A 144179-nucleotide genomic window follows, 5' to 3' on the forward strand; every position below is an offset into this window, starting at 1 on the left:
TCATACTTTTGCAAAGGTGGTTTCAAGATTTAGACCTATTTCTGTGACCCGAGGGAAGAGGCTTAAGTCAGTATCAGGATACTGCTGGAGTGTAGAGTTGGAGTCCACAAAAATTTGGGGCCTGAGGTATAATTTTATGAGTCCCCAGCATTTAGGAAAGGGTTTAATAGCATGTTACTAGGTGATATTAACAAGGTTGTGGGTGCGTAGAGAGGAGAAGAGATGGAGGGACTGAGCTTCCAGGCAGTCTCATGTTGAGCAGATGAGGGAAAACCACAAGAGAGACTGAGAAAAAAAATAGGTGGTAACACAATCAGAAAACCAGAAAAGAGTTTTATGCAAAAGCCTGGTGAAGAAAATATTTCAAGAAAAAGGGAGGGATCAGCTCTGTCCAATATTACTGATATGTCAAATATGTTGATGAAAAAAATTAAATATGAGATTTAGCAATATAGAGGTCAATCTTGATATATGCAGTTTCAGGGGAGTGGTAAAGGTGATGAAAAAACAAACAAACAAATAAGGAATAAAATACTGATCCATGCTACAACATGGATGAACCTCAAAAACATTTTGCTGAGTGAAAGGAAGCAAGCACAAAGGCTACAGCCTGCATGATTCCATTTATGTGAAATAGCAGAGTCGGCAAATCCATAGAGATAGAAAGCAGATGTAGTGGCTGCCAGGGTAGGGGGGAGAAGAGAGAATGGTGAAGTGACTGATGGGTACAAGTGATGAAAATGTCTTGGAATTAGGTAGTTTGATGATTGCACAACATTTCAAATTTAGTAAAAGCCACTGACTTGTACACTTTTTTGTTGTAGTTGTTGAAGAAGAGTTTCGCTCTTGTTGCCCAAGCTGGAGTGCAGTGGCACGATCTCAGTTCACTGCAGCCCTGCCTCCCGGGTTCAATTGATTCTCCTGTCTCAGCCTCCTGAGTAGCTGGGACTACAGGCATGCAACACCACATCTGGCTAATTTTTGTATTTTTAGTAGAGACGGAGTTTCGCCATGTTGGCCAGGCTGATCTTGAACTCCTGACCTCAGGTGATCCATCTGCCTCAGCCTCCCAAAATGCTGGGATTACAGGCATGAGCCACTGTGCACGGCCTTTTTTTTTTTTTTTTTTTTGAGTTGGACTCTCACTCTGTCGCCCAGGCTAAAGTGCAGTGGTGCAATCTCGGCTCACTGCAACCTCCGCCTCCTGGGTTCAAGCAATTCTCCTGCCTCAGATTTCCTAGCTGGGATTACACGCGTGTGCCACCATGCCTTGCTAATTTTTGTATTTTAGTAGAGATGGGGTTTCACCATGTTGGTCAGGCTGGTCTCGAACTCCTGAACTCAAGTGATCCACCTGCCTCGGCCTCCCAAGTGCTGGGATTACAGTTGTGGGCCACTGTGCCCAGCCTACTTGTACACTTTAAAATAGATAAAATGGAAAAGGTTAATGGTATGTTTTGTGAAGTTTATCTCAATTAAAAAAACTGTTTTTGACATAGGTTCAAGAGAGAATAGGAGGGGAAAGAACTGGTGTTTGAGTCAGTGTGAGAATAGGCAGAACTTTGAGAAGTTAGTTGGAGAAGGTTGTCGGATCAGGAGAATGTTTTTCTAAGATGGATGAAGTTTTGGCCATTTAGGTCCTGAAGGAAATGATCTTGTAGAGAAAGAGAACACATCGTTGTAAATGAGAGGAGAGGAAATTGGCAGCATGATTCCTTAAATAGCCGAGCAGAGATGAAATTTCTGTCTAAATGGAAGATGTCATCCAGAGAAGGGCATGGAGAGTTGACCCGCTCCTACAGGGGGCAAAGCATGTGGACAGCTGGCCAGTGAGATTGATGATGCGACTTGTAAAGTTTTCTTCTGATTTCTCTCATTTTCCCAATGAAATGTGAAGCAAGGTGATGAGCTGAGAATGACAATAGGGAAGGAAGAGCTGGAAGTTAAAAGAGGGAATAGAAAGCTTTGAATAGTTGTCTAGGAATGTGGAAAAGGAAAGAATGAGGGTCACCCTGATGCCAATGGAGTGAGTAGTCATGAATACGAAGTCATTTCAGTCTGCATGATTGTGGACAAAGTGAAATCTGCATGATTTCTTCACTCATTCAGCTGCACAGATACAGGCTAGAGTAAGTGAAGGGATTTATTTTCTAGAGTTTTTGCCATGAGAGTATGGAGAAGTATGAGCATGGCCAGGGAGTGATTGCTTGTCTGACATCTCTAATAAAGGAAATGAAGACAAGATAGGTGAGGGAAATAACTGAAAATAATTTAGGATCCTGGGCTCGTAGAAGCTGGCGCAGCTGAAATATTGTTAGAGTAGAGATATGAAAAGAAGTGAGCTGGACAGATAGGGATGATGGTTGGTGAGTGGACCACTTGAAGACAAGGAAACGTTATCATCATTAGTAATGGTAATACTTCTTTTGAAGAGTGGTGGCAAAGGTTGTTTTTCATCAAAGTTCTCCTTCAAAGTCATCAATAAGAAGAGACCGAAACTGAGAAGCAAATAAAAGTGAATATTTACATGACAGAGAATGACAGTGAGCTCAGAGCTAGAATCTTCAGGGGTTGAGGGGCAGGGCATCCTCAGGGCTCACCTACAGTGTCTGTAGGTGATTGTAACAAGCTGGAACAGTGAGGGGTGCCATTTGACATGAGAGTCAAAGCTTGGGTATTTAGGAAGGTCAGAGGGAGAATTGTCTGCAAGTGGTATGGGCAGAAAGGACTCCTAGTCTACCTTCAAGTCTTATATTGGGGGGCTTGGGGAAAAGAAAACAAAAACACAGGCACAATTTTTTTTTTTTTGAGATGGAGTCTCGCTCTGTCACCCAGGGTGGAGTGAAGTGGCGTGACCTTTGCTCACTGCAACCTCCACCTCTTGGGTTCAAGCAATTCTCCTGCCTCAGCCTCCCTAGTAGCTGGGATTATGGATGCATGCCGCCACGCCCAGATAATTTTTGTATTTTTAATAGAGACGGGGTTTCACCATGTTGGCCAGGCTCATCTTGAACTCCTGACCTCAGGTGATCCACCCTCCTTGGCCTCCCAAAGGCCAGCCCACGCCTGGGATTACAGGTGTGAGCCACCATGGCCGGCCAACAGACACAATTTGAGAAGGCTCCAGAGAAAGCAGTTCAAGGGAAGATCCACCTTCCACGTTTAAGGGGCACCATATCTTGTATTGGACACACGTACAACTGTCCTTCAAATAGTAGACTCTGAGTTCCAACATTAGGGCAATTTTTTTACTCCTATGAAGGATTGGCTTTGGGGCTTGCCTGTCATTATGGAGATATGATTAAAATTCTGAAACATTGGCATAGTTGTTTTGTTCTGTTTTTCTCTGTCTCTATTTGAGTGGTGTGTGTGTGTGTGTGTGTGTGTGTGTGTGTGTGTGTGTGTGAGAGAGAGAGAGAGAGAGAGAGAGATAGGGTTACCTAAAGGGTGATGATACCATAAAGAGAAATTGGTTACAGAGTGCTTTGTAGAATGAATATTAACATTAAAGCAAAATACTTGAGTCTTTCCAGTTGCACCTGCATTTCACTTCTTGCCAATCTTTAAATTTAACAGATGGAATTTTACTGTGTCAAGAAGCATTGAATGTTGAGCGGGAGCTATGTCATCCAGATACAGATCTCTGCAGATTTGATGCTACAGATGAAGAGTTGAGATGTAAGTGTTAAATTGAGATATTCACTTTTCTGGTATATATGCAATATGTGAGACTCAGAGACCACTCACAGGAAAGTGCACACGCCAACCTTTGTTGACATTAATGTCCTAGTTTTAGCTGGAGTGTTATTGGGAGGCTGTGGTGGTTTATACTAAATATATCAATTTAAGGCGATGTCATTTTGTGAAACAAACTAAAGCCATTGTGGAATGGTATGCAAAGTTTCTTCTATAAAATTTCAGTGTGATTATGAATAGTAAATAATTTAAACTAACTAATCTAATCCCATAAAGTAGGTAAGGTAAAATATAAAGCCATTTTAAAAATCGTTGACTGGGTATGGTGGCTCATGCCTGTAATCCCAGCACTTTGGGAGGCCGGGATGAGAGGATTGCTTGAGGCCAAGAGCTCAAAATTAGCCTGGGCAATATAGCAAGATGTCATCTCTACCAAAAAAAAAAAAAAAAAAAAAAAAAAAAGAATTACCTGAGCATGGTGGCATGCACCTGTGGTCCTAGCTACTTGGGAGGCTGAGGCTGGAAGATTGCTTGAGCCCAGGAGTTTGAGGCTACAGTGGGCTATGATTGCAACACTGCATTTGGCCTGGGTGGCAGAACAAGGCCCTGTCTCTTAAAAAAATTAAAACATATTGTGACTGAAGTGGTGACACATACAACAAAAACTAGGAATCTCCTTTTTTTATGGCAATGGGTCACATTTGAGAGGATATTGTACATGTGGATCAACTGAGAAATTTTTGCAAAATGGAGTTGCTGGTACACTCTAAGGCTTATTGAATTCCAATTTCCAGATATAAATTAGTGTGTGCTGATGTGTATGTGTGTATATAAGCCTTTTGGTTGATTACAACACATAACTTGGTTAAGCAGCCACTCTAGCAGACTAATAGTCCACCAAGATCTTTTTCTCCCGTTTAGTGTGTCAGGCCTGTGGGTTTGAATTTGACATGTGTGAGTGGACGTCAGAAGCCTCTGGTGGCCAAATTTCCTGGATGCGCACAAAAGTGAGAGAGATCCCTGCATTCGAATCCACACTTCAGCAGGATCAAGGAGGTGATGATGAAGGTAGAAAAAAAAATAATATCTTTTACGTATTACTTTCAGAATTCTGCTTTATGGTGACTAGTTATAAGACATTACATAGGAGGCCTTGGTGAATATACTGAGTATATTTTATTGAAAATACATTCTGCCATAGGAGATGAAGGTGAAAATAACAATTATGTTTCCAACAGTGTAAAACAAGAATTATACTAGGTTAACAATATTTTTTAAGTTTTATTATTTCCTTCAGGATTTATTATCGTGTGAACAAAAAGTATTAAAAGGCTTTTTTTTTTTTTTTGAGACAGAGTCTCACTCTGTCACCCAGGCTGGAATGCAGTGGTGAGATCTCGGCTCACTGCAACCCCCGCCTCCTGGGTTCAAGTGATTCTCCTGTCTCAGCCTCCCAAGTAGCTGGGACTACAGGCACGTGCTACCATGCCTGGCTAATTTTTGAATTTTTAATAGAGACAGGAATTCACCATGTTGGCCAGGCTGGTATCAAACTCCTGACCTCAAGTGATCCACCCACCTTAGCCTCCTGAAGTGCTGAGATTACAGGTGTGAGCCATCATGCCCAGCCAAGTCAGCCAGCTCTTTCTTTCTTTCTCTTTCTTTCTTTCTTTCTCTTTCTTTCCTTCTTTCTTTCTTTCTCTTTTTCTTTCTTTCTCTTTCTTTCTTTCCTTCTTTTTCTTTCTTTCTTTCTCTCTTTCTTTCAACACTGCTCTGTTGTCAATGAGTTTCTTCCTCTTGCTAACATATTAATTTGTATTTTCTGTTTACTTTTATTCTTTTTGCTTTTTTTTCTTTCTTCCTTTTCTTGGAGGGGTGAGTATTGTTACATTTTTATTTTTATTTTTTTCACTGATCTGGAAGCTTTAATTTATATATCTTATTGTTATGACTGTTCTTAATTTTTAGGGTATATTCTTTATATGAAATTTCTTTAACAAATCCTAAAGTGCTCTAGTATTTCTGCCTTCTTGAACATGAGAAAGACCAAACTATCATTTAATTATTTTTTGGTCCTGAGTTACAGTTGAACATTTTAAAGAGTTTTAAAGTCAATATCTTGTTATGATACTTGTAATTAGTAAGTTTATATATTTCATTATTTTTCTTACTCACCATTGTTTTTTAGATTTTATGCTTTCCTTCTTGGTTCCCTTATCCCCTTGCAAAGGTTGACTCTTTAATCAATTTTTCTTTTATTTAGAAAAGATCTGTGGTGATGAGCTCCCATACTACCTGTAAACTTAAAATGTTTTAAAATTGTTCTCACTTCGAAATAATAATTTATCTGGTCATACAATTTTAGAATTTTTTTTTTAATTTCTAAGTACAGGGTGATTTTCCCTCTTTAGCTCCTGATATGTGCTGTAGTGACGGAGAAGTCTGAGTGCATGTGATGGTTTTTAGTTTAATGCAGATTTTAAAAATGTTTCTTTATCTTTGTTATTTGAAAATTTCAGTATGATGAGTGCAGGAATGAGTATATGTTTAATTTTTAATGCTCAGAATGCACATATATCATCACTTGCGGAAATTATGTTATTTTATTCAAGTAATTCTCTCTTACTCCCTCTAATCTTTTCATCTTGAGTTTCTATTAAACACAACTAATGTTCACACTCCATAACCTGACTCCTCCTTTTTATTTTCTATATAATTTACTCTATTTTGAGTTACATTTCAGGGCTTCTGGTACATGAATTTTCTCCTTGACACTATGGCCAGTCTAGGTTATATTCTGCCTATTGGGCATTTAATTTAAAGTCTTAATTTATTTTTGTTTTAAGTGTATACTTGCTAATATTTTCTTATTTATTTCCTAGTGTATCTTAATATGTTTTTAATAGAATGTATTAGAATTGCATGAAATTTAATTTCTTTTTTGTACAATTTATAAATGTAATTCGTTTTTGCTGTCTTTAGCATTATATTTATATATTTTACTGTGCAGATTATTATTTTTTATTTTTTTATTTTTTGGGGGTAGCAGTAATATTATTATTATGGTTATTTATTTTATTTAAGTTCCAGGCTACGTGTGCAGGATGTGCAGGTTTGTTACATAAGTAAACATGTGCTGTGGTGGTTGGCTGCACCTGTCAACCCATTACCTAGGTATTAAGACCAGCGTGCATTAGCTATTTATCCCAATGATCTCCCTCCCCTCACCCCTCAACAGGCCCCAGTGTGTGTTGTTCCCCTTCCCTGTGTCTGTGTTCAAGTTGTTCAGCTCCCACATATAAGTGAGAACATGTGGTGCTTGGCTTTCTGTTCCAGCATTAGTTTGCTCAGGATAATGGCTTCCAGCCCCATCCATGCTCCTGCAAAGGACATGATCTCATTCCTTTTTATGGATGCATAGTATTCCATGGTGTATATGTACCACATTTCCTTTATCCAGTCTATCATTGATGGGCATTTGGGTTGATTCCATGTCTTTGCTATTGTGAATAGTGTACAGACTATTTTTAAAAAGATTAATAGACTTTACTTTTTAGAATTACTCTTTTCAAACTGCTTTTTGCCTTGCAGGTGCCTTGTAATTTTTTGTTGAAAGTCAGACATGATTTACTGTGCAAAAGACATTAATGTAAATAGTGTAAGCTTTTACATTACGTTTATCCAGTTAAGGATCATATTATGCTTAGTATTTGCTGTAGCTGTAAATATGTGAGGCTAAAATTTGGTCTCATGTTCTTGTTTTTGTCTTTCTTGTTGTATTTGGGTTTCCTTAGAGACTTCTTTTTAAATAAATGTCAGAGACGTGCAGCAGTTTCAGTAGCATGAAGAAGCATTTCAGACTTTATTTTTGAAAATGAAGTTGTAAAATTATAGAAATCTCTTTATAAATCTGTGTTGTCATTGTTATTAAGTTCAAGAACAGCTCCAACTGGTTTTAAATATCAGATGGGGAAAAATTTATATACAATATCTTTATGTAAAACAAAATCCATAGGTGACGTTTAAAAGGACTGTAGATATCTCATAACTCTATGTGGCTTGGTAAGAAAGAAGACATTTTAAGTTGTATTTCCTAAAACTATAAAGGATTTTCTACAAAAAGTAAATCAAAAAATCATCCAGAGGGGCAAGAATTCTGGGAAGGATGAAGAGAAATTCTTGATTAAAAAAGAATTGAATTGTCATATTTAAAAGAAAATGACAATAATTTGGTGGTATAGCAATTTGTATATGTAGGTTTCTTTTACAGGAATCTTGAATTTTTACAAAAGGGTGTTATCAAATTTTGATTATAGAAATTAGGAGATTTCTCTACATATTGGAAATGATATATAAAAATGAAAACCTGTTATTTGTAGTTGATGTAATCATTTGAAAACACTCTATCCTTTTAAGTAAAATATTTGTGTTTTAAGTCTGGTTTTGAAAACTTCAGAAATGTGATAGTTTTAGTCAGACAGAAAGAAGCTAATGTTTTCCTAAATTGCTTCTTTTTTCTTTTATCTTTCAGGTTATTATGTATGGGTAGGCGCTAAGCATGCTTTCACTCTTAACCATTTAGACAGCAGGGCTTACCTAAATAGCTCTGTGTGTCATTGCCTGGGCAAGAGCTGTCATCTTCAATTCTATTATGCAATGGAAAGCAGTGTCCTGAGAGTAAGACTGTATAATAATAAGGTAAGAAGAAAGTTGCATTTATTTCAAATTCATTGAATCAATGAAGTTTCTAACTCTTGGCAACTTGTGTTTTGATTTCTCAGTTGCGCATAGGCTTTTATTCTTTAACTTGACTTTATTTGGTGTACTTTTAAAAAGAATGATTAAGAAACTAGGATAGGGGACATTCTCATGTACAAAAGTTAATGTGATAACTTGCCCAATATTATTTCATAAAGTTTTCAAAATTCATGGAATTATATTAAAGAAACTATAGATCTAATAAAAATGGGATAGCTGAGATTCTGTATTGTGAGCTCTGTATTGAAGCTCTGATGTGATCTGTTTTGGACATTACATCTACATATCATTAGAACTATAAATATAATGGTTAAAACTTACTTGTTTGGGTAGCAGTAGACATAATTTTTAAGACTGGTAATTATTGATTAAATATTGAACAATAGCACACTGGGTAGAGTGAGTCCATTCTTCTTCTCTCTCCTTGTCCAATATGCTCAATGAGTTCTAAAGTGTAAAGCTGGGTGAGTACTCCAATTAGTATAACAGATAAAAACAAACTGACAGCTGATTCCATAGTATAGGAAAACACCCTGCTTTTTCTACTCTTACGCACTCAGCACTCCCAATATCTCACTTCTGACACCAGATGCATGTTTTTTTTCCAACACAGCAATTCCGTTCTCTAGTGGACACCAACTGAGTGTCGTTTGATTTGCCTCAATTCTGACACTGCTACGTGAAGATAGTACAGATTCCACAGGTTGAGGTCTCAGGCCCACAAGACTACCCCTACTTCAGATGTCAATCACAAGCTTCCTATTGTGCCTCTTACCTACCAGCTATAAATTGGAGTTCCCATGACCCCCTTCTTAGGTTTGATAATTTGCTAGGATGGCTCACAGAATTCAGGAAAACACTTTACTCATGTTACCCATTTATTATTAAAAATGTAGATGAACAACCATATGGAAGAGATGAATAGGGCAAAGTATGTGGGAAGAGGGGTGGTGCTTCTCTTCCATGCATTCCCGGGTGTGCACCCTCTAGGAACCAAAATGCGTTCAGCAATCTAGAAGCTCTCTGAAACCTGTACTTCAGGAATTTGTATAGAGGATTTGTCACATAGGTATGATCATTTATTAGCTCAATCTCCAGCCCCTCTCTTCTTCCCCCAAGAGGTGGGGCTGAAAGTTCCAAGCTTCTAATCATAGCTTGATCTTTCTGGTGATGAGTCCCATAAGATTCTATTAACATCCCTACTGATTAGGAAATTAACAGGTTTTTGGGAACTAAATTAGCTCAATCTCCAGCCCCTCTCTTCTTCCCCCAAGAGGTGGGGCTGAAAGTTCCAAGCTTCTAATCATAGCTTGATCTTTCTGGTGATGAGTCCCATAAGATTCTATTAACATCCCTACTGATTAGGAAATTAACAGGTTTTTGGGAACTATCTGCCAGAAACTGGAGATGAATAAATATATTCATAATAAATAATATATAATGTATAATTATATGTAATATAATATATAACAAATAATATATTTATTATTTTATGTATCCAGATTTATATGATTCACATAATTACATCTATATGTATGTGAGATATCTATAGATATATATCTCTACACATCAATATAGATATAAATATATAGATAGATAAATACGGATGTCATATATATATCACATATCTGTAGATATGTGGATGTGATTATATATATATATATATCTCCCCACACATCCATATACACACATATAGATATATAAAGTAATATACATATGTATATAAATTCTTTTTTAATTGAATGAGATATAATTTTCCTGGCATTCTGGAACTTGTTATGTTTTTGTGTTTTTTGCAATAGTACTTTGTAGTCACTGCCCTGCAATCTATTTAATATATTTCACTCCATTTGGTAAGGTGTGGGGGGAGGAAGAAAAGGGGACAACATCTCCCTATCCTTCCTGCAGCATTACAAACTGTCCAGATACGTGGGATCAATTTTACCAAAAAGGAAGAGAGAAAAAATTTAACTGTATCCATGTATGTTCCACCATTCATGCCTCAATATTTCAGTTGCTGTCACCTGTGCTGTTTGAACCAATCCCAGCAAGCCTCCATGCAATCTACAACATTCTATGATTTCCAACTCCTTCTTCAATAAAGGCATAGTAGAGAAATTCTAGAATAATTTCGATGAGTTTAAATTACAGTTAAAATGGTTAAATTATATATGTGGGCCTATGGTAATGCTTTTCAGATGACAGATAATTAATTATTTCATGAAAATTGAATGAATTTTTAGCCTAAATTTAAGTGGAAATTTGTATTATAATACGGTCTAATCCTGAGGATTATTTTAATCTGCTCTGAAAATGAGTGATGTATTTTAAAAGTTTCAATGCATGTAGAATGGAATTGTGTATTTAATTATGAATGTGAGTATGTATTGTGTATGTAATTATGAATGTGTATATGTATTATGTAATTATGAAAGTATGTATTTAGTATGTATGTAATTATGAATGTGTATAGATTGGAATTACTGAAAATGAGCCATGCCATTCTTCTGGTGGCTTTAGAACCATACAAGAAAAGAGTGAAAACAAATTGGCTTCAAGTGTTACATCATATAAAAATGACGTTAGATACCACACATCATCAACTCTATTAATCAGTAATACAGTTATCAAGATTCTGTCTCTCATATTATAAGAAAAGAAGTTAATCATAGGGAAATGATCTAGTGTATTAACCAGAACCAAATGGATATACATCTTAGAGATTGTTGACTGATGTTTGATCTGTTAGTATCCTGTGAGGTGTCCCGTCTTTTCTGACACTATTTGCTATCCTCTATACATATGTTGCTCACTGATGCAAAATCTGCATCAAAGTACATTTAAGTCCCTAGTCAATGTTTTATCACACACTTAAAAGGACTCCAAACCTATCATTTAAAAAAGTAGCTCTTGATGAAAATGAGGATTTACATCTTTCCATGAACAGAATGCTGTTTTGTGTTGCGAATATCTATTACTCTATAAATGTGAGGAGGTAAGCCAAGAAATATCTAGCAAGAATGCTGAAGGTTGTTTTCCTTATTTCCAGAGGACATTAGAACTTGAGAAGTGAAAAACTCAGGTGAAGGCAAGTTGTTAAATAAAAAGTTCACTCTTTAGAATCAGCTCAAGTGTGTAGCAATTCTAGTTTGTACCATCTAACCATTCTTGGGTTAGATCTGCGTCCATGATCTATAAAATAATACTCATAGCAACAGCCTACTTTTGTTCTGTGTAGGGTTTCCATGTAATTATTTACCAAGAAATTTACATGTAGTTTTTCTTTACAACCAAATTTACTTGTAATTCTTTACCAAATTACATGGTCTTATTCCTAGATGCGATCAAAAGTAGTGAAACTCAACAACATTGACTTTGGTACCCTTGATTTCTTCACTGGAAGAGAAAAGCATAGACTGGCATCTCTAAGAGATAGAGTGTTAATAAATATGTTAAATATTTTTCTTGAAAGGTAAATCGGCATTATTGATCCTGGACCGGCGGAGCAAAGATATATTTTAAAAAAATTATTTACTGATTTTAAGATAAAAGTAGAACATCACTTGAAAAGCTTTGCTGAGTTGGAGATTTCTTTTTTACATTAACACCTGTGAAAAGTAACTAGAAAGTGGAAGAGTAAGAACAGAAATAAAATGAAACCTGATTTCACTTAGAATAAATTCTTTTTACAAAACATTGCTAGTGCCATCAGACTGGAAAATGTATAGAAAAATCTAGATCTCATTCACTGTGTACTATGAACTTGGCTTATGAAAAACCATTTAAGTTTGGAAAGAACACTGCTCACTTTTCAAAAATGTAAGTGCACCCATCTTCAGGGGGAGCAGAGGGGAATCAATTAGCCACTGTGAAAAAAGAGTACAATAGCTCTAAATTATTTTCATAAAATGAAAACGGGAGAAAGTGGTGAATGCAATTTGCCAAGAGGTGTCACTAAAAGCATCTGTGTAGGGTGTAAGTGTTTTGATGCTAAATAACTGAAGTTGTGTAAGAAATAAGCAGAAGAAAAAATAGTTGCTTGTCTCAACTTTTTATAACTCCAGTTCATCCTGATCCGCCATGAAAGCTATCAGCCGAAAATATGTCCACCCCATGTGCTTCATTGTCTTGTGGAAATCTTCACAGTTGATATGAATAAGTAATGAAGTAAATTGTAATGGATTTAGACTATCTTCTGAAATATTTAGGTCTTGGAAATTTGGAGTAGGCATCTGAGGGTGCAGGACTAAGTTGAAAGTAGATTCATTTTTAGAAAATCTTGGGCATGCATAAAATATGTGAGGCTGAGTGAGGACACAAATATTGATATCACTTATTTGGATTAAAACAAGATGTTACCTTTCAGGGCCGTTTTCTATCTCATGCTAGAAAGTGGGATAGAGCCAGGCTCAGAGCTCAACCTGAGACATAATTATGTCAATCTTCACATTTTTACCATATTGTTACCTAAAAATTCATGCATTCTATATGTAAACATTATGAACAATTTGGTCTATTTTTGGGAAGAAATGTGAATTTGAATGTCTAATAAAATGTAAATAAAAATAAGATTTCAGAGCATAAAAGCATCAACATAAATCATAAAGACCAATGCCATACATGCCGTAGACAAAATTTTGAGTACCTTATAGACTTTTTTATTTTATTTAGTTTTTTTGGGACGGATTCATGGTCTGTCACCCAGGCTGGAATGTAGTGGTGGCATCTTGGCTCACTGCAACCTGCGCCTCCCAGGTTCAAGTTATTCTCCTGCCTCAGCCTCCTGAGTAGCTGGGATTACAGGCACCCACCACCACGCCTGGCTAATTTTTGTATTTTTAGTAGAGATGGAGTTTCACCATAGACTTTTATTGAGCTTCTTACATTCAATACATGTTTTGAATGCAGTAAAGGCTTGTTACTACACTCATAGCATGTAGTAACAATTTTACATAGATTTTGCAATCTGAAAAATGATCATTGTACAGGTACATAACATAGATTTCTCTAAAAGATGTAAATAGGCCTTTGATAGAATGACCAAATTAAGAATATAATTTTCAGAATGTAACTGTATTGTTTGGAACTTGGACCAAATGTTTCCACAGGAAAAAATATTTAGTATAAATTGAAATTGTGCAGAAAATGCATCTGACAACATTTTTAACCTTTATATTGTTTGCCTGTAATCTTTTTTCTTTTCTAGTATCATGGCAATATTACAAAATGTAATAATGTTATTGAGATCAACATTTAAATTGCTGATCTTATTAACTGTTATTTAGAATTTTATTTTTGAAACGCAGTACTGTTTTTTTAAAAGATTTCATCCAAATTTTTGTTCCATCCTAATACTGTTTATCTACAAAAAGCAGCTTTACTACATAAACATGCTTCATTTTCTTATTTTTTAATGATATTCAGCTTTTTCAATTTGACTACCAAGACTTTAGATTTCCTAGTACTTTATATCATACAGGTAAGGTAATACCTACTACAATGTAATTAAAAGAGCATGTATGTAAATGTGAAGATTAGAATATGGGTAATGAGTGATGTCTTTCTCTTCAAATCAAAGGAAGAAGAAATATTTTGGACATACAACATATCAACTCACAGCCAATGGGTGAAAGCAGATGTGTTAATACCAGAAGATCTGAAGACATTTAAGGTATGAAAGAAAAAAAAAAGTATTTTTTATCATGGTTTAAGTTTTAGCTTTGCAGTAATAAATTGATCATACACTGCTAAAGTTAAATTAACATTTAAGTTAGGGATGCGTGCTTGTATATTTGGGGAGAGTGATTGCTCACTTTTTAAATTGTACCTTTTCCTTCTGAGACCAAATTTCCCATGGCGGGGGACATAGAGTGTATCCACTCTTGTTCACAGCTTCCTCATTCTCCACAGCCTTCCTTTCTTGCTCCACAGCACCATGCTTTGCCCCAGGGAAACAAATTGCATTATGAAGTAGGTAAATAGTAAACTGGTATTGAAACTTAGTAGAGTATAGGCAAATGTTTTGAATGCAATAATTCATATCTTTATAACACATGGAAAGCTCTATGTATGCCAAGAAACATATGAAATATACATAGGCTCAATAGGAATGCTTTCTCTTAAAAAATTAAATTGATATTTGTGTTGTATTAGGTTGGTGCAAATGTAATTGCAGCTTTTGCCATTGTGGCTTTTGCCATTGCTTTTAATGGCCAAAACCTCAATTATTTTTGCACCAACATGATATACGGAATGCGTAAGTTTATTTATGCTGGAGTGTGAGTATAAAATGATGATACTGATTATATGTGTGGGTTATGAAGCCAATTTCATTTCTTTATAGTGATATTCCATTTATACATCCTATCACAGCCTATTGAGTAAACATTTTGACACTATTTAATTTTCATAGGCTGATATCTGTTTTTATAACTTCTCAGGTACTAAACAAGTTTCTTTTTTTATAAACTGAAGATTAAATTTTGTTTTAACTCAAAGGTAAAACAAAGTAAACTGTAAAGAAAATGAATTTGAGAGTTATTCCAGGTTCTCAAGTGGATATGTAATGTAATTAGCTGTTCAATAATTATAGGCCTTTGAGATCTAAGTGTAAAACCATCAATTTTTGAACCTCAAATTGATATCATTTCTGCATTTCTGATCTCTTGCTGCTATGAAAATATACAGCTATACATTAATAATTTTTACATGTATGATATTCATTATGGGAAAAGTATGTAGCAGCATACAAAGTTTTCTTATTGTTGGATATGATTTAAATTTAATATTATTTTCTAAACCAAATTATTAGACATATTTGCAAACTGAAAATCTGACCTTAAGTAATTATTAATGAACAAACAAGTATATATCCCTCGTATTTTGTTTGTTTGAAATGGAGTCTTGCTCTGTCACCCAGGCTGGAGTGCAGTGCTGGGATTTTGTCTCACTGCAGCTTCCACCTCCTGGGCTCAAGCAATTCTCTTGTGTTAGCCTCCCAAGCAGCTGGGACTACAGGCATGTGCCACTATGCCCAGCTAATTTTTTGTATTTTTAGTAGAGATGGGTTTTATCATATTGGCCAGGCTGGTCTCGAACTCCTGACCTCAAGTGATCCACCTCCTTGGCCTCACAAAGTGCTGGGATTACAGGTGTGAGTCACCGCACCTGACCTATCCCTCGTGTTTTGAAAAGAAAATCTATTCAGAAACTTTAAGCTGGATGAAACTGAAGGAAGTCAATTTTAATTCTTAGTATCTGGCTGGAATTTTAACCACATTTAGTGCTGTTTAATAGAACTTTCTGCCTAATGGAAATGCTTTATATCTGATGTCCAGTATGGTAGCCACTCATCACATGAGGCTATTGAACAATTGAAATTTGGCTACTGTGACTGAGGGAACTAAATTTTATTTTATTTTCATTAATTTGAATTGAAATAGTCCTCTGTAGCTCATGGCTAATGTTCTGGACAGCAAATAATTAGTTATCTGTGATACAGTCAGCTATTTGTACTTCTGTACTTTTGGTGTTAAGTAATAATTGCTCTTGGTAGAAACTCAAGGAATGCTAATACTTTGACATTATCTTACACTTGACCAGCAATGTGTGGTTGTTTCATTTGCTAATATTGCTTATCTCCAGAAAAGCTAGCAATTCAATTGGTGACAACAAAATTTATTTACTTTAATTGACACTTCTTTTCTCATTAAAGAAGTTACTCTTTTATGTAAGTTGAATAGAGTTTTATGTTTATTCCCTTACATTTTTTTATTCCTATATTGTGTCTGTTTCCATTTGGCTGATATTTTTCTTCATGTATTCAAATACTAATTTCACTAGTTAAAAAATAAGTCAGGTGCAGTTACAGCTCTTGTTCTATAAGTAATGACAATACTTCTTATTTTCCTTGAAAATGAAAGAAAGAGAGCCGTAAAGATGATGACCAAGTAACAAGTTTGCAGTCAGGGACATTTTTGATAGTTAAGTGGATGCTTGTGTTTTGCCTGATCCTGGGAGGTTTCTCTGAGCCTTTAGTGGAGCAAATGTTTCCATCAGTTTTTTTTTTTTTTTAATACTTTAAGTTTTAGGGCACATGTGCACAACGTGCAGGTTTGTTACATCAGTCGTATGACCATGGGTTGAGCTTATCAAACAGGAACTTTGTTATATATTGCCTTGGTTGCTTTAAACACTTTTTCTCAATGACTACTTTGTCTTTATCAACCTTCTTTAGTTTTTTGTCTTATTAAGGAGATTGCAAACTCATAAATTAATCTTTTTCTTCCTAAAGATTATTTTTGAAGGGACTCTTTAGAGCCAGAGAAGTTTTATTGCCCTTGATCACCTCTGGGTCTATGCCTGTGGACAGACCCAATCCAGAAAGCTTTGCTCTGCAGACGAATTCCCTTGCACTAGTGGCCAGTGCATTGCCAAAGAATCTGTCTGTGACTCTCGGCAGGACTGCTCCGATGAGAGTGATGAAGACCCAGCAACTTGCTGTAAGTGAGTGAATGGCTTACTAGTTTACATGCTCTAATTCAAGACTGTTAGTTGGATTTAAAACAGTCTTTGTTTCTATCAAGGCAAAGGTAAGTCATATGTATGAAATGTGATAAATATGCATTATCGCTCTGAAACTATTAGTACTATGCCTTCAGGGATCTCTATTTTAACTTAATGTTTTGGTGCTTGTTGCAAAGTCTGCAACATCTCTCAATTTATTCTACAAATGAATAGTTGTGATTATTGTTGGCTGGGTGTGCGAATGTGTGTGCTTTGATTAAAGAGAAGATGGGTGGTAGAAGGAAACTTTTTGTACCTTTGCCTTGGAGGCATATAGTTTGGGTTGCTAACTTTTATTGTGTATGCTTTTTTCCTCTCTAGTCAATCATCTTGGAAGCTGTAGCTGGGAGGGATGAGTAGGAGGAGGGTGGCCCTTCCTCCAGGGCAGCTACCATGACTGTAGAAATCACTTCAGCCATCATGGCTGCCCTGGAGGAAGGGCCGCTCTCCTCTTACTTGCCTAGAAAACACTTCAGCCAGCCGGGTGCAATGGCTCACATCTGTAATCCCAGCACTCTGGGAGGCCGAGGCAGGCAGATCACGAGGTCAGGAGTTCAAGACCAGCCTGGCCAACATAGTGAAAGCCCCGTCTCTACTAAAAATACAAAAAATTAGCCAGGCGTGGTGGTGGGCACCTGTAATCACAGCTACTTGGGAGGCTGAGGTAGGACAACTGCCTGAACGTGGGAGGTGGAGGTTGCCGTGAGCTGAGATCACGCCATTGCACTCCAGCCCAGGCGACAGTGTGAGACTCCGTCTGAAAAAAAAAAAAAAAAAAAAAAAGAAATCACTTCAGCCATGACTGGCATTTGGGAGGGCCAAAGTGTCCCAACACCTTTCTTTCAGGCCTTTTCTGAAGAGTCTTTGATAGAAGTGATGACAAGAGATCCCATTACTATTCAAGCATAGTCATAGTTCAACAAAAATATAATTTAATTTACAATCCACAGGATAATTCTCATATGAGATAACTTAGCAACTGAGATCCCTGTGTCTCTTTAGAAAACATGAATTCCAAGGATATGAATCCAATTTCTATATCACAAACAGGTGGTTTTTAAAAGATATTAAAAATTTGACATTTATTTTACTGCAGTGTCTTATTTTAGTGAGATGTTTTGTTGAGCAGAGGTGAAAATATTATAATAAGATAAATGCCACCTTTTAAGTGAAAAGCTCTGTATAATTGGTTTCTCCTGGGAAGCTTGGATTTTATTAAGAGCAATGCGGAGGGACACAGGAGAGAGGAGATGAGAAAGTAAGGCTAAAATCCCCTTCTGCCATGTTCATCAACAGCAATCCAGTTAATACTTCAGACTCCTAGCTTTAAACCAAGTAATCGGCTAACCAGTGTGAGCTCAATGGAGCTTTTGGGCTGCTCTCTTCTTTTGTTCAAAACAAGCGATGTAAGAGCAATTTATTTACTCCAATGTATGTGAAGTTTCTTTCTATGTTTTATTTAAATTTTTTAAAGACAATTTGCTTCATTTCTGTTGGGGAAATATTTCTTTCTAACAGTTTCTATAATTCTTAATGTCAATAACTGAAGGAAAATATATTTCCTTTCTTTCCACATATATAATTTTTTTTTTTTTTTGAGACAGAGTCTTGCTCTGTCACCCAGGCTGGAGTGCAATGGCATGATCTCGGCTCACTACAACCTCCACTTCCCGGGTTCAAGTGATTCTCCTGTCTTGGCCTCCAGAGTAGCTGGGATTACAAGCATGTGCCACCACACCCAGATAATTTTTGTATTTTTAGTAGTGACAGGTTTCATCACGTTGGCCAGGCTGGTCTTGAACTCCTGATCTCAGGTGATCCACTGGCCTCAGCCTCCCAAAGTGCTGGGATTACAGGCATGAGCCACTGCACCTGGGCACTTGTATATTTGGAAGCTTAGCTTTTTCCCCTCCATTGTTTTCCCCGTAGTAAATCATACTTTATGTTCACCTTTAAAAAATTGTTTAGCATTTGATTTTTGACATATTTTCTCATTTACTGAAGTTTCATTGATTATGTATATGATATTTTTCCAATTCAGTAGATCTTGATGCCGTATTCTGCTATTTTCTTTGGGTGAATGCAGGAATGGGTAATTGTGTTTCTCAACAAAAACAGTGTTACTTATTAATCTTTTAAGTTTTTAAATAGTGTAACCTCATTTGTCCAAAGAAAACCTGTCATGTTTGCATGATTGAGATTGACTTGATATAGGGAATATGTCATAAAAATGTAGCCATATTGCATATAGTATATATGTGTATTCATGTATTTTGATACCAAAATGAGTGTTTCATGTAAATATATATACAATTATTTATGCTGTGAAATTATATAGATTTGGATTATTAGAATTGATATAAATTTACACTATTTGCTGCACTAAAGTATTTAATATATTTGTGCATATAGACACATGCATATGTATATTCTTACAAAATAAAAGAGGCTTTTCCTTTGAAATTTAAAACCATATTGAAACATTTTACACATACGAAAACATTTGTATTTTACAAATTTGTATTTGTAATATCAAGTTTTTTTCATAAACGATTCTTCCATGTTCATGAAGCACAAGAAAAATATCTTTATATCTTTTTTTATTGCACTTTAGAATGAATCTCTAGGAGGGTATAGCTTGTGCAGGCAGTTTGAATAGCACCAGGAATACTTACCAAATTCTGGAGAATGAGTAAATATGAACTCGTGAGGATTGTCAGTTGGTATTCCACAGCCAGTGTGCTTTTCCCCAAAGGCAGACTCACTCAGGTCTTCTCTCATTATCAAGTTGCCCTTACTTTTAGGTATTATTTTAATATATGGCATAACATAGCCTCCAGACCGGTGGCTTCTCAAAATCAGTTAATAAAAACGGCCTGTGCGTTTTGCTGCAACAGCAGACTCCATGGACCAGAGCATCAGCATTACCTGGGAACTTAGCGGAAATGCAGAACCTCAGGCCCTGGCCCAGCCTTACAGAACCAAAAGCTACATGGAACAAGGTCCCAGGTGATTTGTCTGCATATGAAACTTCGAGAACCACTGTACCAAAGAGGCTTCAGGAAGGAAGACAGCTAGGGGAAGAAACAGATGGCATCCAAAAAAATTGAGAAAAACTAAAGGCAAACAAGTCAGAGTTCTCTCAGGGTAGAAGCAAAAACTCTCTTTACTTTGCTAGTCCTTAAGAGCATCAATATTAATAAAATATTTATAATGTGTATTTGTAATGTATATTAACACAATATTTATAATATAATCCTGTTAGAATCTAATATATTCTCATTAAATGAAATATTCCCCATTCATTTCCCATACATAGCTTTCTTTCTTATTTCACAGAGAGCTGATTAACTTCTGGAGGATTCATAAAATATTTTACTTTTCATGATCCAGAATTTTTCCCAGCTGCACAATGAAATTCTTTCTTGTCTGCTCATATGCTGTAGTGGTTACATATGCAAGAGAAAGCTTTGTCATGATCTCAAAATATTACTTTAACTGATGAACTCTGAGTAAAATTTCTCTAAAACCAAACAATAGATTTTTGATGTTTATTAACATAATCCTGTATTAAATGAGGACAGTTAAGATTAAAATATATCTGCACCCTCATGTTCATTGCAGCATTATTCAAAATATCCAGCCAAAACAACTGAATTCTCTAAGAATGGATCAAACAAGTGGGGTGTGTGTGTGTGTGTGTGTGTGTGTGTGTGTGTGTGTAAAATGTATATGTGTTCACAATGGAATATTATTCAGCAATAATGAAGAAAAAAACTTGCTATTTGTGACAATGATGAGCCTGGAGGGGATTATGCAAAGTGAAATAACCCAGACAGAGAAAGACAAATACAGCACGATCTCACTTATACATGGAATCTAAAAAAGTTGAATTTGTAGAAACAGAGAGTAGAATGGCAGTTGTCCAGGGCTGAGGCCTGGCCGAAATGGGGAGGTGTTGGTCAAAAGATACAAATTTTCACTTACAAGATGAATAAGTTCTGGGAGTCTAGTGTACAGCCTGGTGACTATAGTTAGTAACACTGTATTGTATACTTGAAATTTGCTGAGAGTAGATCTGAAATGTTCTGATCACACACACAAAAGGTAACTATATGATGAAATGATGCTAATTAGCTTTACTGTGGTAATCCTTTCACTACGTATATGTATATCAAAACATTACATTGCGTACCTTAGTTACAATTTTATTTGTCACTTATACATCAATAAAGCTTAAAAAATTAATACATATATATGCAATATGTTTTAAAAATCTCTATCAAAATAATTAAAATACAACATGCCAAACATGTCCAAAGATACACGTTGGATCCCTGAACAGTTTATACATGAAATAGATCTAATTTTCAGACACACGCTACAACATGGATGAACCTTGAAGACGTTAAGTGAAATAAGCCAGAGACAAAAGGACACATATTGTTTGGTCCCAGTTATATGAAGTACCTAAAGTAGGCAAACTCATAGAGACAGATAGTAAAATGGTGGTTGCCGGGGTTTGAGGGGAGGGGAGATGGAAATTATTGCTTAATGGGGTGGAGATTCAGTTTGGGAATGAAAAAGTTCTGGAGATGGATGGTGGTAATGGTTGTACAACAATGGGAATGTACCTAATACCATAGAAGTTTACATTAAAAATTGTTAAAATGTTACATTTCTGTCATGTATATTTTACCACAATAAAATACACATTTGTATTTATATATAAAATTTTCAATAACTCATATAGGAAAAAATATATATATAGAATCTACTTCACTGTGTTCCAAAAAAGTTGGCATGATAGATATATCTTCAAATCAAAATAGTTCAGGAAATTCCATGAAAAAGGGTTTTTTTAAATTATAGGACTTTAAAAACAATTTTAAATGCTAATATGAATTGTGTACCTTCACAGGGGACATTGGTATAATAGTCAAATGAAAGAAATTTAAACCAAGGATCTTGTATGATTCATTAATGTTTAGTGTGATATTGTCTCTAGATGTCTTTCATGTAAAAAAAAATGTTGGGCCGGGTGCGGTGGCTCACGCCTGTAATCCCAGCATTTTGGGAGGCCGAGGTGGGTGGATCACGAGGTCAGGAGATCGAGACCATCCTTGCTAACACAGTGAAACCCCATCTCTACTAAAAATATAAAAAAATTAGCCGGGCGTTGTGGTGGGCGCCTGTAGTCCCAGCTGCTCCGGAGGCTGAGGCAGGAGAATGGCGTGAACCCGGGAGGTGGAGCTTGCAGTGAGCCAAGATTGCACCACTGCACTCCAGCCTGGGCCTCAGAGCGAGACTCTAACTCAAAAAAAAAAAAAAAAAGTGGAATGCTAAAACACTTAATGAAGGGAAAGGAAATACCAATATAAAAATATTTAGTGTAGCAATGATCTGTGTGGGTTTCCAATACATATTAACAAAATATTTATAATGTAATCCTGTTAAAATCTAACATATTCTCATTAAATGAAATATTCCCCATTCATTTCCCATACATAGCTTTTTTTTTTCTTATTTCACAGAGAGCTGATTAACTTCTAGAGGATTCATAAAATATTTTACTTTTCATGATCCAGATTTTTTCTCAGCTGAACAATGAAATTCTTTCTTGTCTGCCCATATGCTGCAGTGGTTAAATATGCAAGAGAAAGCTTTGTCATAATCTTAAAATATTACTTTCACTGATGAACTCTGAGTAAAATTTCTCTAAAACTGTGAACAGCGCCATATCTCATACTGCGGTTAGAGATGGTGAAGCGTATTCTCTAATCACAGAAAGTTAAAATAAAAGCAACTAAGTAATCAAAATAATTGTTTTAATGAAAGTACTTTATTTATAACATGAATAGATTTTTTTAGATTTTGCAAATGTTTACATTTAACACATATAGTATGATAAGACATTTAATAATTGCCAGAATGCATTTGACTCTCCCGGCTTTCTTCAGATATTTATAAGTTCACTTTAAAGTTTTTGAATTACACAGGGGAGATATTAATGGAAGAACTTCAATTTAGTTACCGGAATTTGATTTATATTTTACAGTACAGTGAAGTTCTTGAACTTTTAGCTTTAAAAAATATTCTTTTACGTGTACAGTAACACATTAGTAAAAACAGCCAATCAATTCACCAAGGTTTTTACAGAGGTGGTTGCACCATGTCACCATGTTGCTTTCACACATCTTTACGGTGACAGATTTTGAAAGCTAATTTTCATTTTTCAAAGGATGGTGGTGTTCAGCATTCTGTAAAAAGCACAATGATTGACATTTTTTAACCAATAAAACATCTAGGTAATGAAAGAAATGGTTTGAACTTTTGTCCTAAAGCCAAATTTCAACATTTATACAATCAAAAGTGGCTTTTATCTTGAGAGCTTCTTTCTTTATGTCTTTGCGGTTGAGCGACTAGCTCAATTATGAAGAGTCTGGGTGAGGGTGTGGGATGCATCAGTCATATGGTACTTTCCATTTTCACACTCATCGATCTCATTGCCATTTCACACCATTGCCTTGTTGGGGAAATTAGGATGGTGCCTTCAGCAGCTATCTGAATGAAGAACATTGCTGTTTGCATGGACTTGTATAGCAATGCATAATTTGCTGCCCTAACAGTGCAATATTGAGTTTATTACCCAAACAGGGACTGAGAGAGGGAAAAGAAGAGATGAAGTATTAATTATTATACTAGGACAACAGGCATGCATTGAGGCAACCCTGGGCCAGGCAAGACATGTGGTCACTCTACCCATGGAAGATTTTGTATTCCAGGGAAGTGTGTTCTAGGAATTGGAGGTAACCTTGTAGAGAGGTGGAAGGATTCCTTCGTCAAATCCACAGCCAAGAATTTGGAACTTTGAAGCACATTTCAGAGGCCAAATATGTACTTTGAGTCTTAAATATTTCTATACTCCACCAACTGACAGAACATTTTGGAGGTGGCATAGAAGGTGGCAGAGCTCACAGAGGACCGAGGGATTAGGCCAGAGGGTTCTGTAAATGCCCAGGGAGAAAGTCACGGCTAGGTTGTAAGTGCTCAAGATTGTGTCAGAAAACAGAAGGCACTCTCCCCTGTGGAGTAATGTTTTATCAAGAGCCATATCCTATAAATGATGTAGACACACCTGAGAAAAGAAAAACATAGCCAAGAGCAATAGATTTGCAGCTAGGTGTATGGGCAAACTGCACTTCCTTGTCATATCAGTGCACCATTAGGCGATGTGCAACATGTTTTTATTATTATGCTGTAGTCAACTTTCTTGTTTTTTATTTGTAGGGAAATCCATTTAGAGGGAAAAATAATATTCATTTGTAATGAAAGAAATGCTGTACCAAAATCTATGGATGCTCAAGTCCCTGGAGAACTTGAGCCCCGGGGAAAAGTCAGCTCTTGTATCTGCAGGTTGCACATCCTGCTAATACTATATTTTTGAACCACTATTGGTTGAATCTGCAACAAGGAACCCACAGATATGGAAGACCCAGTGTCTATTCTATGACTGTCTAACAAGCATGGCTTTCAGATCTAAAGGTTCAGTTTGCATGTAGAGAAATCGGAAGTGGCATTGTCATTTGCATACCGCACTTCAATGTTTTAAGAGTTGACATGTCAGTGATAAAATATGTGGTCATAAAATCAGGTGTCCCTATTACAGAGACTTGAAGATGCTTTGATTATTAAGATATAGTGAGCTTATTTGATATGCTGGTTAAATTGACCGTATTAAAATTTACAAGTTGAACACAATGGTCAGAAGCAAACCCATGGTGATGGAGTCTTTTTAATTATGAAACAGAGTTCCTGGTTTAAGGAGGCTTCGGAGTATGAGCTTTTGGTGTCAGACAGGTTCAAAGTCTAGATGTTCCATTTACTAAAATGTACCACAAGCAAGTTGCTTCATGTTCTGAGTTCCAATTTTCTCTTTTAGGAAATGGTATTTACTATGTAGAGTGTAAGAATTAAGGTTAATATATGTAAAATGCCTGCTACATACTTGGAACTCAGTGGTAGTTTGGCTGTTTTTATTGTTATTAAAGATGATAGCATGAAGATCGTAGGAATCCTGTCAAAACTATGGGTGTTTTCTGACAACTTAATTCTCCTTTTCTTCCCCACTGTTTGAAAACTGCCTCAGCATAAAGAGGAATATTTAGGAATAAGCTTTTAAATTGATTGTATTAATTTATTCCCAAAAGTACTAAGATAGTCTGATACTATGATTCTTATTTTAGGAAAATGAAATTTAAGCACATAAAAATGAATTTCTCGAAAGCACAAATCAAGCTCTTAGACTTTCTAGTTGAATGCCCAGTCTTATGAAACCATCTATTTTTCTCTCATAAATTTGGTGTCAAAGCTGTGAAAGGTGCCTATAAAGTATGCTCCAAACCCCGACTTTCTCTAGAACCAGTTCTTTTATGATAAATGGAGGAAATTAAGTGCTTGGCAACTTTTGAGTTATGTATTAAGAGAAGACAGGCTTAGGCTGGGCACAGTGGCTCATGCCTGTAAACCCAGCACTTTGGCAGGCCAAAATGAGCAGATCATTTGAGGTCAGGAGTTCGAGACCAGCCTGGCCAACATAGTGAAACACTGTCTCTCCTAAAAATAAAAAAATATCCGAGCATCGTTGCATGTGCCTGTAATCCCAGCTATTTGGGAGGCTGAGGCAGGAGAATTGCTTGAAACCAGGAGGTGGAGATTGCATTCAGACATTGAACTGAGAGTGCGCCACTGCACTCCAGCCTGGGCGACAGAGCGAGACTCTGCCTTAAAAAAAAAAAAAAAAAAAAAAGACAAAAGATAACACCAGCTCAGTTCCGAATATCTAATTTACCTGCAATTCCAAAATGGCTAGGTATTTTTTTTTTTTGAGAAAGTGTTAGGATAGAATAATAAAATGCATACTGAGATGCTGGCCTCAAGTTATTTGTGTGTCCAGAATTAATTTAAACTTCCCCCTTCCCAGTGGATTTTTTTCATTTAAACTACCATCTCAGCAGGTTTATACTGGGCAAGCAAATTAGTTACTCCCTGAAAAGCTTTGGAGTTCCACCTTGCATCATTAAATAAAATGGAGATGGCCAACCAGAATGAAATGTACCAGACTTACAGATGGAAGCATGTGGAAGGGTCATGCCTCACACAGCACCTGAGATATTGTGTGTGACTAGATAAAGGAAAGCTATTCCGATCATTAGAGAATATTCACTACCAAGCAGAATAATTTTGCAGGCCTCCTAAGATGATTAGCTAGCGTAGAGCAGTGTTTGCCTGCATGCTCTTCATTTCTCCTCACCTGTTTTCTCTTCTACGTGTAACAGCAAAGCATCTCACCTGTGACTTTGAGTCGGGTTTCTGCGGTTGGGAGCCATTTCTCACAGAAGATTCCCACTGGAAGCTGATGAAAGGATTGAATAATGGAGAGCACCACTTTCCTGCAGCTGATCACACAGCAAACATAAATCATGGTAGGACATTTTCCTCTTTAAAAAAAATAGTTTTCTTTCTTGCATGTTGTGGAATGATGATACTGTGTATTTTCATTTCTATTCTGTAGACTGTATACATGGAACTCTGGTTTGTCTTGCTTTAAAACCTCCTGACCAAGTTAATAATTGGCGGGTAATTGAGTTCCCTGAAAGGAGCATTGTTTTAATCACCAACATGTTTGTTGTTGCAATTTTTATAAGTTGGGTTAAAGGCATAAAGAGGTGGAAAAGTTTTCTGATCATTTTCTCAAGTTGCCCAGAATCAAGTACAGTAGGCTTGCCTTCTTTTTAGAGCAATCCAATTTTTTCAAAACAGGAAGAAAAATAGTCTAATCTTGTTTCTGGGAACTGAGAACAGAGATTTAGCACTATCTGTGAAATAAATTTACAAATACTTGAATGAAATTTAATCAGTCTTCGGGCTTCTTTATAATAAACAGTCTTATTCTTCCACATATATATTTTTAACCATCATTCCAGTGTTTACATATCATCTTAAAATAGAGGAACCATAACTACCTGTGGTATTCCAATAAGTGTCTGTGAAACTCCAATAAAACAGAAAGGGTTTGTTCTCTTTTTTCTTTTGTTTTGTTCACATTTATCATCAGATGTCATCCCCCATATACGTTAGCATCGTGTTAACTTTACTTTTTAAATGTATGTGTTTTAAGTAAAGAGTGTCTCGCCATGTTGCCCAGGTAGATCTCAAACTCCTGGCCTCAAGCAATCCTCTCACCTCAGCCTCCCAAAAGTGCTGGGATTACAAGAGGGAGCCACCACACCTGGCAAACCTTACAATAGCACAACTGTACTTGTACTGTAGATCATCTTTCAACCTCATTGAACATTATCCTATTTGTTTCTTCTTTCAGACTTCCAAAGAATTATACCAAAAATAAGTGTTGATCATATTTTTAATTACAGCCATTGGAAATTGCGGTTGGTGGTAGTGGGTAAGGGTGCTAGGGGTTGGGGTGGGAAAATTCAACCATCCATCTGTTGGCTACAGCCATAAACCTAGTTAATTGTTTAACAGTGTGGTAAGTTCTTAATTTTTGCTTTTGTGCCATGACTCATTTCTTTAACATTTTGTAGCAGACAAAGTTAAGTTTAAAGTTTAAAATAGAAAGGGGACTATAAATCATTGGAACTATGTATTAACAACACATTTTCTCTAAACTCATATAATATTTTACTTCTTTTTCTCTGTTCAAGCCAATTATTAAATACATAGCATAGACGATACCTGGATGCACAAAGATGGATGCCACGATCCCTGCCTTTGAGGTGGTCTCAGTCTGGTAGCTTAAGTAGATAAGCAAGGAATTGCAATCGGTTATGAAGGATGCTTTAAGAGGGATGGAAGGTGATTCAGATGGATTCGAGATGCCTTGTTGAAGGAGATGACTCCTGAACTGAGCACTGAAGGGAAATGAAAAGTAGTCAGGAAGCCAGAAGTAAGGAATTACTGAGAGAAGACGGAACCAAAGAGAGGTGGGAGGGATCATGTCCTAATTGGAGGGAAGAATCCCCAAAGAGGGCAGAAAGATGGGAGTGGTTAGGGATGAAAGACGTGTGTGATTGGACAGGGAGAAGAGAACTGATGAAACAGGAGAGGAAGGAAGGGGACTCTAGAGAGTGCTGAGGAATTGGAAATGTGTCTGCAGGATGATGGTGACCCAGGTAGTCATGTTAAAGCATGTGACCAATCAAATTTGCTCTAAAGGGCTGTTCTGTCTGAGATGAGGAGAATGGAGAGGGTGAAAGGCTGGAGTCAAAAAAACATGGATGTGCTGAAGAAATATCAGTGAGAGATGATGAAGTCCTAAGCCAAGGCAGTGATTCTCAAAGGGAAGCTGTGCGGGCAGTGTGTCATGGTGGTCTGATGTGAGCATACCATAACCAGTTAGGGAAGAGCACGGGCTGCCCAGTGTTCCGACACGATGTTGACACTGCACCCATGTCTAAATATTAGGGTGCTTCAGTTTTATTAGATAGAAAATAGAGAAAAGAAAAGTAGCTTCCCTGTGGAGTTGTCATGAGGATTAAATGAAATAACACCTGTGAAGGTTTTTCCATGTAGTAAGAGCTCCATAAACATTATTAGATATTTGTTGTCCATTCTAATAAGAAGACTAGGAAAAACACCAGATAAGACAATTAGAAAATATGTTTGTAATTCACCTTTAGTCTTTTGCCATCTTATAATTACTACATAACTATGATTTGCATTAAAAAGATTCTAATAGAGCCCCTGTGTTAGATGTTGAAAGACCCATTCTTTTCCGGTGAGTTAAAGAATAGTGAAAGATAACAATATGACTGATAAAACTAGGGGCAGCTGGTCTCACCCAGAGTGTGAGGGACAAAAACGCAGTCTTTCTCATTTTAGAAAGGGCCAACTAAAAAAAAAAAAAAAAAATATATATATATATATATCTGGATCACGGAGTCAACATCTCTTTACCTATGATTACCATGATCAAACCTTAAAGAGAATCAGTAGTGGTTTTAAATTGCAAGTGAGGAGGAGAATTAAAAAAAATGAAAAAGGACCAGGAAGGGAAAGGAAAGTGAAATGGAAATTTCTGGTAGAGTCAGAGGCAGCCTAATAGTTCCGATATCTAAGAAAGTGGAGTTCTAGTTCATTTTGTTCTTACAGCCTTAAACATATAGATTGCAGCTTTTAAATCTATCTATCTGTCTATCTATCTATCTATCTATCTATCTATCTATCTATCTATCTATCTAACTAGCTGAGACAGAGTCTCACTTAGTTGCTCAGGCTGGAGTGCAGTGGTGTGATCCATGCTCACTGCAAACTCCACCTCCCAGGTTCAAGCAATTCTCCTGCCTTTTCCTCCCAAGTAGCTGGGACTACAGGTGCACACCACCACGCCCAGCTGGTTTTTTGTTTTTGTATTTTTAGTAGAGCCAGAGGTTTCACCGTGTTGACCAGGCTGGATATGTTGATATTATGTAGTTTTTGTGTGTATGTGTGTAATTAAGCCTCGAATTTCCTTCCTGCCTTTTTTGCTTCGTTTCTACCTTCCTATTCCTACTCTGTTAAATTTCCATCGAAATAGGCAACTCATGTTAATTATGTTCCACTTTTATCTATGTTCATATAGTCACACACAGATATATATATAGTAGATACATACATATTCAAAATTATATGTGTTTCTGTGATTGTTTGTTTTTTAAGAAATATATTATCTTGTAACTATTGTCCCTATCTTCTTACTAAACATAGCTTATGGCAGTTGCTCCAAGTCATCAAATACTATCTATTTTTTTTCATTTTTTATGATAAAGTATTGGTTAAATGTAAAATTCAACCATTTTAGTGTACAGTTCACTGAGTTCTGACATACATACACAATTGTGTAACCATCACAAAAATGAAGATATAAAACAATTCTATTCCTGCCCAACACTTTGTTCTGTGCCATTATGTACTCAATAATTCTCCCACCTCCCACCACTGACACCAATGATCTGATTTCTAGCCCTAGTGTATGCCTGTTCCAGAATGTCTTGAAAATGGAATCATATCATATGTAGCATTTTGATTCTGCCTTCTTTCAATTAGCATAAAGGACTTGAGACTCATCCATGTCGCTGGCTTCAGCCACAATTCCTTCCTTTTTCACTGCTGAATAGTTGGGTCCATTGTGTGGATGAGCCACACTTCATTTATCCACTAACCAGCTGAAGGACACTTAGATTGTTTCCAAATATTGTCAAATATGAGTAAAAACACCATTAAATTTGCATACGTGTTTTTGTCTGGACATAAGTGTTTATTTGGTTTGAGTTCTCTATCCAATGCCTATGTCTGTTTTTGTTTTTGTTTTTGTTTTTGTTTGCACTCTGGTTGGTGAGAGAACTCTACCATTCCTGACTTTCTGTGACCTTCAGGAAATGTTCCAGCTATTCATTTCAGGTGTTTTTACCCCCAGACTCAGGTAGTTTTCTCCAATCCATGCACACGATCGGTCCTTACATGGCAATTTAGGGGGGACTGTCTGCAGATCTCGGGAGCTTGCTGTCTTTTCAAAGCTCCAGTACCTGAAAGGGGCAGCTGGCACTCTGTCTTATGAATTCTACCCATGTGGGTCTCCCCAAAGCACCGACTCTGTCTGTTTCAACTTGAGGAGACTACCACACTCCTGTGTTTCCCCTCTGCACAGGCACCTGAAAACTCTGTCTAGGCAGTAAGCTGTGGGAATTACAGGACTTAACTCATTTGTTTCCCCTCTCTCAGAGATCACTATCCTGTGATCTATCACTATCTTACATTCCCATTGTCCTATATTTGACAGTCCATGCTAAATATGCTTTTTTTCTAATATTTTTCTTTTGCTCGTTTAACACAGAAGATAAAATCCAGTCTGTGATACTGGATTCATGTTTGTTAATTTAGCTAAATTTATTTGATTTGGATATACCATAATGTATCTAGCTATTCCCCTATCCAGTGACATCAATATCATGACGATGTTTCAAATTTATTCTTGTACACATTTCCTCCTGTAGGATACTTTCGATTTTATGCAATAGATAATAACTAGGAGTGAGACTTCTATATTTTTTAAGCAAGATATGTATTTATATTTTCAATAAACATTTATAGATTCATTAACCCTAAAACTTTAGTACTTCAATTTTTAGTGACAAAATGGGACTACTTTTCCCTATTTTCCTACCAGCAAGAGGCATTATAATTCTCTATAAAAATTTCCAATTAATGGGTGTACAATGATTTCTCATATGTCATATTTATTTGCATTTCACTGAAAAATATTTTTTTCAAATGTTTCCAATGTCTCAATTTATTTGGGTTCTTTAATTTTACTAAGTAATATTTTACAGCTTTCGGGGTAGAGATTTTGAAAATCTTTTGCTAGTATTTTCCTAGGTTTTTGTGTTACTTTTAAAGAACTTCTGATTTTGATTATTGCTGACATATAGAAATGCATTTTTATAGAAAATATTGACCTTGTATCCAGTGGCCTTGCTAATTTTATTTATCATAGCTAGGAACTTATACATATATATTTTATTTTCTAGGATCACAATTATTTTGTCTGCAAATAATGGCAATTTTACTTCCTTTTTTCTAAATATTAACAGTTCTATCTTCCTTTTGTTGTTTTATGTACTGGACAGAATTTCTAGAATGTGTTGAATAGAACTGGTGGTAGCTGCTAGACTTGTCTTATTTCTCTCTCAGAGGAAAAGCTGTCAATAGTTGAACCTTAAGTGCCATGCTTACTGAAAAATTGTATTCTTTATCAGATAAAAATGTTCCCTTCTATTCAAGAGTGTGCTTTTTAAAAAAATTAAGAAATTGAATGTATGTTAAAAGTTTTCAGTATTTTTCAGCATCTATTATGATATGATTGTCAGATTATCTTTTTTGTCTATAAGGTAAATTGATTTTTTAAATATTAAACCCCTCTTGCACTCCCGAACCAAACCTAGCTGGAGTAATTTTATTTATTATTCATTTCTTTATTCTATATGGTAATGCTTGTTTATAACTTTTGCATTTGTGAAAGTTATAGAGACTGGCCTCTAACGTTCTTAAGACATGTAAGGTGTTACTTCTAGGCCAGTGCATTAACAAGGTACCTGTTTTGCAGAAGGTGAGGTCGAGCCAGATGTGAACACTTTAACCCAGGGAGACTATTCACTCTGTCCTTTAATTTTTATATTGTGCTGGTCACATAGCCACTCTGGGGTATGTGGGTGTGTAAGAGTTTTACAATAAACAATTCTGATTACGAGAAGTAAACTCCTTGCCATGACCAGGAATAAAACTGGTAAATTCCACATTTCTCTAACTTGGCTCATTGTTTAGAGCAGGCTGATAGAATGATAAATCAAGGGACGTGTTCCTAGAAGTCCCTGGGCCTGTGGTCAGAGTTTAGACTCTCTATACCCCTTACCTGCACATGTTAATTTTAATGCAATATTGTCAACTTTCTAAATATTTGGTTAAAATTATCATAGGATAGCATTTAGCTTCCAAATCAATGGTCAGTAACTTCATGTTTTAGTTCTATTATCTTTCATCTAGAAACATGTTATCTCTTTTCATCTAACCAGAGAGTTTGCAGTCTTTCACAAAGTTTATAATGTTCTTCATATAAATCGTGTCCCTTTTCTGTTAAATTTCTTCCTACATTAAAAAAATTAATTTTGCTATCAGGAGTTGGACATTTCTTGCTGTTTATGTATCTGGAAACTTACTGCTAAGATAAGATAAGTAATTGTGTAATATATCTGTTTCCATTTAGCTTACCAAATTTTCTAAATGATACTATAATTATAAAAAATGGAATACTTTAGCTTTCTATTTTTACAATTATATTATTGATAAAACATGGGAAATTTACTTCTCTTTTTCTATAATGTCTACTAGATATTTTATTTCCTTGACTTCTACACTCACCAGACCTTTAAGATAATATTAGTCTAAGATTATAAATATTGCCTAATATTATCTCTAATTGATAGTTGTGACAGAAATATGTCATTTCCCATTTTAATTAATATTGTTTTATCATTTGCCATTTAGAATGCTATTTATTTTGAGGTTGTTCACTAGTCTTTATTTAATTATTTCCTTTTATTTTATTAAGATTTGTGACTTGAAATTGTTCACTGGTTTTTCATAGTCTTTTCAACATTTAGATAGGATTCTATGACTTGACACTTTCATTTGTTGTTGTAACTGAATATGGAGACCGAGCTCCTAAATTAAACCAAACCTACATTCTTGGAAGGCTCAGATTAATCAAGACACACTATTTTTGGATAACAATTTCAAATTTATTCGACATCATTTTAATTAGAATATTTGTTCCTATGCTCACAAGTGAGATTGCTCTCTAGAGTTTTAAATTTTGTCCTATTTTCATCAATTTTATTAAAAATTAAAGATATTCTGGCAACCTAATATGAATCAGGGAGCTCTCCATATTTTTCTAAGATCTGAGGTTTCTCGAATAATGTTGCAAATATTTGTTTTTTAAAAATTAAATAGGGAGCCAGATGCAGTGGCTCATGCCTGAAATCCCAGCACTTTGAAGGCCCAAGGCAGGAGGATTGCTTGAGGCCAGGAGTTTGAGACTCTGCCCCTACAAAAAAATTTAAAATGTATGTGGTAGTGTGCTCCTGTACACCCAGTGGGAGGCTGAAGCTGGAGGATTGTTTGAACCCAGGAGTTCCAGGCAGCAGTAAGCCACAATCATGCTACTGCACTCTAGCCTAGGTGACAGAGCCAGACCCTGTCTCAGGAAAAAAAAAAAAAAAGAAAAGAAAATTAAATTTAACTCAGATGTGGGACCATACATTTCTCTCTAGATTTTCTTTTCATTACTTTTTCAGTTACATTTTTGGCTAAATGATTTATTCAGGCCTTTTGCTTCATTTAGATTTTGGCGTCTTAATGTGTACATGTTCTCACCTTCATTAACCAGCTTGTTTGAAATTGTGTATATTCTTTTGAATGACTGGAGGAGTAAGGTCTTTGAATATCGGTTCATTTGTTTTTAGAATTTTGATCATCTTTTTAAAAATATTCATTTGAATTTTACCTAAACCTGAGCATTTTTAGGTGGAAGAATTTTTCAAAATCAACTTTTCCCATTCTTTTCCTTTTTAGGTGAAGCATAGAGAATTTAATGAACTTGCTCGCATGCACTGTTTCCATTACCTGTAATTTGGAATTTGGGGACAGTAAACTTTATCTTTCCAAGTAGGTTTTGAGATTTAAAAACCATATAAACTGGGTTCTATTTTTCCCACTCAAAGATGACACTGCTGACTCGCATCCTTGGTTGTTTGGTTAAACATGTGATGGAGTCTATAAAATAATACATTCTAATTCTAAATCCTTTCCTTTGTGTGCAGTCGGCATTGACTTGTATCTAGGAAAATCACTCTCTGAATACGGTATTTTCCAATGAAAATAGTTGGTTTTCCAAATTGCCTATCACTGTGATTATCAAAGGGCAGTATCAGACCTTGACATTGTTGGGTATAGCCTTCCTTGTAAGTCTTCAATATTCAATGAAACTACCCCAGACAGCAGCTCTGAACCTGTGATCTTTTAAGCTGCTGAGAGATGTTATCCCCTGCACATTTGCCATGAGCACATCCGTCGTAGTTAAAATCTAAAAGTGGTGATTTTGTTAATGTTCAGATTAGATCTTTAATTAAGCTTTAATCCCCTCTAGCACAGACAACAATGTCAAACACGTAAGACCCGGGAGAAACTAAAATTCATTCCATAAGCTCATATCCTTCGGTACTTTGTGAAGAAACTAAAAAATAAAGCTCTTGTGGGTATTTCATAAGGGCGTGTTGAATATCTAATTGTCAGCTTAGAAGCTTCATTTAATTTGATGTCAAACTCTATGACATAAATGAAGCCAACAGAAATGTTTGTTTAGGTGATTTGGATCAAGAGATTGTTTTAATTGATTAAATGTTATTTTAGGTATTTAATGTTATACCGGTATAAATGCTATTTGTTATCTACAAACCATAATAGTAAATATGTCAAAAATGTACTTTTCTTTATCTAGTTGATAGTTTAGCATGTGCAAGGATAAGATTGTGGATCAAAGAACAGCTAAGTGTGTAAGAGAACTTGCATCCGTATGACTTTCCCTTTGTTTTTGCAGGATCGTTTATTTATTTCGAGGCACAGCGCTCCCCCGGGGTGGCCAAGCTTGGAAGTCCTGTTCTTACAAAATTGCTCACTGCCTCTACCCCATGTCAGGTAATCAACTGTTCTGAATTTCCACTGGCCATTCTGTGGTTGTAAATCGCTGAGCTTGGGTTACTCTGCTAGTAAATGCCCGCCATGTTTTACTAGCACTTTAATAATGAATTAAGAGATTTACATGCGCTATTTCAACACAAAATGCTATGTCCTTCTAGAAGACCATTTGTAACACATAACTGGCACCATTCTTTTGAGGGCTATTAAAGCTTTCTGTTATTTTATATTCTTTTCACACAGTCATTTCAATAATCTAAAGCTGTGGATAAGCGTTGCCAAAATTTTTGGCCAACAATGTACATTGAGAAAAATAAAGTCAGTAAAATAAGTGTTTGTTGAAAGAAAGACAAATGGAAATGATTATATTTACTGAAATTTGAGTTTTTTAAATGAGTCCTCTGGTGCCAGGCAAACACAAACTAAGGAGTGAAATACCCATTTTATTTCAGCAGCATATTAGAGAGGTTGGACTAGTTAGACTTGGTTCAAGTCTCTTTTGCCACTTTCTAACTGTGGCTCAGACAAATTGTATATTCCTTTTGAGACTCAGTGTCTACACCAGAAACATACATGATTGTATGGATTAAATGTCAGCGTTTACATTGGAAGCATACACGATTATATGGAATAATGTCAAGGATTAAAATGTGATTAAATAAAGCACCTGGCAAAATATTTGGTACATAGTAGGTAAAAAATGTTTGTACCAAACATTGGTATATATGTACCAAATATAATGTTAATTCAGTAAACATAATTCCTTTGCTTTCCATAAAAGTAACACCTAAATCAGAGGTCTGTATTCAGCTTGTCTTATTTTCAGTCCTTTTGAGAGCTCCAACATGCCTCTCGGCCCTTAGGATTTCAGCTAATTTTTTCGTCTTTACTTATCAGAAAATAATGAAGAGATCAATAGTGCCACACAGTAAATTCATTGCCTGTAAGTGTAGTGTTAGAGCAGTTTACTTGGGCATTCCTGGTGATAAATGACATATTATTCCGAGGTATAAACCTAATTATACTTTCAGTTTGGTATAAGTCTAAGTGGGAGTGCCCTGAGTTCTTAATAGTGGTGTCCATAGATACTTTCTTTTAAAGTCCTAAAGATACTTTCTTTTCCTTTCTTTTGTTTTTTTTTCTTCCCATTTCTTTGTGAGAATAAGAATTAAAGCAAATGCCTGGTCTCCATTTCCATTTTATCCAAATGCCTTTTACCCATTCCCACCTCTTTATTTTAATTAAATCCTATAAGATAGACAGAAAAAGAGAAAGATAGATATAGAGTGTTTTTTTTTTTTTTGAGGGGAAACTCCAGAAGCACTTCTTCTTTGAAAGTACAAGCTAACTTAGATTTAATTCAAGGTCATACATTAAAGTGATGAGATCACAAATGTTAGATATATAGAAAAAATTGAATGTAAAGGAATATGATGTGTTAATTCTGCCTGCTTTACAGAAATTTGAAGATATTAAGAGTGTATTAGAAATTCCTATGACTCACCTAGAGTCACTGAGAAATCATATGCATGTATATGATTTTAAAATGTAATCTACCTTTCCCATCATTGTATGCTTCCCGATAGCCATTGATTTGTGGTCACTGGGATTGAGTTTCAGTTTATCATTGTTTCCACTTGAGGACACTTAATTTTTGCTTAAATTGGTAACTTAGTTGGGGTTGGGGTGTTATTTAGGTGGGGTCTCAGTGAAAATGCTGTCATGGACATTTTGGGTGCTTGGTAGTTTATCTCAAAACCAAGGCTTCGATCTCTAAAGGCTATGGATACTGACTTAATGGTTTGCCTTGGTTTTTGAAAAACTGAGACTGTTTCAAGGCGCCACTGCAGTCTGCCAGAATAGATATTTGTTTTTCACGCTTTTCTCTATGTGCTTGAATTTTAGGAGTCTTTGAGTTTGCAGGAAGGATATCTGAGTTACCTTGTAATGCTTTCCAGTTTCGGAAGTAGGAGTAGACTGTAGGAGAATGTTATTGATAGTCTGAGATACACATAGCTAAGGTTCTCAGGATTTTTCTAAGACTATAATATGAATTTTTTTAATAAGTTTGTGGCAATATGTGATATTTTCTTTTTCTTTCTTTCTTCTTCTTCTTTTTTTTTTTTTTCCTGAGACAGAGTCTCACTCTGTCACCCAGGCTGGAGTGCAGTGGCGCAATCTGGGCTCTCACTGCAAGCTCCTGCCTCAGCCTCCTGAGTAGCTGGGACTACAAGTGCCCACCACCACTCCTGGCTAATTTTTTGTATTTTTAGTAGAGTCGGGGTTTCACCATGTTAGCCAGGATGGTCTCGATCTCCTGACCTCGTGATTCACCCGCCTTGGCCTCCCAAAGTGCTGGGATTACAGGCGTGAGCCACCGCACCCGGTCGATATTTTCTTACATAAAAGTTACAGAATAAGCAAACAAAACAAATTCTTACCTTCTTGGGTAACTGGAAAATCTAGCCAATCCTCTGAATTGGAACGTATTAATAATAGTGCTTTCATGGAACCAATATTCTTCATTATAAGGTAGTAGAGTCAAGCAGTGAGATAACCAGTGTGGGGTACTTTGATATGATTAAAGCCTTCATTTTCTGAAATTATATGTTTTTTTTTTCCTACATAATCCTAGCAGACTAATACAGTTAAGAATTTTTTCTTTTTTTGTAAGGAATTTAAAGCAACTTGAGCTTTCTCGTGAGTTGCCATTTCTAACAGCATGATTTTAGGGCCATTTTGCATGGATTACCTTGTACTTTATATGTGGCCAACACATGCCATCAGCATGGGCAATTGTTCTTGCAGCTAATCATTGTTCAAGATGCGGACTTTAATTTATGCTTCAAAAGTCCTTTCAGCCACTAGTGGAAAATTGGCATTTTTCTTTGAAATACAAGATAGGACAAACAGAACACGAGGGACCCCGAAGCTATTCTATCTTACTGCTGTTGAAATGCTGTTACTGTTTACAATTAACTAGGAGATGTAAAGTATGAAGGGGATTAATGTGGGTACTAATATTTTCTGAGTTTTCATATTTGAGTTACTGTGTAAGTAACATAATCTCTTACTTTTAGGACTTCACAATTAAATACAGAAAGATGGATAATATGAAGCTTTTGCTTTCAAAGTTAGTTTGTATGTTCATCTATTGATCTTTCTTTTGTTTTTAATTCTCCAACTTGTTTTGCAAGTACATTAATATTCCTTCACTAAAAGATAATTCATAGATTGTTTTACAAATATGAATGAGAAAATCAGGACAAAGGTAGTTGAAACCAGAGATAGGTTGGATCCCAAAGTAAAGTTTATGAGGGCCAGCCTACACATTTGAGTCTGCCAATGCAGAGAGGGCCACATGTGGTTCAGATTCAAGGAAGTAAAGAGAAATAAACAAAACTGAAAATAGTTCTTCTGAGACTTCTCCCGAGTGCTTGCTATATTACCAAAGTAAACATTATACCTACGATTCAACACATATATATTGCTTATCTACTGTGTGTTAATCACAGTCCTCGATGCAGGGAATATAATGACAACAACCTAAACACATGCTTGCTCTAACAAAATGTTGTTTAGTGGGGGATACTGACAGCAATTCAGTGTAAAATGCTGCAAACTACAAGAGGGTGAGTCCAGTATAATAATAACACTCTACAAATCTCTCTCAAAGAGTTTTAAAAGGCCATGTCTTACAATGTCCCCAAAGTAGGACAATGAACTGGAGTCAAAGAACAATTTAGAAAAAAAGTAATTTTGGATCATGTCCTGCAATGGTGCAGTTGTGCTCTATTCCCTGGTCATTGTGTTTAATCCAAAGATCAATGTTAGAATAGCTGATGGATTCTAGAGGAAGCAACAGTCTACAGAGGAAAGGGCGAGCAGGTGCTCTCTCCAATCTGTATATCAAAGCACATAAAGATTAATCATTTAAACGGGAAAAACAGATTCTGTTTTATTGAAGATTCTAAACCTCAACATAAGCTTGTTCAGGAAAAGAATGCCCAGGAAAAAGCATAACCGACTAGGAGCCATAAAAATCACTATGGTAATGGTGAGGGATGTGTGTGTGTGTCTGTGTGTTTATGTATGTGATGAATGATCCCCTCTTTCAATATATACTTATTCCCAGCTGAATTTTGAGGAGCTATAGATATCTTAGCTTTTTTTTTTTCTTTTCTCCCATTTATTTATTTTGCTTTTTTGGCTATTCTTGTCCTTCTGTATCTTCGTATTCTAGATCTTATAAAGGTGCAGCAAGTGTGGCAATAAGCAGACTGAGGAAGGCATAAAGGGTCTGATGTGAAGCAGAGAAGGCAGAGGTGGCTGAGGGTTTGGAGTAAAATCGAGAATGGCCATGAAGATCTGACCAAGGAGCTCTGAGATTGAGAAGGAATTAGAACAAAGTCCATAGGGAAGTTGAGAAAATTGGCAGGAAATTTGAAGAGGAGGGTTTCAACAGGAGATGATCAAAATTAAAAAAAAGAAAGAAAGAAAACAGAAAAATAAGGAAGAATTCATTTTGAACCTCTGAATCATGATCTTGGGTGTCCCAGACTGAAGTATCAGAGAGCCCAAGGTCCCAGAGGCACTGTACAGACACGAGAGCCAATGGAACTTAGACTATCACCCCCTCTCCAGCTTAGGTACTCATCCATATGCAGTAACTGGTGTAAATCACCAGATGTTCTTTCCTTTGGTAGTAAAATATATGATTTAATGTATACATATATATTTTTTAAAAATAGAAATAATTTAAAATCATAAGGATACAATTAAAAATGAAATAATTGGAGCTTCCATTTTTATCTTCAATATTCAGAAAGAACTGTTTGTTGGAAACTTTTTTAACCACATGAAATTCTCTTGAATGCAGTGATTCAAAGTCTTGAATAGTCATACTATATATAAAATCTGCCTTAGTGGAGACCCAATAAAAATAAAAGCAAGCCCTTTTTATTAACATTTTACTTAACTTGTTTTGAATGAAGCAGGCATGCATCAAGAACATTTCCTTTAAAAATGATCAAGTAGTAAATAAAATTTGAATGTTTGGTGTAATTTTCACTTACATGCTTTGCAGACCTGTTTCATGCAACATTCTGGGATGATGGACAATGTTCCCTATGTTAAGTATAGTAGCTACTAGCTACATAGAGCTATTGAGCATTTAAAACAACTGAGAGGCCGGGCGCAGTGGCTCTGGCCTGTAATCCCAGCACATTGGGAGGCTGAGGCAGGCGGATCACAAGGTCAGGAGATCGAGATCATCCTGGCCAACATGGTAAAACCCCATCGCTACTAAAAATACAAAAATTAGCTGGGTGTGGTGGCACGTGCCTGTAGTCCCAGCTACTCTGGAGGCTGAGGCAGGAGAATCACTTGAACCCAGGAAGTGGAGGCTGCAGTGAGCTGTGATCACGCCACTGCACTCCAGCCTGGGCAACAGAGTGAAACTCTGTCTCAAGAACAACAACAACAACAACAAGAACAAAACCATAACTGAGAAAATGAATTTTTCACTTTGTTTAATTTTAATTAATTTAAATTTAACAGCCACACTATTTTCACAATTTTGTAGTTATGCTCATTATAATTAAATGTTCATTTTCTTTTGCCACTCTTCCTCCAAAAGACTCAAAGGTCCCTAAGGACCTGTAATGCCTTATACATTTTTTTGACATAGAATAGATTATCTTTCTTCCTCTCTTTCCTCTCTCTCTCTCTCTGTTACTTTCTCTATATATATTTCTGAATGTTTATAAGCATTTACTGACAGTCTTCTCATTTCTTTCTTCTTTTTTTAATGCAATTAACTGAATACTTAGAAAACACAAATTACTATAATAAGTTCTGTGAGGAATTTATGACACGTTTCATGATTTGGAGTTTAAGGTTTAGTGTTCTGCTACTGGCATGTACGAGGTTGAGAGGCACAGAGTTTCCATACTTGAGTACTACTTATGTGAAGCCACAGCTTGTATCAATAACTTAAAATTGATCATTAGAGAAATTCAAATCAAAACCACAATGAGATATCATCTCACACCAGTCAGAATGGCCATTATTAAAATGTCAAAAAATAACATGCCGGCAAGGTTGTGGAGAAAAAGTATGCTTATACACTGTTGATAGGAGTGTAGATTAGTTCAACCATTGCAGAAAGCAGTATGGCAACTCCGCAAAGAGCTAAAAGCAGAGCTACTATTCCACCCAGCAATCCCATTACTGGGTACATATACCTACAGTACTAGAAATTTTTCTACTGTAGGTCAGGTGCAGTGGCTCACGCCTGTAATCCCAGTACTTTGGGCAGCTGAGGTGGGTGGAGTGCTTGAGTCCAGGAGTTTAAGACCAGTCTGGGTAACATGGTGAAACCCTCATCTCTACTAAAAATTAAAAAAAAAATTAGCTGGTTGTGGTGGTGCAAGCCTTTAGTCCCAATTACTGAGAAGGCTGAGGTGGGAGAATTACCTGAGCTCAGGAGTTTGAGGCTGCAGTGAGCCGTGATCATGCCACTGCACTCCAGCCTGAACAACTGGAGTGAAACCCTGTCTAAAAAAAAGAAGAAGAAAAAAAAGACATCATTCTATCATAAAGATACATTCACATGTAAGTGAATGGTCATTGCAGCGCTATTTACGATAGCAAGGATATGGAATCAACCTAGATGCACATCAATGACAGATTGGATAAAGAAAGAGTGGTACATATGTACTGCGGAATATGCAGCCATAAAAAAAGAACAAGATCATGTCTTTTGCGGGAACATGGATGGAGCTGGAGGCCATTATCCTTAGCAAACTAACACAGGAAAAGGAAACCAAATACCGCATGTTCTCACTTACAAGTTGGGAGCTAAATAATAAAAACAATGAACACAAAGAAGGAAACAACAGACACGGGGGTCTACTTTAGGGGGGAGGGTGGAGGAGGGAGAGGAGCAGAAAAGATAACTATTGGGTACAATGCTTAGTACCTGGGTGACGAAATAATCTGTACAAGTCCCCGTGACACGTGTTTGCCTATGTAACAAATCTTCACATGTACCCCAAACCTAAAATAAAAGTAAAAAGGAAAAACAATGAATTAAAAAAATTTGTGGGCTGTATCAATAACTTTTGTTCAGTGATTTCACCCTCAAAAATTCAAAAGATAATGGAACATTCCTTGGTATTTAATAACTTAAGAATTTAAGTCTGCATAATGCAAATTCTATAAAAAAAGTAAATTAAATATAAGTTCTGAGCTCTTATCCCATTGACTATGGATCCTGTTGGCATTTATACTTAATACACTATTAAAATAACTTCACACTGGTGATGTACTGAGTGACAGTTTGACAGCTCAAAATTCTGATGGGACATGCACATCTCTTGTACAACTAGGTTTAAAGCTCTGTTTTGCATATTTACAAGCTTGGGACACAGTGAAACTTACAGCAGGGATCTAAAATGTAATCGCAGTTGAGAAACATGAATCCTCTCTTTCCATGGAATTTAATTAAACATTTCCATTATTTTTGTTTCTAACTCACCTGTCAAGGTGTGAATTAAGGTAAGCACAGTAATAAAATCTGAAATGAAATAAACAATCAGAATTTTTAAATCAGGTGGTCACAATTAAGTAGACATTGATAAAAATGTGTACCAAATAGATGCTTGGTGTTTTAAAATGAACAATTTTTTTTAAAAAAGCATTTAAAACATTTTTTTTGGTCAACATTCATCACTGGAATTGGGTCCCAACAGTGAAATACATGGCTTGCCTATATATACACTAGTATCTGTCCATGTATCAGTATAAAAGCACAATGATGAATGGGAAAACATTTTTAAAAAAGAATTTAAAATATAATGAACCTGAAAAAATGTCACTGAATCTAAAGAGAAGTATTTCACTTTTGTGGGACCTCATCTTTAAATGTTGGGTTTTTCTTTAAAACATACAGCCTTAGGACCTGTTATATGATAATGAGAAGAAGCAAAAAAATTTGACTGCAGCGTACCTGAATTTGTTTTAATGGAGGTTTTGTGGGCATATTTTACAGAATGAATCATCCAGACAACATTGAGGGAATTAATTTTTGCCTCACACAGCTCCAGGTACTTAGAAAGTGGTCAGTAAATATTGGTTGAATCAATAACAGTATGCAATTTCATGTTAGGGCTACTGCTATCAGCACCTGGCATAATCCTCTCTATTCTCTTCACTATGTAGTTAAGCCATCAAACCTTTAGATTGTGTCATTATTGATGGTGAATAGGAAGTGAAATGATTAAGCCTCCCTACCCTCAAAGAATGTTGTCTTACTTGGCTCAATTATTGATGAACAGTATCCTGTGAGCTTCCCCGTTATTTGTTAATGCTACCACAGAGACTAAATTGATATAAAGTATTAATTACAGTTTTTAAAATTAACCTAAGAAAATAATTTTTAAGGAAAGTTTTTCTTGTTTGAAACATCAAGTTTGTATAGTAATACTTGATTTTGTAACGTTGAGTCTCAACGTGTACCTCTCATATTTGTAAGAAGCCAGAGAGAAGGATTCTGGAAACTTCCATGGAAACAGTGGTACTGCCCATGACTGGGTTACACATCTGGGGGTAAGGAGAATTGAGAAGATTATATTTAACACAGAAGTTGTTTGGAATATATATATATAGTTGTTGTTGTTGTTGTTTGTTGTTGTTGTTTTGTTTTGTTTTGTTTTTTGAGATGGAGTCTCGCTCCTGTTGCCCAGGCTGGAGTGCAATGGCGTGATCTCAGCTCACTGCAACCTCCCCGCCTTCTGGGTTCAAGCGATTCTTCTACCTCAGCCTTCCGAATAGCTGGGATTACACGCATGCACTACCACACCCGGCTAATTTTTTTGTATTATTAGTAGAGATGGTGTTTCATGCCTGTAATCCCAGCACTTTGGGAGGCCGAGGCAGGCAGATCACCTGAGGTCAGGAATATTTCAAATTATAGGGAAAACTACCAGAGACAGGTCAATGGAATATTTATATCATTGAAAACATGTTTTCAACAGGTGCAGTTTTGGTATCATTTGTCTCAACATTCAAATCTCTCAGTTTTTACAAGAACGTCTCTAGATGGAAACTTGCAAAAGCAAGGCAAAATAATCAGATTCTCCGAATCTCAGTGGAGCCACGCAAAAATTGATCTCATTGCAGAAGCGGGAGAATCTACTCTACCTTTTCAGGTAAGCACATACGAAATTAATACAACTCAACAGAAGACACTTATTTAATGCTAATCCTTTCAGATAACAATGTAACACACATAGCTCATACCTTTTCAGGTGAGCACATATGAAATTAATACAATGCAACAGAAGACACTTATTTAATGCTAATCCTTTCAGATAACAAAATAACACACGCAGCTCATGAATTTATTCAACATTAATGAAGCAAACACATTCAGAGATCAAACACATGATCTGTGATGAGTAGAGAGGTTGTTTTGACTATGCACTTAAGACATGTGTAGAATAGTAGCAAAAATGGAGATAAGAAATGAATAAGATGGCAGAGAGAAGAGTAACTTAAAATCATTTCTAAGTGAAGACATTGGATTATATGATGTAGTGAAAAAAAGTCTGACGTGGGCTGTAATATTTTAATCCTATTGCCTCACTTTCTGCTGCCTGGTAACATTGAGAATGTTATCCACCTTTGGGAACTGGAGGACATTATGCAAAGTGAAATAAGCCAGGCACAGAAGGACAAATATGGCAGGTTCTCACTCATGTGTGGGAACTAAAAAGTTGATCTCATGGAGGTAGAGAGGAGAATGGTGGTTACTAGAGGCTGAGAAAGGTGGGGAGGAGGAGGTTAGGAAGGGAGGTTTGTTAATGGTTAAAAAATGTAGTTAGTTAGATAGAAGAAATAAGCTGTAGTATTTGATAGCACAGTAGGGCAATTATAACAAGTTATTGTGTATTTCAAAATATTTAGGGGATAAGATTTGGAGCGTTCCCAACACAAAGAAATGAGAAGTGTGTGAGGAGATGGTATCCTAATTACCTTTATTTGATAGTGACACATTATATGCATGTATCAAAATATCACATTTACCCCATAAATATGTACAACTACTATGTATTAATAAAATATAATAATAAAAGAAGGCAATTGTATCTTGTCAAATGGGTGTTCTAATTTCTACCTTCCTGTATATAAGTCTTCTGGATGACATTTGAAAAGAGCTATTTTGGAAACTAGATTGGATGGAGTGGAATATGGTGGAAAGCACACTGTTTTGGAGTCAGTGGTCTGAGTTTTAGTCTCTGCTCTGCTCATTGGTTGCTAAGTGACTGTGTAAATATTGTCTTTGTGCATCAAATTTCCTAATGTGTGAAAACCAGTGATGATAAAAGCAATACTCTAGGGGAGTCTGAATATTAAAGATAATATAGCTAAAATGGCAGCCATGAACGTGGGCTCTGGAAACTTGGGTTCAAGTTAAAGGGTTGGGGTTGGTGGTTCATGCCTGTAATCCCAGCGCTTTGGGAGGCTGAGGCGGGTGGATCACAAGATCAGGAGATCGAGACCATCCTGAGTAACACGGTGAAACCCCAACTCTACAAAAAATACAAAAAATTAGCCGGGCATGGTGGCACGTGCTTGTAGTCCCAGCTACTCTGGAGGCTGAGGCAGGAGAAGCACTTGAACCTGGGAGGTGGAAGTTGCAGTGAGCCGACATGGTGCCACTGCACTGCAGCCTGGGCAACAGAGTGAGACTCTATCTTAAAAAAACAAAAACAAAAAAGTGTATGATTATAGGGAAGTTACCGAAGCCCTCTATGCCTCTTTCATTAGTGGGGTGTGAGGATAATAGTTGGGGATTTAAGGTCATCTCATCCTCATTTCTGAACAAATTGAGATAAATATAGAGGTTAAACAGGTAGAGAATACATATTTTGGAGCAGATGGCTTTAGAATGTAGAGTCACTTATTTAAAATAATGCTTGATCTTAGAATAAATAGAATTACCCAGAGGACAATTGACTGTGCTGGAGAAATATAGAGCTCATACTCTAGGCGAAGTCTTTTACCTTTAGCCAGAGATAATATCAGTGTGCATGCCTCCTGAGGACAGGCTGGCTCCCAATAGTGGGTGTTGAATGGGAGAAGAGGATGAATCGAGCTCCCCCAGGTTACTCTTCTAACTTCACAGTCAGGTAAATCTTCCTCCTCCCACGGAGTGAGGGGTAAGTAACAGCAATGTTACTACAGTGAACCACCTCCCCATGAAAGCAGGAAGACTAGGGCATAAGCATCAACTGTAATCAATTACTGTTCTCTACTTTATACAGTTATTGTGAGGATTATATGGTGTATACTTGTAAAGCACATGGAAGCAAATCTGGCACAAACACAGAATTCAGCTGTTTTTATTGCTGTAGTTATTCCTTGGATATTGTCTGGAAATAGTAGACACTCAATAAATCTTAGTGTTCTCTGTTTTATAAAGGGAATTCCCGCTTGATCAGAACTCTAGGCTTGATCATTAAAGGCTTCTTTACTCAGTGAAGGTCCCCAACGTCCCTTCTCAAAGATCAATTTATTCTATTCTCATATTTAATGGACAAAGACATCATGAATACTAGCAGCTCTTAATTGGGAAGCATTTGACACAAAGGCTGGTCATGGAATCATTTTGGTGTCAACCTCCATTGCAAGGAGCAGGGCAATGAAATCAGAACAATTTGATCTTTTGCCTCCTGCATTTATATTCTATAGAAAATTGTTTTCATTCGGTTTGCTTTTAGTTAGAATGAAACTCACCAAGAAGATCGTTCAGAGTTTGTCATTAATTGACATATTGAGAAGAAAATAGAATGTCCTTTCTAGCAGTAAGTAATTTAGAAATATGAGTTGAAACACATGCCATTTCTGTCTACAGCTGGAAGCTCTCATGGACCCATCAGCATTACTGAAGAGTTTCAGTGAATGCAATTTTTGTTTTCTCTTTAATGTTCTACTTTTTGGATATAGTAATGGTTTTGCTTTGCAGTGCAAATGGAGACTATCCCTTATTATCTGGGGGCATATTAACTAGTTTGTAGATGGGCAGTTGTTTGGTTAGATTCTGTGATTTGGCTGCAATGGATGTGTGAGGGTTTCTAACCCAGCCCTGCTCCTCCCTCTCCCTTCATCCCCCTGCTGGTGGCTCAGCACCTTGTGTTGCTTTTTCTCTCCAATCAGCCTCAATGCTGAGTTCTTTCGAGGCCTCGGCCATATTGAATTCACCCCAGAGAAGCTAAGACTTTTCCTCTGTGCCTCCCCACTTAATCTGCCTATGAGTTGGCTACAGCACACATTTATTTTGGAAACTACAGATGAGTAAAAGAAAAATAAGAAAAAAACATCCCCTCACATTTCACTCTCAAGAAGCCCATGACAGCCCTATAATATCCAATCAGCAATTTAGAAAATTAAGTTTGGAAAGCAATAAGCTTTTTAAAAATGAGTTTAGAGGCAAAACCCAAGCTGCCCTGAACCACTGTGAGGCCTTTAGGCAGCTGATTTCATGATAGGTTTGATTAAACAGTGCTGCCCCCAATCTCCCAGAGGGTGTCATGTAATAAACACTCTCGGTGTTATGTTACCATTCTCAACTCTGAGCTATTCACATTTCAAAACTCATCTGGCCCCAAAGACTTTAGATAAGGAACTGTGGACTTGCATTGATGTTCTGCTGTGAATCAGTCTGGATTTTATACATACACAATATATAAAAATAGATACACTTGCACAGATACATACATGGTAATATTTAATCCATGAGTATTGCATATATTTACTATTAAATATTTCTAACTAGTAGTTAAAACAGAGAGAAACAAATACCTAAATACAACTCAGGATTAACTAATGTTAACATTTTGTTTGCTTATAATGTTAAAGTTTGTTTGCTTATGAAGATGCAACTTTTGTCTTCCTTGTATCTCTCTCCATCCCATTTCTTATCCTCTGCAGAAAAAAAAAGATGCTAATATTATGCTGGCTTTAACCTGATTTCTCTGAGTGTATTTTTAAAGATATGAAAATATACATGAGGATTCTAGCTAGGTACAGTTCTACTTTGTTCTTTTATCGACAACAAATGAAAAAGATATTTTACCTACAAATAGTTAATCTAGCTTTTTAAATATTCAAATATTTGAAGTTTGTCTTCTTGGATATAAGCTAGGATTTAAGATTAGTAGCCTGAATCATTTAAGGGTGACCTTAGTCATTGTCTAGCTTTCAGTTCCACGTGACTAAGCTCTGAACATATTTATACAGTACAGTGTAATCCAGTCCAAATATTGGAAAGAAGAAAGACATCAAATCACGTGACCTCTGTGTTCCCTTTTAGCCATGAAATTCTGATTCAGTGTGGTTCTTTTGATGTCAATTGTAGACAGTATAACAGAATACAGATTGCTTTGGGTTTCATAGCAAATAAGCACCCCTAGTTAGGTAGGGCATTTGCTCTTCCTGCTGGCAAAGAATTAGGTTTACTGTTTTCTCTGTAAGAACAGCAAATTAATGACATTTCAATATTCCCTCTATTTCTTGTGAGAGTTTATTGGAAAAATTTAGGTCAAAGAGTTAATAGTATTTTTCAAATCTGTTTTAACTTGGCCTGCTCACTTGCTATGTTCAGCTTTTCACACAAATAGATTCTTTTAATATTTCTTTTCCCCCCAACTATTGTGCTGTTTTAGTATATCAAGGTGGCACTTTTTCTGAGTAGTCCATTGATTTCAAGTTGCTCTACTTTCTTCGAGCTTCCCATTAAAATGTAATTGTATCATATTTTAGATTTCATTTTGAAATGAACCTTTTGTGAAATTTCACACAATGATGGATACCATGTTCTCTCTTTATCGGAGTCAATGATATAAATCAATAACAATTTCCTGACATTATTTGACGATTCAGTGAAGGGTAAGATTCATAACACAAAAGTAAAAGGTGATCGAGTCTCCGTAAAGTTGCTGTGTCCTTGGCCTGCTTAATCTAGAGCTGCATGAAATCTTGTTTCTCCAGACAGCCCTATTCTACAGCATCCACTAAAGCCCAGTTATCTCTTTATTTCATTAGAGAGATGCAGGATAGTATAATCATTAATGGCTCAGCTTACATATTTTTCTTACTTGACATGTGACATTCAACCAATTACTTCTATTCTCTAATCTTCTGTTTCTTTCACCTTAAAATAAGATGAAAATAGCATCATCTTCACAGGATTAAAACAAGTGAATGTGACTGGCATATAGTAAGTGCTAAATAAAAGGTGGCTGCTGCTCTTATTATTGATACCATCATAATTCTTCAAAAATTAATATATTCCTACTACTCTCTACTCCTTCTTACTATATCTCTATTTTCTCTTGGATTCATATTCATTTTTCGCTCCTGTTATTTTTTTTGAAAACAAGATTTCTATGTTAATTGCGTATTTGTCTGGAAAAGCACCTGAGTTTTGCACTTGTAAAAAGTAATCACTTGATTATGAACATTTATGAATTTTTGTGGTTCCTAAAAGCAAGAAATTATTTTGTTCATAGAAGGAATAATGTAATTGAATAAAACAAAAATCAACAAGATCCCAAAAAATAGTTTTAGAAGAGTGAGTCATCTAATTCAATTTAAAATGTAAATTATTCAATTACCTTGAGAATCTTATCAAATGAGGTTTTCACTCTTCCTCCATCTGTGGTTGAAACAGCTCTTCTGAGTGACCTCTTTCTCACTTATTGATTACCAATTGATGCTGACTGTAGTTCCGAAAGGGAATTGGTCACAACATTTTATATATATATATATATATATATATATATATATATATATGTATATGTATACACACACACACACATATATATACACACACACATATATATGTGTCTATGTGTGTATATAAATACACACATATATATGTCTATGTGTGTATATATACACACATATATATGTGTGTATGTGTGTGTATATATACGTATATACACGTATATACGTATATATACGTGTATATACGTATATATATCATATATACATATATGTGTATATATATCAGTTTGGTTATATATACATATATACACATATATACACATATATACATATATACACGTATATACGTATATATGATATATATCATAATATATGATATATACATATATGTGATATATATATCATATAATATATGTATATTTACACATATATGGATATATATATCATATATCCATATATGTGTATATATATCAGTTTGGTTATATATATACATATATACACATATATACACATACATATATATACATATATACACATATATACATATATACATATATATATGTATATGTATATGTGTATATCAGTTTGGTTAAAACCAGCAATAAAAAATAGGAACAGCCAAGGTGATTTTGAAACCATGAGATGGTCATTATTTACAGGTGTAACAGACATTTTTTGAAGGAAGTACTTGCTTGTATTTTAAAATTCGTATGATTTTAATTAATGGTAGAATTACAATTTCTAATTGTATAATTATGAATTTAACTATGTAGAAGTCAGCAAGCAAAATATAAATGACCTAATATTATTTTTATTTGGCTTTTGAAGTTGGATTTATCCTTCCATTTTAATATGAATATCTAAAGGAACCTGGTGGGTCCCTTCAGGTAAAATAATGTAACCACATTTTAAAGACTACCTCAGGATTTTACTTCACCTCATCCCAGGGCCCACCCATTCCATTCAAATAATGTGAGCGTGTACCTCTTTAGGAGCATAGAGAAGTGCCTCAAACTGTTGTTTTTTTTTTCTCCAGTTTTCTCTGAGTAGCACAGACCTTCAAATATGATGGTCAACAAATGCTTGTCTAATGAGTCTGAAGAATTAAACATCTATTTTAATTGACATCAATGCAAGATGTATTATAATAATGAATATAGAAAAACTCTTTCAAAAGTTAAGCTGTCCAAAAAAATCACAGTCACTTAATGGTATTAAACACAATATATTTCTAAAGTACAATACTTGTGTATATTTTACCAAGATCCTTCTTCAAAACCTATGTTATTTTCTGCCTCTGGAATGAAGGCTAAATTTCTTAGTTTAAGATTCTACAGAAATCATCTCTAATCAGAATCTTAAAAAAATATTATGCACATCACATTTAAATATCAAAAATTGCAAATAAAGCAACAGTCCCTGCTGACCACCCTCATCACCCACCATAGATTTTATCTTGAGTATCTTTAGATACCAGTTTATTTTTACTTCCAGTCCATTTTCTATTTACTTAATATGTATAAATGTACCACATATACTTGGAAATCTAAACCATTGTATGTTTTCAGCCTAAGTAATATTATACTATAATATTTTTCTGTAACTTAATTTTTTTACTCCAAAACACATGTTGAATTTCTTTCCATAATGACACATGGCGATAGATATTATTTTTAACTGGTATAGTATTTCTCACTATTGATTGATTCATTCACATGTAAGTTCTTTCCTGTCATTTGTCATCAAAACCAGCACTGAAATAAACATTCCTGCACAAGCCTTCATGTGTATACCTTTGAGTGTCTCACTAGGATAAATGCCAAGAAATTAACTCAATTTTTATAGTGTATGCAATTTTTCTTTTTAACAAATGCTATCTAGTTTCTCTCCAATTGAGCTGTACCAACTCATGGAATTTTCCTCTCCATCTATTATCTGATTAATTTGTTGTTCTCTTAAAATCTTATACTCCGTTAACACCCATCAACATTTTCTAAACACACCATACACTTTCTCTTCTCTGTGTTTTTGCTGCGATTGCTGCCTCAGTTTCTCGAGGTCAAATGTTTTGCCCAACAAAATTTGGTATCATGGAGGCTTACTATTACTTCTCCACCAAATCTTTTCCCAAACTCTCATTATTGGCAGAAATAATGAAGTGTCTTCTTTGAGTCTCCTAGTATCTTATACTTATTTCTTATACAGCATTTATGATGTAGGGTAGTGAATGTATCATACGAAGTGTAGGAGAGGAAAAGTAATACCATTTCCTCACTCATCACAAGGGACATGGCTGGAACCCCTATAACAAAAGAGAGGTTAAAAAGAAAAAAAATAACAAATTTATTAACATTTTATGTGACATAGGGGCCTTCAAAAACAAAGGCCTGAAGACCAGGGAAAACTCTCTATGTTTATGCTTAAGTTCAACAATGAATGGACAATCATGAAGAAATACAAATGGACAGAAAGAATATGATCTCATTGTAAAAACTTGGAAAGAACTCAGCAAAGATCTTTATGGGCCTCTCTGTGTAGTGTTTCTTTCATCCAGGTATAGATAGGGTAGGACACCAGTTAAATGAGGTTCTTATGGCCTATTTTGAGGAGAAGTAAGCCGGATAATTCCTTTATGGCTGGCTCTCACAAAGGAAAGAGAGGGGAAGGCAGAGAGGGACTCCAAGGTGCTATATTTTGGGACAGGATGTTCTGACTCCAAGGTGTTGTATTTTGAGATAGCATGTTCTGAGCCCTGGCACAAGTAAATTTAATGATCCTTGAGATTGGAGACCCTTCTTGATAGGATAGAAATGTACCTTCTGTCTGTGTCCTGGAGTGGTGGTCCACTATGCAGGTTCATAAGATTCCTGGCATAAATTACTTCTTCCTTTCCCTCCTTTCTCTCTCTCTCTCTCTTTTTTTCTTCTTGGAATAACAACATAATATGAGTAATTAACAAGAAAGAAAACAAATTATATCAGTCATTATTCAGCGTTAGAATAAACTAAAATTAAATAGGTGTCTCTGAGTGCTTCAGTATATGAATATTATCAACCACTGTATGTGGTTATTGATGTGTGCTTTACTACAGTGAGTATGTTTCTGTGTATGTATATAATATATATTATGTTTGTATGAATGTATATAATATTTAAATATTTTAATATGGAAATAAATCATTGCCTTCAGCACACTGATTACAAATCAATTCATATCTCAATTAAATTGAGTTGTAAGTCACACAGTTGATTACCCCAAAGAGCTCATTATAAATGCATATGACTTAATGGCTCCAATGAGAAGAGAGCCCTTCACTCGTGATGAATGTTACCACTTTAATTGAAACAAGGTTACCTTTGGCATTAAGGTACATAAGACGCTGTCAAAGCAGTTATGGTTTTATCAATTTAAATTAGGATGTTCTGGTCAGAACAGTTTTCTAAAATTAGATTGGAGAATGGGACAGATGTAAATAGGGTTCCTCTACACAAAGAAATATGATTGTAAGACATTACTTTTGTGATGTGTTTTTAACAGTTTTATCTTTCTGTAATTATAGTTAATTTTGGAAGCTACTGTTTTGTCATCAAATGCTACCGTTGCTCTAGATGACATCAGTGTGTCCCAGAAATGTGAAATTTCCTATAAATCACTACCAAGGACCAGTACACAAAGCAAGTGTAAGTTTTTCCTTGTCGTTGTTGCTGTTTTAAACATTGAATTAAGCTCTTCTCAGTATCAAAATATAAAATGTATTAGAGTCACGAATACCTAATACAGGGTGTGGATTATATCACCTGTTCTTGAAACCTAAAATATATATATATATATATTTTAAAAGGTAAACAACTGGTCTAGTCCTTAGGCCTCTCTTCCAGTAATATGGAAAATATTCTATGCTTGCAGCTGAAATTATTGCATCCAAATATTTTAATTATAAATATTATGAAAAAATTATAATTATTTTGCATATTTTAAATACACTTTTATAAATATTCACTTCTCCATTAATTTTATTCAGAACTTCAAATGAGCATGTAATAATATTCATATTTCAGGATCACCCAGGAGTTCAAAAAAAGCAAAAAGCTTGTGTTTGGGAAAATGATGTAAGGCCAACCAAAATTTAAAACTGGACCTTAAAATTCTGTGTTTCTATTCAAAATTTAATATTTTCAAATCACAGATGGAGTTTGTCTAATTCTTTGACTAAATTTTTTGGAGAGAATATCAATTACAGGCCAGAAATGTTGCCATAAAAATGGATCTCATATAGTCAACTATGTATTTTAAAACCTAATCATTATTTAGATTCTGGGATCATGTACACATTGAAAGAATTTACACTATACCTTCAGTTACTTTCTCTTTCTAGTACTAATTGATGTTTCTCTCTGACCACTCCTACCCTCAGATCTGAATGAATCTGACAATATTAAAAATGTTTTCTGAAAAGTGTCACACTTTATTTTTCTTAATCTGTATCTATGGAAAAGATTTGCATATGAAAATCAGACATACTGTATATTCCTAAGTTATATTTACTTAAACAACATATTTAGTGAGTGCAACAGTTGTATTCTTACAGGAGCTGAATGGACTAATCAAGAAAAATTTGGGTCACATGATTCTGGATTGAGACGATTAAAGAACTTTTAATTAAAGATCCTTTATTAAAGATATTTTTCATTCGAGAGGGTGTATATTTCTGGGTGCTAACTTATATTGGGTTAACGTGTATTTACTTTGTTCAGAATGTGTATCCTGCATGCATAATAGACCATTCTAAGCTCTGCGCATGTGTTCATGCAAGTGTGTGTGTGTGTGTGCATGTGTGAGCGTGTCTGCCTGTGTGTCTGCATATGTGTGTGTGCATGCCTGTGTGTCCGTGTGTGTGCGTGCATGTGTGCATGTGTGTGTGCATGTGCATGCGTGTGTGCATGCTTGTCTGTGCACATGTGTGTATGATTCTGATAGACACCGAGGAGTGCAGAGCAGCAGATTTAATGATTCATTTAAAGATTCATGAGTTTGGCCAGGCGCGGTGGCTCACACCTGCAATCCTAGCACTTTGGGAGGCTGAGCCGGGCGGATCACTTGAGGTCAGGAGTTGAAGACCTGCCTGGCCAACATGGTGAAACCCTGTCTCTACTAAAAATACAAAAAAATTAGCCAGGGCATGGTGGCAGGCACCTGTAGTCCCAGCTACTCGGGAGGCTGAGGCAGGAGAATGGCGTGAACCCAGGAGGCGGAGCTTGCAGTGAGCCGAGATCGCGCCACTGCACTCAAGCCTGGGTGACAGAGCAAGATTCCTCTCAAAAAAAAAAAAAAAAAAAAAAAGATTCACGAGTTTTTAAGGGTTAAACAGGATTACCTTATTTTTGTTGTTTAATTAAAGATTTTCTTTCTCCTAATTAAATACCACATCACCAGAATCATAATAGCTGAAAAGCATTAAAGTTGACATTGAAGAGCATTCTCTTGTAATGTAGTATTTGGAGGTATAGGGGCAGAAAGGTGTGACAAAAACCTTTCCTCACCCATCATAAGGGTCACAGCTGACACTTCGAGAATGAAAGACAGTTTAATGAGAGAAAAGCATAACAAATTTGTTTATCAAAGTTTTACTTGACACAGGAGCCTTCAGAAATGAAGATGCAAAGACCCAGAGAAAAGCATGTGCTTTATTTTATTTTTTCGTTTTTATTTGTTTTTCAGCCCCTTTTCCTATTTAGAAAACTGTGTATTTTTCTGCTTAGTTTTGGTGAAGAACAAACAGCCATTTTGAAATGTGATCGGACGAAAGGGTATGATCCAATGGTAACAGACTGAGCAGGGAAACTTAGCAAAGCCTCTGTGTTCAGAGTCTCCTTGACTCCTTTGTGTAGAATTTCTTCACCCCTGGGAACAGGAAAGGACCCCTCTAGAATGAGGATCTTGTGACCTAATTTCAGGCAAGATAAGCCAGATAATTTCTTTATGACCAGCGCTCACAAAGAAAGGTCAGGGAAGATCAGAGTGACCTTGTTCCTGGGGTACCTCCCAATCTCCTTCAGTTCAAAGTACTTTGGGGCAGCCTTTCGTGAGCTCTTACCGAGGCAAAAGTGTGGTTAAAGGTTTTAAATCATTACTAAAGTTAACCTTAGCAAAAGTTTTTGAGACACTTGATCTTGCTTACGGAGAATTCTTTTCTTAAATTCACTCAGGATTCATGGATATGTGCATCCATCTGAACACCAGATCAGTTGGATAGATAATATATCTAATTAGGACAAATTACATGAATGATTCCTGAAAGATCAATGGATGTACACAAAGGAAAAAAAGGCGTTTCTTATTGTTTTTGCAAATATGTCCAGTAGACAATTATAGGATCTCATTTGTGGAGTTCAGTATTAGTAATGGGCAGAAGTTTATGGAGAGAAACTGAAAGGAATATTTAAAAACGTGCCATGCTCCATTGACAGTAAATTGTTGTATGTATGGAGCAGAATGGCCAAAGGTTTACCCAGACTACCCAGACCCTGTACAGGACTTGAAGTTTTGAAATCTTTAATAGGCATACAAATGGCTGCACCACTTCAAAGCAATCTTAGAGCTGTAGTTTTCTGCTCACAGTCCGCGTGATGAAAATCGCAAGTGCTACTTTGATTTGGCCTTTAATCAAGCTTCTTCTCCTTCAGAATATTTAAAAGCTACTGTTGATGAAATAATTTTACATTCTGTTTATTTGTTAAAGGGAGAGAGCCTGTTTTACTCTCTTAATCTCAATTTTGAAGCCAGATTTGTGCCTGGTGAGGATGCAGGTTGTATTTCATGCAGGAAGATACGCGATTTTCCAACTGAGTGCTCAAAGGGAGCACATGAAACTAATTGCTGTGAGTGCATTACTGACTCCTTCAGCAGATATTTATATGTACATATTTACTCTCTGAACGTAAAGTGCACACTACTCAAGTGAGCATTGTATGATGAAGACAGTCAGAACAGAGACCTCTGCATGATGGAAATGACTTGCCGGTGAGAACAAACCAGATTCTCTAAACTAGAGGCGATGAATGAAAACGTCCTGCTAACTTTCAGTTTTGCCCTGTTGGAGAATAACATTTGAAATATATGCAGGATAGCGCTCAAAACACAAGAGCAAGGATGTATCTAGCCAGTCGTAGAAAAATAAGTAACACATGACACCACTTATATGAGGTATCCATGTAGTCATATTTGTAGAATCAGAGTAAAATTGTGGTAACCAGGTTCTGGGAGGAGAGGAAGTGGAAAATTACTAATCAACAGGCATACATTTTCAGTCAAACAAGATGAATAAGCTCTAGACATCTGCTGTATAACATGGTATCTAAAGTCAATGACAATGTATTGTACACTTAAAAATGTGTTGTGGGGGTAGATCTGGCTGGATGCAGTGGCTCAAGCCTGTAATCCCAGCACTTTGGGAGGCTGAGGCAGGTGGATCACTTGAGGCCAGGAGTTCAAGACCAGCCTGGCCAACATCACAAAACCCCATCTCTACTAAAAATATAAAAATTATCAGGGCATGGTGGCACACACCTGTAATCCCAGCTACTCAGGAGGTGCAGGTTGCAGTGAGCTGAGATCACACCACTGCATTACAGCCTGGGTGACAGAGAGAGACCCTGTCTGCCACCACCCCATAAAAAAGAGGGTAGATCTTATATTTTCTTATCACAATATATGTATTATAAACATTTATTTATTAAATTATTTTTAACATCATAGTATTCTTATTATCGTAAGCAGTTGCTATTTCAGTACAACTAGCAGTAGAAGACTTTATACTGCTTACAAATGTTATTTCAAATGATAGTGTATCAATAAATAGTTCTATGGTCATAAAACTATAGATCCTGCCTAGTTCTATATATTTTTCCACCTTTAAGAGTCTCCTTTCAGTTTGTCCTTTTCCAGGGCAATGCCTCCATTCTTTCTGCATTCTACTTAAATGATTCTAAAACTATCCTAGCATCCCTGAAAAAGTAATACAGAAGAAGAAAAAAAAAAGGTTGTCTGTTGGTGGATAAGCTTTTCCAAAAGTATTTTAATAACTGTGCTATTGAACACAATAAAAAAAGGCAAGAGGAAAGGCAAGAGAAGCATCCCATTTTATTGATTACCCATACCCGAGGTGAAAACCAAGGTGGTTTTGAGTCAAGACAGTGGAGGAACACAGACATTTTCCAGAAGTGTGGTGGCGCAAAGAGTTGGAGAGACTCTTTCCTCTGCATTCAAAACATACATGAGAATGACGAGAAAAATCAGGGCCATTGCTGATTGCTAATACATTGGCAAGCAGCCATGCTGCGACCCACAAAAAACCTTATGAGCATCTTTTCTATACCAAGAGATTTGGTAAGAAGAAAGTGTGATCATTTCCCTCGAGAAACATAATCTATTACAGAGAGCTCAGAAATAAATCTAAACATAAAAGACCAAATAAGTTTTGACAAAGGCACCAAGAGGACACAGTAGGGAAAAAATAGTCTCGTCAATAAATGGTGCCAGAAAATCTGGTCGTTCTCATGCAAAAGAATGAAATTGGACCTTTGTCTTACACCGTACACTTAAATAAATTCAAAATGTAAGAAAGTCCTAAATTTAAGACCTGAAATCATTAAACTCCTAGAAGAGAACTTAGGGGAAAAACTCCTTGACATTAGAGTTGGCAATGGTTTTTTAATATCACACCAAATGCTCTGGCTACAAAAGCAGAAATAAATAATGGGATTACCTCAAACTAAAAAGCTTCTGCACAGTAAAGGAAACACTCAGCAAAATAAAATAGCAACCTGCATATCGGGAAAAATATTTGCAAACCATATATCTGATAAGGGGTTAATATTCAAAATTTATGAAGATTTTATACAACTCAGAAATAGATAAATAGATAAAAAATGGGCAAAGGCCCTGAATAGACATTTCTCCACAGAAGACGTAAAAATAATCAACTGGTATATGAACAGATATTCCACATTTCATTGGCATTAATCATCAGGGAAATACAAATCCAAAACTCTTTTAGATACCTCCTCATATCAATTAGGATAGCTATAATAAAAAAAAGTGTAACACATTTTAGTAAGAGCGTGGAGAAAAGAGTACTCATACTGTTCGTGCAAATGTGAATTGTGCAGCCATTATGGAATATGGTATGGAGGTTTCTAAAAAAATTAGCAATAAAAGTACCCTATGATTTAGCAATCTCTCTTTTGGGTATATACCCAGAAAAAATGAAATTACCACTTCATAAAGCTGTCTGCACTCCCATGTTCGCTGCAGGATTATTCTTGATAGCCAAGATATGAAAACAACCTAAGTGTCTGTTGATGTACAGATAGATAAACTGTGGTATCTAAAAAACAGTGGAATATTATTCAGCCTTAAAAAAAGAGATTCTGCCATTTTTCACATCCTAGGTGAATCTGGAGGAAATTATGCTATGTGAAATAAGCCAAACACAAGAAGGAAAATATTGCATGATCTCAATTATGTGTGGCATCTAAAAATTATATACAGATATAGAGAATGAAACAGTGGTTACCAGAGGCAGGGGCCAAGGGAAGGAAATGGAGATATGTAGCTCGGAGGATATGATGTAACAGATATGGAGGAGAAATGTGTCTAGAGATGTAATGTACAACGTGAGGACTACAGTTAATAACACTTGAGGACTACAGTTAATAACAGATTTGAGATTTGAGATTTGATAAATGAGTAAGTTTTAGCTACTCTTGCCACAAAAAAAGAAAAAAAAGGGCAATTATGTGAGATAATGGATAATTTGCCTCACTGTAATAACCATTTTACTATCTGTATGTATCACGTAACCTTATGTTGTATATCTTTAATATACATAATAAAATTTGTTTTAAAAATTAAGAAAAGAAGCTTAGTCTATTAGGTTAGAAATGTATCGATTTAATAGTGTTGTAATGATAACTGGAATAGAGATGTAAACAAGTAGCTATTTTAACTCTAGGAAGTTGGAGAATATATTCAATAGAAAGTAGGTAAGTCCTCAGCAGCAATTTTATTTTATTTTATTATTATTATACTTTAGGAATTTCTTAAGATGTTTTCTAGTTTTCTTGCTGTGTAAGAAGAGGGTCTATTGCAAGTTCTGCCAGGGATTAACAGTTCTAGTCCTGTCTCTGATATACATTAAGACTGTTACCAAATGTACATGGTTTAAGAACCTTACCTATATAGTCTTTTAATCAGCAAAATAAATATAAGAGGTACTATTTTCCTCATTTTACAAACTTTCTTGTCATTTAGTTTCTTATCAGTTAGAATTCCATTAACACAGTCTGCCTCCAAAACCTACATTTTTTTTTTTTTTGAGACGGAGTCTGTTGCCCAGGCTGGAGTGCAGTGGTGCGATCTGGGCTCACTGCCAGCTCTGCCTCCCGGGTTCACGCCATTCTCCTGCCTCAGCCTCCCGAGTAGCTGGGACAGCAGGCGCCCGCCATCACGCCTGGCTAATTTTTTTTTGGTATTTTTTTAGTAGAGACGGGGTTTCACCGTGTTAGCCAGGATGGTCTCTATCTCCTGACCTCGTAATCCGTCCGCCTCAGCCTCCCAAAGTGCTGGGATTACAGGTGTGAGCCACCGCACCCGGCCCAAAACCTACGTTCTTAACTGCAAATCGTATAGCCTTTCTATCCTTTTAAGGTCATCATTACATTGAGAATGATGTTTTTAGAAAATGTGAAAAGTTCCCTACATGAGCAGTTTAAGCAATGGGAAGTTTGAAGCCAATGATCAAAACTTCACTTTTGGAGGAGAAACGATGCCCTTAGTCTCTAATATGTCAAATGGTCACTTAGTAAATGCTGTCGAGAAGTTTAAGGAATGAATGTCTTTAAAAAATAATACTTAATACTTTCTCCTTAGTAATTATTTCTTTAATCACAGTACCTTTTATAATCTGAAACGTATTAAATTGCTTTTAATTCTTATAGTGCTTTTCGGGGACCTAAAAGATAATTTTTTAGACATAAAAGGAAAATAAAAGATCACTATTTGGATAAGGGACCCACCCTCATAGGGAATTGAATTAGAAAATTAGCAAACGACCTCCAGTTCTCTAAAGTCTTATTTTGAGGGTTTTTTTTTTTGCCTGCTTTTTTGAAAAAACTAATTTTTATACTGTGAATCTGTTTATTCATAGAAATGCTAATTCTTCATCCCATTTTTGTGAATCCTTTCATTAAAGATTCTGGCAATGAGTGGAGGTGAGGTAAAGACACAGTGAAGAATACAGAGAAGTAGGAGTCTTTTTTTTTTCTTGTCTTCTTTGCAGCAAAAAGGTTTGAAGGAAGCATGCAAAATTTAGGCTGCGATTCTAATGTTGAACAAATGAGCATATCACTTCTCTTACAGAGACCTTAACTGCTTGAAAAAACAGGGGTTTCTTATAAGGAGGAAAAGGCAATGCCACCCTCAGGATTTCTATTTATGAACTTAAATCCTCCTAAAAAGGACCATTGCTATTCTTGAATTTCAAACATTTAATATTTTAATGCTATTTATTTTAATTTTTCTCACTTTCACAACCATCTTTAACACAATTTACTTTCTTTTTTACATGAGACTGATTATGACCTACTTCAAACGGGTTATTAAGTTTGCTAAAAATTTAGGTCTTCAGTGCCTTGAAATTTTTTCAGATTTCGTAGAAAAAAATAGCAAACATAAATTGCAACCAATTTTGGTAAATGAGAGAACAAGTTATTGGATTTGTTCAAGAACTGTTTGGGATACATAGAGGTTAGGAAGTTTTGCAGAATTTTGATAGCCTTGGATAATTTAATCGAATGTTTCCATACTTATTTATATTATGATATAAAAGTGCAGTTACTTAAAATGTAACCCAGGTGTACAGGTTTTCAAGGAGTCTCTCTCTCTCTGCCAGTTAAAACACCACACACTGACTATGATGTTAAATTATCTCTGATTTTTATTTATGATAACTGAAGGGCTGAAAAACCTACATAGCATGACAAATACAACATATCTCAACAAAACTTCTCTGGACCTTCAGAAACTCTAAGGGACAGGCTGCAGGGTGAATCACTGTTGGATGTAATTTTTGCCTGGACGTAGCGAAATTACAGTGTATCAGAAAAGTTCAATGCCAGAGTGGATTTTAGACCTGGGATCATGTTGCCATTTATGAGGAACTAGCCAAATACTCTGTATGTTTTCATTTAAGGGAATGTTTAACATGATCTGCACATCTTAGCTCTCAAGTCAAACTTGGCATCAGGACAAACCCTAAAAGAAGGCAGATGAGGAGTGAGCTCCAGAGAGCAAAGCCAGTACCTAGGTGTCTTCCCATAGTTCCAGTGTTCTGAAAAGTCCATTTCTCCTGGACGGGTTATTTGATGTTGAGGCCAATCAAAATGCTACCTCATCATTTTTGAAAGCTTATCTTTATTTTTTTTTAGATCAAAATTGTTACTCTGAATTGTTTCTTTAGGATAGATCATAAAAAGGGAAATTTGGGGTTTGAGTTTTTTGTAGTTGTTGTTTTGTTTTGTTTTTGAAACAGGGTCTTGCTCTGTTGCCCAGGCTGGGGTGCAGTGGTGCGATCTTGGCTCACTGCAACCTCTGCTTCCCGGATTCAAGTGATTCTCCTGCCTCAGCCTCCCTAGTGGCTAGACTACAGGTGAGCACCACTGTGCCCAGCTAATTTTTGTATTTTTAGAGGAGATGGGGTTTTGCCATGTTGGCCAAGCTGGTCTCGAACTCCTGACCTCAGGTGATCCACTCGCCTTGGCCTCCCGAAGTGCTGAGATTACAGGCATGAGCTGCCATGCCTGGCCTAAATTGTCATTTAATGACATTCAACACATTTTGCCAAATGTTTTCCCAAAACATTATGCTAATAAACAATCATATCAACAAAGTAAAACTGTGGCAGTGTCCCTGTGTTTGAAGTCCATTTTGAAATTTACTTTCACTTTTCATGATTATGCAAATACTATTTATAAGTTCCTATTTTTGTGAACAAATACTTTGTTTCCTCAAGACTAAAATAAATAATGCTACTTTATGTAGTGCTTTCTTTCGTTCCAAGAGATAATGTGTATACTGGAAAATGAAGATATTATGTGTCAAATAGTATAAATGGTACATTTTCTCACACCTACATTGTATTAACAGGACATATATAAACTATTTTGTTCTGGCTGTGCTATGTAATGCAGGCAAGAAAGCCAAAATTTACTTAAGCAGCTCTGTAAGTTGTAAAGACATTTTAATATTTCCAAACAACATTTAGTGAGCACTATAATTTATTTCTGTCTAAAACCTATTTAGTCCAAAGTGCATGTACTAATTTTATGAAAAAATTCTAAACAATTTCCTATATTCTACTTTTCTGTCTACTCATGAGAAAAAAAAACATGTAAGTCTCTACTGAGTAGTTGAATTCAATGAAACCTTAGCCAAGGTTGAATAGTACAAGGAAAAGGAGTGATTTATTATTTATTTATTTATTCAATCTTAGATGCTGATTATATATTTTCCTCAAACTAGTATATCTGCTAAATACAGAAATATGTGCATTAGACACTGGCATTTCCACAGCAGAGATGCATAATAGAGACAAAGTCATTTTATGTGTGTTGATACTTTGCAAGCCATGTATCTTATGTACTCAGTATTGACCAAGAATAATTGCATTACTCTGCACTGAGACTTATGTTTTCTTTTATTACATAAATGCATTAAGAGAAGGCTTGAATTTCCTATAGCAACTCTCTGGTCTATATGTTTTGAGATGTGTGTGTGTGTGTGCGCGTGTCAGTCTTTGAATTAGGACTACTTTTTTCAGTGTATTTTCTGAAAAATATTTCTGAGTAGGCTTTTTTGGCTAGATTGGAGATACTTCATCTTAATTATAATATTAAAGGATTTCTATGATGTGTCTCTCTGTATAATTACAAATTACTTTTAATTTTGTAAGGTCTAGAAAAATGAGCTGCTGTTTTCTATGTTCTATCTTATATTCTTTTTCCATAGCCCTGAATACAAGGAAAAAAAGTCTGAAAATATACCTACACTTGCTAATTATTGAGTATCTTCCCCTTTTATTAAATGCATATTGGCAAATAAGTCTCTGTAGGGAAAAAAAGGCTATCTAGTTATTTTTCCTTAGTAAACTGGATTTCCATTCTCTTCTCATTGTCCTCAAGTTTAAAATCTAGACAACTATTTTCTATTCAGACAAACCCCTCTAGACAGAAGTCATTGTGAAAGACCCTAATGGGAGGTTGTTTCTGGTGAAGGCTCATCATTTCTGTGGCATGAAATCAAGAAGTGGAGAAAACGTCCATTCACCCTCATTTATGGAAGTCACTGATCTCCGATAAAGAAAAGTGAAAACTATTTCTATAGTCAGGTAAAATCTGATAAATAACCCATGCTATTTTGATCAATCTTTGCTGCAGATAATCATGTTGTTAAATTAGGAGAATTCAGGATAGTAGTGAAAATAAGTGATTCTTCTTCCGCCATTGAAAATTCTATTGAGAATAAAAGTCAGGCATTTAACAAGAAAGCCTTTTTCTGTAATTATTTAAGATTAAGTTTCAATACATTAGATTATTAATGGTGACTGTGGAGAGAGTGGTTTTTTTTTCCATGTCATACTTTGAGCTCGGCTGGGATATTATTTTTTTTGACAAGATCGTTGTTCTTCTTCACTCTTAAAATTGTGTTAGAAGTATTACTGCCTTTCCTTTTCTTTTTGTTGCTTATCTGCTGAAACTATTCAGTTATTCTCTTTTCTCACATGCCACTACTCTTGTTCATTTTGTTTCCATTTTCAGGTTAGCTATGTGTGTGATAGGTAAAAAGGGGGTGTAAAGAGCCTTCCCCACCTAACACTAAGTGTTCCAAGCATCCAAGCAATCGACGTCTCCCTGCCTTGCAGAAACACACCACTGTAGGGAATGAAATGTACACTGCTTCTGATGTGATATAATTATCTCTTTGGGTTATACGTTGAAAGACACCTAAAAGACCACATAATAATTTAGTTAATTTATGTAGTATAAATACTCACATGCTTACTTTTAAGCACTTACTTTATAGCTGACAGTGTTTGAAGTAAATTTGCATGCACAAACTAATTTATAGCTCTGTAAAATAAGGCATAAAGAGGATTAATATTAGGGCCCTGCTTCCTAGCTTGGGAGAGACTGACCCTTATAATGAGTGAATAAATTATGTACTATTTTTAGAAGGGATGTATGCTGTAGAAAAAAAATGAGGCAAGGAAAGGGCAATGGGGGAAGGCAAGAGAACTTTGCAATTTCCAAGAGAGTGGTCATAGTACATCTCAGTTACAAGGTGGCATTGTAACAAAGACTTGAGAAGGTGAGGAAACAAGCTTTGAGATATCTCAAAAGAAAAGAAAGAGTGTTCTAAGCAGAAAGAAGGAACTAAGGGATTGGGACAGGAATACATCTGGTGAATTTGAACAATAGCAAGGGGACCAATGTGGCTGGACGAGGTTGATTATAGAGAACAATTATAGGATAATAAGGCTGAGGAAGAGCAGCCCACCTAGAGCAATGGTTCCCAACATTGGCTGTGTGTGAGAGACACTCAGAGTTCTTTGCAGCAACATGGATTGAGTTGGAGGCCGGAATCCTAAGCAAATTAACAGAAACGGAAACCAAATACCACATGTTCTCACTCGTAAGTGGGAACTAAAACATTGAGTTCACATGGACATAAATATGGACACAATAGACAATGGACTACTGGAGGGTGGAGAGGTGGGTGGGTTTCAAAACTACCGATTGGGTACTGTGCTCACTACCTGGGTTATGGGATCTGTACTCCAAACCTCAGCATCGTGCAACATTGCCATGTAACAAATTTGCACATGTATTCACTATATCTAAAATAAAAGTCAAAATAAAAAGTCTTGAGGCAGGGCTAATTAAATCACAATCTCTAGGGTAGAATCCTGGCATTCACAGTTTTTAAATTATGTGCAGCCAAGGTTGAGGACCATTTCAGCTGAAGCTTTATGGGTGATTGTAAGGACACTAGCTTTTAAATGAGACTGGGAGCATTTTGAACAGAAGACTTGCAAGATCTGACTTGCCACAATCACTGTGTTTGCTACATTGAGAAGAGATAGAAGGGGGTTATTGATGCCCATCATCAATGACCACCTGTAACAAGATTGGGTTTATTGATAGTTGCTAAGCAAGGAAAATAGCCTACTAGGAGAAACTGGGACGTGGCTTAACAAGAGGAACTTGTTCTAGGATTTGGACTTGTGTTGGGTCATTTAGAGAAGGGCTCAAGGAAGCAAGAATTTTCTTTTGATTGGATGTTTTCAAGAAATAGGATAATTCTGTAATTGTATATCTGAACAAATTTTATTTAGGAGGTGAGAGAAATTGAACTAAAGTTATAATTGGTTAAAATACAATACTCATGTCAGTCAGGAAAGGGGAATGAATATTTGAGGAGTTTCGAGTTTACACTGTGATCTTTTTTTGTCTGTGTTCAGAAATGAATAGAGTGGCCTTCTTTTTGTGTGGTTTTATTTCTCAGTCTACGGAGTGACCTTGTTTAATGTTGTTGATATGTGCAAATCTTTATGTTCAACGGAAGATCACTACAGATCAGCTGTTATTGTAAGTTCAGGTACTAGCAACACCAAAGTCTAGACGACATCACCAGCAAACTGCCAACTGTTGGCCAGTGTCAGAAATGGAAGCAGAAAGAGCAGTTGGGGAGTATTCCAAGGAGTGAATAAGGAAATGATGGTGACTTGAGCTAGGTAGGGAGAGAGCAGTAGAGATGGTCAGAAGTGGGCAGATTCTGGATCTATTCTGAAGGCAGGTAGAAGTGAAAAGCTTTGATAGAAATGAATAAATAATATAAAGATAATAAAGCAAATCAAAGAAATCAAACATTGATTCTTCAAAAAGATTGGTAAAATTGACAAACCTTTAACGAAATGGACCTAGGGAGAGAGAGAAAGGGAGAGAGACAGAGAGAGGGATAGACAAAGAGAGAGAGAGAAGATTCAAATTACTATAATCAGAAATAAAAGTGGGGACATTACTTTCAATTCTAAATAAATAAAAAAGATTATAAGATTAGAGTACCATATACAAGTACATGCCACAAAATTGGATAACTTAAGGATAATAAACAGATTCCTAGAAATGTAAAACCTACCAAGATTAAAGCACAAAGAAATAGAAAATCTGAATGGACCTACAACTAGCAAAGAGATTTGATGAGTAATAAAAGATCTGCCAACAAAGTAAAGCCCTGGAACTGTCCCATTAGTGTCAGTGGTGAAGTTTGCCAAGTATGTAAAAAAGAACTAACAACAATCCTCTCAAATTTTTCCAAAAAATTGAAGACAAGGAATATTTTCTAACTTATTCAATGAGGCCAGCATTACCCTGAGACTCAAGCCAGACAAAGAGACTGCAAAAAAAACTATGAACCTATATCCTTTATGATCATTTATGCAAAATCCTCAACAAAATATTAGCAAACTTATTTCAGAAGCATATTAAAAAGATTATACAACATGACCAAGTGGGATTTTTTTCCTGGAATGCAGGAATGGTTCAACCTAGGAATATCTGTCTATGTAATGCACCACATTAACAGAACAAAGGAAAGAAAAAAACACGTGGTCACCTCAATTGATGCAGAAAAAAACATTTGATACAATTCAATATTTAATTCAGGATAAAAACACTCAACAAACCAGGAATAAAAGGAAGCCACCTCAACATAATAAAAGCCATGTATGAAAAACTCACAGCTACATTATACTCATTGGTGAAAGACTAAAAGCTTTTCTTCTAAGATCAGGAATAAGGAAAGGATGTCCATCCATATCCATGTTTGCCACTTCTATTCGTAGTACTAGCAAAAGCAATTAGTTTAAAACATAACAAAAAAGAAAATAATAGGAATAAAGAAAATGAAATAAAAGTCATACAAATAGGAAACAAAGAATTTTTATATGTAAATATCCCTGTAAGTTCTACAAAAAACCCTGTTAGAACTAAAAAATGTATTCAACAAAATGTAAAGTTAAAATACAAAAATTGGTTGCATTTCTTTACATTAGCTATGAACTATCCAAAAAGGAAATTAAAAAACCAATTCTCTTGCAATAACATAAAAAAGAATAAAAGTCTTTAGGAATTAAGATGGTGAAAGACTTGTACAATAAAAAATAAAAAACATTTCTGAAATAAATTTTTAAAAATATAGGTAATGAAAAGATATTCCATGTTCATAGATCAGAAGACGTAATATTCTTAAGATGTCAGTATCACTCAAAGTGATCTACAGATTCAATATAATCCCTGTTAAAATACCAGTCACATTTTTTAGCTGAAATAGAAAGTAAGTTCATATTGAATCTCAAAGAACCCCAAATAGACAAAATAATTCTGAAAAAGAGGAACAAAGTTGGAGGACACACACACCCTGATTTCAAAACTTATTACAAAACTACAGTAAACAAAACAGTATGGTACTGCCAAAAAGACCAATGTATAGATCAGTGGAATAGATTACAGAGTCCAGAAATAAATCCTCACATATATGAAAAAGTGATTTTTTTTTTTTTGGCAAAGGTACCAACACCATTCAATTGGTAAAATCCAGTATTTTCAATACATGCTGCTGGGAAAACTAGATATCAACTTGCAAAAGTATGAAGTTGGACCCTTACCTAACTTCATATGCAAAAACTAACTCAAAATCAATCCATAAACTAAATATAAGACCTAAAACTATAAAACTCTCAGAAGAAAATATAGGACAGAAACCTTATGATGCTGTGTCTGTCAATGATTTAATGGATGACACCAAAGACACAGGCAACAAAATAAAAAATAGACAAATCGGACTTTATGAGAGCTTTAAAATTTTTTGCATCCTAAAACACTATCAACAGAGTAAAAAGGCAACCCCAAGAAGGGGAGAAACTTCTTGCAAACTATATATCTGATAAGGGATTGATATCCACAATATAGGAGAGAACTTCTAAAACTCAATAATAGACCAACAGCTCAATTCAAAAATAGACAAAATATTTTAATGGACATTTCTCCAATAAGCATGTGAAAAGATGTCCAACATCACCAACATTAGGGAAATGCCAATCAAAACAATGAGATACCACCTTGCATCCATTAGATTACTACCCAAAAATAATAAAAGCCCAAAACAAAACCAAACAAAAAACCAATCCAGAAGTGAACAAGTGTTGGTGAGGATGTGGAAATCAGAACTCTTGTGCACTGTTAAGGAATGTGAAATGGCATAGCTACTGTGGAAGAGGAAAGCAATTCTTCAAAAAAATTAAAAATATAATTACCATATGATTCGGCAATTCCAGTTTTGGGTATATACTCAAAATAATTAAAAGCAAGATCTCAAAGAGATATTTGCACACTCGTGTTCATAGAAACATTATTCACAATAGCTAAAACCTGAAAGTAACCCAATTATTCATTGACTGATGAGTGGATCAGAAAAATGTGGTGAATGCATACAATGGAATGTTATTTAGTCATAACAAGGAAAGAAATTCTGACATGCACTACAAAGTGAATAAAACTTGAGGACATGGCCAGGTGTGGTTACTCACACCTGTAATCCTAGCACTTTGGGAGGCTGAGGTAGGTGGATCACCTGAGGTCAGGAGTTTGAGACCAACATGGCCAACATGGTGAAATCCCATCTCTACTAAAAATACAAAAATTAGCTGGGAGTGGTGGTGTGCATCTGTAATCCCAGCTACTCAGGAGGCTGAGGCAGGAGAATTGCTTGAACCTGGGAAGAGGAGGTTGTAGTGACCTGAAATCGCTCGTGCCACTGCACTCCAGCCTGGGCAATAGAGCAAAACTCTGTCCAAAGAGATAAGTAAATAAATGAAAATAAATAAAATAAAAAAAAACTTGAGGACATACTGCTCAGTGAAATAAGCCAGTCACAAAAAGAAGTAATGATATGATTAGACTTATCTGAGGTATAGTCAATAGCCTAAATCTTAGAGACAGAAAGTAGAATGGTAGATTCATGGGCCTGAGGGAAGAAAGGAGTGGATAATTCTTGTGTAATAGGTACAGATGTCAGTTTTGTGAGATGAAAAGAGTTTTGGACATGGATGTTGGTGATGGTTGTGCAACAATATGAAAGCACTTAATACTCCTAAGTTGTGCACTTAAAATGGTTTAGATAATAATACATTTTATGTTATGTGTATTTTATCACAATAAAGAAAAAGTAGGGGAAAAAGCAAATAAGAAGAGGGCTTGATATACCACTGCTGGTTTAAAGATGTAAGGAGCCACATGAAAAGATATGACAGGTGGGCTTAAGGAGATGAAAGAAATCCTCAGCAGACAGGCAGCAATAAAACAAGGATCTCAGTCTTGTAGCCACAAGAAACTGAATTCTGCCAACCATCTAAATGAGAATGAGCCAAGAAGTAGATTTCCCCCCCGCCCAGCCTCCAGATAGAGCCATCGTACCTTGTACTTTTATTACTACCTTTTGAGACCCTAAGCAGACAGCCATGCCATGCCATCCTAGACCTCCGACCTACAGAAACTAAGAGATAATAAATGAGTGTTGCAAGTCTCCAGGTTTGTGGTTGTTACATAGCAATAGAAAACTAAAAAAACTAAAATAAAACAAATGCCCTGGGTATCTATAATAGAAAACAAATGCACTGGCAGTTACTTTCTTTCAACACTCTAAAGATAACATTCCTTTTCCTTCTGGTTTCCATTGCATCTATTAAAGAGGTCTAATAATTATTCTTTGAAGGTGATTTATGCTTTTTTTTCCAGCTGCTTTTAACATTTTTCTCTCTGGCACAGATTTTTGGCAGTTTGGCTAGGGTGTGCCTATGTGGGTTTTCTTTGTATTTGTTCTTTTGTGCTCACAGGGATCCTTGAAATATGGCTTTATATTCTTTTCAGTTTTGAAATTTATTAGACAGATTTTTCAAATATTTCTTCAGTTCCTGGAAATACTGTATGCCCCACAATGAGTTCTGAAAGGAGGCCAACATTATTTCAACAAACGATCAACAATATAATTGTTAAGAGGGAATGGGAAGTAGTGATAAAATAACTTACAACATCAGGCATACATAGTCATGAAATAAGATGGAACTATGAAGCCAGGCTCAGTGGCTCACACCTGTAATCTCAGCACTTTGAGAGGCTGAGGCAGGAGGATCGCTTAAGCCCAGGAGTTCCAGACCAGTCTGGGCAACATGGCAAAACCTCATCTCTACAAAAAATACAAAAATTAGCTGGGCATGGTGGCACATGCCTGTAGTCCCAGCTACTCAGAGGCTGAGATGAAAGGATCTCTTGAGCCCGGGAGGTTGAGGCTGCAGTGAGCCGTGATCATGCCACTGCATCCAGCCTGGGCAACACAGCGAGACCCCATCTCAAAAAAACAAAAGAAAAATGGAATTATTAAATTGTGCTACAAGACATGGGAATATTAATGCAATTGCACTTGATTTGGGTTGTAAAAATGGGTAGCGTTAATATAAATAATTCCTTATATCCTGGAGAGCAGGTTATCTTGGGTAATAAGAGATCCCTGTGAATTTTAAGCAAGCAACTTGAGTTTTAGCTAAAATATTCATATTTTGGCTCTTTAGGTAATTGAGCTTTTGTCAAGAAGTATGAAACATTTGAGATCATTAGCCTAGTCTGGGAAAAAAATATATATATACACACACATATATATAATGCAAAGACAATATAAATAAACATTTAACATGACAGAAAAAAATCACGTTATTTAAAAAATACATCACTGATTTCTGCCTACCCCCAGAGAAAAAATAGTAAGGTCTTTTACGAATCATACATTTTGTTCATCTATATTACTATAGTATACTGTTAATGTGATTATCTAAAAAAAATTATACTGTTTGTCTAATAACAACCCACCTCATATCACCATAGCACTAACAATCTTCTCATAAATGTAAGCATAGTAGTGGGTACTGTTATTAACATGAGCTGACTAATAAAATTTCACATTTCAAACGCAATTGTGGGTGCTGTGCTACTCCATATTATATTAGTAATTATTGTTCTCTAAAGGTTCTTAAAAGCAAATAAACAAATGCAAGGCAAAACATATGAAATGCAAGGCAAAACATACGAAATGCAAGGCAAATGCATTAAAAACTTTTGAGTGTTAATATATAGATTTTATTTTATCTTTTTAATTTCTTTTGCTTAACCAAATAGATTATGTAGTTTTGATTAACTGGCCATGAAATAGCTCTGCCTACATGGAATTTCCCATGAATAATTGGTTGTGGAGACTTTTGTGTGTGACCCAAATCCTCCCTCAAAACTGAAGTTTGCCCGGCTATTGGGAGTGTTGGCAAATCATGCCTCTCAGCTGATTCTCTCTAGAATTTATTCTCAGGAGATCTAATTAATAACTTGTCAAGCTGATGTCCATCCTTGGGGACAACTCGTATCTGAAGAATGGCCAGTGAAAGGTATTAAAACTCCATACTCCTGCCTCAATTTAGGGCAACTCTGAAGGGTCACCCCAGCTTCTCAGCTCCCCCTTGAGATTAGCTGAGGTATTTGTTGTGACTGCCTCACATCTCAACTCCCTTTATCCAATTCAGCTTTTTCGCCACAGTTGTTAGTTCCTAGGATTTTACCCAGTTAAATGTTCTCTACACAAATCTCTATCTCAAATCTGCTTTACAGGGAATGTGGCCTCAGACAGGTTTTCATTAGGTTCTGGACATAACTCTCATTAGTCATTGATATGATTCGGCTGTGTCTCCGCCCGAATCTCACCTTGATTGTAATTATCCCCACATGTCAAGGATGGAGTCAGGTGGAGATAATTGAATCATAGGGGCGGTTTCCCCCTACTGTTCTCGTGGTAGCGAATAAGTCTCACGAGATCTGATGGTTTTAAAATGGGAGTTTCCCTACACAAGCTTTCTTCTCTGCTACCATTTAAGATGTGCCGTTGCTTCTTTTTTGCCTTCTGCCGTGACTGTGAGGCCTCCCCAGCCATGTGGAATTGTGAGTTCATTAAACCTCTTTCCTTTATAAATTACCCGGTCTTGGGTATGACTTTATTAGCAGCATGAGAACAAACTAGTACAGTCTGTTCTATAAGCCCAAGTCGGATCACAGAGTCCCGCTTTCTGTTTTTTTTTTCTAGCCCATATTTCTACTAAAACTTGACTCATATAGACTTAAAACAAAATAATTAAGCATGGCTAATGTTTATTTAATATTTTATACGTGTCAGGTACTGTATTTTGTAACTTATCTTTTAATAATCTTTCCAAATCTCTAAAAGGAGAATTCTGCTCTTTTATAGAGAAAATAAGCATGGCTCTGAAAATGTTAGTATTAGGGGAAGTAGGGTGAGGGACATGGGGGCACTTTGTGTTATTTGTGCATTTTACTATCAGTCTAAAATCAGGTCAAAATAAAAATTAAAAAAATGAGTAGTAGAAGCAGGTTGTTAAGATTTTCAGTGTGACTCTAGAATTTTTTTGTTTGTTGTTTGTTTTGGAGTGTAGTGGTAAGATCTCTGCTCACTGCAACCTCCACTTCCCAGGCTCAAGCAATTCTCTTGCCTCAGTCTCCAAAGTAGCTGGGATTATAGGTGCCCGCCACCACACCCAGCTAATATTTGTATTTTTCTTTTTTTTTTTTAGTAGAGATGGGGTTTCAGCATGTTGGCCAGGCCAGTCTCCAACTCCTGACTTCAAGTCATCCGCCCGCCTCAGCCTCCCGAAGTGCTGGGATTATAGGCATGAGCCACCACTCCTGGCCCAAAGTTCATATTTTAACTACTAACCTAAATTATTTTAAAAACAAAAGTCTCCTTGGACTCAAGCCAGGTCAGAGTGACATGATCATGTGCCTGTTTTGTGCAGGGTGAAGTGAGATTATTATCTAGGAAATAGCTGAAATGTCCTGAGGGTGACAAAGAGGAGCTGTGTTTTCAGCCAAATATCAGAACCAGGGACACTGCCTGCCGCCGAACCCCAGCGGGCACCCCTACTTTGTGTTTATCTGTGGTGGCTACGCTTGCCCACCTGAGTGGGAACCCCGAGAATGACTCCAGACTTTTCCAGGGACTGCATGCCAGGGTATTTTTACAATTTATGTGTAGACTTTGTTCGGGTGGAAAAGTTATTTTATGAAGACGAAACAAGCAATTGGGGTACCTACCTTATGACATTTTTTACATTGAGAGTGTTAAAAATACCCCTCCCCTAACCAAAACCCTGACAAATAGAGCCAGGGAAGGCCATGCAAAAAAGGATTCTTGGGCTTGTATGCCTGATAATAAAAACTTATCACAGAAGACTGCAAAAAACACAATCTTGCACAAAGCCCATTGCAACTTTGCACACAACAATGCTTCTGAAGGATATTTGCCCAACAACTGCCTGTCCAACCTGGGCCTGGCATCACCTTTGTTATTGATCTTTGTAGCCAAGGATAATCATTTCCAAATGATCATATAATCTTCCTCATTTTTTCTTTTGTCTTCCTTTACCTCCGTGAATATGCATATAGTTTACTCTGGCTTGCCTATTTCTATTGCAAGGCTCTGTTTCCAAACGAATATCTTTTTCTTGTGGAGAGCCTCTCTCTGTTTGTTATTTAGGTTGATAAGAGAAATGTGAACATTTGAGAGCTCAGGTAAAAGGCCTTAGTCTACAGTGAAACTTTTTTGCACCCTTAGATGCTTACTTCCACTACAACTTGCAGGTGGGCCTTGAAAAGTTCTTGGAATAAGTTTGAGCTTTGATCTTCTCCGATTCATTTAGCATAGATTCTCAAAATGTGGTCCCTGGACCCACAGCATCAGCATCACCTGGAGATTGTTAGAAATGCAAATCATCGGGCCTCATTCCAGACCCTCAGCTGGAAACTCTAGGGGCATGGCCAGACCCTCTGTAGCTGAACAAGCCATCCAGGTGGTTTTGATGCAGCTAAAGTTCTGGAACAACTAATGTAGCCCCATTTGGAAAACTTGGCTGTACAGGCCTCCCTAGCTGGTAAGCTGCTAGCATTTTTTGTTTGTTTGTTTGTTTGTCTTGATACAGGGTCTTGCTCTGTTGACCAGACCGTGACCTCCTGGGTTCAAGCGAGGACTCAGCCTCCTGAGTAGCCGGGACTACAGGTATGTGCCACCACCATGCCCAACTACTTTTTGTATTTTTTTTTTGTAGGGATGGGGTTTTAGCCCAGGCTAGTCTCAAACTCCTGGACTCAAGCAATCTGCCCACGAAGTGCTGGGATTATAGGCATGAGCCACTGTGCCCAGCCCTGCCAGCTTTGTATAAGCTGAGGAGTTTTTAAAAATACCTAGACTCAGGGCAAACCCCAGACACTTAAATCAGATTCTCTGGGAGGTGAAGCCCAGGCACTGGTATTTTTAAAGTCTCTACAGATGGTTCTAATGTGCTGCTAAGTTAGAGAACCGCTGATCTAGACCAGGCCTTTTCAAACTTAATGTGCACGTGAATTACCTGGACCTTGTTAAAATGCAGATTCAGTCTGCATAGGCCTGGGGTGGAGCCTGAGCTTCTGCATTTTTAACAAGTCTCTAGAGGATGCTGCTGCATCTGGGCTGCTAACTACACTTGGAGATAGGAGGTTCTGGAGAGCAGAGGAAAGAGCATGAACCATAACCGAGGGGCTGGTAGTCCTGAGTTCCGAGCCAACGTTTGCCTTTATGTGGCTGGCAACTTGCTTGGACTCCTACCTCAATTCTTTGGGCCCAAGGTTTGTCCTGCCTCAGAAGGATGTCAAGAAAATTGAGTGAGTGATGCAGAATTGTTTCTTAAATTGTGTGCAGATGCTCCATGAATTTAGAGAGTATATGGATGCACATTACTAAATTTTAATAGTTGTGACCATGTTGTTATGAGTACTTAGAACAAGTAATAATGGCTTTTGATGTATAGTAGTAAGAAAGCTTCCTTTTAAAAGGCATGTATTTAAGTTTCAAAAGGGGCTATTTAAAAATATATGAAATAAATAATAGTAGAGGTAATTGACAGATCAAAATTAGGAAGGCAGGATGAGAATGACTCAAGTTTGGGAAATGCTGAGAAAGCAGATGCCCAAGGGCTATGAAAACATAAAAAAATAGGTAGCACTTGATTTTGATTGGCTGAATGAGATGATGTGTTTGATCATTTATGGGGTTGGCATTTGGCAACATGCACTGGGTGGCTGGGATCACTGTTTATTAAAAAATATTTGAGTCTCTACTTTGCACTAGATACTCTTTTAGTCTCTTGAAAAGGGATTGGAGGGCAGGCAGGATAAAAACAAATCATTTATGCCCACAAGAAAATTGCAGGAAGATAAAAGTCATGAAATAAACTCTATGCTTCTAATTTAATATTTTTTATAGATTATGAGAAAAAAGTTTTGCTCACTATCAGCTAGGAAAGCTGTCTTAGCACAACCATTCATTCTTGCACAAATCAAAATCAAGACGAGCCAGATTTAATTTAATATTTTTTCACAGATTATGAGAAAAAAGTTCTAATTTAATTTTTTTACAGATTATGAGAAAAAAGTTTCGCTCTCTATCAGCTAGGAAAGCTGTCTTAGCACAACCATTCATTCTTGCACAAATCAAAATCAAGATGAACCAGATTTAATTTAATATTTTTTCACAGATTATGAGAAAAAAGTTCTAATTTAATTTTTTTATAGATTATGAGAAAAAAGTTTTGCTCACTATCAGCTAGGCAAGCTGTCTTAGCACAACCATTCATTCTTGCACAAATCAAAATCAAGATGAGCCAGAAGGCTCCATTCTGACAGCTTCTAATGGAGAAGCTACATTTACTGGACATGGGGAAAGTTGCTGGGCTCTAAGGACTGTGCTCATTTCTTGAACTAGATAAATGGTCTTGGTGTAGCATAATACCAAAACTTCTTGTCGCAGCCCGTAAGGACAGAACTCAATCAGCCTGAAAAGGAAGTCAGTGACTCCGACTCAACACAGGAATGTTCTGTGATTCCTAAAGAAGGATGTAGGAGTGTGGCACAATTCAACCACAGTCTGTGGCCCTGTGCCTCTGCCTTGACATGAGTGGGATTTCCCAGCTGGTCATTTTCTTCTTATCTAAGACATTGGGAACAAACTACTTGACCTCCTCTGGGCTTCAGTACTCCCACTCATCAAATTAGAGGACTGGGCAGTCGCTAGGCTCTCTTTAGGCATCATATTTTAGTTTCTGTGATTTTAAATTTGAGAAGGGGTGTCTAAGGGAGAATACATAGGGGAGGGGGAAAGGCTTATTAAAAGTGTAGTTAGACACTGCATTTTTAAGAATTGCATTTTGTAATAATACCTTTACCTAATCAGGACTGACAATCTTACCTGATGACAGCACCTGGAGGAATGGCTGCATTCAAAAATAAAAATGAAATAAAACAAGACCTTATTTGAACTTAGCAATAATGCTGATTCCTCTTTTTGATTTGAGGAGGTTATAGCTGTTGTAAATGCTTGAATTGGGTCTGCCCAGGCAAAACGGAGTCAAGAGTCCATGTCTGATGAATTTTAACAATGTAGACAATAAAAAGGGTTGCTTAAACTGCCCCTCTTTTACCAAAACACATTTACAAATGAAAGAACAACACTTCCATTTTTTAAAAACATTTTTTGAGATGAAGTCTTGCTTTGTCACCCAGAGTGGAGTGCAGTGGTGCGATCTTGGCTCACTGCAAACTTTGCCTCCCGGGTTGAAGTGATTCTCCTGCCTCATCCTCCCGAGTAGCTGGGACTACAGGCGCCCACCACCATTCCTAGCTAATTTTTGTATTTTTAGTAGAGACAGGGTTTCACCATGTTGGCCAGGCTGGTCTCGAACTCCTGACCCCAGGTGATCCGCCTACCTCGGCCTCTGAAAGTGCTGGGATTACAGGCGTGAGCCAACAGGCGTGGCCAAACAATTTCCATTTTTAATTGCAGGGTCTGGGGAATTAAAATGCATCCGTAATTTCTTGCATCTCTCCGCTCGGGCTTGCATGAATGCAGAGGGATGGGGAGGACTTCTTGAGGCAAGCATCCCCCTCTTGTCGCCTGCCATCTGGAGAGAGAGGGCTGTGATTTATCTCACTTTAATCAGGAAGGACCCGATGGGTGGATGGAGAGGTCTGACGGCTTTGTTGCTCCATGTGGGAAAGAAACGGACAGAGTGAATTTGTGTATGATCCCTAAGGAGAAAGCGTCTTTGTGCTCTATTTCTTTTTGACCTGGAGCCCCTGAAAGCAAGCTAGTTACAAGTTGAAATAGGCCGTTTCTAAAGTGTGATTTTGTTTGTGTATGAGCCTTGATTACAAAGGGGAAAAAAACCCGCTTAATTTACATACACCACATGTAGTGCAGGATCCCCTGGGCTGTCTTTTCAGGTATCAGGAAACTTTGATGAAAGTCGCTTGTCTCATCTAGGAGTCATTTCATATTGTTTAGCAAAGCCTGGTATTAACATTTCCTTCCAACTGTTTACTGGAATCTGTGTGTTCCCTTCAAGTGATGCATACTAGGTGCACAGGCTTCCTGCCACTGTCATCCTAATCTTTCCGTGCAGACAGGAGCAGAGGGGAGAGCGCTGACCCAGGCCCCAGCTTGCTTTTCTTTCCTGACACAGCCCGGCTCCACTGCACTTCTCAGCTCTTGCTCTAGGTGGTGCTGTTTGACCATTTTCTTCATGTGACCCTCCACTCGGTAATATAAATTCATTCGGAGGATGACCTGATATCAAAAAAAATTCCTTTTGATTAGTAGAATCAACTTGTTTCTTCACACGATACTCTTCCCACTGAGACACATGGAGACAATTCTGACTCCAGGTTTGCAACCTTGAGATTTCTCTCAGATGCAATAAAAAAAAAACAAAAAAGCATTTTGAGAGGCACAGTGATGCCTAGTGCATGATCATGTTTGTCTGCTCAAACATTAAAGGGAAACTGGTGGGTTTGAGGATGCCCAGCAGCACGACAGCTGCCAATGTAAATGAGCCGTATAGAGAGAGAGGGGGCGGGAGGGGACTACAAACATCAGAATATGAGCTGATCGTTTATAAGGTAAAAAAAAAAAAAAAAAAAAAAACAAGTCAAAAGGGAGCCCAGGATGGTGCAGGAAAAAGGAGAAAGGAAGATTTTCCTTGCAGCTAATCAGGAGAGTTCATAAGGGCTGATTACATGAGTGGAAGCCTTAAGTTCCTTTTTTAAAAAAAAGTCAAAGTTTGCATGTATGTATGTATGTATGTATGTATGTATGTATAGCTTCGTGTATTACCATTATTATTGCAATCAGCAAATGGATTTACTTCCTTTATCTCATGGGCTCCTTCCCACTCCCTTCTGGCAGCACATTTTCCTTTCTCCTTCATCCCAGAACACCAAAGAACAGATGCGCTTCCTAACCCTGGCTCCAGGGGACTTTATACAATGTAAACAGTGCACCTCTAACGTGGTTCACCGCTTAGAGAACGTGTGTCCCATTTTAAAACTGTGACTCCTTTATATTTTGCAGTGCTTATTTTAATAAGAGACATTGGACTTGTGACTTATTTTTCATGGAGGAGTGAGCTTAATGGTTGAAAGTAATCGATAAACTTGTTTTTCCTCTGATGCCATCAGCCAAGATCCTATGGCAATAGTAAGAGGATGACACTGGGCTGGCACCCCCTCCATAACATATTTGGACCATGTTTTTCCCCCAGAATGCACATGCAATAGCTTTGGTTTGGTAAGAGAGAGATGGTGTACTTGGTTTCCTTCTGTCACACTTTTGGTGAAATGAATTAGACTTTTAAATCAGGAAATTCAGCGAGATGAGTTAGATTTTTACACAAGAGCAGTGGAGGACTTCCAGCTGGTTGGGGGAATGATAGGGAAATATCTTGCTAAATCAGGGTCTGGTGGAATGCTGCTCCCCTGGCAGGCTCCTCTTCACAGGGAGCAATCTGTGGGTTGCTTATAGAACAGAGCGAGCAGGAGGCATAGCATGGTCTTGCTCGTGGGAAGACCCGGTGTTCAGATGTTTGTCATTAGGAACTGGGTGTGGGCTTTTTCAAGCTAAACTGAAGCAGCAGTTCTATTAGGAAGAGCCTCCCAGATCAGCATCTTCTGTTTCTGGATACTCTCCCTTTGAAAAGCCAGATTTCAGCAAAAAGCTTTGGTAATGGTGAAATTGCACAACTGAAACCCTATGGGAGCAATGGGAAAGATGGAGAAAGAGGTAGTTGTATCATGTACTTCAACAGTTTATTTAGAGGCTGTTGACGTTAGAATAACAAGCCAAGACAAACAAAAATACTCATTTTGGATGAAAATATTGTCTTTTCATGTTATTATAGATAGCTGAGTCCTAAGACTTCTACAGAAACACATTTTCCTAATGAGTGGCTGATTTTTCTGGTTGTGCAAGTAATATCCAAATTATTGTACAAATTTTTGGCTCAGGAGCAAACATTGTATTGCATATTGAGCTAATCACTTGCCCTTTCTAAGGTAAGCCCTTACCTCTGCTTTCCCTTCATCTTGTCATTTCTGTTTGTTGGGTACAGGTTTCCTGTTGGTTCTTTCTGTTGGCTCTGATGTAACATGAATGAAGTTCTTAACATCCTTTCAGACATAAACACAACTTAGCTCATTGTTTCTGAGTTCATATAGAGGTTTTCTTGCCCCTGAGACTTTCATGTCAGACAGCTGGATGTTGCTGTGTTCAAGGCTCTATATGTTGATTTTGTATCCTACAACTTTACTGATTTCACCTATCAGTTCAGTTCTAACAGTTTTCAAATTTTATTTGTTTTTGTTTTTTAAATATTGTATGTTTCATTTTAGAGTCAGGAGGGTAGATGTACAGGTTTCTTAAACAGGTATATTGCATGGTGCTGAGGTTTGGGCTTCTAATGATCCCACCACCCAAGCAGTGAGCATAGTAATCGATAGGTAGTTTTTCAACCCTTGCTCCCACCATCCTTCCCTCCCACCTTTGGAGTCCCCCAGTGTCTATTGTTCCCTTCTTTGTGTTGAGTTCTAACCTTTTTTTAGTGAAGTTTGTAGGGTTTTCTATATATAACAAGATCATGCCGTCAGTAGAGACAGTTTCACTTCTTCCTTTCCTATTAGGATGCCTTTTATTTCTTTCTTTTGCCTAATTACCCTGAGAAGTGGTGTCTGTGGGCATCCTTGTCTTGTTCCTGATGGTAGAGGAAAAGTTTCAACTTTTCACCATTGATTATGGTGTTAGCTATGGGTTTGTCATATATGGCCTTTATTTTGTTGGGATACAGTCCCTCAATACGTGATCTGTTGGGTGTTTTTTTTTTCACCATGAAAGGGTTTCGAATTTTGTCAAAAGCTTTTTCTATATCTATTGTGATGGCCATATAGTTTCTATCCTTTATTTTTCTAATATGGTATATTATATGTATTGATTTGCTTATGTTGAACCATGACATGATCATGGTGAATGATTCTTTCAATGTGCTATTGAATTTGGTTTGCTAGGATTTTGTTGAGGATTTTTGCATCAATGTAGATCAAGGATATTGGCCTGTTATTTTCCTTTCTTGTAGTGTTCTTGTCTGGCTTTGGAATCAGGGTAATGCTGGCCCTGTAAGATGAGTTTGGAAGTATTCCCTCCACTTCAGCTTTTTGGAAGAGTTTGAGAAGGACTGGTATTAGTTCTTCTTAAAATATTTGGTAGAATTAATCTGGGAAGCCATCTGGTTTTGGGTTTTTCATTGATAGGAGACATTTTCTTACTGATTCAACCTCCTTGCTTGCTATTAGTCTGTTCAAATTTTTAAATTTCTTCATGAGTCAATCTTGGTAGGTTTTATGTGTCTGGGAATTTATCCATTTCTTCTAGATGATCCAATTAGTTAGTGTGTAATTATACCTAGCAGTTTCTTAGGATCCTTTGTATTTCTGTGATATTGGCTATGATGTTTCATCTTTCATTTCTGATTTTATGCTCTATTGAAAACATGAGGCATAGCAGGTGGGGGCACTGGTCAGGACTTGGGGTATAAACTGGCAGATGTTAAGGTGGGTGATTCTGGTTAACTCAGAAACTCCGAAGTCCCGTGAGGAAGAATTAACTGCCTGTACTCACCTAGTAATGTATATCCTTGGTCAAAAAAGATCCAGCTGAGAATGTTGGATGAAGGGACCAAATCAATATTCATCATTATATTGAAAACAAGTCAGATTGGCTGTGGTCTTTTGACAGCAGGTCAGTGGCTAAGTCTATTTGAACAAAGTTAGGGCAGGTTCAAGGGAGAATCCTGAGATCGGTATTCTTTGTTCCATACAAACTTGCCTTTCAGTTTCTTCTCCCCATGCCTCCAGGATGTCCCTGCACGGCCCGTAGGGCCCCCTCCTTCAGTACCTTGCCTTACGAAGGGGAGAAAATGAGTTTTCCAATGTTAGCATATATTTAGCCTTCCAAAATTTTCTATTTCTATTTTAGGGGAGCTCTAGGAAAACAGCAGATTACTCTAAATCCCCAGGTAAAAATCTGAAATGGTGGAATTTCATATGACCAGGAGACATATTTTGGGGCAAGTGGGCTTTTCACAATCACTTGGACATGAAGGCATCTGCTTCTTCTATGCCTAAAATAGTCCTTCAATTTAGTAGTTTAATTCCTCTTCCACTTTTTCAAATTTCAAGACAATACATGTAGTGACTGAACAATTTGGATCCAAGTTTCACTATTTAACTGCCAGTGTGACCTTGGGCGAGTCACTTAATCTTTTCAAGGCTCAATTTCATCATGTAAAGTAGAAGTACAAACAATCCCTGACTTAGAATATTTTGACTTACGATTTTTCAACTTTAAGATAGTTTGAAAGCAATACACATTCAGCAGAAGCTGTACTTTGAGTACTCATACAACCATTCTGTTTTCCACTTTCAGTACAGTATTCATTATATTACATGAGATATTCAAAGCCCACTTTATTATAAAATGGGCTTTCTGTTAGATGATTTTGCCTAACTGTAGGTTAATGTGAGTGTTTAAGGTAGGCCGAGCTAAGCTATGATGTTTAGTAGGTTAAGTGTATTAAATGCATTTTCAGCTTACAATATTTTCATAAGTTTATTGGAATATAACCCTATTGTAAATTGAGGGGTATTTGTAATAATGATATCTCTTCAAGGAGACTTTGTGAGCCTCTCATAGGAAAATGCATACACAGATGCATATAAATATATAATCTTTCTTTTCCATACATATGATATTCTTTAAGGATATTCAAAAATCTGGAAACAGTTGCCTCCAGGGAGATAAATGGTAGTGGGTTGGGAAACTTTTAACTGTATACGCTTTTGTACCTTTTGCATTTTAATCAGATGAATGTATAATCTACATAAAATATTAAGATTAAAACATCACCGAATAACTTATCAGGAGTTTGGTGAACATAAGGGAAGGCCACCTATGGTGGCTGTATTTTATTCAGTGTTGGTCACTGTTGGGCACTTCATAGAGCTTATTTCATTTCATCCTCACAAGCGCCGTAGGAGGAAGGGGCCCCAGAGGGATTCATGGTTAGAATAGCAGAGTAGGAGCATTTGGCAGCTATATTCTGTGTAGGTGATAACTTTAAAGATATTTTTGTTATAAAATGTTTCAAACATAGAAAAAATATAGAGAAGCAGTTTTCTATAGTTATTAAATATTCTTAATGGGTAGTCACAGAAATTATCATCCAAAGTGGGATATTCTTGAGAGAAAAAGGAGGTTCTATTTATAATTATGGTGGGATAACAAACTTAAGATGAACAGCTCTGGACAAACTGGGTTGTATGGTCCCTGGAAAACAAGGATTACTGTAAATGTGAGTCCCGCCTTGTGCTTCTCTCTGTCCCACCAAGAAAATATGATCTTGATACAGATGTTCATTGTGTCAAGGCAACCATGGCAACCATGATCTAGATACACTGTTCAAGTTTTATGCTGATCCTACCTAGGTATGTCTCAGGAACTTTCCAGAGTTTCCTTTGAGTGGTTCTAAATTTTGCATAAATGGTATGTTGTCCCTTGTCTCTTTTTAAAACCAATAAGCCATTTTCCCTTCTTTTCCTGGAAAATTAAAGGAACAAGGACCAGGAAATAACAACGTATTAGCTAAGGTTCTGTTGATTGAAAGCAACAGAACCTAATTCTGGCTAGCTTAAACCATGCTAGGATTTAATGAAGAATACTGCAGAATCTTAGATATCTTATGACTGGGAAAGAGGAGGTTCAGGCAGTTCCTGGGATGTCAGCAACAGGTAGCTGTCAATTAACTGCCCCCACACCACCCACTGCTGCCGTCATCAATATAGCACACCACGATGGCTCCCAGCCTCTGTACGTCTGGGTTCCGGTGTTCAAATTCTAGAGACAGCAAGAGAAATCCCATTGAGTCAGGGATCCTTCCCTGGGTCACACTCCCTGCATATGGTCAGAAATGCAGGATTATGTACTAAAGACACAGCTAAAGAGGACCCACTTCACTGTTTTGGGACCATTTGCAGGGGAGGCAAAATTATGAGCTACTCACTTAAAGAGGTGATAACCATAAGTTTGCAGGAAAAAAAAAAATTGGAGAAGAGAAGGATAACAGTATCCTACGGTTTCTTCTGAAAATGGACGAAGGGAACAGCATTTCCATTTGGAAATTCTCTCCTGGCATTTCAATATTTATGGATTCTGAATTCTGAGAAAAATCAGTTGAGAAATTAGGAAAATGGGAAGGAACATTCTAATTTTCCTGTGAAAATTACAGCTTAATAGTCAGTATAGAGAACTTACTGGCTTGAAGAAATGCACTGACTTCAAGTCAAGCAAGATGAGGAAGCACTGACATGTGGAGATGAAAGTTAAGGTGAACAGGACAGGAGCAGTAAAGGAGCCTCAGTCAGACTTTCTTGTATCTGTTGCTGTGTTACAAGTGTGTGTTCATGGCCTTGTCCACTGCTAACAGTGAACCATTTCTGCAAATAAATATTAATGTGTTCATAGGCATAGTATATGTTTTACAAATCCTATGAGAGGTTTTCTAAGAAATGCCAAGTTTTAGAAACAAAATATGCCCTTAAATCGGCAATTTTGACAGTTGCTTCTTTCTAGTGCTATTCATCTTGCCAGGAGATCAGAATGTTATGTTATTTAAATGGTATTGGAGGGGATGATTGATGCCTTGTTTAACAATGTCATGTAAACAACGATTAAAGCATTAAGTATTTGTGGTGTTACCTTTCAATCTTTAAAGGACTTTTCTTTAGCATTTATTTTGTGATAATATTGATTTCTTTTTAATGTTTTCTCTATTAATGCTATTGGATTTTATAATCTTGTTACAATATGTTGGCTCCTAATAATAAGAAATCATCATTTGTTATCATATCTTTTAAAAACAGAAGACTACTAAAACTTTTCATATAATCCTGTTACAGAAAAAAACGACTATTTGCTTGTTATTATAGTCACTTATTATTTTTCAAAAACTTGTAAGTGAAGTGTTATGAAAATCATATGAATTTGGGAATTCCCAAGCATTCTCAGAAATTCTATTTCCTTGTTCCCAAATCCCAATGATTAATATCTGCCAGGAGTCGGAAAACAGTGAAAGGAAGTAACATCCTATGTTGGATACCTGGTAGGGTTAGTGAAGAAACGTTATTGCTGAGCTCTGTGTTACGCTCACGAATGATGCCATTGAGGAAGTCACGCTTGTTGAAAGGAACGCAGATACACAAAGAGTTTTGCTGCTGTCTGTTGGATAAGAACCCCCTGGTCGATTTCAGCTCCTACTGCAAGTTACAAAAATCAATCCAATGATAAATGAAAAGTGCCCAGTGTGCTGGGAAATAACTTATTTTTTGGCTTCAGAGGAAATTTTAGAAACAGTGCCAAGTGAAACATAAAAACAAACTACGAAGACGTTCATGAATTTCCCTCTGAAGCTGACAGCCGTATTTTAGCAGATGGAACTCCTACTATTAGCCCAACTCTTGGGTTGAAACAGTGTGTCCAGGAAACCCTATGTTAAAATGCAATGTGTTGGGGATATTGTTCCTCTATTTGCTTGAGTTAATTTTCAAATTAGTGTACTCTTGCTTAGCTGTGCTCTGAGGGAATGAACAGAAGTTTGGTAAACTCTGATGGAGAACACTGGTCAGGCAGGGCACATAGAATCCCTGGGGATGGTGGTTCCTGGCAAATGGGGGAGGAGACCCTGAGCCAGGCTTGGGCTGGGCTGGAGGAACATGAAGATGGGATCTACTCACAACCCCCAAAACTGAGGGGTCCTGGTAACACATTAATTCACCCTCAGCCATGCAAATTTATTATTTTTATGGATAAAATAGCTTTAAAAAACTAATTTACATTGAAATGTTAAAATATTTATATAGAGATTAGAAATATTTATATAGAGATTATTGGGAATCCCCTCCTAAAGCCCAAACATAAAAACTACCAAAAAAAGAAATTCCGTGTAGGCTAAGATTGCAAATGACTGATGGAATGTAATTTAAATTAAACATGGAAAATATATTTCCTCTTTAATAAAGATCTAAATTCTATTCTTTTTAGGAGCCTTCAGAAATGAAATTCAACTATTAAAAAAAGTATAGAGAAGCCTTTAGAAAAGAAACTTTTCTTTTGCTGTATTATATATTAAAGAACTTTGATGAGAATAGTGCTAAAGTGTTTAATACTCGATTCCACTGATGTTTCTAGGTATTGTGGGGAACACCTAGAAATTAAATCTTCATCTTTGGCAGATCAGAGGCCTATTATTTTTAGGTAAAACAATTAAAATCTGCTTTTAATAAATCACAAATTTTGCAAGTTAGCCATTAATAGTAAGTGCTTTTCAAAGTTTGGCCCAATACATGAAAAAGCCAGAAAAACATACCTGCATTAGTTTTGCCCATCACCTTCTTATGCTGGCCTCAGGAGATTTATTAACAGCATTCAATATTTTAGGTAGGCTGGATGTGGTGGCTCATGCATGTAATCCCAGCACTTTGGGAGGCTGAGGTGGGAGGATGGCTTGAGACCAGGAGTTCAAGACCAGCCTGGTCAACCTAGCGAGCCCCTCTGTCTCTCTGAAAAGAAAAAAAAATTAGGTATCCTGTGGCTACCTCCAAAAACAAACTCCAGAGGAACTGAATTTTTTTTTTTTTATTTCATGTGTTGGGATAATGGCTTCTTTTGCAGTTACTTACGAAGAATTTAAGGGTCAGTAAAAATATTTTTTCATCCTTAATAACATGAATTCTCTAATTTGTGTGTGATATAATGCTAGATATTGTGCCAAAAGTGTTACATAGACATAATCCATGCCCATTTTCAAAGATAATACTAATATAGAGAATAAGAATCATTATTATTGTAGTAATTATTATTTTAGTAATAGTAGTAATAATCAAAACAATTACATCAAACACTTATTAAACCCTTATTATGTGATAGGTACTGTGTAAGCAATTTCCACATATTAGCTCCTTAAATGTGATCACTAACCCCATGAGGTAGGTAGCATTATGTCCATTTTATAGATGCAGAAACTGAGCTTTGAAGAGGGAAAGCAACTTGCCCAAGGCCATGCAGGCAGTCATTGATAAGGGTGGGGAGCGAGAAGTTGAAGTCTGAGATGTAAGTTCACAGACACGAGTACACAAACACGTACAAGATACTCGTATGACATGTGGGGTTGCTTGAAATATGTAATTGACTTTCCCGAGCACAAGAAAGTGTTTGGACAGATTTCAAAGTGATCTAACACTTCCTCAGAGGACTGCCCTACGACATTTCTCCGTGTGCTTTTCTGCATCTTGTCCTATACTTTTGGCATTTCTTCTGCTCTTAGAGGCAATGAGTCAACAGCATATTTTTAGCACCTCCTGTGTGCATAGAAGTGGCCCCTGACTCAATGGGAGTGTATAACTACCATGGGCCAAATCAGTGTGCTTTCCTGTTAGCCAGGGGATTATAGAAGAACACGCTCCCCTGATTCCAACAGAACTTGCTGCCACTCTGATGTCTTCATTGTAAGGCCTCTAAATGAATGTTCAAGAAATTCATGTTAAAGGCACGTGTCATATGTGTAACTTGTAAACATTTGTGTACTTGTCTCTGTGTCCTTACACCTCAGGCTTCAACTCTTGTTTTTACCTTTATCAATAACTACCTGTGTGCTGTGTGGCTTTGGACCAATTGCTCACCCCCTCTAAAGCTCAGTTTCTGCATCTGTAAAATGGATATAATGCCATATATACATAGATATAGATATACATACACCAATATATATACACACATATATATGTGTGTATACATATATATACACACATATATATGTGTGTATACATATATATACACACATATATATGTGTGTATATACATACATATATATGTGTGTATATACATATATATATAATATACAAACTGAAATATATAGTTATATAAATATTTCAGTTTAAGTTTCAAAAATCACTGGAGGGTATTTTTATAATACCCTTCAGCAATTTTACCTGCTGCCTTTGCACATTCTGGTGAATTTCTAAATGGAAGTCTGATAGAGATTAATTTTTAATGCATCATAAATAAAAAAGAAAATCACAGAATGATGTAGCTGGAGAGGACCCTGGGGATCTAGTGTTTCATGAAAGATTAATGTCCTTGATCTGTTTGTAAGTGTTTTGGAAAAATCTTCCATGGTCAAATAAAACTTGGCAATGTTGGATTAAAGTTAAATAGGTATTTTTTTTTCCTGCAGAACTTCATTGTCTTTAATACGCTAATATGTTTTGTGAATCTACAAGGAATGAAGTGTTTCAATGCTTATTTTACCCAGATTCTCATTTTGGGACAGGCTGGTCAAGCTGAGTCAGATAGTATATTCTCTAGATGGAGATGATGGCTGATGCCTTTTTGAGAGCAAGAGAGTCCCCAGGGGAAGCAAGGGTATATCAGTTGCTCCATTTCATGCCAAGGATCCTCAGTCTTTAGAGGCTCAGAGAAGGCTGAAAGGCTACTCTAGGCTATCAGGGCTACCATTCATTGTGACCCATGCTACAGAGAAGCTTTGAGCTCAGTGCAAAGGAGTGACCAGCCCTTGAGAATCAGGAAAATTTATTTATTCCTGACCTAGTCCACTGAGGACATACAAGGAATGGGGCAGGGGAGTGTCACCAGCTATGGTTACAAGCTAGTCTGATTCTCTTTCATTAAGAAAACTGGTCCCTGTGAGTTTAGATTGGGAAGCACCAGGTTAAAAACATTTTAGGCCAGAAGTGGTGGCCACTGTACTCCAGCCTGGGTGACAGAGTGAGAATCTGTCTTAAAAAAAAAAAAAAAAGTTAAGTGATGTCTTCTGTTGAGGACCTCTCAGAACTTTTAATATGAAAGTGTGCATTGTGAAGAATGGGAGTAGAGTGTACAGGAGTTTTAAAAGCTACTTGGTCATGAAACTCTTGCTTTGTGCAGGATTCGAGGGGCACTAACATTCTGAGGAAAATATTTTGGGAAACATTGATCTAATCCAAACTTCTCATTTTACCAGCAAACAACTGTGGGGCCCTCTAAGTTTCCTTTCTCCATCATTGTGACAAATTCATTGGAATTAATTCAATTAAACCTGGGGTCAGCTTTGAAGAGATTTATTTAGCAGGTAAATCTGTTTTGTACATTTTGAGGGAGTTCTGAGTTTCCATAGTCAAAAACCACAGATCAATTTAACCAACCTTTATGGAATATCACCTATGGCCCAAAGACCCTTTAGCTACAGTGATGGTCTACAAAAATATAAACTGTAATTCTTGCAATACAGGAGATTAGTAATAATGGTCAATATAATGATGATGACACCATGAATAGCTAACATTTATTGAATGCCTTTCTATTAGTCAGGCACTTTACTAAGTATTTTAATCCTCCCAACAATTTATGAGGTAGGGATTATAATAATTCCCATCTTATAGTGAGGACACTGAGGTTAGGAAATTATCCTAGCCTAAATGTTAAGTATAGGCATGAATAGAAAGGTGTTATTAGCCTATAAGACATTCCTTTATGAGTGATACAAAGTCCTATGTAAATTCAGAGAAAAGAAAAGTGGTTTTAGAAATCCTTGATCAGTGAGTGTGAAGCATGTGGTGGCCCGGTTACTGTTTGGTTGCCCATCTGTCCTCCCTCTGGGGATCAGCACCCCCTTACTTTGGAAGAATTGTTTTCCTTTTCACTGTAAGGTTCTTTCTGGCTATGCGATGGGGCACATTGCCTCAAACTAGCCCTTTTCCAGTCTTTGAGAACCTTGAAATTGGAACCAAGGGAAGAGGATTGCCTCTTGAATGGTAATTCTCTAAAATCTAGTCTGAGGTGCTGGTGCCTAATCCCTGGGTCTGTGGAAGGAGCTGGGCTGTGAGAGGGGAGAATGATGTTGATGTCAAGAGAGAGGCAGGTGCTAGGAGCAGAGAAATGGAGGCCTGGAGGGTTTCTGGGCTTCTCTGAGGCTTAGGGTTTGGATCATTGTCTTCGTTACTGGAACAAAGGATTTACCATACCTGCTCTTCTGGGAATGAAACTGTCCTGCTTTGCAAAATAAAGTGTCATTAGAAAGAGATCTTAAAAACCCCACACCATAGACAGGTGCACAGATCCGTAGAAGTGTTAAAGTTCTGTCTGTTGGATGCTAAGCCAAGACTCTTCTTAAGTATGTTCTAAAGAGAAACTGGTGTGTGTAGGCTGTGCACTCCCAGGGAGATAAAAAGTTAGGAACTTTATGGGTTGGGCTTGGTGGCTCCCACCTGTAATCCCAGCACTGTGGGAGGCTAAAGTGGGCAGATTGATTGAGCTGAGGAGTTCGAGACCAGCCTAGGCAACATGGTGAAACCCCATGTCTACAAAAACTACAAAAATTAGCTGGGCGTGGTGGCATGTACCTGTAGGCGGGAGGATCGCTTGAGCCCAAGAGGGAGAGGGTGCAGTGAGCCATGATTGTGCCACTGCACTCCACCTGGGTGACAGGAACTTTATGGGGAATGGGATCTTGGAGACTGAGTAGAGACTAGAGGAAAAAAAAAAAAAAAAAAAAAACTACCTCCCCAACTGGCCACACTATTCTTTTAAAAAATGTTAATTGACAAATTAAAATTGTATGTATTTACGGAGGTATAATGTGATGTTATGATATATGTATACATTGTGGAATAATTAAATCCAGAGAATTAATAGATTCATCACCTCAAAACCTATCTTTTTTGTGGTGAGAACATTTGAAATTTATTGTCTTAGCAATTTTGAAATACACAACACTTCATTGTTAACTACAGTCACCATGCTGTGCTGTAGATCTCAACAAAATGTATTCTTCCTGTCTCAACTAAAACATTGTACTCTTTGACAACATTTCCCCATTCCTCTCACCCCCTCCAAAAACACCCATTCTTTATGTTGAAGAGAATGGCTAAAAAGTCCCAGCAGGTTTCAACTGACGGCTTCAGTGGTTGTCCCATCACACTTCAATGTTATTAATAGAAAGGGGAGGGGCAATACATAATTTGGACAGGCGGAAAGTACCACTGTAACCACTTTCCTGACTTCACAGAAAAAGTCCTCTTGTTTTCATCTGTAAAATGGGAACTGCGTGAATACCATCCTTCTTTTCTTCAGCCTCCAAAGAAAAAACAGATGCAAAGCCTTTTATCAATTGCAAAACAGTATACAATGTGTGTTATTACTCACAGTTGTCTTACTGTGACCAAACACTTTATAAGCCTGTGGCAAGTCAGCCTTACTCTCAGGAAGTGGACAATATTTGGGGAAGGAGAAGCAGCAGGATCTTTCAAGACAGTAGACTTGGTGGGTCCAAAAATTCCTTGAGCGAAATGGGAGACAAAACTTTCTTCCTGCTTTGGGGTTTATCCTGTTAGTCTTTTCTCTCTTCACTCCTATTTTCTATGGAGAATTTCCTGGTTTTGGAGTTTGGGTGCGTTTTATGGAGAGGAGGCAGAACATCTTTAGCTCCAGCAGAATGAAAGGATACATGCAAAGGAACCTAGCACAGTATGTGGTACCCAGTTCCCCTTTAACTTGGCTTTATTCATTCACTCCTGGTAGGGCATTAATAAGGGATTTAGCCCCCTCCTATTGAAAAGGATTAATTCAGGGAAGAGTTCAGGCAGTGTGGACAGATACAGTGTAGGCCAAGCCTGTTTCTAAGGCAGGAGCTGGGTAGGGAGGGTGAGAAGGGCGAGAAGAATAGGGAAATATGTGTCGTCTGTGTTGCTGCTGTTGCAACCACCACAACAAACAAACAAGTGAAAAAAAAAAAAAAAAAAAAAAGAATTGCCCATACCGGAAAGTGTGCTGTTTTGGAGGAGGCTGGGGAAAGTGTGGATGGCTCGAGTGGGTCCTGTTGGATTGAAGTCTGACAGTGGTGATTCCCTTCAACAAATGGTCGGGGTGGGAGGGTACACACACACATACACACACACACACACCCCACACGCAGCACCAAGTCTCCGATTTCAGCGCTGGCAGGAGATAACCATTCTTAGCTCGCCTTTCCAGGGTTATTTTTGGCTGAGGCTGTTCGCTGATGGCAAAAGGTTTCAGCCCCCTCCCAAATCCCTCCCCATGCTTGTTCTAAAGAGAAACTGGTGCGTGTAGGCTGCGCACTCCCAGGGAGACAGGGAGACGGGCCTGGCGCCGGAGAGGAACCCGGACTCTGCCCAAAGTCTCGCCGCCCGCCGGCTGTTTTCTGGCGGAGGGTGTGCCCCGGAGGGCGGCGATCGCGCGTGAAGGCTGGGGCCAGGCGCGGGTGCAGGCGTCACCAGGGTCGGGCTAGCAGGCCCTGGAATCAGGCTTTTGGGACACCCCGAAAGTGAGTCCAACTTGGGGAGAAACTGAGGACACCTCGGGCGGTCTGGCAGCGGAGAAGTTGGGCGGGAGAAAACTTTACAGGAAGGCAGAAGCAATCTCCTCCGAGGGAGTCAGCGAGCGGCTGCGTGGAGAGGAGGGGCGGGCGGTCCCCAGGCGGGCGGGCGCAGGGCGCAGGGTGCCGACCTGCCGGAGAGGGGGCCCGGGCGCGAGGCGGAGTCCCGGCACGCGGCCAGGCTGGTGGAGGCCCCCGGCAGGCTGCAGATTCCCTCCGGCCCCGGGAGCCACAGCAGGACCGGCCAGGATGCACCACGGAGGGGAGCCCCATCCCGGTGCTGACAGTGCCCACCGTGCCCTACGAGGACTCGCGGCGGGCCGGCGGCGGGGTTCTGCGGCGACCTACCAGCCTCTTCGAGGGCCAGCGCAACTACCTGCCCAAATTCATCCAGAGCGTGCTATCGTCCATTGACCTGCGCGACCGTCGGGGCTGCACCACGGTGGTGGGCAGCGACGGCAGGTACTTTAGCAGGACGGCCATCGAGATCGTGGGGCAGATGGCCGCGGCCAACGGGGTGAGTGTCCAGATGCCCCTCGCTTCCCGCCGCGCTGCCGCCATGCCCTCTCCTAGCCCTTGTCCCCCTGCTGCCTCCAGGCCCAGCTGGGAAGCCCCTGCCCGGCCCAGGCTTTGCTTCCTCACTCCCGCGTCCTCACCCTCCAGCGCCCCACTCCCACCGTGCTTGCAGCCTCCCCGGCGCACCCCGGACACTGGGTTCTATTAGTACCCACCGCCCCCAAAAGCCTTGAGGGGTGTCCGTCGTTCCTGGAGCCACTCCGGGCGCCCTGGACTCTTCTCCGACTCTGCACACATCCCGCACCTGCTCATTTTTCTTTCGGACATTCTCTTACCCGGCCCTGTAGATTCCAAGGCAGCTCCCAGTTTTCCATATTGTTCCCAACGCGTTCACTGCCCACAGTCCCCACACAAACTTCTTTCCCAGGCTCACAACATAGTCCCTCTGCCCCGTGCCCTTTTTGCAATAATCTGCCAGTCCCCTAAGTCTTAGCTCTGCCTATTTAACAGTAGTGGTGTCTCAGAACACACACACACACACACACACACACACACACACACACACACACACGATCCCTGACATATCTGGCAAGAGTAGGCCCTGAAGGTTTTTAATATTTTGGTTCTTTAACCCAGTGGAATTACTGAATGATTTATTGAATTAGGGTAGGGATGGAGTGGATCCATTTGTTTGATGCTAAACAGCCTGAGCTCGCAGTTCCCAGGGGGCATATCTCTAAATGGTCTGAAACGAGATTTGCAGTGGTTTTCTTAATGCAATTCCCAACTTCTCTCCAAATGCCTTTTGACATTTGACAACATTTCATGCCTCTTCCCCTTTCGCTTTTCATCCCTGTTTTCTCTCCCTTCTCCCAGGACCTCGGTAGTCTTCTGCAATCCAGATTCTCAGACTTTGGGTTTTTCTCCCTCTGCCCCTTTCCTCTCTGTCCTATAACTAGAAGCACCTTTTGGCATAGACCCGTATCCCAGTTTCCTCTTTCCCAGGTCCTGCAGCATCTCAAGGACATCTACAAGAGGGATACCTAACTTCAGGGGTCTCTGAATGATATGTGGGAAACATCGTCTAAAAAGGTAATTTTATCCTTATTCATGCAACCAGACCCACACTCATAGAACTTGCCTTTAAGGGGAGTGTCTTGCAGATGTATAAATGAGTGTTAACATCTTTAAAAGCGAAACTGCACAATTCCCTGGCATTTGAATTCCCTCCTTCCTTCCCAACCCTCTCCTTTTCATTTTCTCATTTATTATTAAAAACATTTTTAAAGGATCTCCATGCTTCATATTTATCTACTATAATTCCTCCTTCTCGGTGTTGCAGGGATGGGGAAAGAGGATTTTTTAAAAAACACAATAAAAAGCAATTGGGAGAAACAGGGCCAATGGTGTTGGGGTGGGTAGTGGAATTGTGATTTTTGACTCCAGTAGACAATGATGCTGGATATATGGGGTTTGATTTCTCTCTGGCTCCTCACTTGAGATTGATGAAGTTTGGCTAGAATCAGGGAGTTGAAGAGAGGTTGACAAATGGTCTTTCACTCTTCTCTGACAGGCTGTTCCTGTGGAGTGATGGAGAATAATGAGCCTTGGGAGAGCTATGGGAGCTCTCATACTCCTTCCCGAGCCAATTTTTTAGGGAGTGAGAGAAACATGGCCTGTCCAATACTTGTTGTGGGTCAAGATATTTTTGAAGCTACGGTTGTTGTTTGCATGGGAAAATTATTATGTCTTATTATTTCTTGTCCCACTTTACCATAAGGGCTCCACAGCTTCTTACTTCAATGGGTCTTCCATGACACACACACTTTATTAACCCTAAGAGTGGAATTTATTTTAACAGATAATTAGCATAGGTCAATATATGCTGAAAATAGAGTCAAATTAAACCTACTAGCTGTTATAAAGGACAGATGACAAAATCCACATAGAAGCATCGACTCTTAAATAATCTGAAAGTACTACTTCTAAGAGGGGCGGGCATGGGTGAAGGGAATGGTGGACATGTTTCAGAATTTCAAATGCCAACTTTAACCAATCGTTTCCTCATTTTGTTCACCTTCTTGGGGGCTTATGCTAAAGTGAAGTGAATAGCCATAAGGCTGGCTTCAGGAGAAAGGTGGTCTAAAAGAACTGGATAATTATAAGCAAAATTGGTCTCGAATGATTGAAAATTGATGAGAATGTGCTTGTCTCCTGATTTGGCATCCTGAGTTAGACTCAGGAATACTGAACATGGATCCCAAAGGCTTTGGTCTTTTTTGATATCCTATTGGATAATCATAAGCAGGCTAGAAAAATAGGAAACTAGAATTTATTCTCTTTGAACTGACAAATCTGACCAGTGGGCTGCATTCTCTATATCTGAAAAATCTTGGTTTTGATTGAAAAATTAATTTTACAAAGCAATTTTCTTTTTTTCAATTAAATTTCATTTTTTTTTTTGAGACAGGGTCTCACTTTGTTGCCCAGGCTGGAGTGCAATGGTACAGTCTTGGCTCACTGTAGCCTTGACCTCCCCAGATTCAGGTGATCTTCCCACCTCAGCCTCCTGAGTAGCTGGGGCTATAGGTGCACGCCACTACGCACAGCTGATTTTTGTGTTTTTACTACTCATAGGGTTTATCTGTTGCCCAGTCTAGTCTCAAACTCCTGATCTCAAGAGATCTGCCTGCCTTGGCCTCCTAAAGTGTCATGAACCACCATGCCCAGCCTACAAAGCAATGTTCTAGGAAAAACTACAGTTACTCTTTGATTATGTAATTGCTGGAGAAGAAAAGCATGGCATTTCTAAAATGATGAACTATATTACTTATATTTCAATATCTCATAAAGTTTGAAATAGACATTTCAAACATAAACATGTATAAAAATTTTTATAAATTATAAAATCAAAAACATTTTACAATGATTTTATTATAAAATTATTATAGAATCAAAAACATTATAAATTTAAACAACTTTTTAAAAAATTTATTTTGGGATTTCCCATGGAGTGATGGAGAATAATGAGCCTTGGGAGAGCTATGGCAGCTCTCATACTCCTTCCTGGGCCAACTTTTTTAGGAAATGGGAGAAATATACCCTGTTCAATGTTTATTGTGGGTCAGGATATTTTTGAAGCTATAGTTGTTGATTTGCTTCAAACTTTAAAAAAATTATTATAAAATTATGGGATGTACAAAAATTTATTATAAAACTTTGAAATTTTCAAACTTTCAGAAAAGCAGAGAGATGAGATTAATGGCACTCACAGGCAAGCATAGAACATAGATTGTAAACATTTTGCTATATTTGTGTCATGACTATTTTTTGCTTGTGTTTGAAAGTCTATTAAAGAAAATGATATTTTACCCCTAAATTCTTTAGTACAGATTTCTAAAAAAATAAGAACATTTTCCTGTATAGTTACAAAATCATCTTTTCAAACAAAATAACAAATGGCTTTTTTATATCATTTATTACCCAGTCCACATTCAGATTTCCTCAATTATTATGAAATGTCCTTTTATTTTTTGAGACAAAGTCTTGCTCTTTCACACAGCCTGAAGTGCAGTGAAACAATCACAGCTCATTGCAGCCTCAAACTCCTGGGCTCAAGTGATCTTCCTGCCTCAGCTTCCTGAGTAGCTAGGACTATAGGTGCACACCACCATGCCCAGCTAATTTATTGTTTTTGTAGAGATGGAGGTCTTACTACGTTGCCCAGGCTGGTCTCAAACTCCTGGCCTCAAGTGATCCTTCCAGCTTGGTCTCCCTGAAATATCTTTTGTGGCTGGTTTGTTCAAATGAGTTTCTTCTAATCAAGGGACACACATTGCATTTGATTATTTAGCTCAAGACTTTTTTAACCTGGAAAATACCCATACTCTTTGTTTATGTATTTATTTAGTGAAATTGACTTGTTGAAAAACTAGTCAGTTGTCCTGTAGAATATTTCCCCTTCTGGAATTTTCTGGTTGCTTTTTATGGTGTCATTTAACTTTTCACTCTGTTTTTTCCTGGTTAACTGGAAGTTAGTTCTAAAGGCTTTTAGGCCTGCTATAACAAAATACCAAAAACTGGATGACTTATAAAGAACAGAAATTTATTTCTCACAGTCCTAGAGGCTAGCAAGTTTAAAATCAAGGAGCATGTGGTTTTGATATCTGGTTAGGACCAACTTTCTGGTTCATAGATTGGCCTTCTTGCTGGGCCTTCACATAGTGGGAGAGACTAGCTAGCTCTCTGGGGCCTCTTTTATAAGGGCACTAATTCCAATCATGAAGCCTCTGTCCTTATGATCTAATGACCCCCTAAAGGCCCCACCTTTTAATACCAGCACCTTTGGGGTTAGGATGTCAACATATTAATTTGGGGAAGACATACACGTTCAGCCCATTGCAAGGTTTAGTTAGATTCAGGTTCAACTTCTTTTTTTAAAGACTATTTCATAGGCAATAATGTGTATTCACATCCCATCATTAGTGATGGTGAGATGATCGCAAGGTTAGGGTGATCACTGCCTATCTCCTCTGCTATATTCCCCCTTGGGTCAAGCCAGTAGTCTGTGACGTGAACTTTGTACCATGTGTATATTCAGTTATATTCTGTATCAATAGTTACTTGATTGTTTTAGCATTTATTAATGATCCTTGCTTGAGTTGATTATTTCATTAGGGGTTTCAAAATGGTGAATTTCTAATTCTCTAATTCCATCTACATGTTTTAGCTGGCATTTTTCTATAAGCAGACCATTTTCTTCACAACTGGGTTATTTGGCTACCCTGAAACATAGTTCCTTCCGGGAAGGCAGAACATATGTTTATTTCTGTCTTTTAAAAATTACTGGTGTTTGGAGTGAAGATTAGGTGAGCTAACTACCTCCACAGGTGACAAATGAATTTTGTTTTGTCTCACTTTTGCTTTTTTGAATATCACTGTGGCTGCTTGGATTTTTATATTTAATTTGAATGGATTAGGGAATAAATGAGAAGATAGGTTTTATCTGTTTCTGTAGTTTTTATGTGGCTGTGTGAACTTACTTTTAAAAATTCCCAGAAATATTTTAATTCCCCTTTAAAGATATAAACTATGTCATACTATAAAGCAAAAGAAAAACCAATCATGTGAAGAGTAAATAGTACCGTTTAAACGAATTGTGGTTAAGCTTAGTTTGTAACTAATTAGTTTTTTATTTTCTTTCTACTTTTATCTGCTTCAGAGCCTCTTCAGTGGTTTAGATCTTCTATGTGTCAAATTATTCTAATCTCTTAAAAAGTTTAAGAGCTAAAATACAACACAATGACTACAGGAATGCCCTTGTCCTTTTCTGGGTAGGTACACCTAAGGCAACTTCTTTTTCTCTTCTTTGTTCTCTTCTTCTTTCTTATTCTTAAATCATCTTCAATATTGGACAGATGACAGCACTATGCCTGCCTCAAGATGTTTCTGACTTTTACTTTTTCTTTTTCTTTTTTTTTTTTTTTTTTGAGATGGAGTCTTGCTCTGTCACCCAGGCTAGAGTGCAGTGGCACAATCTTGGCTCACTACAACTTCTGTCTCCTGGGTTCCAGTGATTCTCCCAACTCAGCCTCCTGAGTAGCTGTGGTTACAGGCATGCACCACCACGCCTAGCTAATTTTTTGTATTTTTACTAGAGACGGGGTTTCACCATGTTGGCCAGGCTGGTCTTGAACTCCTGACCTCAAGGGATCTGCCTGCCTTGGCCTCCCAAAGTGCTGGGATTACACGTGTGAGCCACTGCACCCGGCCGTTTCTGACTTTTTCTAAAGTCTTCTTTCTCTGGAGATGACATTATATAATAGCACTGTTCAATAGAAGTTTCTTTGATGATGGAACTGTTCTATAATCTGCATTGTCCCAGCCACTAGCCATATGTGACTACTGTAACACTTGAAATGTGGCTAGAGCAACTGAAGAACTGAATTTTGCATTTTACTGAATTTTAATTAATTAAAATAGAAATGCAAATAACCATAAGTGGTTAGTAGCTACCATACTGGACAGCAAAGATCTATAATTCAGCATTTAAAATCGATTTTGTTTTGTTTTCAAAAATGGAGTCAGACTGTTACAACCCAAAAGAACTGTAGGTTAAATTAAGGTAAATCCCCAAATACTACATACACATTTGGGAAATCCAAACCAGATTTTTTCATGTGATAACCACACCCTCTTTTGACTTTAGCCTTGGAGGTAATGGAGTATGGCAGAAAAAACCCTGTATCAGCAGCTGGAAGACTCACCTTCTTTTCCTAGCTCTGCCATATATTGACCAAAAGAGTCAAAGTCCATTCAGATGGTTGAAGGGCCTTGGAATTTTGTTTTTGGTTTTCACATACAAGTTGGAGGGCAGATGCGTTAGCCTCTTGAAATACCCAGAAACCACTTGTTTCCTCATCTAAAAATCAGGTATGACAGGATCATTTAATTATCCTGGAAATCAGATGAAGCACTGCATATGAAAGCACTTTGTAACATCGATAGCACTGGGAAATGTAAAGACCTTTTACTGAAATATAAAGGTGTATGGTCAACTGAATATATCTCAGATAGTTAGGATTTGACTGTATATATTGAATATAACCTGTAGTGGGCCCCTTGGTAAACAGCTTACAGTTTTGTTGCAAGTTTTAGCCAAGAGAAAATTTATTTGTTGACTAGTCATGCCCTTTATTGGCCACATGATGAGCAGCCAAGATATTAACACACAGTGCACCTTGCAGAATTCAAGAATGTCTCAGTGTCTTGTGAACTAGGAAGCTGAAATGCAGTGGTATGCAGAAGGCTGGCTCAGTAGGAGCCTTGGGAGTGTCCTCCAGATAGATGTTTGTGCAGGTTGTGTTTGATTCCAGTTGGCCATGAAAAGCTGGTTGCTCTAAAGAATGAGAATATACTTGGTTTTGCATTTACTAGAACTATCTGGGGAACAAATCTTGGGGTGGAAGAAAGAAGGGAGGGAGGGAAAGCTGTGCTTCAATACCTAGGGCTTCTTTCCTGGAATGGATCTGAGAATCTGGGATTGGGTGGCTAATATCTCATCTCTAGAAGGGAGAAAGAACTGGGTGGTGATGGCTTTGTATTTTCTATTGGAGTTCACTACAGAATAGGTGAATGGAATGGGCTGCTATGATCCAGACATTAGGGAGGACAGGTTTGTGATACATTAGAAAACTTGAATGAGCCCTTCTATGATTCTCTCTTCCCTCTTTCTGCTTCCCGTTCTTAATCACCATCCGCAGGTTGTGGAATTAGCAAATCTATTATGTGAGCAATAGCAAACTTACAGGAGCCCTTGGCTCCATCTATCTCCCTGTTTGTGTCAGTTCCTTCTGGATGCTTTTAGTCTGTGGTCTTCATTCACTCTTTTTCTGGGGAAGTAAAAGGAGTGGGACAGATTATGAGAACAGCTGGGTCCTCCCAGTTGCTGGGGTGGTTATTTTAAGCTTTGTTTAATGTGTCCAGAGACCCAGATGGCATTTTTAACTAAGCTGCTTTATTAAATCTTGTGATAAAGCATAGTGATGTTTATTGAAAAGGCAGACACGCATCAGCAACATTATGCTTGAAACTTGCTCTAAGAATTTTCTATAAAACATCTGTTCTCTTTGAGCCTTTTGTGAACTCTGGAAGTTTGCTAGTTTCTATACAGACTTGAGGACAAGAAGTTGGAACCCACTTTTGGAGATGTCCAAGCATAGGTATTGGAATCATTAATCCTAACCCTCTCAGTTTTAAGGCCCCGGATACCCTTCTGTTAGACAACAGTAACATGAGCAAGCACTGTAATAACCTTTAAACAAGACTATTTGGAAATAATGGACAAGAAAAATTAGTATAAATTGTTTGGGGATTTTAAAATTAAAGATAAAAAGCTAGGGCTTCAATGACCTGTGCCAGCCTATAGCCTTAAGAGTCAATTTGCAAACACTGAAGATTTGGCCAATATGCCTCTACTACTTCTACTTAACACAGTCAAAGGGAAATTTTTAGATTCTTTCATCTGATTTGACTCTCTTAGTTACGAATAAGAGGATATCTAGAATATATATGTGACTTGTTAAAATGAAAATCCACCTTCTCTGAGTCTTCAAATATCTTTCATATCTTACATTTTTTAGTCACATCAACTTTTGAAGTCATGTCCGTAGTTGTATGAAAAGAAAAATTTCAGGAACATTCAACCTCAAAAGTTCTTTTTCTTAGTCTGAAGTCGTAGAAGCATTTGACTTTTACTTTCTCTTTTTAAGTTTGTACTAGTAGGTATTTTGTATAAATATAATATTTAATTATTGCCTTTGTATTCTTTTTCTCTAGTAAACATCCTGGTTTTTAGCTATCAATATGTAGTTTTACATTTAGGGATTTCTAATGGAAAGAGAAAGGAATCTGAAATCAGAGGACGAGAGTTTATTCTACTTGACCAAACACATACACAATACTGGAAGGAGAGTTTTACAACAAATATTTAATATCTATGACATGTAAAACGTTTTTTGAAATCAAGAAAATTCAAACAATTCAATACAAATATCATCAATAATAAGACATGAACAGGTGGCCAACCTTATTAATAACCAGAGAAATATAAATTAAAACAATCCATCAACTTGTAAAAAAGATGAAATTACCCAGAGTTGGTGTAGGTGATGGAAAATTGTCATGTTTGTATACTGTTCATAGAAGTTAAATTGACATAACTTTTTGGTCAGGCAATTTGGAAGTATATATCTAAATTAATAGAGTAGTTTTCTAATAACCTGGGAATCTCTTAATCTAAGAATCTTTACTGTAGATTTTTCTAGAACAAATGTACAAACATCTGTGTACAAGGGTACTCACTGCAGCATTTTGCTAAGGAAAAACTCAGAAAAAATCTATATGTTCAACAGAGAACAGGTACATAATTTATGACACAACTGCACAATATACACCACTAAAATAAAGGATATAAATTTATATGTAGTATGAAAAAGATGTGAATGATAGCTTGTTGGTGAAAAACAGCAATGACTGGAATATTGTGTGTAACGTAATCCTGCTTTTCTGTATATAATGTAGGCATAGAAAATAGGATTGAAAGGACATACTCTAGTCAACAGTGTATATAGCTTGGGTGGAGGGGGTGTATAATGGGGAAGGAGAGTCCCTTTTCCTATCTATTCCATATCCATCTCTGGATTTAAAAGATCATACATGCATATGCATTACCTTCAAAATTAAAATGATAAAGACAAAAGGAGAAGCTTTGGATTTGAATCATGATACTACTGTTTGCAACTTCTATGACCGTGGGGAAGTCGCCTAGCCTCCTGGGGTTTATTTCCTCATTTATAAAAATAGGGAAAGTAATAATACTTGTCTACATATCTTCTAGGGTTGTTGGGAGGATTGAATGTGATAATGGGTTACAGCATTATGAATTATTTATTCATATAACACAATTATTATAAAAATATTTTGCTCTGATTAAAATAAAAGAAGGACGAGATCGTGTGTGTTTTTCAGTCCCAGTAGCTTTACTAACCAGAAAGCGCCTGCTGATGTGGTGATCACAGTTGCTTTGGTGCAGCTTCCTGTTGACTTTTGGCAATTCTCCACGCTGCTAGCTAAGGCTGAGGTGGCGACTGTGGAAGGTGTGATCTCCTCCCCCTCCCAGCACACATATGTGTGCATACTCACACTCATGCACACACAAACACACACATGCACACTCTATCACAGTACATGAGGTGGCAGCAGCTGCTCCGGCATAGACTTTCACACAACATAAAGGGCTTTTTTGGTGTGGTCTGTGCATTATTTCCTGTTAAGCATGAGCTGAGTCAGTGCCATGCTTTTCCATCTGAAACCTTTCTGAGGCTCAGGCTGTGTTAAGAGCAAACCCTCTCCCCTCCATGCCCACCCCATGGCCCTCTACTGAAGCCAGATCATAATCTGCTCATTTCATGAGGATTTTCAAACCGAATGGACTGGGCCATGTGAGAGATCACTGAAAGGAACAGACCAAGCAGAGGCTAAGAGACTCCACGCTAATCTGCTGAGTCATCTGAAAATGCACAGCTGTGGCAGCTCACGGTGCTTTAAAGTACTTTGGCAGGATGTTTGTTCAGGGGGCCTGTTCCTGCAGCCCTGCTGAATGTTTGGTTAGGAGGCATAATCATTTTTTGGACAGGATCTCCCAAATGTAAGGTGATATATGCTAATGTGGAATATAATACAGAAGATCCAGCTTGGATGTCATAAATAACAATAAATTGTTTAATCTTGCTGAGTTGTAAATATATGATTGCCAGAGGTCTTTAGTTCACTGGAACATAGTATGGAGGCAGGGGCACTTAGCAAATAGGCAGTTATTATTTTCCAACCAGACAGAAACTGGTCTGATGAAATTTATCTAAAAAGGCATACACATGTATTTTAATTAATTGTGACAATTACTCAGAGAAAACACATGGCCCTAAAGAGGCTGAGGGTTTTTTTGTTCTACCTATAAATGTATATGTATATTCACCTATATTCTACCTATGTATAAGTAAGAGAATGAGTTTTTGTTTTGGGGATATATATTTATACGTATCTATACAGACAGATATACACATACTTAATTTCTGTGTACCTATTAAGGTGCGGTGACAGATGGAAAGTATTTTTAAGCATTTAGATAGCTTATTCTATAGCATATGTGTGCATATAGCCCCCCCATAAAGCTTTGTCTCTTTTCTGGATATATTTAACAAGAGGCTAGAACAGAGTCCAAAATGTCAGAAATGTTTGAACATTCCATAGAAATGAAGGAGGTGTTTCCAAATGACCTATGTTTCTATGGCAATAAATAGAACTTGTGCTGCGTTGGATGGGTCAGGAGTAAGGAATATAAACAGTGTAAGTATGGCTATTCCAGGCAGAAATCTACCTTGTAAGAACAGCTTTGTGCAGTGAGCTCGACAACATTGATCAGTTAGCAGTCCGGTTCAGTACAACATTGATCAGGTAGCAAGCTGGTTAGGCAGTGCCAGTCGGAGACACAGATGGGGACAATCAAAGAAGATGCAGGTCAGGACAAGGATGCAGACATGTACCTGTCACTACCATGGACTTCAGTAGCTTCTTAGTGAGCAGGTTTATGATCAAAGAAGAAAGACATCATTGATATGTAAGCATGTTACAATTAATTTGCTGTTTAGTTACTAGCAAACTACATCCAGTTTTTAGTTTTTAAGTTTTTTTTTCTTTTTTCTTTTTTGAAACAGGTTCTTGTTCTGTCATCCAGTTTGGAGTGCAGTCGTTATCCAAGCTCACTGCAGCCATAAAATCCTGGGCTCCGTAGATCCTCCCACCTCAGCCTCCCAAGAAGCTGGGACTACAGGTGCACACGACCATGGCCAGCTAATATTTCTAATTTTTTTGTAGAGATGAGGCCTTGCTGTATTGCCCAGGCTGCTCTTGAGCTCCTGGCAGTGTAGATATTTCCATGTTTATACAGATGATGGTGTAGATATTTCCATGTTTATACAGATGAGTGTGTAGATATTTCCATGTTTTTAAAGATGGCGGTGTAGATATTTCCATGTTTATAGAGATGGCGGTGTAGATATTTCCATGTTTATAGAGATGGCGGTGTAGATATTTCCATGTTTATACAGATAGCGGTGTAGATATTTCCACGTTTTTAAAGATAGCGGTGAAGATATTTCCATTTTTATACAGGTAGCGGTGTAGATATTTCCATGTTTACACAGATGGCGGTGTAGATATTTCCATGTATATTGAGATAGCGGTGTAGACATTTCCATGTTTATACAGATAGTGGTGTAGATATTTCCATGTTTATACATATAGCGGTGTAGATATTTCCATATTTATACATATAGCGGTGTAGATATTTCCATGTTTATAGTGATAGCGGTGTAGGAATTTCCATGTTTATAGTGATAGCGGTGTAGATATTTCCATGTTTCTACGGATAGCGGTGTAGATATTTCCATGTTTCTACGGATAGCGGTGTTGATATTTTCATGTTTATACAGATAGCGGTGTAGGTATTTCCATGCTAATACAGATAGCAGTGTAGATATTTCCATGTTTATTCAGATGGCTGTGTAGATATTTCCATGTTTATACGGATGGCAGTGTAGATATTTCCATGTTTATGCAGGTGGTGGTGTTGATATTTCCGTGTATACAGAGAGAGTGGTGTAGATATTTCCATCTTTGCACAGATTGCGGAGTAGTTATTTCCATCTTTACACAGATAGTGGTGTAGATATTTCCGAGTTTACAAAGATAGCTGTGTAGATATTTCCATGTTTACACAGATGGCGTTGTAGATATTTCCATGTTTACACAGATAGCGTTGTAGATATTTCCATGTTTATACAGATAGCGGTGTAGTTATTTCCATGTTTATACAGATAGCGGTGAAGATATTTCCATGTTTATAGAGACAGCAATGTAGATATTTCCATGTTTGTACAGATGGCGGTGATGATGTTTCCATCTATACACAGATTGCCGTGTAGGTATTTCCATATGTATACAGATGGCATTGTAGATATTTCCATTTTTATACAGATGGTGGTGTAGATATTTCCATGTTTACACAGATGACTGTATAGGTATTTCCATGTTTATACAGATGGCGTTGTACATATTACCATGTTTATAGAGATAGCGGTGTAGATATTTCCATATTTATACAGATAACGGTGTAGAAATTTCCATGTTTATACAGATATCGGTGTAAATATTTCCATGTTTATACAGATCACGGTGTAGATATTTCCATGTTTATAGAGATAGCGGTGTATATATTTCCATGTTTATACAGATAGCGGTGTAGATATTTCCATGTTTATACAGACTGCGGTGTAGATATTTCCAGGTTTGTAGAGATGGCAGTGTTGATATTTCCATCTATACACAGATGACCGTGTAGATATTTCCATGTTTATACAGATGGCGGCGCAGATATTTCTATGGATTTGTAGATGGCGGTGTAGATATTTCCATGTATATACAGATAGCGGTGTAGTTATTTCCATGTTTATACAGATAGCGGTGTAGATATTTTCATGTTTATAGAGATGGCGGTGTAGATATTTCCTTGTTTACAGAGATAGCGATGTAGATATTTCCATGTTCATACAAATAGCGGTGTAGTTATTTCCATGTTTATAGAGATAGCGGTGTACATATTTCCATGTTTATAGGGATGGCTTCGTAGATATTTCCTTGTGTATACAGATGGCAGTGTAGATATGTCCATGTTTCTACAGATAGCGTTGTAGGTATTTCCATGTTTACATAGATAGAGGTGTAGATATTTCCATGTTTATACAGATGGCTGTGTAGATATTTCCAAGTGTATAGGTATGGCTGTCTAGATATTTCCATGTTTATTGAGATGGTGGTGTAGATATTTACATGTTTATACAGTTGACTGTGTAGATATTTGCATGTTCATACAGATGTCGGTGTAGATATTTCCATGATAATAGAGATAGCGGTGTAGATATTTCCATGTTTATAGATATAGCGGTGTAGATATTTCCATGTTTATACAGATAGCGGTGCAGATATTTCCATGTTTACCGAGATAGCGGTGTAGATATTTCCATCTTTGCACAGATTGCGGTGTAGGTATTTCCATATTTACACAGATAGCGGTGTAGATATTTCCAAGTATACACAGATAGCTGTGTAGATATTTCCACGTTTGCACAGATAGCGTTGAAAATATTTCCATGTTTATACAGATAGCGGTGTAGATATTTCCACGTTTATTCAGATAGCGGTGCAGATATTTCCACGTTTATACAGATAGCGGTGTAGATATTTCCACGATTATACAGATAGTGGTGTAGATATTTCCATCTTTATAGAGATAGCGGTGTATATATTTCCATGTTTACACAGATAGCGGTGTAGATATTTCCATGTTTACTCAGATAGCGTTGTAGATATTTCCATGTTTATACAGACAGCGGTGTAGATATTTCCATGTTTATACAGACGGCGGTGTAGATTTTTCCAAGTTATAGAGATAGCTATGTAGGTATTTCCATGTTTATAGTGATAGCGTTGCAGATATTTCCATGTTTATACAGGTAGCTGTGTAGTTATTTCCATGTTTATATGGATAGCGGTGTTGATATTTCCATGTTTATGGGGATAGTGGTGTAGATGCTTCCATGTTTATACAGATAGCGGTGTAGGTATTTCCATGTTTATAAAGTTAGCGGTGTAGATATTTCCATGTTCATAGACATGGCTGTGTAGATATTTCCATGTTTATACAGATGGCAGTGTAGATATTTCCATGTTTATGCAGAAGGCGGTGTAGATATTTCCATGTTTATAGAGATGTTGGTGTAGATATTTTCATGTTTATAGAGATATCGGTTTAGATATTTCCATGTTTATACCGATAGCGGTGTAGACGTTTCCATGTTTATAGAGATAGCGGTGTAGATATTTCTATATTTATACAGATAGCGGTGTAGATATTTCCATGTTTATACAGACAGCGGTGTAGATATTGCCACGTTTATACCCATAGCGGAGTTGATATTTCTATGTTTATACTGATAGTGGTTTAGATATTTCCATGTTTATTCCGCTCACGGTATAGATATTGCCATCTTTATACAGATGGCAGTGTAGATGTTTCCATGTTTATACAGAAAGCGGTGTAGATGTTTCCACTTTTATACAGATGGTGGTGTAGTTAGTTCCATGATTATGGAGATGGCGGTGTAGATATTTTCATGTTCATAGAGATGGCGGTGTAGATATTTCCATGTTTATTGAGATTGCGGAGTAGATATTTCCATGTTTTTAGAGATAGCTGTGTAGGTATTTCCTTGTTTATAGAGATAGCAGTGTAGATATTTCCATGTTTATACAGATGGCTGTGTAGATATTTCCATGTGTATACAAACGGCAGTGTATATATTTCCATGTTTATAGAGATGGTGGTGTAGATATTTCCATGTTTGTAGAGATAGTGGTGTAGATATTTCCATATTTATAGAGATAGCGGTTTACATATTTCCATATTTTTACAGATCATGTTGTAGACATTTCCATGTTTATACAGATAGCGGTGTAGATATTTCCAAGTTTACACAGATAGCTGTGTAGATATTTACATGTTTACTGAGATACTGTTGTAGATTTTCCATGTTTATACAGATAGCGGTGTCGATATTTCCATGTTTATACAGATAGCGGTGTCGATATTTGCATGTTTATACAGACAGCGGTGGAGATATTTCCATCTTTATGCAGATAGCGATGTAGACATTTCCATGTTTATAAAGATAGTGGTGTAGATATTTCCATGTTTATAGAGATAGCGGTGTAGATATTTCCATTTTTTTACAGATGGCTGTGTAGATATTTCCAAGTGTATACAGATGGAAGTGTAGATATTTTCATGTTTATACAGATGCTGGTGTAGATATTTCCATGTTTATACAGATGTCTGTGAGGATATTTGCATGTTTATACAGATGGCAGTGCAGATATTTCCATGTTTATAGAGATAGCGGTGTAGATATTTCCTTGTTAATACAGATAGCGGTGTAGGTATTTATATGTTTGTAGAGAGAGCGGTGTAGATATTTCCAAATTTATACAGATAGTGTTGTAGATATTTCCATGTTTATACAGACGCCGGGGTATATATTTCCAAGTTTACACAGATAGGTGTGTAGATGTTTCCATGATTACACAATTAGCGTTGTAGATATTTCCATGTTTATACAGAAAGCGGTGTAGGTATTTCCATGTTTACAGAGAGAGCGGTGTAGATATTTCCATGTTTATAGAGATAGCGGTGTAAATATTTCCATATTTATATAGATAGCGGTGTAGTTATTTCCATGTTTACACAGACAGCGTTGTAGATATTTTCATATTCATACAGACAGCGGTGTAGATATTTCCATGTTTATACAGATAGTGGCGTAGATGTTTCGAAGTTAATAGAGAAAGCGGTGAAGATATGTCCATGCTTATACAGATAGCGATGTATACGTTTCCATGTTTATACAGATAGCGGTGTAGATATTTCCATGTTTGTAGAGATAGCAGTGTAGATACTTCCATGTTTATACAGACGGCTTTGAAGATATTTCCATGTGTATACAGATGGCAGTGTAGATTTTTCCATGTTTATAGAGATGGTGGTGTAGATATTTCCATGTTTATACAGATGACTGTGAGGATATTTGCATGTTCATACAGATGTCAGTGTAGATATTTCCATGTTTATAGAGATAGCGGTGTAGATATTTCCTTGTTTATACAAGTCACGATGAAGATATTTCCATGTTTATAAAGATGATAGTGTAGATATTTTCATGTTTATACAGATAGAGGTGTACATATTTCCATGTTTACACAAATGGCTCTGTAGATAGTTCCATGTTTATGGAGATGGAGGTGTAGATATTTTCTTGTTTATAGAGATGGCGGTGTAGATATTTCCATGTTTATAGAGAAGGTGATGTTGATATTTCCATGTTTATACAGATGACTGTGTAGCTATTTCCATGTTTATACAGATGGCGGTGTAGATATTTCCAAGTTTATACAGATGGCGGTGTAGATATTTCCATGTTTATACAGATGACTGTGTAGATATTTCCATTTTTTACAGACGGCATTGTCGATATTTCCATGTTTATTCAAATAGCGGTGTAGTTATTTCCATGTTTACATAGATGGCAGTGTAGATATTTCCTTGTTTATGTAGATGGCGCTGTAGATATTTCCATGATTGTTCAGATGGCGGTGTATATATTTCCACGTTTATACAGATAGCTGCGTAGTTGTTTCCATGTTTATACAGATGGCGGTGTAGATATTTCAATGTTAATGGAGATAGCGGTGTAGATATTTCCATATTTATACAGATGGCAGTGTGGATATTTCCATGTTTATACAGATATTGGTGTATATATTTCCATGTTTATACAGATAACGGTGTAGATATTTCCATGTTTATAGAGATAGCAGTGTTGATATTTCCATGTTTATAGAGATAGCGGTGTAGATATTTCCATGTGTATACAGATAGCGGTGTAGGTATTTCCATGTTTACAGAGATTGCGGTGTAGATATTTCCATCTTTGCACAGATAGCGGTGTAGATATTTCCATGTTTACAGATATGGGTGTAGATATTTCCATGTTTATACAGATCATGGTGTAGATATTTCCACGTTTATACAGATCGCAGTGTAGATAACTCCATCTTTCTACAGATGGCAATGTAGATATTTCCATGTTTATACAGATGGCGGTGTAGATATTTCCATGTTTATATAGATGGCAGTGTAGCTATTTCCTTGTTTATTTAGATGGCGTTGTAGACATTTCCATGTTTGTAGAGATGGCTGAGTATATATTTCCATGTTTATAGAGACAGCGGTGTAGATATTTCCATGTCTATAGAGATAGCGGTTTAGGTATTTCCATGTTTATAGAGATAGCTTTGTAGATATTTCCATGTTTACACATATAGCGGTGTAGATATTTCCAAGTATATACAGATAGCGGTGTAGGTATTTCCATGTTTATACTGATAGCGGTATTAATCTTTCCATGTTTATACAGCTCGCGTTGTAGATATTTACATCTTTATAAAGATGGCAGTGTAGATATTTCCATGTTTATACAGATGGCTTTGTAGATAGTCCCATGTTTATGGAGATGGCAGTGTAGATATTTTCATGTTTATAGTGATGGAGGTGCAGATATTTCCATTTTCATACAGATCGCGGTGTAGAAGTTTCCATGTTTATACAGATAGCGGTGTAGATATTTCCACGTTTATAGAGAGAGCGGTGTTGGTATTTCCATGTTTATACAGAGAGCGGTGTAAATATTTCCATGTTTATAGAGCTCGCCATGTAGATATTTCCACTTTTAAACTGATGGTGGTGTGGGTATTTCCATGTTAATACAGAAGGCAGTGTCGGTATTTCCATGTTTATACAGATAGCGGTGTAGTTATTTCTCTGTTGATAGAGATAGCAGTGGAAATATTTTCATGTTTATACACATAGCGGTGTAGATATTTCCATGTTTATAGTGATAGGGGTGTAGATATTTCCCTGTTTATACAGATAGCGGTGTAGATATTTACATGTTTATACAGATTGCTGTTCAGATGTTTCCATGTTTATAAAGAGGGCTGTGTAGGTATTTCCATGTTTATACAGATGGCACTGTAGATATTTCCATGTTTAAGAAGATCACTGTGTAAATATTTCCATGTTTATACAGATGTTGGTGTAGATATTTCCCTGTTTATAGAAATAGCTTTGTAGATATTTCCATGTTTATAGAGATAGCGGTGTAAATATTTCCATATTTATGCAGATAGCGATGTAGATATTTCCATGTTTATACAGATAGCGGTGTAGATATTTGCATCTTTATACAGTGAGTTCTATACATATTTCCATGTTTATAGAGATGGTAGTGTAGATATTTCCATGTTTATACAGATGACTGTGTAGATATTTGCATGTTTATACAGATGGCACCGTAGATATTTCCATGTTTATAGAGATAGCGGTGTATATATTTCCAAGTATATACAGATAGCGGTGTAGATATTTCCATGTTTATAGAGATAGCAGTGTAGATATTTCCATATTTATACCGATAGTGGTGTAGATATTTCCATGTTTATACAGATAGCAGTGTAGGTACTTCCATGTTTACAGAGATAGCGGAGTAGATATTTCCATCTTTGCACAGATTGTGGTGTAGATATTTCCATCTTTACACAGATAGCGGTGTAGATATTTCCATGTTTATACAGATGGGTGTGTAGGTGTTTCCATGGTTATACACATGGCGGTGTAGATGTTTCCATGTTTATACAGATGACCTTCTAGCTATTTCCATGTTTATAGAGATAGCGGTGTAGATATTTCCATATTTATACAGATGGTGATGTAGATATTTCCATCTTAATACAGATGGCAGTGTAGATATTTCCATGTTTATACAGATGGCAGTGTAGATATTTCCATGTTTATAAAGATGGCTGTGTAGATACTTCCATGTTTATAGAGATGGCAGTGTAGATATTTTCATGTTTATAGAGATGGCGGTGTAGATATTTCCTTGTTTACAGAGATAGCGATGTAGATATTTCCATGTTCATACAAATAGCGGTGTAGTTATTTCCATGTTTATAGAGATAGCGGTGTACATATTTCCATGTTTATAGGGATGGCTTCGTAGATATTTCCTTGTGTATACAGATGGCAGTGTAGATATGTCCATGTTTCTACAGATAGCGTTGTAGGTATTTCCATGTTTACATAGATAGAGGTGTAGATATTTCCATGTTTATACAGATGGCTGTGTAGATATTTCCAAGTGTATAGGTATGGCTGTCTAGATATTTCCATGTTTATTGAGATGGTGGTGTAGATATTTACATGTTTATACAGTTGACTGTGTAGATATTTGCATGTTCATACAGATGTCGGTGTAGATATTTCCATGATAATAGAGATAGCGGTGTAGATATTTCCATGTTTATAGATATAGCGGTGTAGATATTTCCATGTTTATACAGATAGCGGTGCAGATATTTCCATGTTTACCGAGATAGCGGTGTAGATATTTCCATCTTTGCACAGATTGCGGTGTAGGTATTTCCATATTTACACAGATAGCGGTGTAGATATTTCCAAGTATACACAGATAGCTGTGTAGATATTTCCACGTTTGCACAGATAGCGTTGAAAATATTTCCATGTTTATACAGATAGCGGTGTAGATATTTCCACGTTTATTCAGATAGCGGTGCAGATATTTCCACGTTTATACAGATAGCGGTGTAGATATTTCCACGATTATACAGATAGTGGTGTAGATATTTCCATCTTTATAGAGATAGCGGTGTAGATATTTCCATGTTCATAGAGATAGCGGTGTTGATTATTCCATGTTTATAGAGATAGCGGTGTGGATATTTCCATGTTTATACAGATAGGGGTGTAGATATTTCCATGTTTTTGCAGATATCGGTGTCGATATTTCCATGTTTACACAGATTGCCGTGTAGATATTTCCATCTTTCTTCAGATGGCATTGTAGATATTTCCATGTTTATACAGATGGCGGTGTAGATATTTCCATGTTTATATAGATGGTGGTGTAGATATTACCATGTTTATACAGATCGCGGTGTAGATATTTCCATGTTTATACAGATAGCGGTGTAGGTATTTCCATGTTTATACAGATAGCGGTGTAGATATTTCCATGTTTATAGGGATAGCGGTGTAGGTATTTCCATGTTTATACACATAGCGGTGTAGATATTTCCCTGTTTATATAGATGGCGTTGTAGATATTTCCATGTTTATACCGATAGCGGTGTTGGTATTTCCACGTTTATACAGATAGCGATGTAGATATTTCCATGTTTATACAGCTCGCGGTGCAGATATTTATATCTTTATACAGATGGCATTGTATATATTTCCCTATTCACACAGATGGTGGTGTAGATGTTTCCATGTTTATACGGATGGCAGAGTAGTTAGTTCCATGTTTATGGAGATGGCAGTGTAGATATTTCCATGTTTATAGAGATGGCGGTGTAGATATTTCCATGTTTATAGAGATAGCACTGTAGATATTTACGTGTTTATACAGATGGCTGTGTAGATATATCCATGTGTATACAGATGGCATTGAAGATATTTCCATGTTTATACAGATGTCTGTATAGGTATTTCCATGTTTTTACACATAGCAGTGCAGATATTTCCATGTTTATAGAGATAGCGGTGTAGATATTTCCATGTTTGTACAGATGGCGGTGCTGATATTTCCATCTATACACAGATGGCCGTGTAGATATTTCCATGTTTATACAGATGGCGGCGTAGATATTTCCATGTTTATACAGATAGCGGTGTAGTTATTTCCATGTTTACACAGATGGTGGTGTAGATATTTCCATGTTTATACACATGGCGGAGTAGATACTTCCATCTTTATGGAGATGGCAGTGTAGATATTTTCATGTTTATAGAGATGGCGGTGTAGATATTTCCATATTTATAGAGATAGCGGTGTAGATATTTCCATCTTTCTACAGATGGCAGTGTAGATATTTCCATGTTTATACAGATGGCGGTGTATATATTTCCATATTTATACAGATGTCTGTGTAGATATTTCCATGTGTATACAGATGTTATTGTAGGTATTTCCATGTTTATACAGATGGTGTAGTAGATGTTTCCATGTTTATTCAGATGACTGTGGAGATATTTCCATGCTTTTACAGATGTCAGTGTAGATATTTCAATGTTTATAGAGATGGCGCTGTAGATATTTACATGTTTATAGAGATAACGGTGGAGATATTTCCATGTTTATACAGAGAGTAGTGGAGATATTTCCATGTTTATACACATAGCGGTGTACATATTTCCATGTTGATAGAGAGAGCGGTGTAGGTATTTCCATGTTTATACAGATAGCGGTGCAGATATTTCCATGTTTATACAGATGCCTATGAAGATATTTCCATATTTATACAGAGGGCTGTGTAGATACTTCTATATTTATACAGATGGCAGTGTTGATATTTAAATGTTCCTACACATGACTGTGTAGGTATTTCCACGTTTATACAGATGCCTTTATAGATATTTCCATGTTTATAGAGATAGCGGTGCAGATATTTCCATGTTTATACAGATAGCGGTGTATATATTTCCATGTTTATACAGATCGTGGTGTAGATATTTCCATCTTTATACAGATACCGGTGTAGATATTTCCATGTTTATACCGACCGCAGTGTAGATATTTCCATGTTTATAGAGATAGCGGTGTAGATATTTCCATGTTTGTACATATGGCGGTGTTGATGTTTCCATCTACACACAGATTGCCGTGTAGGTATTTCCGTGTGTATACAGATGGCATTGTAGATATTTCCATGTTTATACAAATGGTGGTGTAGATATGTCCATGTTTACACAGATGACTGTATAGGTATTTCCATGTTTATACAGATGGCGGTGTAGATATTTCCATGTTTATAGAGATAGCGGGGTAGATATTTCCATGTTTATACAGATAACGATGCAGATATTTCCATGTTTGTACAGATGGCGGTGTTGATATTTCCATGTATACACAGATGACCGTGTAGATATTTCCATGTTTAAACTGATGGTGGCGCAGATATTTCCATGGATATGTAGATGGCGGTGTAGGTATTTCCATGTTTGTACAGATAGCGGTGTAGTTATTTCCATGTTTATATAGATAGCGGTGTATATATTTCCATGTATATACACATGGCTGTGTAGATATTTCCATGTTTATACAGATGGCGGTGTAGATATTTCCATGTTTATACAGATAACTTTGTAAGTAATTCCATGTTTATACAGATGGCGGTGTAGATATTTCGATGTTTATAGAGATAGCAGTGGAGATATTTCCATGTTTATACCGATAGCGGTGTAGATATTTCCATGTTTATACTGATCGTGGTGTAGATATTTCCATGTTTATAGAGATTTCGGTGTAGATATTTCCATGTTCATAGAGATAGCGGTGTTGATTATTCCATGTTTATAGAGATAGCGGTGTGGATATTTCCATGTTTATACCGATAGGGGTGTAGATATTTCCATGTTTTTACAGATATCGGTGTCGATATTTCCATGTTTACACAGATTGCCGTGTAGATATTTCCATCTTTCTTCAGATGGCATTGTAGATATTTCCATGTTTATACAGATGGCGGTGTAGATATTTCCATGTTTATATAGATGGTGGTGTAGATATTACCATGTTTATACAGATAGCGGTGTAGATATTTCCATGTTTACAGATGGTGCTGAAGATATTTCCATGTTTATACAGATCGCGGTGTAGATATTTCCATGTTTATACAGATCGCGGTGTAGATATTTCCATGTTTATACAGATAGCGGTGTAGGTATTTCCATGTTTATACAGATAGCGGTGTAGATATTTCCATGTTTATAGAGATAGCGGTGTAGGTATTTCCATGTTTATACACATAGCGGTGTAGATATTTCCATGTTTATATAGATGGCGTTGTAGATATTTCCATGTTTATACCGATAGCGGTGTTGGTATTTCCACGTTTATACAGATAGCGATGTAGATATTTCCATGTTTATACAGCTCGCGGTGCAGATATTTATATCTTTATACAGATGGCATTGTATATATTTCCCTATTCACACAGATGGTGGTGTAGATGTTTCCATGTTTATACGGATGGCGGAGTAGTTAGTTCCATGTTTATGGAGATGGCAGTGTAGATATTTTCATGTTTATAGAGATGGCGGTGTAGATATTTCCATGTTTATAGAGATAGCAGTGTAGATATTTACATGTTTATACAGATGGCTGTGTAGATATTTCCATGTGTATACAGATGGCATTGAAGATATTTCCTTGTTTATACAGATGTCTGTATAGGTATTTACATGTTTTTACACATAGCAGTGCAGATATTTCCATGTTTATAGAGATAGCGGTGTAGATATTTCCATGTTTGTACAGATGGCGGTGCTGATATTTCCATCTATACACAGATGGCCGTGTAGATATTTCCATGTTTATACAGATGGCGGCGTAGATATTTCCATGTTTATACAGATAGCGGTGTAGTTATTTCCATGTTTACACAGATGGTGGTGTAGATATTTCCATGTTTATACACATGGCGGGGTAGATACTTCCATCTTTATGGAGATGGCAGTGTAGATAGTTTCATGTTTATAGAGATGGCGGTGTAGATATTTCCATATTTATAGAGATAGCGGTGTAGATATTTCCATCTTTCTACAGATGGCAGTGTAGATATTTCCATGTTTGTACAGATGGCGGTGTATATATTTCCATATTTATACAGATGTCTGTGTAGATATTTCCATGTGTATACAGATGGTATTGTAGGTATTTCCATGTTTATGCAGATGGTGTAGTAGATGTTTCCATGTTTATTCAGATGACTGTGGAGATATTTCCATGCTTTTACAGATGTCAGTGTAGATATTTCAATGTTTATAGAGATGGCGCTGTAGATATTTCCATGTTTATAGAGATAACGGTGGAGATATTTCCATGTTTATACAGAGAGCAGTGGAGATATTTCCATGTTTATACACATAGCGGTGTACATATTTCCATGTTGATAGAGCGGTGTAGGTATTTCCATGTTTATACAGATAGCGGTGCAGATATTTCCATGTTTATACAGATGCCTATGCAGATATTTCCATATTTATACAGAGGGGTGTGTAAATATTTCTATATTTATACAGATGGCAGTGTTGATATTTAAATGTTCCTACACATGACTGTGTAGGTATTTCCACGTTTATACAGATGCCTTTATAGATATTTCCATGTTTATAGAGATAGCGGTGCAGATATTTCCATGTTTATACAGATGCCTATGCAGATATTTCCATATTTCTTCAGAGGGCTGGGTAGATATTTCTATGTTTATACAGATGGCCGTGTAGATATTTCCATATTTATACAGATGTCTGTGTAGATATTTTCATGTGTATACAGATGGTATTGTAGGTATTTCCATGTTTATACAGATGGTGGTGTAGAAATTTCCATGTTTATTCAGATGACTGTGTAGATATTTCCATGTTTTTACAGATGGCAGTGTAGATATTTCAATGTTTATAGAGATGGCGCTGTAGATATTTCCTTGTTTAAACAGATAACGGTGGAGATATTTCCATTTTTATACAGACAGCAGTGGAGATATTTCCATGTTTATACACATAGCGGTGTACATATTTCCATGTTTATAGAGACAGCGGTGTAGGTATTTCCATGTTTATACAGATAGTGGTGCAGAAATTTTCATGTTTACACAGATGCCTATGAAGATATTTCCATATTTATACAGAGGGCTGTGTAGATATTTCTATGTTTATACAGTTGGCAGTGTAGATATTTCCATGTTCCTACACATGACTGTGTAGGTATTTCCATGTTTATACAGATGGCTTTGTAGATATTTCCATGTTTATAGAGATAGCGGTGCAGATATTTCCATGTTTATACAGATAGCGGTGTATATATTTCCATGTTTATACACATCGTGGTGTAGATATTTCCATCTTTATACAGATACCGGTGTAGATATTTCCATGTTTATACCGACCGCAGTGTAGATATTTCCATGTTTATAGAGATAGCGGTGTAGATATTTCCATGTTTGTACATATGGCGGTGTTGATGTTTCCATCTACACACAGATTGCCGTGTAGGTATTTCCATGTGTATACAGATGGCATTGTAGATATTTCCATGTTTATACAAATGGTGGTGTAGATATTTCCATGTTTACACAGATGACTGTATAGGTATTTCCATGTTTATACAGATGGCGGTGTAGATATTTCCATGTTTATAGAGATAGCGGGGTAGATATTTCCATGTTTATAGAGATAGCGATGCAGATATTTCCATGTTTGTACAGATGGCGGTGTTGATATTTCCATGTATACACAGATGACCGTGTAGTTATTTCCATGTTTAAACTGATGGTGGCGCAGATATTTCCATGGATATGTAGATGGCGGTGTAGATATTTCCATGTTTATACAGATAGCGGTGTAGTTATTTCCATGTTTATATAGATAGCGGTGTATATATTTCCATGTATATACACATGGCTGTGTAGATATTTCCATGTTTATACAGATGGCGGTGTAGATATTTCCATGTTTATACAGATGACTTTGTAAGTAATTCCATGTTTATACAGATGGCGGTGTAGATATTTCGATGTTTATAGAGATAGCAGTGGAGATATTTCCATGTTTATACCGATAGCGGTGTAGATATTTCCATGTTTATACTGATCGTGGTGTAGATATTTCCATGTTTATAGAGATGGCGGTGTAGATATTTCCATGTTCATAGAGATAGCGGTGTTGATTATTCCATGTTTATAGAGATAGCGGTGTGGATATTTCCATGTTTATACAGATAGGGGTGTAGATATTTCCATGTTTTTACAGATATCGGTGTCGATATTTCCATGTTTACACAGATTGCCGTGTAGATATTTCCATCTTTCTTCAGATTGCATTGTAGATATTTCCTTGTTTATACAGATGGCGGTGTAGATATTTCCATGTTTATATAGATGGTGGTGTAGATATTACCATGTTTATACAGATAGCGGTGTAGATATTTCCATGTTTACAGATGGTGCTGAAGATATTTCCATGTTTATACAGATAGCGGTGTAGATATTTCCATGTTTATACAGATCGCGGTGTAGATATTTCCATGTTTATACAGATAGCGGTGTAGGTATTTCCATGTTTATACAGATAGCGGTGTAGATATTTCCATGTTTATAGAGATAGCGGTGTAGGTATTTTCATGTTTATACACATAGCGGTGTAGATATTTCCATGTTTATATAGATGGCGTTGTAGATATTTCCATGTTTATGCCGATAGCGGTGTTGGTATTTCCACGTTTATACAGATAGCGATGTAGATATTTCGATGTTTATACAGCTCGCGGTGCAGATATTTATATCTTTATACAGATGGCATTGTATATATTTCCCTATTTACACAGATGGTGGTGTAGATGTTTCCATGTTTATACGGATGGCGGAGTAGTTAGTTCCATGTTTATGGAGATGGCAGTGTAGATATTTTCATGTTTATAGAGATGGCGGTGTAGATATTTCCATGTTAATAGAGATAGCAGTGTAGATATTTACATGTTTATACAGATGGCTGTGTAGATATTTCCATGTGTATACAGATGGCATTGAAGATATTTCCATGTTTATACAGATGTCTGTATAGGTATTTCCATGTTTTTACACATAGCAGTGCAGATATTTCCATGTTTATAGAGATAGCGGTGTAGATATTTCCATGTTTGTACAGATGGCGGTGCTGATATTTCCATCTATACACAGATGGCCGTGTAGATATTTCCATGTTTATACAGATGGCGGCATAGATATTTCCATGTTTATACAGATAGCGGTGTAGTTATGTCCATGATTACACAGATGGTGGTGTAGATATTTCCATGTTTATACACATGGCGGAGTAGATACTTCCATCTTTATGGAGATGGCAGTGTAGATATTTTCATGTTTATAGAGATGGCGGTGTAGATATTTCCATATTTATAGAGTTAGGGGTGTAGATATTTCCATCTTTCTACAGATGGCAGTGTAGATATTTCCATGTTTATACAGATGGCGGTGTATATATTTCCAAATTTATACAGATGTCTGTGTAGATATTTCCATGTGTATACAGATGGTATTGTAGGTATTTCCATGTTTATACCAATGGTGTACTAGATGTTTCCATGTTTATTCAGATGACTGTGGAGATATTTCCATGCTTTTACAGATGTCAGTGTAGATATTTCAATGTTTATAGAGATGGCGCTGTAGATATTTCCATGTTTATAGAGATAACGGTGGAGATATTTCCATGTTTATACAGAGAGCAGTGGAGATATTTCCATGTTTATACACATAGCGGTGTACATATTTCCATGTTGATAGAGAGAGCGGTGTAGGTATTTCCATGTTTATACAGATAGCGGTGCAGATATTTCCATGTTTATACAGATGCCTATGCAGTTATTTCCATATTTATACAGAGGGCTGTGTAGATATTTCTATATTTATACAGATGGCAGTGTTGATATTTAAAAGTTCCTACACATGACTGTGTAGGTATTTCCACGTTTATACAGATGCCTTTATAGATATTTCCATGTTTATAGAGATAGCGGTGCAGATATTTCCATGTTTATACAGATGCCTATGCAGATATTTCCATATTTCTTCAGAGGGCTGGGTAGATATTTCTATGTTTATACAGATGGCCGTGTAGATATTTCCATATTTATACAGATGTCTGTGTAGATATTTCCATGTGTATACAGATGGTATTGTAGGTATTTCCATGTTTATACAGATGGTGGTGTAGAAATTTCCATGTTTATTCAGATGACTGTGTAGATATTTCCATGTTTTTACAGATGGCAGTGTAGATATTTCAATGTTTATAGAGATGGCGCTGTAGATATTTCCTTGTTTAAACAGATAACGGTGGAGATATTTCCATTTTTATACAGACAGCAGTGGAGATATTTCCATGTTTATACACATAGCGGTATACATATTTCCATGTTTATAGAGACAGCGGTGTAGGTATTTCCATGTTTATACAGACAGTGGTGCAGAAATTTTCATGTTTACACAGATGCCTATGAAGACATTTCCATATTTATACAGAGGGCTGTGTAGATATTTCTATGTTTATACAGATGGCAGTGTAGATATTTCCATGTTCCTACACATGACTGTGTAGGTATTTCCATGTTTATGCAGATGGCTTTGTAGGTATTTCCATGTTTATAGAGATAGCGGTGCAGATATTTCCATGTTTATACAGATAGCGGTGTATATATTTCCATGTTTATACAGGTCGTGGTGTAGATATTTCCATGTTTATACAGATACTGGGGTAGATATTTCCATTTTTATACAGACCACAGTGTAGATATTTCCATGTTTATAGAGATAGCAGTGTAGATATTTCCATGTTTGCACAGATGGCGGTGTTCAAGTTTCCATCTATACACAGATTGCCATGTAGTTATTTACATGTGTATACAGATGGCATTGTAGATATTTCCATGTTTATACAGATGGTGGTGTAGTTATTTCCATGTTTACACAGATGACTGTATAGGTATTTCCATGTTTATACAGTATGCGGTGTAGATATTTCCATGTTTATAGAGATAGCGGTGTAGATATTTCCATAATTATACAGATAACGGTGTAGAAGTTTCCATGTTTATAGAGATAGCGGTGTAAATATTTCCATGTTTATACCGATGACGGTGTAGATATTTCCATGTTTATAGAGATAGCGGTGTAGATGTTTCCATGTTTATACAGACCGTGGTGTAGATATTTCCATATTTATACAGATAGCGGTGCAGGTATTTCCATGTTTGTACAGATGGCGGTGTTGTTATTTCCATCTATACACAGATGACCGTGTATATATTTCCATGTTTATACAGATGGCGGCGCAGATATTTCAATGTGTATGTAGATGGTGGTGTAGATATTTCCATGTATATACAGATAGTGCTGTGCTTATTTCCATGTTTATATAGAGAGCGGTGTAGATATTTCCATGTATGTACACATGGCTGTGTAGATATTTCCATGTTTATACAGATGGCGGTGTAGATATTTCCATGGTTATACAGATAACTTTGTACGTATTTCCATGTTTATACAGATGGCGGTGTAGATATTTCGATGCTTATAGAGATAGCAGTGGAGATATTTCCATGTTTATACAGATAGCGGTGTAGTTCTTTCCATGTTTATATAGATAGTGGTGTAGATATTTCCATGGATGTACACATGGCTGTGTAGATATTTCCATGTTTATACAGATGGCGGTGTAGATATTTCCATGGTTATACAGATAACTTTGTAAGTATTTCCATGTTTATACAGATGGCGGTGTAGATATTTCGATGCTTATAGAGATAGCAGTGGAGATATTTCCATGTTTATACAGATAGCGGTGTAGTTCCTTCCATGTTTATATAGATAGTGGTGTAGATATTTCCATGTATATACACATGGCTGTGTAGATATTTCCATGTTTGTACAGATGGCGGTGTAGATATTTCCATGTTTATACAGATAACTTTGAAAGTATTTCCATGTTTAAACAGATGGCGGTGTAGATATTTCGATGTTTATAGAGATAGCAGTGGAGATATTTCCATGTTTACAGATAGCGATGTAGATATTTCCATGTTTATACTGATCGTGGTGTAGATATTTCCATGTTAATAGAGATGGCGGTGTAGATATTTCCATGTTCATAGAGATAGCGGTGTTGATTATTCCATGTTCATAGAGATAGCCGTGTGGATATTTCCTTGTTTATACAGATAGGGGTGTAGATATTTCCATGTTTTTACAGATATCGGTGTCGATATTTCCATGTTTACACAGATTGCGGTGTAGATATTTCCATCTTTCTTCAGATGGCGTTGTAGATATTTCCATGTTTATACAGATGGCGGTGTAGATATTTCCATGTTTACACAGATCGCGGTGTAGATATTTCCATGTTTATACAGATCATGGTGTAGATATTTAAATGTTTATAGAGATCACGGTGTTGATATTACCATGTTTATAGGCAGAGCGGTGCACATATTTCCACATTTATACAGATAGCAGTGTAGTTATTAGCATGTTTATACAGATTGCGGTGTAGATATTACATGTATAAACAAATGTCTGTGTATATATTTCCATGTTTAAACAGATGGCGGTGTAGATATTTCCTTGTTTATACAAATAGCGGTGTAGTTATTTCCATGTTTATACAGATAGCGGTGTAGATATTTCCATGTATATACAGATGGCTGTGTAGATATTTCCATGTTTATACGGATGGCTGTGTAGATATCTCCATGTTTATACAGATGACTTTGTAGGTATTTCCATGTTTATACAGATGGCGGTGTAGGTATTTCCATGTTTATAGAGATAGCTGTGTAGATATTTCCATGTTTACTCAGATAGCGTTGTGGATATTTCCATGTTTATACTGATAGTGTTGTAGATATTTCCATGACTATACAGATAGCTGTGGAGATGTCACCATGTTTATACAGATGGCTGTGTAGATATTTCCATGTGTATACAGATAGCGGTGTGGATATTTCCATGTTTATACAGACAGTGGTGTAGATATTACCATGTTTACACAGATAGCGGTTTAGATATTTCCATCTTTGCACAGATTGCGGTGCAGATATTTCCATCTTTACAAAGATACCGGTGTAGATACTTCCATGTTTACACATATTGCGGTGTAGATATTTCCATGTTTACACAGATAGTGGTGTAGATATTTCCATGTTTATACAGATAACTGTGTAGATATTTCCAAGTTTATACAGATGACAGTGTAGATATTTCTATGTTTATACTGATGGCGGTGTAGATATTTTCATGTTCATACAAATGGCGGTGTAGATATTTCCATTTTTATACAGATCATGGTGTACATGTTTCAATGTTTATACACATAGCGGCGTAGATATTTCCATGTTTACACAGATAGTGTTGTAGATATTTCCATGTTTATACAGACAGCGGTGTAGATATTTCCATGTTTATGTAGATAGCGGTGTAGATGTTTTAATGTTTATACAGATAGCGGTGGAGATATTTCCATGTTTATACAGATCGTGGTGTAGATATTTCCATGTTTATGGAGACAGCGGTGTAGATATTTCCATGTTTACACAGATAGCTGTTTAGATATTTCCATGTTTACACAGATAGTGTTGCAGATATTTCCATGTTTATACAGATAGCGTTGTAGATATTTTCATGTTTATACAGATCGTGGTGTAGATATTTCCATGTTTATGGAAACAGCGGTGTAGATATTTCCATATTTATACAGATAGCGCTGTAGATATTTCCATGTTTATTCAGATCGTGGTGTAGATATTTCCATATTTATACAAATAGCGGTGTAGATATTTCCATGTTTATGCATTTAGTGGGGTAGATATTTCCAAGTTTATACAGGTAGAGGTGTAGATATTTCCATGTTTATACAGATCGCGGTGTAGATATTTCCATGTTTATGCAGACGGCAGTGTAGATATTTACATGTTTATAGAGATGGCAGTGTAGATATTTCTATGTTTATAGAGATAGCGGTGTAGATAATTCCATGTTTACAGAGATGGTGGTGTAGTTATTTCCATGTTTATAAAGATAGTGGAGTAGATATTTCCATGTTTATTCAGATAGCGGTGTAGATATTTCCATGCTTATACAGATAGCGGTGTAGGTATTTCCATGTGTTTTCTGATAGCGGTGCAGATGTTTCCAACTTTATACTGATGGCTGCGTAGATATTTCCATGAGTATACACATGGCTGTGTAGATATTTCCATGTTTATAGAGATGGTGGTGTAGATATTTCCATGTATATACAGATGACTGTGTAGATATTTCCATGTTTATACAGATAACGGTGGAGATATTTCCATGTTTATAGAGATAGCAGTGTAAATATTTCCATGTTTGCACAGATTTTTGTGCAGGTATTTCCATCTTTACACAAATAGCGGTGTAGATATTTTCATGTTTACACAGATAGCTGTGCAGATGTCACGATTTTTATACAGATGATTGTGTAGGTATTTCCATGTTTATACAGATTGCGGTGTAGATATTTCCATCTTTTTACAGATGGCGGTGTAGATTTTTCCAAGTATATGCAGATAGCGGTGTGGATATTTCCATGTTTACAGAGACAGCGGTGTAGATATTACCATGTTTACACAGATAGCGGTTTAGTTATTTCCATCTTTGCACAGATTGCGATGTAGATATTTCCATCTTTACAAAGATAGCGGTGTAGATATTTCCTTTTTTACACAGATTGCGGTGTAGATATTTCCATGTTTACACAGATAGTGGAGTAGATGTTTCCATGTTTATACAGATGGCAGTGTAGATATTTGTATGTTTATACAGATGGCGGTGCAGATATTTTCATGTTTATACAGATGTCGGTGTAGATATTTCCATGTTTATGCAGATGGCGGTGTAGATATTTCCATGTTTATGGAGATGGCGGTGTATATATTTGTATGTTTGTAGAGATAGCGGTGTAGATATTTCCATGTGTATAAAGATGGCGGTGTACGTATTTCCATGTTTATAGAAATAGCGGTGCAGATATTTCCATGTTTATACAGATATCGGTGTAGATATTTCCACGTTTATAGAGATAGTGGTGTTTGTATGTCCATGTTTATACGGATAGCGGTGTAGATATTTCCATGTTTATTCAGCTCGCGGTGTAGATATTTCCATCTTTATACAGATGGAAGTGTAGGTATCTACATGTTTATGTAGATAGCCATGTAGATATTTCCATGTTTATACAGATGGAGGTGTAGATATTTCCATGTTTATACCGATGACTGTGCAGATATTTCCATGTTTTCACAGATGGTGGTGTAGATATTTCCATGTTTATACAGAGAGCAGTGCAGATATTTACATCTTTATAGAGATAGCGGTGTATATATTTCCATTTTTGCACAGATTGCGGTGTAGGTATTTCCATCTTTACACAGATAGCTTTCTGGATATTTCCATGTTTACACTGATAGCTTTGTAGATATTTCCATGTTTACACTCATAGCGGTGTAGATATTTCCATGTTTATACAGATCGTGGTGTGGATATTTCCATGTTTATACAGATAGTGGTGGAGATATTTCCATGTTCATACAGATAGCGGTGGAGATATTTCCATGTTTATACAGATGACGGTGTGGATATTTCCACGTTTATTCACATGGCGGTGTAGATATTTCCATGTTTTCACAGATGGCGGTGTAGATATTTCCATGTTTATACAGATGACTGTGTAGTTATTTCCATGTTTATACAGAAGGCAGTTAAAATATTTCCATATTTATAGACTTAGCCGTGTAGATATTTCCATGTTTATACACATAGCGGTGTAGGCATTTCCATGTTTATAGAGATAGCAGTGTAGATATTTCCATATTTATACAGATCGCGGTGTAGATATTTGCATGTTTATAGAGATAGTGGTGTAGATATTTCCATGTTTATACAGATCGTGGTGTAGTTGTTTCCATGTTTATACAAATCGCCGTGTAGACATTTCCATCTATCCACAGATGGCAGTGTAGATATTTCTAAGTTTATACAGATGGCGGCGTAGATATTTCCATATTTATACAGATGGCTGTGTTGATATTTCCATGTTTATAGAGATACCGGTGTAGATAATTCCATGTTTATCGATATTGCGGTGTAGGTATTTCAATGCTTATAGACATAATGGTGTAGATATTTCCATGTTTATACAGATAGCGGTGTAGATATTTCCATCTTTACAGAGTTAGCGGTGTAGATATTTCCACGTTTATACACATAGCAATGTAGATATTTCCAGGTTTATAGAGATAGCGGTGTAGATATTTCCATATTTATGGTGATGGCGGTGTAGATATTTCCATGTTTTTACAGATAGCAGTGTAGATATTTCCATGTTCATACAGATATAGAAGTTGACATTTCCATGTTTAAACAGATAACAGTGAAGATATTTCCATCTTTATACAGATAGCAGAGTAGATATTTCCATGTTTACACAGATAGCGATGTAGATATTTCCATGTTTACACAGATAGTGTTGCAGTTATTTCCATGTTTATAAAGATAGCTGTGTAGATATTTCCATGTTTATACAGATGGCGGTGTAGATATTTCCATGTTTATGCAGATGGCGGTGTAGATATTTCCTAGTTTATAGAGATGGCGATGGAGGTATTTCCATGTTTATAGAGATAGCGGTGTAGGTATTTCCATGTTTATAGTGATAGCGGTGTAGTTATTTCCAGGTTTATACAGATAGCGGTGTAGATATTTCCATGTTTATATGGATAGCGGTGTTGGTATTTCCATGTTTATTGGGATAGCGGTGTAGATAATTCCATGTTTATACAGATAGCGGTGTAAGTATTTCCGTGTTTATACAGATAGCGATGGAGATATTTAAATGTTTATAAAGATGTCTGTGTAGATATTTCCATGTTTATACAGATGGCAGTGTAGATATTTCCATGTTTATACAGATGGTGATATAGATATTTGCATGTTTATACAGATGACTGTGTAGGTATTTCCATGTTTATACAGATGTCGGTGTAGATATATTCATGTTTATAGGGATGCCGGTGTAGATATTTACAAGTTTATACAGATTGCGGTGTAGACATTTCCATGTTTATAGAGATAGAGGTGTAGATATTTCCATGTTTACAGAGATAGCGGTGTAGATATTTCCATATTTGCAGAGATTGCGGTGTAGATATTTCCATCTTTACACAGATATCGGTGTAGATATTTCCAAGTTTACACAGATAGCTGTGTAGATATTTCCATGTTTACACTAATAGTTTTGTAGATATTTCCATGTTTATAGAGATAGCAGAGAAGTTATTTCCATGTTTATACAGACAACGGCATAGATAATTCCATGTTTATACAGATAGCGGTGTTCGCATTTCCATGTTTATACAGACAGTGGTGGAGATATTTCCTTGTTTATACAGATCGTGGTGTAGATATTTCCATGTTTATACAGATAGTGGTGTAGATATTTCCATATTTATACAGGTAGCGGTGTAGATATTTCCATGTTTATACAAATCGTGGTGTAGGTATTTCCATCTTTCCACAGGTGGCAGTGTAGATATTTCCATGTTTATACAAATGGCGGTGTACATATTTCCATGTTTATACAGATAGCGGTGTAGATATTTCCATGTTCATGAGAATGGCGTTGTACACGTTTCCTTGTTGATAGAGATGGAGGTGTAGATATTTCTATGCTAACAGATAAAGCCGTGTAGATATTTCCATGTGTATAGAGATGGCGGTGTAAGTAATTCCATGTTTACAGAGATAGTGGTGAAGTTATTTCCATGTTCATACAGATAGCGGTGTAGATATTTCCATGTTTTTACAGATAGCGGTGTTGGTATTTCCATATTTATACTGATAGCGGTGTAGATATTCCATGTTTATACAGATAGCGGTGGAGATATTTCCATGTTTACAGAGATAGCGGTGTGGATATTTCCATCTTTGCAAAGATTGCTGTGTAGGTATTTCCATCTTTACACAGATAGCGGTGTAGATATTTCCAAGTTTACACAGATACCTCTGTAGATATTTCCATGTTTACACAGATAGCATTGTAGATATTTCCATGTTTATACAGATAGCGGTGTAGATATTTCCAGGTTTACACAGATAGCAGTGTTGGTATTTCCGTGTTTATACAGATAGCGGTGTTGATATTTCCATGTATATACAGCTCCCTGTGTAGATATTTCCATCTTTATACAGATGGCAGTGAAGATATTTCCATGTTTATACAGATAGTGGTGTAGATATTTCCATGTTTATACAGATCGCGGTGTAGATAGTTCCGTGTTATTGTAGATACCGGTGTACCTATTTGCATGTTTATGGAGATGGTGGTGTAGGTATTTGCATGTTTATAGAGATTGCAGTGTAGATATTTCCATGTTTATAGAGATGGCTGTGTAGATATTTCAATGTGTATACAGATGGCAGTGTATATATTTCCATGTTTATAGAGATAACTGTGTAGATATTTCCACGTTTGTACAGATAGCGGTGTAGATATCTCCACGTTTATACAGATAGCGGTGTAGATATTTCCACGTTTTACAGATAGCGGTGTAGATATTTACGTGTTTACGCAGATAGCGGTGTAGATATTTCCATGTTTACAGACATAGCGGTGAAGATATTTCCATCTTTGCACAGATTGCGGTGTGGATATTTCCATCTTTACGCTGATAGTGCTGCAGACATTTCCAAGTTAACACAGATAGCTGTGTTGGTATTTCCATGTTTACACAGATAGCATTGTAAATATTTCCATGTTTATACAGATAGCGGAGTAGATTTTTCCATGTTTATACAGATAGCGGTGTTGGTATTTAAAAGTTTACACAGATAGCGGTATAGATATTTCCATGTTTATACAGCTCGTGGTGTAGATATTTCCATCTTTATACTGATGGCAGTGTAGATATTTCCATGTTTATACAGATAGTCGTGTGGATATTTCCATGTTTATACCGATGGCGGTGTAGATGTTTCCATGTTTCTGGAGACGGCGGTGTTGATATTTTCATGTTTATAGAGATGGCGATGTAGATGCTTCCACGTTTATGGAGATTGCTTTGTAGATATTTCCATGTTTATAGAGATAGCGTTGTAGGTATTTCCATGTTTATAGAGTTAACAGAGTAGATATTTCCATGATTACAGAGATGGTGGTGTAGATATATCCATGTTTATAGAGATAGCGGTGTAGATATTTCCATGTTTCTACAGATGGCGGTGGAGTTATTTCCTTGTTTATACAGACAGCGGTGTAGATATTTCCATGTTTATACAGGTAGCGGTGTAGATATTTCCATTTTTACACAGATAGATGTGTAGATATTTCCATGTTTACACACATAGCGTTGTTGATATTTCCATGTTTATACAGACTGCGGTGTAGATATGTCCATGTTTATACAGATAGCGGTGTAGATATTTTCATGTTTATACAGAGAGCGGTGGAGATATTTCCATGTTTATAGAGACAGCGGTATAGATATTTCCATATTTATACAGATAGCGGTGTAGATATTTCCATGTTTACAGAGATATCAGTGTAGATATTTCAATCTTTGCACAGATTGCTGTGTAGATATTTCCATTTTTACAAAGATAGCTGTGTAGATATTTCCAAGTTTACACAGATATCTGTGTAGATATTTCCATGTTTACACAGATAGCGTTGTAGTTATTTCCAAGTTTACACAGATAGCGGTGTAGATATTTCCATGTTTATACAGATAGCGGTGTAGATATTTCCATGTTTATACAGATAGCAGTGGAGATATTTCCCTGTTTATACAGATAGCGATGTAGGCATTTCCATGTTTATAGAGATAGCGGTGTAGATATTTCCATGTTTATACAGATGGCTCTTTAGATATTTCCATGAGTGTACAGATGGCGGTGTAGATATTTCCATGTTTATACAGATGGTGCTGTAGATATTTCCATGTTTATACAGATGGCAGTGTAGATATTTCCATGTTTATACAGATAGCGGTGTAGATATTTCCATGTTTACAGAGATAGCGGTGTAGATATTTCCATCTTTGCACAGACTGCGCTGTAGGTATTGCCAAATTTACCCAGATAGCGGTGTAGATATTTTCAAGATTACACAGATAGGTGTGTAGATATTTCCATCTTTACAGAGATAGCATTATAGATATTTCCATGTTTATACAGATTGTGGTGTAGTTATTTCCATGTTGATACAGATAGTGGTGTAGATATTTCCATGTTTATACAGGTAGCGGTGTAGAAATTCCCATGTTTATACAGATCGCTTTGTAGACATTTCCATCTTTCTACAGATGTCTGTTTAGATATTTCCAAGGTTATGCAGATGGCGGTGTAGATATTTCCATGTCTATACAGATGTCTGTGTAGATATTTCCAAGTTTATGCAGATGGTGGTGTAGATATTTCCATGTATATAGAGATGGCGGTGTTGTTATTTCTAAGTTTATAGAGATAGTGGTGTAAATATTTCCATGTTTATAAATATCGTGGTGTAAGTATTTTCATTTTTATAGAGATAGCGGTGTAGATATTTCCATGTTTATACAGATAGCGGTGTTGGTATTTCCATGTTTATACAGATAGCGGTGTAGATATTTACATCTTTATACAGATGGCGGTGTAGATATTTCCATGTTTATACAGATAGCAGTGAAGGTATTTCCATGTTTATACAGATAGTGTTGTAGATACTTCCATGTTTTTACAGATGGCGGTGTAGATACATCCATGTTTCTGAAGATGGCGGTGTAGATGTTTTCATGTTTACAGAGATGGCGGTGTAGATATTTCCATGTTCATACAGATGACTGTGTAGGTATTTCCATGTTTATACAGATGGCGGTGAAGTTATTTCCATGATTATACAGATAGCGGTGTAGATATTTCCAACTTTATACAGATAGTGGTGTAGATATTTCCATGTTTATGGAGATAGCGGTGTAGATATTTCCATCTTTATACAGATAGCAGTGTAGATATTTCCATGTTTATACAGCTGGCGATGTAGTTAGTTCCATGTTTATGGAGATGGTGGTGTACATATTTTCATGTTTATATACATGGCCGTGTAGATATTTCCATCTTTGTAGAGATTGCGCTGTAGATATTTCCATGTGTATAGAGATAGAGGTGTAGGTATTTCCTTGTTTATAGAGATAGCTGTGTAGATACATCCATGTTTACACAGATGGCTGTGTAGGTAATTCCATGTCTATACAGATGACTGTGTAGATATTTGTATGTTTACACAAATGGCGGTGTAGGTATTTCCATATTTATACAGATAGCGGTGTAGATATTTCCATGTTTATACAGATAACGGTGTAGATATATCCATGTTTATACAGATAGCGATGTAGATATTTCCATGTTTATACAGATAGTGGTGTAGATATTTCCATGTTTACAGAGATAGCGGTGTAGATATTTCCATCATTGCACTGATTGCGGTGTAGATATTTCCATCTTTACAGAGATAGCAGTGTAGGTATTTTCATATTTATACAGATCGTGTTGTGGATATTTCCATCTTTCCACAGATGGCAGTGTAGATATTTCCATGTTTATACAGATCACAGTGTAGATATTTCCATGTTTATACAGATAGTTGTGTAGATATTTCCATGTTCATACAGATGGCGGTGTAGATATTTCCATGTTTATAGAGATGGCGGTGTAGATATTTCTATGTTTATAGAGATAGCGGTGTAGATATTTCTAAATGTATAGAGATGGCGGTGTAGGTATTTCCATGTTTATAGAGATAGTTGTGTAGATATTTCCATGTTTATACAGATAGCAGTGTAGATATTTCCATGTTTATACAGATAGCGGTGTTGGTATTTCCAGGTTTATACAACTAGCGCTGTAGATATTTCCATGTATATACAGCTCGCGGTGTAGATATTTCCATGTTTATACAGATGGCGGTGTAGATATTTCCATGTTTATACAGATATCGGTTTATATATTTCCATGTTTATACAGATAGCTGTGTTGTTATTTCCATGTTTATACAGATAGCGGTGTAGATTGTTCCATGTTTATGGAGATGGCGATGTAAATATTTTCATGTTTACAGAGATGGTGGTGAAGATATTTCCATGTTTATACAGATGACTGTGTAGATATTTCCATGTATATACAGATGGCGGAGTAGATCTTTCCATGTTTATACAGATAAAGGTGGAGATATTTCCTTGTTTATACAGATCGTGGTGTAGACATTTCTATGTTTATAAAGAGAGCCGTGTAGATATTTCCAAGTTTATACAGGTAGCAGTGTACATATATCCATGTTTATACAGATCGTTGTGTAGATATTTCCATTTTCCTCAGATGGCAGTTTAGATATTTCCATGTTTATACAGATGGCAGTGTAGAAATTTCCATGTTTATACAGACATCAGTGTAGATATTTCCATGTTCATTCAGAAGGCAGTGTAGATATTTCCATGTTTACAGAGATGGCGGTGTAGATATTTCTACGTTTATAGAGATAGCGGTGTAGGTATTTCCATGTGTATAGAGATAGTGGTGTAGTTATTTACATGTTTATAGAGATAGTGGTATAGATATTTCCATGTTTATTTAGATAGTGTAGAAGTCATTTCCATGTTTATACAGATGGCGGTGTACATAGTTTCATGTTTATGGAGATGGCCGTGTAGATATTTTCACGTTTATAGAGATGGCGGTGTAGATATTTCCATGTTTATAGAGATATCGTTGTAGATATTTCCAAGTTTATACAGATGGCGGTGGAGATATTTCCATATTTATAAAGATAGCGTTGTAGATATTTCCATGTTTATACAGATAACGGTGTAGATATATCCATGTTTATACAGATAGCAGTGTAGATATTTCCACATTTATACAGATAGTGGTGTTGGTATTTCCATGTTTATACAACTAGCATTGTAGATATTTCCATGTTTATACAGCTCGCGGTGTTGTTATTTCCATCTTTATAGAGATGGCAGTGTAGATAATTCCATGTTTTCACACATAGCGGTGTAGATACTTCTGTGTTTATACAGATGGTGGTGTAGATATTTCCATGTTTATCGAGAGCACGGTGCAGATATTTTCAGGTTTATAGAGATGGCGGTGTAGATATTTCCACGTATATAGAGATGGCGGTGTAGATATTTCCATGTTAATAGAGATAGCGGTGTAGGTATTTCCGTGTTTATAGAGATGGCGGTGAGGATATTTCCATGTCAATGCAGATGGCTGTGTAGATATTTCCATGTGCATACAGATGGCAGCGTAGATATTTCCAAGTTTAAGCAGATGGTGGTGTAGATATTTCCATGTTTATACACATGACTGTATAGGTATTTCCATGTTTTTACAGATGGCATTGTAGATATTTCCATGTTTATAGAGATAGCAGTGTAGATATTTCCATGTTTATACAGATGGCGGTGTAGATATTTCCATGTTTATACAGATAACGCTGTAAATATTTCCATGTTTATACAGATGGCAGTGTAGGTATTTCCATGTTCATGCAGAAGGCGGTGTAGATATTTCCATGTTTTTAGAGATAGCCATGTAGATATTTCCATGTTTATACAGATAGCAGTGAAGTCATCTCCATGTTTATAGAAATAGCGTTGAAGATATTTCCATGGACATGCAGATGGCGGTGTAGATATTTCCATGTTTATACAGATAGCGGTGTAGATATTTCCATGTTTACACAGATGGTGGTGTAGATATTTCCTTGTTTATACACATGGCAGAGTAGATACTTCCATCTTTATGGAGATGGCAGTGTAGATATTTTCATGTCTATAGAGATAGCGGTGTAGATATTTCCATCTTTCTACAGATGGCAGTGTAGATATTTCCATGTTTATACAGATGGCGGTGTAGATATTTCCATATTTATACAGATGTCTGTGTAGTTATTTCCATCTCTATACAGATGGCATTGTAGGTATTTCCATGTTTATACAGATGGTGGTGTAGATATTTCCATGTTTATTCAAATGACTGTGTAGATATTTCCATGTTTTTACAGATGGCAGAGTAGACATTTCAATGTTTATAGAGATGGCGGTGTAGATATTTCCATGTTTATAGAGATAACGGTGGAGATATTTCCATGTTTATACAGACAGCAGTGGGGATATTTCCATGTTTATAAACATAGCGATGTACATACTTCCATGTTTATAGAGACAGCGGTGTATGTATTTCCATGTTTATACAGATAGCGGTGCAGATATTTCTATGTTTATACAGATGCCTATGCAGATATTTCCATATTTATACAGAGGGTTGTGTAGATATTTCCGTGCTTATACAGATGGCAGTGTAGATATTTCCATGTTCCTCCACATGACTGAGTAGTTATTTCCATGTTTATACAGATGCTTTGTAGGTATTTCCATGTTTACAGAGATAGCGGTGCAGATAATTCCATGTTTATACAGATAGCGGTGTAAATATTTCCATGTTTATACAGATCGTGGTGTAGATATTTCCATGTTTCTACAGATACCGGTGTAGATATTTCCATGTTTATACAGACCGCAGTGTAGATATTTCCATGTTTATAGAGATAGCGGTGTAGATATTTCCATGTTTGTACAGATAGTGGTGTTTATGTTTCCATCTATACACAGATTTCCGTGTAGGTATTTCCATGTGTATACAGATGGCATTGTAGATATTTGCATATTTATACAGATGGTGGTGTAGATATTTCCATGTTTACACAGATGACTGTATAGTTATTTCCATGTTTATACAGATAGCGGTGGAGGTATTTCCATGTTTATAGACACAGCGGTATAGATATTTCCATGTTTATACAGATGGCGGTGTAGATACATCCATGTTTCTGAAGATGGTGGTGTAGTTATTTTCATGTTTGTACAGATGGCGGTGTAGATATTTCCATGTATATAGAGATTGAAGTGTAGATATTTCCATGTTTATAGAGAAAGCGGTGTAGTTATTTCCATGTTTATAGAGATAGCGGTGTAAATATTTCCATATTTATACAGATAGCAGTGTAGGTAATTCCATGTTTATACAGATTGCGGTGTAGATATTTCCATGTTTCTACAGATGGCGGTGTAGATATTTCCTTGTTTATACAGACAGCAGTGTAGATATTTCCATGTTTATAGAGGTCACGGTGTAGATATTTCCATGAATACATAGATAGCGGTGTAGTTATTTCCATCTTTGCACAGATTGCCGTGTAGATATTTTCATGTTTACGAGGATAGCTGTGTAGATATTTCCAAGTTTACACAGAGAGCTGTGTAGATATTTCCATGTTTACACACATAGCGTTGTAGATATTTCTAAGTTTATACAGATTGCGGTGTAGATATGTCCATGTTTATACAGATAGCGGTGTGGATATTTTCATGTTTATACAGATAGCGGTTCAGATATTTCCATCTTTATAGTGACTGTGGTATAGATATTTCCATGTTTATAGAGATGAGTGTCTAGATATTTCCATGTTTATACAACTTCCGTGTAGATATTTCCATGTTTATACAGTTGGTGGTGTAGATATTTCCATGTTTATATAGATGACGGTGAAGTTATTTCCATGTTTATACAGATGTCAGTGTAGATATTTTCATGTTTATAGAGTTAACGATGTAGATATTTCCATGTTTAAACAGATTACAGTGAAGACATTTCCATGTTTAGAGAGATAGCGTTGTAGATATTTCCATATTTATACAGATAGCGGTGTAGATCTTTCCAGGTTTATACAGATAGCGGTGTAGATATTTCCATGTTTTTACAGATAGCGGTGTAGATATTTCCATATTTATAGAGATGGCATTGTAGGAATTTCCATGTTTATAGAGATAGCGGTGTAGATATTTCCATGTTTATACAACTCGCAGTGCAGATATTTCCATCTTTATACAGATGGCAGTGAAGATTTTCCCATGTTTATACAGATAGTGGTGTAGATATTTCCATGTTTCTACAGATGGCGGTGTAGATACAGCCATGTTTCTGAAGATGGCGGTGTAGATAATTTCATGTTTATAGAGATGGCTGTGTAGATAATTCCATGTTTATAGACATTGCGATGTAGTCATTTCCATATTTATAGAGAAAGTGGTGTTTGCATTTCCATGTTTATAGAGGTAGCGGTGTAGATATTTCCATATTTCTTCAGATAGCGGTGTAGGTATTTCCATGTTTATACAGATGGCGGTGTAGATATTTCCATGTTTCTACAGATGGCGGTGTACATATTTCCTTGTTTATACAGATAGCGGTGTAGATATTTCCATGTTTATACAGATAGCGGTGTAGATATTTCCATCTTTTCAGAGATAGCGGTGTAGATATTTCCCTCTTTGCACAGATTGCCGTGTAGATATTACCATTTTTACACAGATACCTGTGTAGATATTTCCAAGTTTACACAGATAGCTCTGTAGATATTTCCATGTTTACACAAATAGTGTTGTAGATATTTCCATGTTTATACAGATAGCGGTGTAGATATTTCCATGTTTATACAGATAGCGGTGTAGATATTTCCATGTTTGTTAGAGATTGTGATGTTGTTATTTCCATGTTTATAGAGATAGCGCTGTAGGTATTTCCTTGTTTATACAGATAGTTGTGTAGATACATCCATGTTTATACAGATGGCTGTGTAGATATTTCCATGTGTATACAGATGACTCTGTAGATATTTGTATGTTTACACAAATGATGGTGTAGATATTTCCATATTTATACAGATGGCGGTGTAGATATTTCCATGTTTATACAGATAACGGTGTAGATATATCCAAGTTTATACAGATAGCGATGAAGATATTTCCATGTTTATACAGATAGTGGTGTAGATATTTCCATGTTTACAGAGATAGCGGTGTAGATATTTCCATCTTTGCATAGATTGCGGTGTAGATATTTCCATCTTTACACAGATAGCGGTGTAGATATTTTCATATTTACACAGATCGTGGTGTAGTTATTTCCATCTTTCCACAGATGGCAGTGTAGATATTTCCATGTTTATACAGATAGCGGTGTAGATATTTCCATGTTCTTGCAGAGGCGGTGTTGATATTTCCATGTTTGTAGAGATGGCGGTGTAGATATTTCTATGTTTATAGAGATAGCGGTGTAGATATTTCTATGTGTATAGAGATGGCGGTGTAGGTATTTCCATGTTTATAGAGATAGTTGTGTAGATATTTCAATGTTTATACAGATGGCGGTGTAGGTATTTCCATGTTTATTCAGATAGCGGTGTTAGTATTTCCATGTTTATACAACTAGCGTTGCAGATATTTCCATGTTTATACAGCTCGCGGTGCAGATATTTCCATCTTTATAGAGATGGCAGTGTAGATATTTCCATGTTTATATAGACGGCGGTGTAGATATTTTCATGTTTGCACAGATAGCGGTGAAGGTTTTTCCACGTTTATACAGATAGCGGTGTAGATATTTCCATGTTTATACAGATCGTGGTGTAGATAGTTACATGTTTATACAGATAGTGGTGTAGATATTAACATGTTTATACATACCGTGGTGTAGATATTTCCATGTTTACACACATAGCGTGATAGATATTTCCATGTTTATACAGATTGCGGTACAGATATGTCCATGATAATACAGATAGCGGTGTAGATATTTTCATGTTTATACAGATAGCGGTGGAGATATTTCCATGTTTATAGAGACTGCGGTATAGATATTTCCATGTTTTTACAGATGTCGGTGTAGATATTTCCATGTTTAGGGAGATAGCGGTGTAGATATTTCCATCTTTGCACAGATTGCTGTTTAGTTATTTCCATTTTTACACAGATATCTGGGTAAATATTTCCAAGTTTACACAGATATCTGTGTAGATATTTCCATGTTTACACTAATAGCATTGTATATATTTCCATGTTTATACTGATAGCGGTGTAGATATTTCCATGTTTATACAGATAGCGGTGTAGATATTTCCATGTTTATACAGATAGCAGTGGAGATATTTCCCTGTTTATACAGATAGCGATGTAGATATTTCCATGTTTATACAGATAGCGGTGTAGATATTTCCATGTTTATAGAGATAGCGGTGTAGATATTTCCATGTTTATACAGATGGCTGTGTAGATATTTCCATGTGTGTACTGATGGCGGTGTAGATATTTCCATGTTTATTCAGATGGTGCTGTAGATATTTCCATGTTTATACAGATGGCAGTGTAGATATTTCCATGTTTATATAGATAGCGGTGTAGATATTTCCATGTTTACAGAGATAGCGGTGTAGATATTTCCATCTTTGCACAGATTGCGGTGTAATTATTGCCAAATTTACACAGATAGCGGTGTAGATATTTCCAAGTTTACACAGATAGCTGTGTAGATATTTCCATGTTTACAGAGACAGCATTGTAGATATTTCCATGTTTATACAGATTGCGGTGTAGTTATTTCCATGTTGATACAGACAGCGGTGTAGATATTTCCATGTTTATACAGGTAGCGGTGTAGAAATTACCATGTTTATACAGTTCGCTTTGTAGACATTTCCATCTTTCTACAGATGTCATTGTAGATATTTCCAAGTTTATACAGATGGCAGTGTAGATATTTCCATGTTTATACAGATGTCTGTGTAGATATTTCCATGTTTATGCAGATGGCGGTGTAGATATTTCCATGTTTATAGGGATGGCGGTGTAGTTATTTCTATGTTTATAGAGATAGCGGTGTAAATATTTCCATGTTTATATTGATAGCCGTGTATTTATTTCCATGTTTATACAGATGACTGTGTAGATATTTCCATGTTTTTACAGATGGCAGTGTAGATATTTCCATGTTTATACAGATGGAGGTGTAGATAATTCCATGTTTACACAGATAGCGGTGTGGCTATTTCCATGTTTATGCAGATAGCAGTGTAGGTATTTCCATGTTTATAGAGATAGCTTTGTGGACCTTTCCATGTTTATACAGATTGCGGTGTAGATATTTCCATGTTTATACAGATGGCAGTGCAGATATTTCCATGTTTATACAGATAGTGGTGTAGATAATTCCATCTTCATACAGATGACTGTGTAGGTATTTCCATGTTTAAACAGATGGCGGTGTAGATATTTCCATGTTTACAGAGATAGCCTTGTAGATATTTAGATGTTTATACAGACAGAGGTGTAGGCATTTCCATGTTTATAGAGATAGCGGTGTCGATATTTCAATATTTATACAGATAGTGGTGTAGATATTTCCATGTTTATACAGATAGCAGTGTAGATATTTCCATGTTTATACAGATGTCTGTGTAAGTATTCCCATGTTCATAAAGGTGACGGTGTAGATATTTCCATGTTTATAGAGATAGCATTGTATGTATTTCCATGTTTATACAGATAGCGGTGTAGACATTTCCATGTTTATAGAGATAGGCATGTAGATGTTTTCATGTGTATACAGATAGCGGTGTAGACATTTCCATGTTCATAGAGATAGCTTTGTAAATATTTCCATATTTATACTGATAGCTGTGTAGGTATTTCCATGTTTATACAGGTAGAGGTGTAGATATTTCCATGTTTATGCAGATCTCGGTGTAGGTATTTCCATCTTTCAACAGATGACAGTGTAGATGTTTCTATGTTTATAGAGATGGCGGTGTAGATATTTTCATGTTTATACAGACGGCGGTGTAGTTATTTCCATGTTTATGTTGATGGCGATGTAGATATTTCCATGTTTATAGAGATGGCGTTTTAGGTATTTCTTTGTTTATAGAGATAGCGGTGTAGATAATTACATGTTTATATAGATATCGGTGTGGGTATTTCCATGTTTATACAGATAGCGGTGTAGATATTTCCATGTTTATACAGATAGCGGTGTAGATATTTCCAAATTTATACAGATAGTGGTGAAGATATTTCCATGTTTATGCAATTGACTGTGTATGTATTTCCATGTATATAGAGATTGCAGTGTAGATATTTCCATGTTTCTAGAGATAGCCAAGTAGATATTTCCACGTTTAAACAGATAGCGGTGTAAATATTTCCATGTTTATAGAGATAGCGGTGTAGATATTTCCGTACTTTTACAGATAGCGGTGTAGATACTTCCATGTTTATACATATAGCGGTGTAGACATTTCCATGTTTATACAGATTGCGGTGTAGGTATTTCCATATTTATGGAGATAGCGGTGTAGATATTTCCATGTGTATACAGATTGCAGTGTAGATATCCCATGTTTATTCTGACGGAGGTGTAGATATTTCCTTGTTTATAGAGATAGCGGTGGAGATATTTCCATGTTGATACAGATAGCGATGTAGATAATTCCAAGTTTATAGAGATAGCAGGGTATGTATTTCCATTTTTATACTGAAAGCGGTGAAGATATTTCCTTGTTCATGGAGATAGCGGTGTAGATATTTCCATGTTTGTACAGATAGCGGTGGAGTTATTTCCATGTTTATACAGATAGCGGTGGAGATATTGCCTTGTTTATACAGATGGCAGTGTAGATATTTCCAAGTTTATACAGATAGCGGTTTAGATATTTCCATTTTTATACAGATAGCAGTGCAGTTATTTCCATGTTTATACAGATTGCAGTGTAGGTATTTCCAGGTTTATAGAGATAGCGGTGTAGATATTTCCATGTTTATACAGATGGCTGTGTAGATATTTCCATGTGTATACAGATGGCAGAGTAGGTATTTCCATGTTTATACAGATGGCCGTGTATATATTTCCATGTTTATAGAGATAGCCATGTAGACGTTTCCATGTTTATACAGAAAGCGGTGTAGATATTTCCATGTTTATACAGATAGAGGTGTAGATATTTCCATATTTATTCAGATAGCGGTGTAGACAATTCCATGTATATAAAGATAGCGTTGTAGATAGTTCCATATTTATACAGATATCGGTGTAGATATTTCCATGTTTATATATATAGCGGCATAGATATTTCCATGTTCATAAAGATTGCGGTGTAGGTATTTCCATGTTTATATAGATAGCGGTGTAAATATTTCCATGTTTATACAGATCGGATTTTAGGTATTTCCATGTTTATACAGATGGAGGTGTAGATATTTCCATGTTTATACAGAAGACTTTGTAGATATTTCCATGTTTTTACAGATGGCGGTGTTGATATTTCCATGTTTATACAGATAGTGGTGTGGCTATTTCCATGTTTATACAGATAGCGTTGTAGACATTTCGATGTTTATAGAGATAGCGGTGTAGTAATTTCCATATTTATACAGATTGCAGTGTATATATTTCCATGTTTATACAGATAGCGGTGTAGATATTTCCATGTTTATACAGATTGCAGTGTAGGTATTTCCGTTTTTATAGAAATACCTGTGTAGATATGTCCATGTTTATACAGATAATGTTGTAGATATTTCCCTGTTTATACAGATAGCGGTGGAGTTATTTCCATGTTTACAGAGACAGCGGTGGATATACATCCATGTTTATACAGATGGCGGTGTACATATTTCAAAGTTTATGAAGAAAGCGGTGTAGATATTTCCATGTTTTTACAGATAGCGGTATAGATATTTCCATGTTTATAAACATTGTGGTGTAAGTGTTTCCATGTTTATAGAGATAGCGGTGTAGATATTTCCATGTTTATACAGATGGCTGTGTAGATATTTCCATATGTATACAGATGGCAGTGTAGATATTTCCATGTTTATACAGATGGGGGTGTAGATATTTCCATGTTTATACAGATGACTGTGTAGATATTTTCATATTTTTACACATGGCAGTGTTGATATTTCATTGTTTATACAGATAGCGGTGTGTCTACTTCCATGTTTATACAGATAGCATTGGAGGTATTTCCATGTTCATAGAGATGGTTGTGTAGATATTTCCATGTTTATACAGATGGCAGTGTAGGTATTTCCATGTTTATACAGACAGCGGTGTAGATATTTCCATGTTTATGCAGAAGACTGAGTAGGTATTTCCATGTTTATACAGATGGCGGTGTAGATATTTCCATGTTTATACAGATTGCGGTGCCGCTATTCCATGCTGATAGAGATAGCGGTGAAGGCATTTCCATGTTTATATAGATGGCTGTGTAGATATTTCCAGGTGTTTACAGATTGCAGTGTAGATATTTCCATGTTTATACAGATGGAGGTGTAGATATTTCTATGTTTATACAGATGACAGTCTAGATATTTCCATGTTTATACAGATTGCGGTGTGGATATTTCCATGTTTATACAGATAGTGGTGTAGACCTTTCGATGTTTATAGAGATAACGGTGTAGATATTTCCATGTTTATACAGATAGCCGTGTAGATATTGCCATGTTTACAGAGATAGAGCTGTAGATATTTCAGTATTTGCACAGATTGCGGTGTAGGTTTTTCCATCTTTACTCAGATAGCGGAGTACATATTTCCATGTTTACACAGACAGCTGTGTAGATATTTCCATGTTTACACAGACAGTGTT

The 144179-nt window shown here is 36.7% G+C and overlaps 1 protein-coding gene across 5 annotated transcripts; it reads left to right on the forward strand.

The window, feature by feature from the left end:
* The first annotated feature begins 3396 nt into the window (after positions 1-3396).
* On the forward strand, positions 3397-54785 carry LOC129138555 (MAM and LDL-receptor class A domain-containing protein 1-like). 5 transcript variants are annotated; one of them, XR_010155940.1, is made up of 8 exons: positions 3397-3678; positions 4618-4764; positions 8228-8394; positions 14033-14125; positions 16748-16955; positions 26358-26504; positions 35231-35328; positions 44367-46026. XR_010155940.1 is itself a non-coding variant. In XM_063807680.1 (8 exons), exons 5-8 carry the CDS (start codon positions 26438-26440, stop codon positions 53894-53896), a joined length of 555 nt encoding a protein of 184 aa, XP_063663750.1. In that variant the 5' UTR covers positions 4710-4764; positions 8228-8394; positions 14033-14125; positions 16748-16955; positions 26358-26437; the 3' UTR covers positions 53897-54785. The 5 variants fall into 5 exon arrangements, 3 of the variants coding, with proteins under 3 accessions (XP_054532120.1, XP_063663750.1, XP_054532121.2); XM_063807680.1 differs by lacking the exon at positions 3397-3678 and adding an exon at positions 53681-54785 and having other exon boundaries at positions 4710-4764; positions 44367-44540; XR_010155939.1 differs by lacking the exons at positions 35231-35328; positions 44367-46026 and having other exon boundaries at positions 3398-3678; positions 26358-26920.
* Positions 54786-144179: the final 89394 nt, after the last annotated feature.

Source organism: Pan troglodytes, chromosome 23, assembly GCF_028858775.2.
Source record: "Pan troglodytes isolate AG18354 chromosome 23, NHGRI_mPanTro3-v2.0_pri, whole genome shotgun sequence".
Taxonomy (NCBI): Eukaryota; Metazoa; Chordata; class Mammalia; order Primates; family Hominidae; genus Pan; species Pan troglodytes.

Bases quoted from the DNA above. Each gene is read 5' to 3' on its own strand.
- LOC129138555 (XM_054676146.2), top strand. From the start codon at position 26,312: ATGCTCTTCATTTCTCCTCACCTGTTTTCTCTTCTACGTGTAACAGCA. The intron at 26,505-35,230 runs GTAGGACATTTT...TTGTTTTTGCAG, and splicing joins CACAGCAAACATAAATCATG to GATCGTTTATTTATTTCGAG. The intron at 35,329-44,366 runs GTAATCAACTGT...TGTTTTCAACAG, and splicing joins CTGCCTCTACCCCATGTCAG to GTGCAGTTTTGGTATCATTT.